The sequence below is a fragment of the Magnolia sinica genome, chromosome 6 (assembly GCF_029962835.1).
Source record: "Magnolia sinica isolate HGM2019 chromosome 6, MsV1, whole genome shotgun sequence".
Taxonomy (NCBI): Eukaryota; Viridiplantae; Streptophyta; class Magnoliopsida; order Magnoliales; family Magnoliaceae; genus Magnolia; species Magnolia sinica.
In genome coordinates this window covers 9,382,242-9,526,420 of record NC_080578.1, presented here as the reverse complement: position 1 = coordinate 9,526,420, position 144,179 = coordinate 9,382,242, and the positions used below count along the sequence as shown (strand labels likewise).

The following is a 144,179-nucleotide window of genomic DNA, read 5'->3' as shown; positions in this document are numbered from 1 at the left end:
AGATTATTTTAAGGGCACTAGTCCAAAATTAAAGTAGATCGAAATCTTGGGTGGGCCATACCATAGGAAATAATAGTGATTGAAGATCCCACCGTTAAAAACTTCTTAGGGCCTACAGTAATGTCTCGGTGATGTTTATTTGACATCCAATTTTTTGATAAGATTACATAAAGTTGGATGAAGGGATTAAAAAAAATACTAGCTTGATCCAAAACTTATGTGGCCCATTATAAGTTGTTAAAGCTCAATTAATGGTATTTCATATGGTATGGTCCACCTAAGATTTGGATCTGCTACATTTTTGGCCTCATGCATTAAAATGATGTGGCTAAATGGATGGTCAGTGTGGATATAGAATACATGTATCAAGGTGGGCCCCATGGTAAGGGCTGCACTGTCTTTCGTGAGGCCAGGCTGCACCCATCGGCTCCCCTTGGAATTAAAGGCCAGGAATGTTCAACCAATATTGGGATTGTGACTCAGGCGAATACTGTTTTATTTGAGTTAGTATATGCCACCGACACAATTTCTAGGTGCCTGTGTATCAAGCAACACATGCAACCTCACTATGTAACTCCTTATGTTAGAGATAAGACAGCCTGATGGACTCTAGATTGCCTAGTGTGGTGGCATGTTTGACAATAGCAAGGTTCTATGGGCCACCATGATGTATGTGTTACACCATATGCCTAAAAGCGAGGGATCCAAAGCTCAAGTAGATGACACCTATGTAGAGCGGGTCGCCGGTATAATTTCATGGACAAGATGGACCAGAAAGGGACTGATCGAAAATAGAGATGATCCATACCGTCAGAACTTAAAACGGATGTATTTGCATAGTGTCGATTAGTCAAGCAGAGTCCTCGACTGGTCGAGACTGTTTACTCGACTGGTCGAGCAGTCTACTCGACTGGTTGAATAGCGCGGTGAAATATTCCGATTTTTGACCGGTTGCACTATCTTTCCTCTGGACTGAGGAAAAACCCCTTCACTTTCCTACATCAACACCATACTAAGCAGTGGTGACAGTGACACCCCCCTCATTGAGACCTTTCTAGCTCCACCATGTTGTTTGTTTGACATCTAACTTATTGATAAGGAAAACAGACGTGAATGAAGGGAAAACACAAATATCATACCCATTATTGAGCCCTTTCTAGCACCACCATGATGTTTATTTGACATCTAACTTGTTGATAAGGACATACAGTCCCGAATGAAGGAAAAACACAAATATCAGCTTGATCCAAAACTTATGTGGCCCCTTTGAAGTTCCCAGCGGTAGGTGTTCAATACCCACTGTTTTCTCTAGCGCGGTCCAATTGAGCTTTGGATCCACCTCATTTCCTATTAAAATAATCGAACAAAATGAATGGACTGTGTGGATAAAGCACATACATTTTAACAGGAATGCAGAACTTTCCATCTTCAATACATTACTCAGGCATGTGGTCTGTGCTCCTCTATGCAATCAAAGTCATCCTTTGACCAACATTTTCCAGTACCAAGCCCTGTTAGGGTGAAGGAGAATACTAATCCCATTTATTGCACGTGGAGAAAAGGCATAGGTTTTCCCTTTTGAGCCATGTAGGAATAGTCGCCTGTTTTTAAACTATTTTATGTTAGTTTAAAACCACTAGTCTTCCATCCTGGGTTCTTTTAGTCCAAGATTTGCCCTCCACTAGTCCTGTGTACGGTTTAACCTTCTCTTTTTGTGTTGATAAAAATGACATCTAGGTACCTATGGCTGAGACGTGATGTAGGTGGAGCCTGTCATTATATTTTTTAAAAACCCACCCTATTCATTCATTTTGGAAGCTTACGTTTGAACTTAGACTAAAATTAAGGTAGGTCCAAACCTCACATGGGCAACATGGCTTGAAATGATGGGAATGAAAATGCCTATCATTAAAACCTTTAGAGGGCGATTGGCGTAGGTTATCATACCAGAATAGGTGAGATGGGATTGCATTTAGTCCCGTGCAAATTCCATTCAGCATTTAAGGATGACAGGATGAGTAAGAATTAGGTGGGATGAAATTGCATTTGGTCCCATGCTGGATTTATGTGGATTTTGAAATCCACTATACATGTGGGCCCCACATTAATGCACATGTTCTATCCATGTCATTCATCCATATATGCGCTTTTCATTCATCCATATGTGCCCTTTACATGTAACATTCTAGTTATATACATGTACAAGCGGTCGATATCAGTTGTGAACTTGGTTTGCTGATTACAATTTCATTTGCTAGCAAACAGAATTTTGCTTAATCCAGCATTTTTCCCGTGACAAAAATTTCTTCCCAAACATGAGGATTGGATGGCCCAAATACTATGGTATTCCCGTACATGTAACCATTGTACAATAATAGTGTTAATCCCATCTAATACAGTTCCATACCATTTAATCCCACGGACCAAAATAGCCTGATCCAAAACTTTTGTGGCACATGATTGTTCTGTGAATGTTTTAACAGTGAGCATTTAGTATTAATTATTATTATTTTTTTCATGTAGCCTACTTCCGTTTTAAATCTGTCTAATGTTTTATCCATTCCTTGAATTGATCAAGGTGAATTTATTAGAAACATTACAGTGGCCGGAGTGTTTGAATAATAAGAATTGATTTGACTTTGGGCCCAACCCTCAAAAATGATATGGCTAAACTAATAAACTGGGAGTAATTCTCACAAACATTAAGGTAGGCCCCATGAGTCTTTGGTCTGAAATGGAAACAAGAGAGATAGTAAATGGTGAGTGTTCAATACCAACTGTTTCCTTCCTATTTCTTAAAATGACACGGTGAAATTGGTGGATAGAGAGGAATTCTCACAAACATAACCATGGCCTAATGAGTTCTCTTAAATGAAGAGAGAGAGAGAGAGAGAGCCAATGATGGGCGTTCAATACTAACATTTTCCTTATGTGGTCCACTTGAGTTTTGCATCTCCCTGATCTTTGGGCTCATTCCCTAAAATGATCTAACAAAACACACGAATGGAGTAGATTTCCCAAAAACATCACGGTTGGCCCCAAGTGTTTCAACTGTGGGCATTCAATCTGCCCACCATTCCAGTATTGGATTTGACTTATTTTTTTGATCGGCAAAATTGGACGACTGAGATTTGTCACAACAACATCATGGTAGCCCATGAACTTTTCAACAACCTTCGTGAAACCAGATAAAGAGGGTCAATGGTGAGTGTTCAATACTACTTCTTTCCTTCCACGTGGCTCACCTGAGCTTTGGATCTTCTATTTTTGAGGCCATTTATAAAATAATGTCCCAAAAATTGATGAATGAGGTGGATTTCTCTAAAACATCAAGGTTCGCCCACGTGTTTCAACAGTGGGAGTTCAATCTCCATTACTTTTTATCGTGTGGCTTACCGGAGTTTTTCATTTGACTTATTTTGAGTGCACCTCTATAAAATGATCTGATAAAATTAATGGACGAGATGGATTTCTCAAAAAACAGCACGGTGGGCCTGCAGTGATTCAACGGTGGGCGTTTAATCCCCATTGTTTGCTGCTGTGTGCAGAATCTAGGTATGCACTGAGGCCGCGTGCAAAATTAAATAGAAAATAAAAATATCAATGGCTGGATCATTGCGTATTTTAATCCGTATGGTGCCAAATGCACGATTAGCTAAGTAACTATTAAACCTATGCATTTAAATCCGTACAGTGCCACGTGTAAAGTGGGCCTAAGATTCAGGAATAGATGTTAAAGATAAATGGAAACGGATTGGCTACTCCCCTGCCATCAGCCAACGGCTGGTGGAAGGTGCTCCGTGGGCACCACCATGATGTATGTGTTTCATCCATGCCGTCCATCTATTTTTCTAGATTATTTAACGGTGTGAGACAAAAAATTTGAGGTATATGCTAATTTATGCCAATTTTAAGTGGACCACATTACAGGAAACAGTGTTGAATGAACACTGACCATTAAAAACTTTTTGGGGGCCATAAAAGTTTTGGATCAAGCTGATCTTTGTTTTTTCCCCTTCATCTGGGTCTGTATGACCTAATCTGGATAAACAGTACAGTGGGCCTTAGGAGGATTTTAATGGTGGATATCCAAAGACTATTGTTTTCCTGTGGTGTGGTCCACCTGAGATTTATATACCTCTCCTTTTTAGGATCACGGCCTAAAATGATCTCTAAAAATGGATGAACGGAATGGATGAAACACATACATCATGGTGGGGCCCACAGAGCACCGACCATCAGCCACCTGGCTGGTGACAGGGGGAGTAGCCAATCCGTTTCCAAGGTGAATGGTCTGGACCATTGCGTGCTTAAATCAGTACTTGACACGTGCAGAGTGAATCCCGCATGTTGCCTAGTCAGGTTGTGAAGATCAATGGTTTGGATCGGTGGATTTAAACCCACACATTGCCACGTGCCCTCCATGCACGATCAGATGGTAAAGATCATCAATGGTCCAATTATATGCATTTAAATCCGTACAGTGCCATGGGTAAAGTGGCCCCAACATGTACGAATTGATGTTAATGGTAATTCCCGGGGAACTTCGTGTGACGGGAAGATAGGTGGGGCCCACCGTGATGTTTGTTAGAAATCTTCTCCGACTAAACGTTTTTTTCAGATAATTTTAGGACATAGCCTTAAAATGATAAGAATGATAAGAATTGAATGTCCACCATTGAAATATTTATGGACCATATAAGTTTTGGATCAGTCAAAGTATTTTTGTACTTTCAATTCATCTAAGAATGACCTTATCGACAGTATAGATATCATATAAATATCACGGTAGACCTTAGGGAGGCTTTAGGCATCTTTACTATGTCATGCGGCCCACCTAAGTTTTGGATCTGCCTCATTTTTTAAATCATGTCCTTAACTTGATCTGAAAAAACATATGAACAGGGTAGATTTGGAGTGGATTAAGTGAGACACCAATCCACCAAGGTGGGTAGGATCCCTTATAGTGATGTATATACCTTAAATCCACACCGTCCAACTGTTTTGAACCCTCATTTTAGGGCATGATCCCAACAATGAAGAAGATCCAAATCTCTTGGGATCATACAATAGGAAATAGTAGTGATTAATTGAATCCCCACCATTAAAAATTTCATGGGGCCACCATCATGTTTATTTGCCACCCAAAGGATTGATAAGGTCACAAGGATTTAGATGAAGAGACCACACAAATATCAGCTTGATCCAAAACTTTTGTAGCCAAGAGAAATTTTTAATGTTCAATTACCACTGTTTCTTATATTATGATTCACCTGAGGGTTCAGCTGCTTGATTTTTTATCATTTCTAAACGAACTTTCAAAAAGGATGGATAGACAGTATGAATATAGTCACATACACCAATGGGCCTCACAATCAGAGGACCCACTCACCTTGATCAGTAGGGATAAATTATCTATTTAAGACTATGCCTACTTCAACTTGCACTTCATAAATCAAAGTCAATATATATGTTTGTTCTTCCATTAATAACCCAAATGGGTAAAAATTCCTCTTATCTATGGTTTGCAAAGTGAGCCCACTCAACAAAATAGTTCATCGTCAATATTAAGGGTTCGTTTGGTTACCACTAAAGAAATTACTTTTTTTTTTTTTTTTTACTTACAATAGTAAATAAGTGACTTAGTAATTCAAATAAGTTTAGTTTATGATTAGTTATGAGTAACTTTTTTACTTAAAAGTATTTTGATATATATATATTTTTTTTTTTTTCACTTTTTAAATTTTCATTAGTATAGGGAGAAAGACATATGGAGAGGAGAAAAAGAAGAGAAACTGACAAGTAGGCTGTTGACCAAACATACTTATCTTCTTAGTAAGTAGAAACTGAGATATATTACTTATGACAAGTTAGTGTGCAAAAGTGTAGAAGTTATGAATAGAAATATCTAATGAAAAGGCTAGTATCATGTATATTGGTACAATGGTGTTGGGCTGTTGTGGACCCATATGATATCGTGCGTGTGCATGACATTCTATCACCACTAAAATGTGGTCAACCCGATAGCAAATGCAAAGGAAAGTATATGTGTACAAGGAAGTGAAATAAACCAAACCGAATCTACTTCTAAATATGCAAAAATAATGTGTAGGAAAGTGTTTGAAACCATTTACTAATGTCTATGAAAGTAAACAAACCATTTACGGTGAATGGAAGACAATCAACACTTACTCTTTCTCATCTTTTTTTTAAAAAAATAAAAAAATTTAACCATTTACCATAGGATTTTTACTCTGTGCTAAAAAAGCTTTATTGAGTCTTTCTTCTTAATGCATTTGTATTGTTCTATTTATGGTATCTCAAGTTAAAGCCTGTTGGTAGAAAGGCAATCCTTGGTCGATATATCATTCGGTCATTGTTGCACATGTGGCAATTTGCATACACGAGTGGATTGGACCAGTTACGCTAGAGGAGTTTTGAGGTTTGATTTTTCTAGAGCTTGATGCTAGTATGTTAGTTAAAGATAGTAACTACTAAAAGCACAAAAAAATGAAAAAATGAAAAAAAGAAAAAAGAAAAAGAAAAGAAGTATTTTACAAAATATATGTACTATGTAGTGAAGCTTAAATACAATACAATACAAAACATAAAAAGTTGCTTGATACTATGTTAGAGTAGGATGCTTGATACATAGGCACTCTGAAAATGCATTTATTAAATAAAAATTATCATGTAAGCCCTATCACAACTAATTTGTATAAAATTGTTAGTATTTATAGTAAAAATTATTGCAAAGGTTTTATGCTAGCCGCCAATTAGATAAAACCCTTCTCTATTATACATGCATGGGACTTAGCAATAAGAGCACAAAACTTCAATTGATATAATTACATATTAACTAAAATTAAATAAACCTAGTTGTCGAATCCACTATAACTAATTCAAAGTCTTATAATCGAATTGGTTGAGCAATCCTAATCACATTCTCTACTTTTTTTTCTTTATATATGGTTGTTGTACATTTTCATTTTTGGCGTTCCGATAAATGTCTATTGATCCACAATTGTCGGATAATCAAATGTATTTTTTTCATGATCATTGTTCACAACATCAAGTATAGGCTCGCGATGTAGTAATAACTCGGTGACACCGAGGTCGAATCCACATGGACTAATCTTGTATGTTTTTTAATTTAACTGGAAATAGAACTAAAAGAAGATATAAATCTAAAAATCTGAATAAATGAAGTAATTGTGAATAAGGTTTAAATTATTAATTAAAGGTGGGAACTAGGCTACCAAAGATCCACTTGTAGCAATTGAGATGCTACCTTACTTGATTTAGGAAATACAACTGGAATCAGAGTTTATCTTATCCAGTTAGAAGAAGAGATGATCAAATCTCTTAACTTTCATTGAATCCAACCTCAATAGAGGAGAGTTGTGAGGATTGGAAGGGATTCCGTAAAACAACAGGATTTACCAATTCCACAATCTCAAATAGGAGAAGAAGATATTCATAGCTATTGCAGGCTATACTGTAATGAGTCACAACAAACCATTGAAAATTGAAAATATTCCTTAAAATCAACTAGAAATCAATGAAGTTCAATATAAAGATGAATCGAAGCAAAGTAAACATCTCAATCACGCTACAAGCTTCATCTCTTAGCCCTAGCTAAGAAGTTTAGTTAACCATAGACATGATTGAACTAAAATCTCCCAAACAAAGCATAAAAACAACTAAGGAAGAAGAAGAAAAACTGTCGAGCGGCAGCTCCACCTCTTTTGCTCCACTCCTTGAACCCTAGAAGATACTTACGAACGTCCTAGAGACTCCTATTTATAATTGTGAAGCCCAATCTTATACAACTCCTTTGAATTTTTGCAAACCGCCTCAAGTTACACACTCCGCGTTACGCATTGGTCGGACCGAAGTTGGGTTCGGTTGGACCGAATTAAGGTTGAAAATCTCATTTTTTTTGCTGGACAATTCTGTGCGATTTCGGTTGGACCGAAGTTGATGCTGAAAAATCTTATGAAGAAAATCTGTCAAATTTAGGTCAGACCGACTCCAACCGAAGCTTCGGTCAGACCGAAGTTGGCTCAGGTCGGACCGAAATGTCTTGTTTTCTGTTGCGAATTTTGCATTCTTTCAAGTCTTTTCATTATCCTTTGTATTTGGTTTCCTTGGATCTTTGGTATGTGATTTTTTCACTCTTGGTCTTCTAAGATTTATCTTTTGTCTTGGTAATTCTTGAGCATTAAATCCATGGTTTTAGCATTCTTTTCAATTCAATCTCTCAAATTCACTTTGCAACACAAACATGTATAGAATATACTATTAAGCTTTATCATATTCATAAAATCAAGATGTAAATAGAAAAAAATATATAATATTTGACACTCAACAATTATATAAATTCAGACCCACAATTTGAATAGTTTAACTTGACTCACTTTATACCATGCGTGGGTTCCTAAGTAATTTTAAAGCATTGCCCCATATCATATCCATTACACTCTCCTAGAGTAGCTAATTTTTTTTTTTCATATAAAACATGTATTATCTTTAGTCAATGATAGCGAAATGCTTATATGAGAGTGAGCCACCATTATTAAACTTCCAACCATCAACTTAAAACTAACTATTAAACTTCTCTCTCTCTGATGGATTTAGATTGACACACTATGTCAAAGCACTAAGTCTTCGAAGAGAAAGATTAGTCATCTAACAACGTGTAATTAATATCAAACCATGTCATTTTAGAAAAAGCATTGGAACCCGCTAACTGAACCGACCAGAGGTGGTTGACTTAAAATTGAAATTTTATACCCTTCATGGAACCGGTTCATTTGATAGTTAATCAACGAAATATTTAGTCAATGGAAATCAATGGTTAATTAGCCTCTTGCATGTGTAGTTTATAATTTCCAACGTTAGAAATTTAAGGCTTGTATGTTTTACAATGATCCCAATAACATAAAGGAAATATACAATAATCATAGATTACTTTATTATAAACTCTATTGATGTGTATATATTGAGTACTGACTGTAAACTCAGTATATAATTTTCTTCCCCTACACCCACACACTCACACCATAGAAGTTTTTCACCATAATGGGTAGGGTTGTACACGAACCAAGTTAGCTCAGTTAGCTTGCTTGACTTGGCTCGAAAAAGCTCGATTCGACTCAGTTCAAAATTGAGTTCGAGTCGAGTCGAGCTGATTTTTTAAGCTCAAAAAAATTTTGAACTGAGTTCGAGCTTGGTAGAGCTCAACTCTACTAAGATCGAATCCCAACTCGAATCGAACTGGGATTGAACCACTTCGGTGACTCGGTTACTTTGATATTGATGTTGCTCACCAAGTGTTTGATGAAATGACTCAACGAAGTGTCGGCTGATGCAAGGAATGTATATTTATGAAAGAAATACCTCTTTTTTTTTTCTTGATTTTGATGTTGCATAAAAGGTGTTTGATGAAATATCTGTAAAACCGTTGATGCTGTATAAAACAGTGAGAATTTGAATGTGCAGCTCATGTATTAGTGAAAATGTTGCACAGGTGAACTCAACTCAATCTTGGTTCGAACTTGGCTCAAACTGGCCTAAACGGTGACCGAACCGAGCCGAGCTAACCAGTCAGGCTCGAGGACTGAGCTGAGCCGAGTTCGGGCTGGGGTTAGCTAGTGACTTAGCTAAGTTCGAGCTAGGGTTAGCTAGTGGTCGAGCCGGATCGAGCTTGGCACAGGCTCGACTCAACTCGACTCATGTACACCTCTGATAATCAGTACTTGAACTCATGACAATGTGTTTTTGACCATTAAGGCGTAAGGACCCGTCTCCATTTAGCTGACCCACAGTGATTTTCATCATCTACATTTTACAATGACAACATTTTTACAATAGTAATTAAGTCATTATTAAACTGTAAAAATGTGAAATGATTAATATCTTTTGAATACATGAAATTTAAGTGTAGATTTTCATATTTGACTAACAATAATAAATTAACATAGATGGCACATTTCCTTTAGGTCAATGGATTAAACAGGCTTAAAAGTAACCATCAAATCTGCAGTGTCCCACACCGATGGGGCGGCTTAGTGGACCATGTCTCCCACGCATGCATAATCCTACTTAAGAATGGTGGATTTTTTTGACAGCGACAACACGTTTGCCGGGCGGTTGTTACTTGGCTGACGTGGACGGATGAGTTTGCGTGGATCTGATGCAACTCATCTAACGGGTGCGCCACCTGGCATTTGGAATGGGATCCAAAAATAAAGACAATTCAACACTTGGGGATACGCCATGGGAACGGTTGAGATGGAAAGCTCCATTTTAAAAATAAACCAAATTGCATGTGGGGTCCACCATCGTGTGTATTTTCCATCCAATCCATTAATATGCGTGCGATTCTACAGTGAATGGATTCCATGAAATCAAGATATTCGAAGATCGCGTGTGCCACACCACGTGAAGTTAGATTTTTAGTCATGATTTTACAATTTTCATTATGATGTGGACTACATAAATCTTGGAATTAACTTAATTTTAGGATCTATGGTGAAAGTGCGACGTCTCACCTGATGGACGGGTTGGATCGGATCTGATGTATGTTTTTTCTATGTAGCAATCAATTGACGAAAATCAGGCGTCCGCGTGCCACGCGTCACTAGGGTAGTCCCGTGGGACGCGGATTGCGTACTATCCCCGCCCGTCCCTAGCTCCGAACGGGCAGTTCTGTGGGCGGGCCCACCGTGATGTATCTGTAAATCCAAACCGTCTATCTCTTTTCTCATATTATTTTAAGGCGTTAAAACAAAAATGAGGCAGATCCAACGATCAAGTGGACCACACCAAATATTAATCTTGGTTGCATTAAAATACACAAGGCATTAAATGTAAGTTGCATTAAATGCAAGAGTCATCTGTGGTGTGGTCCATTTGATCGTTGGATCTGCTTCAATTTTACATTGATGCTTAAAATAATATGAGGAAAGGGATAGACGGTTTGGATGTACAGATACATCACGGTGGTCCAGCCCACAGAAGTGCCCGTTCGGAGCTAGGGACGGGCTGGGTAGTACGCAATCCGCGTCCAGTCCCGGGGCTTTGTAGCGGAAACGGATTGGCTACTCCCCCTGCCACCAGCCCCGTGGCTGGTGGTCGGTGCTCTCTGGACCCCACCATGATGTATGTGTTTCATCCACTCCGTTCATTCATTTTTACAGATAATTTTAGAGCTTTATGCAAAAAATGAGGGGTGTAAATCTCAGGTGGACCACACCCCATGAAAACAAGTGATTGGACATCCACCATTAAAATCCTCCTAAGGCCCACTGTACTATTTATTTGACATCCAATCTGTTGATTAGGTCATAAAGGTCCAGATGAACGGAAAAAACAAAAATCAGCTTGATCCAAAACTTTTATGGCCCCCAAAATGTTTTTAATGGTGGATGCTCATTCGACGTTGTTTCCTGTACTGTGGTCCACTTGAGATTGAGATATACCTCATTTTCTCCCTCGTACGTAAAATGATCTGTAAAAATAGATGGACGGCATGGATGAAACACACATGTCATGGTGGGGCCCACAGAGCACCGACCACCAGCCATTGGCTAGTGTCAGGGGGAGTAGCCGATCCGTTTCCCTTTGTAGCATAGCACGTGGCGCGCTCGAGGACTCCACTTGCTTGTGACCCAACGAGCGAGATCTTGTCCCGGGGTCATTTTTCGTTTCTTCTTTTGCACAAGCCTGCCTCAACCATCGCAAGATCTCGTCAAATCAATTACTCGGATAGATCTGTACCGTTCAAATGGTTGGCCACGTAACAGATGGTCTAGCACTCAAAATTTTCCTTATTAGCATATGTCTAACCCTTTCATCTAGGCCGTTGGAGTGAAACCCCCCTGAGCATTCAGAGACGGCGATAAATCAGAGAGTTCTGAAGTTCTGATCGGTGCAGTTCTAACCTATAGTGTAATTAAGGAGCTGAACTACTGAATGGACGGTCTGGATCTATGGCCTTAAACACCTTTCTGCCTTTTACTTGAAGCGGACAGGAACCTCAACCCATAGGTTTAGGCCAACGTAGTCTCAGCGCTGGCAAGCATGCTCAATTGCTGACGTGGATAACAGATGGGACGTGTTTCGACTAAGCGGCGTGAAATGCGAAGATGTGTGGGTGCCACATAATCTACTGTCCGCGGGGAATGTATCTGGGGATTACCGGCCTAAGTCGCGATTCCTCGCCCACTTCATAAACGTGTCTGGAATGCGCTACGCCACCTATTTAACGCAGTGAATGAAGCACCAAAGTCTGTGGGGGCCACCATTTTTTGTAGTAAAATTCATTACGTCTATCCATTCCGTCTATCAGGTTTTATTATCGATGTTAGCTACTCCCAACAAAAATCAGTTAGATCCTCAACTCAGATAGGCCACACCCATGGAGAAATTGAGATGGGATACCACCATAGGTTTGTGGGTAGGCCTGCCATGGTGTGTGTTTTTCATCAAAACCGTTAATCTGGTGTAAATCTGGTGTGTGTTTTTCATCAAAACGTGATTTTCGAAACGCATCACGGTGGCGCCCACACAGTTCGACCTCATGGTACGGTAAAGTTTTAAATTCACGAAGGGATGAATATTCCTTGCTACGAGCTAAATTGTTGTCATTGTCTCCCATCCAAGGTGAGGCCCATCATATAGATGGCTTGGATCATTGAAAAATGACCCCAGATCGAGTGGCTAAAGTGTGATGTATCCCGTAACAATTCGTCAGATGTATTCTAGCAAACCTCTATTTATTTATCTTTCTTTTTGAAAATTGCAAACGCAATCTGCAACTTGACGCCGTGCACCGTTGTAGTATGGGCCACTTCCGCCTTCTGTCACGACTCGCGAGCACATTGATTCGCTCGGTTTTGCCTCCGTCGCGATTGAGAGTAATCGTCTTATGTCGCCTAAGTGGGACCACATGTGGAGATGCTCTTGTGATCAGAACTGTTCATATTATAGGTGTTATTGTGGATCTTCCAAGGCAAGAAAATTTAATCGATGAGGATATGTAGATGAGTCTGGACCATAAGAAAGCATTGTACTCTATTAATCAATGGTTCGAATCATCCTTCTACATTTATTGTTACAGTCTAATTAGATGGCTGCGATTATGCGAACATCTATGCATGTGGGCCCCACTGGGCAACAATATCCCAACATCGCCTGATGTTGTGATGAGCGTTGAATCTGGACCATTGATAAGCACTTCTCAATCATCTATTTTCGAACCCAGCTGCCATATGACTCACGATTTTTTCTGTGCTTGTTGCTGCTGCTGTTTGTTAGTATACCGACTGCCAGTTCACACTTCGTTATTAGCCACCCCTACTTGGAGTCGATGCCAAGGCCTCAGTTTTGAAACGAGTTATCTTGTATACTACCACTTTGAGCATGGATCAGGGTGTTCTTCCAGCCATCAGTCTCGTCTTAGTTCGATGGCACATCCATGATGGGCCCACCTGAGATCTGACCCGACATCTTACCAGCCTGCCACGTCAGCACATACTTCAGGTCTTGCGACTACGCGGAACCGAATTGGCTGGTGTACCACACACCAGCTATATAGCTGGTGTATTGGCGTCAGTTTTGTGAGTCCAATTATGTGTTATATCCAAACCATCAACTCATTTGGCGAGCTCTTCGTAACGCTTGAGACTAAAAACAAGACAGATATTGCCATCAATTGGACCACCCTATAAAAACGAGAGATTGAAACCCTTTCGTGGGTTAGAAGTTTTGGATAAATATGATTTATTTAATTTTACTCTTCATCCAACTCTTCGTGACTTTATAAACAGATTGGATGGAAAATAAACGTTATCGTGGGCCTTACTAATTTTTTAACGGTGAAAATCATTATCCAGCTGCTATTTGTGGTGTGGCCCATTTGATCTTTGGATGTGATTCGTTATTTTGTATAATGTTCTAAAATGATCTCAAAAAATGAATGAACGGTGTGGATATAATAAATACATAACTGTGGGTCCCATGTAACTTTGATCTCCTTTGAACCGTTCGTACAGCTCGGAGCTCGAGGAGCGTCAGCGCTCGTCTTCGCACGACACGTACCTATATCTATATAGCTGATGTGTGGTACAACAGCCAATCCGCTTCCGCTCTAGCATAACGGAAGCATTCCATCAAATCCAGCCTGCCATCACGATTAAATGGCCCGCCAATGACGTGTCGATTCCTGATGTCACTCATCCGTGAGCTAAAAGAGAGCACATGCGCTTTTTAACGCCTGCCTTGCCACTTGCGAGAACGAAATTTCAGAGAAACCCCCTAAAAATGATATAAAACGTCGCATTCATGAACCTTCCCTCCTATAAAAGCGCCTCCGTCTCTATTTCTCCAAATTCGACTCTTTCCATTCTGATTTTCAAATCCATTCATCCTACGGTCCGCAACAAAAACCCAAATCGCCCACAGCATCTCCAAACTGTCCATCGAGATGTACGGATACAGCACCGGTTCCGACCTTGATTACCTCGACTCCATCCGCGGATACCTGCTGGGAGATTCCGAGCCCCCAGCGGAATTCCCGGCGATGAATGATGCCGTCGGGAATCATCCGGCGACGTTTCTCCCGAGCTCCAGCTCCGACAGCGGCTGGCACTTACCGTGCCTGACGGAGAACTGGGGCGAGCTGCCGCTGAAGGTCGATGACCCCGATGACATGATGGTATACGGGTTCCTCTGTGATGCCGTCGGCAGCGGCTGGAGCCCGTCCGTCGCGACGGACAATGCCGCGTTTCCGTCAGCAGCTGTGAAATCGGAGCAGGTGGATGCGCCGGCAGCAGCCACGCCACCGGTGAAGGCAGCACCGGTGGCCGATAGGGGGAGGCATTACCGCGGCGTCCGGCGCCGTCCGTGGGGCAAGTTCGCTGCGGAGATTCGGGACCCGGCGAAGAACGGCGCACGTGTCTGGCTTGGAACGTTCGAGACGGCGGAGGATGCCGCGCTGGCATACGACCAAGCTGCGTACCGGATGCGTGGGTCCCGCGCATTGCTGAATTTCCCGCTCCTGGTGGCTTCGGCGGGCCCACCACCTACCCCAGTCGGGAAGCGTGCTTCGCCGGAGCCGTCGTCATCTTCGTCGGAGAATGGATCGCCGAAGGGGAGGAAAAGAGTGCAATCAGGAACTCCAGCTCCGGCTCCGGCTCCAGTACAAGCCGGATTGAATTTAAGCAGTGGACCAGTCGCCGGGACTCGGGTGGCAGCTTTGCCATGTGGCGAGCAGCTATTGGTCACTTAGTTCCACGTGGAAATGTATAGTATTGGTTGTGAAACAAGTGCTTTTGAATCTCTCTCTTAGTTTTGGTGAAATCTGTAATGTAGAAGAGTTGAAGAGAGAGAGATAGAAGGCCTGTTTTCATTTGAAGGGTTGAGAGAGAGCGAGAGTGAGAGGATGATGTTGTGAATAACAGTTTCTTTCATTATTTTATTGGATAAGAACCAAAATCCCCGTGTTTTGTGATTTCAAGAACACCCACTCCTTAAATTTATCCTTGTTACATCTAAACCACCTCCATCACCGACATCGGTGTTGGAAAAGCTCTGTGCACCCCACCATGATGTATGTGTTTTATCTACGCCGTCCATCCGTTTTTTAAGCTCATTTTAGGATATCATAACAAAAATGAGACAGACAAAAATCTCAGGTGCACAGCAGCAAACAGTGCTGATTGAACGGTTAAAAACTTCCTGGGGCCCACTGTAATGTTACCTGGTGATTAGGTCCAAAGACCTGGTTGAAAGGAAAACACAAAAAAATGGTGATCGCTGGTTACACCATTCATAAAGATACTATTGTATGTCAATCCACACCGTCTAAACCACTGGCCCAATCTTAGATGGAGGATAAGCCAAAATTCACGACGACAATGTGAAGGTTAGGTGATGAGGAGCTCACCACCCACCTCAATGATGAGATGATGTAGCCAGATTTGATTGGGGAAGCACCACCGACCTTGTGGTGGTGCATTGACGTCACCAAATTCTGTAGGCCGGCTATGATGCGTTTGTTATATCCATACTGTCCTCCCATTTTAGGAGATTGTTTTAGAGAAATTTACGACTGTGGACCCCACCTTTTATCCAGTGGTTTTTACGGATCAATACAAACTTAACATACGCACCAAGACCTCCTCGTACGGACACCGAATTTGAGGACGAAAATACCCCTGCCTTCCTCGTGCAGGCATGCAGAGACGAGCGCTGACGGACGGTCGGGCGATGGGAACTCGGGTGGGGCTCACTGTGATGTTTGTGAGAAATCCTCTCCGTCTAAGTTCATTCATAGGGTCACAAAGACCTGCACGGAGAGTAAAAACAAATTTCATAATGTTCCAAAACTTCTGTAACCCCTAAAAGGATTTCAATGGTAGAGGTTCAATTCCCCACTGCCTTTTACAGTGTGGTCCCCTTGCTAGCTAGATCTGTCTTATTTTTCATCTCAAGCCTTAATATGAGTTCGTCAAATAGATGAACGGTTTGGATATAACATATAGCTCATAATGAGACCCACAAAAACCAGCGGAGATTACAAAGGGAAAAAAAAAAAAAAGAAGAAGAAAAGAAGCCAGCGAGTTGGGGTCGACCGGGTCAGAGCTCGGCCTATGGCTATGGATTATAACCGTAGTCATAACTATAATGCTATACACTTGTTTCTCTCTATTTTTAAAATTTTTTTTTATTATTTTTTACATGGAGATCTTTTTCTCCCTTACATTTTTCTCTAATAGATAATTATGTAAATATGAATATATAAGTATATAAAAATATTTTTCTATCTTTTAATTCATTTCTTTGTCTATTTATTTAACAAGCATATATCCTAAACTAGGATGATTTACTTAACTTACCACATATAATTTTGGGGTAGGAGAAGCTAATTTAGTCAACTAACCTAGTTATTTTCTAATATTCCATCAGATTGGAAAACCTCTTTTGACTCTTCTTTTCAATTATAAACGATGTAATTCTCTATTGCGATATATAAAAAACGATCGCTTTGAGAAAACATTGAGTGGGGCAAATTAGAAAATTGATCGAGGGAAACATGAAATTTAGCAGGGGAAACATGAACACACACCCCCACACACTCACACTAGTGGAATTTCACCACCTACGGATACTCGAACGCTTGACTGGGTGTTGAAACTCCTAAGAGTCTACCACCCGAGCGGGGCAAACTGAAATATGAGTAGAGCAAACTAGAAAAACAGCGGGACAAGCTGAAGTATGAGCGAGACAAATTAGAAAAATAGCAGGGCAAACTGCATTATGAGCAGAGCAAACTAGAAAAACAACGGGGCAAACTGAAATATGAGCGGGGCAAACTAGAAAAACAGCGGGGCAAACTGAATTATGAGCGGGGCAAACTAAAAAAACAGCGGGTCAAACTGAAATATGAGCAAGACAAACTAGAAAAACAGCGGGGCAAACTTAAATATAAACGAGGCAAACTAGAAAAACAGCGGGACAAACTGAAATATGAGTGGAGCAAACTAGAAAAACAGCAGGGCAAACTGAATTATGAGCGGGGCAAACTGAAATATGAGTGGGGCAAACTAGAAAAACAGCCGGGCAAACTGAATTATAAGCGAGGCAAACTAGAAAAACAGCGAGACAAACTGAAATATGAGCGAGGCAAACTAGAAAAACAGCGGGACAAACTTAAGTATGAGCAGGGTAAACTAAAAAAACAGCGGAGCAAACTAGAAAAACAACGGGGCAAACGAATTATGAGCGGGGCAAACTAGAAAAACAGCGGGGCAAACTGCATTATGAGCGGGGTAAACTAGAAAAACAGCGGGGCAAACTGAATTATGAGCGGGGCAAATTAGAAAAACAACGGGACAAACTGCATTATGAGGGGGGCAAACTAGAAAAACATCAATCAAACGAAAGAAAAAACTCACCATCAGTTAGTAGGAGCAACTGCAAGATTGTGTCTCTTGAAAGGACTATGTGATATTGAATAAAGATCAAATCCAACGTATGAGTGTATATTTGGATTACAACTAAATATTATAACTAAGTATTATCGCTGTTGGATTATTGTTATTTCTAGGATAAGCTGGAATAAAAGTAAATGGATAGATTGGTTGATTTTTTTATTGTATTGTGTTTGGATATTGCATTTTTTTCTCTGTTGGATTCCTTTGCTATTTATAGAGTTTTCTTGTAGCTTGTTCTTTCCAAATCCTTCTCTCATTACTACAGTGGTTTGAATAACTCAGCCATATCACTTTGTTGACCATTTACTAATGTGTAAAATTGAACTTACGTCAGCTATGATTCTACAAAAAGCGCTCTACATATCTTGAAGATCTTTTCATCAATATCCTATTTCTCATACAATGCCACATGTTGCTCTCCTATTGGATTTTTCCAAAATGGCCAGAAATAAGCTACATCATTTCCCCCACGTCAGTTCACCTTTGGTAAAAAGGTGAAAGCGACGTTTTTCCGTTGTCCGATACAATAAATGTAATCGATCGTTGTTCCACATATTGTCTGCCCATTCATTCTACCTGACTGAAACTATACCGAAAGATATCCTTTGCCTCATCCTTTTGAGTTGTACATGTGACACATCATATAAAATCGTATCGTACGAGGAGTCATGATCATTCTTTCATTAATGCACACGTATTGTCGCCGATACATAAACAAGACTAAATCTGTGCGCCTCTTCTTTTACCTTTGCTTCTTCTCTCTTGCATCAAAAATTTTCAATTTTCTTATCTCAATGGCCACATCTTCTTCTTCATCTGCTCTAGCTTTCCATCTAGAGTCATTCATCAAAGATCTAGATGTGCTGTTGTCGGGACTGGTCAATGACCTCATGTTCAACACTCCGATCTAATTAGACAAGGCATTGTTGACACTTGGTCCAACTTTTCATCTTACGGTCACTCATGAACAATTGCATGAAATCGAACCAAAGTTTCCAAAGTGTCCTGATGAAGTCCTTTTGGTTCAATCCAACACATTTCTAGATCTCTCTAACGCATTTAAATCTCCAATTGCATGTATGTTTGGCTATGGTTTTTTTTACTGATTTTTTATTCCTTTTCTTTTATAAACTTCCAAAGATATTGAAAAGTATAAGTTAGGAGACTTTAAATCTTTTCTCTATCTTAACTAATCGAATTACTACGAGCTTGTTGGTGTAACAACTATAAAACAGGAAAAATATCAGTTGAACAGGCCATATCATGAGTTAATCTATATCTACTTAAAGAGTTACCACAACATCATGAATACTCAAAATTCCAAAACCACTAACATTGGCATAAAGACGCCTATGTTGAGTGTGGGGTGTCTTTTGTTTTGGGCCAGAAACTATTGCCTGAAGGGGTCAAGATGGTCATTTTTTTACTTAAATATTGTTGATTTTGTTTTCTATTGGAAAAGAAGTCTGATGGTTGGATGGCTAGGATTCTTTTATGGGGGAGATTTTTGATCCATCACCAATTCATGAAGAGGTACATGAGATAAACTATCTAGAACACTTAAAGATTCTTTTTTGGGAATTCATGCTTGTTGTTGGAAGCAAGAGAATTTCATTCCTTGTATCAAAACAAGCCTAATGTTAATTTGTGATATTCGACTTTGTTAGATTTTATGTGTGAGTGTTTAGAGCTTTTGTTTTTCTACAGTATTTTGAGATATTACTTCTGAAAAAATGCTATTTTGTGATAGTTCAGTTTACCCCGCTCATAATTCAGTTTGCCCCGCTGTTTTTCTAGTTTGCCCAGCTGTTTTTCTAGTTTGCCCCGCTCATAATGTAGTTTGCCCTGCTGTTTTTCTAGTTTGCCCCGCTCATAATGTAGTTTGCCCTGCTGTTTTTCTAATTTGCCCCGCTCATAATTCAGTTTGCCCCGCTGTTTCTCTAGTTTGCCCCGCTGTTTTTCTAGTTTGCCCCGCTCATATTTCAGTTTGCCCCGCTGTTTTTCTAGTTTGCCCCACTTATAATTCAGTTTGCCCCGCTGTTTCTCTAGTTTGCCCTGCTATTTTTCTAGTTTGCTGCGCTCATAATGTAGTTTGCCCCGCTCATAATTCAGTTTGCCCCGCTGTTTTTCTAGTTTGCCCCGCTCATAATGCAGTTTACCCCTTTGTTTTTCTAGTTTGCCTCGCTCATAATTCAGTTTGCTCCGCTGTTTCTCTAGTTTGCCTTGCTATTTTTCTAGTTTGCCCCGCTCATAATTCAGTTTGCCCCGCTGTTTTTCTAGTTTGCTCCGCTCATACTTAAGTTTGCCCCGCTATTTTTCTAGTTTGCCCCGCTCATACTTAAGTTTGCCCGCTGTTTTTCTAGTTTGCCCCGCTCATATTTCAATTTGCCCCGCAATTTGGATGCTCTACATAGTAAAAAGGGCCCTTAATGACACGTGAAGGGCTACCTACATGTGCGAAGGGCTACCTACGTGAAGGGCTATACAAACACCAACCCGATAAAACTTACGTTGGGCTTGGGTTGAGGTCTCAGGTTGCCCGACCCAACCCGAACCCGATCAATATATTAGTTACTTATAAATTATAATTGAGTGTGGATTGTTTGTGTAGAAGGTACGTTAGTGATGTCGGGTCTCATTTGTCCAAGTCATTTCCAAGGACTCACATTAACAATATATGCCGGATTTCTCTCTCCCAAATAGATTGCGTGCTATGCTACATGACTTTTTAAAGGAGTAGTCCTATATTTTAGCTTGGTTTTTAAAAGAAAAAAATGAAGTTCTTTATGATGAATAATCACGTATATAATTAATAAAATCATAGATACAAAAAATAATTCCTATATTGAAATATAATAAACTAATGTAATAACAAAAATATTAGCACATATACACCCGACCAACCCAATCAACTTGTCGAGCCCTCTTGGGTTGGGCTTGGGTTGAGAATTTCCAACCCAAGATTGGGTTGGGTTGGGTTAGGGTTGAGCACTAACCCGAACCAACCCACTGGACTTTCAACTCGATCCAACCCGACCGCGAAGTGATTGAAATTGACCACGAAATGAATGAAATAGATTTTCGACCATCGACCCAATGGAATCTTGGAAAATAACTAGGTTGGTTGGCTAAATTAGCTTCTCCTACCCCAAAATCATATGTGGTAAGTTAAGTAAATCACTCTAGTTTAGGAGATATGCTTGTTAAATAAATAGACAAAGAAATGAATTAAAAAATAGAAAAATATTTTTATATACTTATATATACATAATTATGTATTATAGAAAAATGTTCGGGGGAAAATGTTCTCCACGTAAAAAATAAAAATAAAAAATAAAAAAATAAATAAAAGAGAAAAAAGTGCATAGCACTATAGTTATGGCTATGGTTATAATCCGTAGTGATAAGCCAAGCTCTGACTCGGCCGATCGGGTCCTAACCTGGTCGACCGGGTCAATGGCCATTACAGCCAGATGGGGTCGGCCAAAGTCTACCGTCGGCCGACGAGTCAAACAGTGAGTTGGGGTCGGCCAGGTCAGTTTACAACAGTGAGTTTATAATGTGTTTTTAGTTTTTTTCCTTCACAATAATCCTGATGGCATTTTTCTTTTTTGTCAACCTCACTTAGCAAAACCAAGTTTGAACTCATTTTGTCAACCATACTTAGCAAGTAATATTATTATCAGGCCCACACAGGCATTTCGTCGAACACAATACACATCAGTGGGTTTGCATATTTATATAATCCTCAAATATAACATATGTATAGCATTTTTACGGATATTTGGAAAGAGAAAATCCGATTAAATGCTTCAACCTAGGGTTTGGGTCAAGGGTCGTCAGAACCTATCCAACACATGAAGTTTATAAGGATAGTTGGAAAGAGAAAATCCAAACATGAAATTGAGCAGGGCAAGCATGAAATTCAATGGGGTAAACTAGACAATCAGCATGGCGAACTTAACAGATTTTTTCATTGCTTAAGCCGATAAATCTAAACTTATTCAATGTTTAAATGGACCACACGAAATGAAATTTTTAATTGAACTTCTATTGTTGATCATTTCTTGGGGGCTATAGAAGTTTTGGATCAAGCTTATAATTGTTTTTTCTATTAATCCATGTCTATATGATCTTATGAATAGGTTTGATAACAAACAAACATCACTATTGGGCCCATTATGGTTTCAACGGTGGAAATCATTATGCCCATTGTTTCCCGTGGTGTGATCCCTTGGAAATGACGTGGACAAATGAGACCCGACATCACTAGTGTACCTTCTACACAAACAATCCACACTCAATTATAATTTATAAGTAACTAATATATTGATCGAGTTCGGGTTAGGTCGGATAACTTGAGACCTCAACCCAAGTCTAACCTAAGTTTTATCGGGTTTCTCATAAACATCACAGTTGGCCCCACCTGAGTTTCTAATGGTTGACGCTCATTCAACATTGTTTCCTGTAATGTGGTATAGTTGAGATTTGGATATACCTCATTTTTGGTATCATACCATAAAATGATTTGGAAAAATATATGTATGGCATGGATGAAAATCATACATCATGATGGGGCCCACGACCTGACAATCCACCATTGGCGGGTGGCGGGAGGAGTACCCAATCCGTTTCGTGAAAAGGAGGGGTATTTACGTCCTGAAGCAGCAGAGCAAACTAGAAAAATGGCGGGGCAAATAAGAAAGAAAGAGATAGAAAAGCAATGGCAAATGAAGTATGAGTGGGGTAAACTAGAAAAATAGTGGGGCAAACTGGTTGTTGGGAAACATGAAAAACATGGGAAACTAGAAAAGCAGTGGCAAACTAGAAAAGCAGTGGAAACATGAAAAGCAGTGAAGCAAACTGAAATAGAAACATGAAAAACAGCTGGAGAAACATGAAAAGCAGTAGGGCAAATAGATTGAACATGAAAAACAGCTGGGGAAACTAGAAAAGCAGTGGGGAAAACATGAAAAATATGCCCCGCTGTTTTTTGTTTTCTCATTAGTTTAAGATTAGTGTTTTTCTAGTTTCTATTTTTTCATGTTTCCCCTGTTGACATGTTTTCCTCGTTATTTTTCATGTTTCCCATTGTTTTTCTAGTTTACCCCTCTGATTTTCATGTTTCCCCGCTATTTTTCTAGTTTCCCCGTTGTTTTTCATGTTTTCCCGCTATTTTTCTAGTTTGCCCTATTTTTCATGTTTCTCTCTTGCTTTCTAGTTTGCCATTAATTTCTGGTTTGCCCCGCTCGATTCTCTGTTTCTAGTTTGCCCGCTCATATTTCATGCTTACCTTGCTCATTTTTATGTTTGCCGCTCTTTTTCGTGCTTGCCCGCTCTTAGGATCGATACCAAGACCTCAAGTGTTGAAGCGAGGTATTTTCAATCAATCTGCCGGTTGAGCTATGGATCTAGGTGATAGATAGATCTGTCTTATTTTTCGTCTCAAGCCTTAATACGAGCTCGTCAAATAGATGGACGGTTTGGATATAACACGTACCTTATAATGGGACCCACAAAATGCCGTAGGAATTATAACGAAAAAAGAAAAAGAAAAAGAAGCTAGTGAATTAGGGTCAGTGGGACCCTATAGCTAATGGTGAAAGTAAGTGTTTTGACCTGATAGATGGAGGTGGTTTCACACATACTGCATAGTGGGCTATATAATTAAGTAAATATGTATATATAAGTATATAAAAATATTTTTCTATCTTTCAATTCATTTCTTTGTCTATTTATTTAACAAGCATATCTCCTAAACTAGAATGATTTACTTAACGTACCACATATGATTTTGGAGTAGGAGAAGCTAATTTAGCTAACCAACCTAGTTATTTTCCAAGATTCCATCAGGTCGATTGTCGAAAATCCATTTCATTCACTTCGTGGTCAATTTCAATCACTTCGTGGTCAAACTGAAAATTCAACGGGGCAAACATGAAATTAAGTGAGGCAAACATGAAATTGAGTGGGGAAAACTAGAAATTTAGCGGGTAAAACATGAAATTGAGTAAGGCAAACATGAAATTAGGGCTGAAAGTCGGGCCGGTTGGTTCGCGTTGGTGCTCAACCCTAACCCAACCCAAGGATCCTATACCTAAACCTTGACCTAACCCAACCCAATCTTGGGTTGGGAATTCTCAACCCAAGCCCAACACAAGAGGGCTCGATGGGTTGATTGGGTTGGTCGGGTGTATGCATGCTAATATTTTCATTATTATATTAGTTTATTATATTTCAATATAGGATTTATTTTTTGTATCTATGATTTTATTAATTATATACGTGATTATTCATCATAAAGAACTTCATTTTTTTCTTTAAAAAACCAAGCTAAAATATAGGACTACCCCTTTAAAAAGTCATGTAGCATAGAACGTAATCTATTTGGGAGAGAGAAATCCGACATATCTTGTTAGCTTGAGTCCTTGGAAATGACATGGACAAATGAGACCCAACGTCACTAGTGTACGTTCTACACAAACAATCCACACTCAATCTATTTGCCCCACTGCTTTTCATGTTTCCTCCGCTGATTTTCTAGTTTGTCCCGCTCATATTTCAGTTTGTCCAGCTGCGTTTCATGTTTGCCCCGCTGATTTTTTAGTTTGCCCCACTCATATTTCAGTTTGCCCCGCTGTTTTTCTAGTTTGCCCCGCTGCTTTTCATGTTTCCCCTGCTGATTTTCTAGTTTGCCCGCTACTTTTTATGTTTCCCCCGCTGATTTTCTAGTTTGCCCCGCTGTTTTTCTAGTTTGCCCCGCTGCTTTTCATGTTTCCCCTGCTGATTTTCTAGTTTGCCCCGCTTCTTTTCATGTTTCCCCCGCTGATTTTCTAATTTGCCCCGCTGCATTTCATGTTTCCCCCGCTGATTTTCATGTTTCCCCCGCTGATTTTCTAGTTTGCCCCGCTCATATTTTAGTTTGCCCCGCTGTTTTTCTAGTTTGCCCTGCTGCTTTTCATGTTTCCCCCGCTGATTTTTTAGTTTACCCCGCTCTTTTTCATGTTTGCCATGCTCTTTTTCATGCTTGCCTTGCTCATTTTCATGTTTGGCCCTCTCATTATCATGTTTGTCTCGCTAATTTTCATGCTTGCCCTCTCATTTTCATGTTTGCCTCGTTGAATTTCATGTTTGCCTCACTGAATTTCATGCTTGCCCCGCCAAATTAACTTCTCCGACCCCAAAATCATATATAGTACGTTAAGTATATCATTCTAGTTTGGATCCTTACTCTCCCTCGGGTGGTAGACTCTTAGGAGTTTCAACACCCGGTCAAGCGTTTGAGTATCCATAGGTGGTAAAATTCCACTAGTGTGAGTGTGTGGGGGTGTGTAAAAAAAAAAAAAAACAAATCATTTTAATTTAGGAGATATGCTTGTTGAATACATGGACAAAGAAATGAATTAAAAGATAAAAAAATATTTTTATATACTTATATATACATATTTATATAATTATGTATTAGAGAAAAATGTAAGGGAGAAAAAGTTCTCACAAAAAAAAAAAGAAAAAACATCTGCTTTTTTTTTTTTAACTGTGTTGCATGTGTGGGTCCAATCATGAGGTTTGTGTTATATCCAAACCGTTCATCTATTTGGCGAGCTCATATTAAGGCTTGAGACGAAAAATAAGATAGATCTAGCTATCAAGTGGACCACACTGTAAAAGGCAGTGGGGAATTGAACGTCTACCATTGAAACCCTTTCAGGGGTTACAAAAGTTTTTGATCATTCTGAAATTTGTTTTTCCTCTTCATCCAGGTCTTTGTGACCCTATGAATGAACTTAGATGGGGAGGATTTCTCACAAACATCATAGTGGGCTCCACCTGAGTTTCCAATGGTTGACGCTCATTCAACACTGTTTCCTGTAATGTTGTACACTTGAGACTTGGATATACCTCATTTTTGGTCTCATAACATAAAATGATCTCAAAAAATATATGGACGGCATGGATGAAAAGCAAACATCATGGTGAGGCCCACGTACCAATGACTATCCGTCACGGGCGGGTGGCAGGAGGCGTACCCAATCCGTTTCCGTGAAAAGGATGGGTATTTTCGTCCTGAAATTTGTCGTCCGTACGAGGAGGTCCAACTGCCTATTCTAAGTTTGTATTGTTTCAAGAATATCCAATGGATAAAAGGTGGGGTCCACAGTCGTAAATTTCTCATTATTTTACGGAATGAACCCAAAAATGTGGGAGATCCAAAGCTCAAGTGGACCACACAACGTAAAGCAGTGGGGATTGTTTGTCTACCATTGAAAACTTCTCAGGGCAACTGAAGTTTTGGATCAACCTGAAATTGTGAATATGATATTTGCTTTTTCCCTTCATCCAGGTCTTTGGACCCTGTAAACACGGGAACGGATTGGCTACTTCCCCTGCCACCAGCCAATGGCTGGTGGTCTCAATCTATTTTTCTAGATCATTTTATGGTTTTGCACAAAAAAATATATTCCAATCTCAAGTAGACCACATTACAGGAAACAGTGTTGAATCAACGTCAACCATTAAAAAATTTTTGGGGCCCATAAAAGTATTGGATTAATCTGATCTTTGTTTTTTTCCTTCATCTGGGTCTTTATGATCTAATCCACAGATTGGATGTCAAATAAACAGTACAGTGGGCCTTAGTAAGATTTAAATGATGGATATCCAATCACTATTGTTATCATGTGGTGTGGTCCACCTGAGATTTATATCCCTCTCGTTTGTGACATAAGGCCCTAAAATGATCTTTAAAAATGGATGAACGGAATGGATGAAATACATATGCCATGGTGGGGCCCACAGAGCACCGACCATCAGCCACGGGGCTGTTGTCCGGGGCAGAGTAGCCAATCCGTTTCCTATAAACACATATAACAAATAAACATCCTATAAACACATATAACAAATAAACATGATCGTGGGTCCTAGTAAAATTTCAACTGTGGGAATCACTGTCCGTATTGCTTTCTACAGTGTGATCTACTTAAGCTTTAGATTTAATTTATTTTTGAATTCATGTCTTAAAATAATTTTGTAAAATAGAAAGGCAGTTTGGATATGTCAAATACGTCATCATAGTGCAGTTGACATCATATGGCCGTACATTGTAACAGCTTGGTGAGCCGTCCATCGTCACAGATGGGCTGAATAAAAAGGTGGGCATATCTTAGACAACATATAACCCTACTAATCAAGTATCACCACGTCATCTCTAAACTGAGGTGGGTGGTAAGATCACTGACCAATTCATACAGGCCAATAATAGCCATCAAATGACTAATTATTTCATTCGCAACCTTATCCTGTGATTTTGGATACACAGGTTATAACTAGGGGTGTACATCGAGTCGAACCGAGTCGGGCTGGTCTCACCACAACTCGGCTCAACCACTAGTTGACCTCATCTCGAATTCGACTCGGATCAGTCCTCGAGCTTGACTGGCCAGCTCGGCTCAGTTTGGTGATGTAGAGCGGGCCGTGGATGCTTTCATGTCCAAGATGGACTAGAGAAGGCCCGATTAGATGCAGAAGCCATCAAGACTATCAGAATCATAAAATAGACATCTCGCAAACCGGAATGAGTTACTCAACGTACCATATATGATTTTGGGTAGGACGAGCTACTTTAGCCAACCAACCCGGCTATACTGGGTTGTCCCCACTGAATTTGGGAGATTCCATCATATCGATGGCTAAATTCCATGTTTAGTTCCGTTTTTACTATAAATAGTAAGTTTTAGTTTGATTATAACTCTTCATCCGTTGGGCTTTAGGAGTTGTGTCTAACATGAAAAGTGCTTAAAATAATTAGGAGAATAACATGGTTAAGCAATAGGACACTTATTATAAAAGTAAATTTACTATTTATAGTAAGTTACGAATTTTAGGAGTTTTAGTTTTAGTTTGCTTCTGATTTCTCTCCTATTGATTGGTATCCCTATTTAAAGGGTTGTGAACTCATTTATTTGAATTAATCAATTAAATTTCAAATTTATTAGAATTTATTTTTATTTTTTTGCTTCCTCGTGGATTCAAGAAGTCTCTGTGAGGAGTCCAGAGAAGCTCCGTGGATTCGGAGTAGTTATCCTTGAGGAAGATGGTGATCAACCTCATCACGTTCATCCCTGCATCATTCGGTCAGCAGCTTGGGCCACTTCGAGCTAAGATTGAGTCGAGTTCACCATTGCAGCATTTTCACAAACACTTGGATTGGATTGCACCTTCAAAACCTCACTGTATTTGAGACAATAGCAATGGTTTTACAAGTATTTTATCAAACACCTTCTAAGCAACATAAAAATCAAGAAAAAAAGGTGTTAGTTTCATATACATACCTTCCTTGCCACTAGCCACACTTCTTTGAGTCATTTCATCAAACACTTGGTGAGCAACATCAATATCAAAGTAATCGAGTCGCCGAACTGATTCAATCTGAGTTCGATTCGAGTTGGGTTCGATACGAGTCGAGTCGAGCTGGGGCCAGCTCGAACTCATTTTTTAGCTCAAAAAATCAGCTTGACTTGGCTTGAACTCAGCTTCAAACCGAGTTGAATCGAGCTTTTTCGAGTCGAGTCGAGCGAGCTAACCGAACTAGCTTGGTTCGTGTACACCTCTAGTTATGGCTGTTCACGAGTCAAGCTAACTCGAAAAGCTCGCTCGACTCGGCTCGAGTCAGCTCGGATTGACTCGGCTTGAATGGCCAATTCAAGTCGAGCCAAGCTAATTATTTGAAGCTCGAGTTGAGTTCAAGCCAAGTTCGACCAGGGGGCATTTCAAATCGACTCGACTCGAACTCGACTCGACTCGAAGCTCGAACTTGAGCTCGACTCGGCTCGATTAATAAATATATTAAATATTATATATATATATATATATATTATATTAATATAAGTTTTAAGTTTAAACTTAAAAATAAAAAAATAAAAAACAAACCCTAGAGTCTTTACCCAACCGCACGCACCCCCTTCCGTTTCCCTTTCTTCTCTTTCTCTGCCCACTGCCAGTCGCACGCCTACCCCAACCGCCACCATCAGTTTTCATTTCAGCTCCAACAATAGTATGATTTCAATCTCTTGAGATCTACTTCTTAGGCGAGAAACCCAAGAAATTCGAGATGAGTTCTTCTCAGATTTGTTAGAGCTTCAAGGAAATCCAATGATCTGATTGGCTAGAGCTCTTTACTTAGATTTCTGATCTGTGTTCTGCTTTGTTTCTTTTCTAGTACTTGGATTTCTGCTGGTAGAAGAAGATCAAGAACAGATCGATTCTTACAGGTTTCCTCATCCGATTCGAAGCTTTGTTTGGTTTTTTCATCGGGTTTTGCTTTGATTCTCTTAAGATCTTTGAATTTTTCATCAAAGGAGGAGGATCAAGAACACAATCCATTACTCTCTCACCCAACAAGCTCGAGCTCGACTCGAACTCGACTCGACAGCTTTGGCAAACAAGCCAAGCTTCAATGTTGAGCTCGAGGCCAAGCTCGAGCTCGAGCTCGAACTCGAGTACATCATGGACAAGCCAAGCCAAGCTTGGCCCACCTCGACTCGACTCGGCTCGATGCCCACCTCTACCTCTAGTGATAACTGGTAAATATAATGAGGATGGGAAATCATCATTTTCAAAATAACGATGAACTATCATAATAATCTGCTTGGAAATTGGAAATGGCTAAGGTTTAGGGCCTACGGGTTGGCTGGAATGGATTACATCCCTCCTATTGCAATAGGATAAGGTGGGACTTTAGGCCTTGAATCTGGATCATTTTTCAATGGTCTGGACCATTTATACTATGGGTCTCAGTTTGTACATGCATGTATACACAACAAATGTAAGCTCTCATTTACTTTAAATTGGACAGTCATCATATTATCTTTGTAAGGTGGTGCATGGTGTTTACATCTCACCCAATTCATCCATTTGACATGCCTTATTACAAGATAATAACATTATCCAAAAATTAGTGTATTCCAAAACTTAAATAGGTCATACCATGTGAATTTAGAGGTTTTAATCATAAGTTAAGTTTTATAAGGTGGCCCACTTGTGTTTTGGAATAAAAGTAAAATGTGTTTTTTGATGGCATGGATTTCATGAAAGTTAAATCATTTTCCGTGTGGGAGAAAATAACCTTAGTGGGTAACTAAAATGGGGTGGGCAAGCACTTTCCTTCTTAGGCATGTGTGACTTTCCTAAGTGATCAAAGGAGTTCTTGAAAAATTAGGTTAGTTCAACACTCACAATAGCAACGCCATGTGAATTTAGAGGTTTTAGACAATGATTTGCACCATTACATATAGTGTGGGCCACCTATGTCTTGGCTTAGACTGGTTTTTATGATTAAGGGTGCAAAGTTGTGGCACACCTAATGGACCAAGTGGATTTGATGCATGTTCATCTCATATGGCTCTCATTTAGCACAAGTCATGCCCTCTGTATGACTAGGTGAAGAAGGTTAGATTGGAAAGAACAAAAACTTACTCGAGCTAAACTGTTATCTTTAATTCTAAGGGTGTGTAGGATTGATTTCACTAAAAAGAGGTGTTTATTAGAATAAAAATTTAAATAGGGTGTTGTTGAACTCTATTTAGGACTTGGGATTAGGGAGTAAGGAATTGCATCTAGTCCAATGTAAATTCCATCCTCCATCTGAAAATGATGGAAGGATTGGATTACTCCAAGTATCATAACATCAAGTCCCAACAGGATGTAAATTCCATTATTTGTTTGACAATGATGGTAAGGATTGGATTACTCTAAGTATCATGACATACGGTCCTAATAGGAGATATGGTGGGATTTTTGATAGATTTCAAAATTTATTACATTTGTGAACCCCACTTGGATGCATATATTATATCCAGGCCATCCTTATGTGCATGTTACACATGACAATTAAGTTGTATAAGAATATAGATGACTGACATCAGTTGTAAAATTTGATCCATTGACTACAATTCTTATTGCGTAGCACGCCAACAACGCTAGTGAACCGAGATCCAATCTCTTGTCTCACCCATAAATGATAAACAGAAATAAATATAATATATAAGAAGAATCAAAGTATTTCAAACAAACTACAAGACAAGATATACGTGGAAAAATCCTAAAGATTAAAAAATCATGGATACAAACTTACACTATGAAGAAAACGAAGATTACAAGCAATATACTAACCTCTTGATGCTCTCATGCACAAAGATAACCATTAGCTTAGCTTAGAAAACCCTTTCTCATACCCTAGAATAATCTTAAGAACCCCTATTTATAGTTTAGGCAACTTCCCTTTCGCACTCTTGCGAAACCGCCTTAAATTTCTGCAATCCTTATCAAATCTGCAAAACAAATCTGCGTAACCTTGACTGGTCGAGTAGGCTCCTCGACTGGTCAAGCATGGGTCTCGACCGGTTGAGCACCTCAGACCCGAAAAACTGTAGCTCGTTGGACTTTAGTTGAGCCAGCCCTCGACTGGTCGAGCGTCTCATTCTAGATGTGGCTCCACATCTCAACAATCTCCCACTTGGAGACATCGCCATAATCCTTCGTCTTCTATATCCGGAGTGCACCACCTCCCCGTCTTCAAGCTTAAAGACCAATCAAAGCTGAACAGAGATTCAGTTTCTCCTGTGTGACCGCCTTGGTCAGCATATCCGCAGGATTCTCACTTGTATGAATCTTCTCCAGAGTAATTGATCCATCTTCCAGTAATGAACGTATGAAGTAATATCTGATGTCAATATGCTTGGTCCTTGAATGAAAGTCTGAATTCTTAGCCAAGTGTATTGCACTCTGACTATCACCGTACATCTTGCAATTTGCTGGCTTCTTACTCAACTCTTCCATAAAACCTTGCATCCATACCATCTCCTTGCACGGTCCTGTAGCCATAACATATTCTGCTTCTGTTGTACTGATAGATACTATCTTCTATAACTGAGAGACCCAACTGACTGTAGCACTATTCAGAGAAAAAACATAATACTCCTCAAACCTCTTATGACAGTACTCTCCCACATTATCTGATCTGAGACATTTTACTGTTTTATCTGTCTCACTTTCTACCATAATTTTTCACTTCTTAAATATATCGAATACATCAGATTTGTGCTTTAAGAAATAAACCCACAATTTTCTACTAGCATCATCAATAAAGCAAACAAAATAACGTGAACCACCAAAAGATGATACCTGTGCCGGTCCCCACACATCAGTGTGCATAAGATCCAACTAATGCGTCTTTGGAGTGCGTCCTATTTTCTTGAGACTTACCCTCTTTTGCTTGTGATACATGCAGTCCTCATAGAATTTCAAGTCAATAGACTTCAGCCCTGGTAGCTTCCCTTTCGCAATAGCACTTTCATCACTTTCTCACTCATATGTCCCAACCTCTGATGCCATAACTGCTCATTCACTCCAGTTGATGCGACTGCGAGTGAACTATACGAACCTGAAGTCACGTATAAAGTACCTTCCTTCTTGCTTCGAGATATCACCAAGGAATTTTTTGTGATCTTTTAGGAATCATTAGTGAATGTCGTCACATATCCGATATCGGCCAACTGCCCCATTGAGATTAAATTTCGTTTTAAAATCAGTACATGTCTGACATCCTTCAATTTCAAAACCGTTCCGTCTTTCTGACTTATATGAACGTCTCCCTTTCCAACAATACTGCACGGCTCATCATCACCCAGGTAGACTCTCCCGAAGTCACTTGACACATAATTACGCAAAACTTCCTTAAACGAAGTGGCATGAAACGAAGCACCCGAGTCTATGACCCAAGACTCATTCCTAGCATCAAGAGACATGATCAACGCCTCTGTGTCACTCTCCTAAGATAGATTCACTGAATCCTTTCCACTTTGAGAGCTTCCTTCTTGTTTTTTAAGCGCTCTACAATCACGTTTCATATGCCCCTTCTTTCCGCAATGCCAACACCCGTCTTTGTCTTTCGGTCCCTTGAACTTCTTCCTCGACTTAGAACGTCCGTGTTTACTGCCTCCTTTGTTCAACGATCTTCTTCTTCCTTCAACATTTAGAGCATTCCCTGAATCACCTGAAACTCCTGATGTCTTTTTTCTGGATTCTTCACTAAGAAATAGACCGGTCACATCATCGAATTTTAGTTTTGTTGACCCTGAAGAATTGCTCACGGCAATCACCAAATCATCTCAACTGTCTAACAAACTGAACAAGATCAATAAAGCCCTGACCTCGTCCTCAAAAACAATGCTAACGAATTCCAACTGGCTCGTGACTGTATTGAACTCATGTAGATGTTCAGTCATGCTCCCACCATCTGACATCTTCATGTTGAATAGCTGTTTCATAAGATGAACCTTGTTAGACGCTGAGGGTTTCTCATACATCGTAGCTAGGGCTTCCATTAATTCTTTTGTATTCTTCACCTTAGATATATTGAAGGCGACACTCTCAGACAAAGAGAGTCAGATCGTTCATAAAGCCTTTCGATTCAATAAAAACTATTCATCATCTATCATTGTCACGCCCCAGACTCGGTAACCGGAATCACAAAGAACCTGATGGCCGGTTCTGGCCGTAACAGCCTCCATAGTACCCCATTCTCGGCTCCTGAGGCAGGTTCCGATCCTGAGATCTTACAAGGAGGATTTTCATAACAGTATAATCATTTCTAAAATGAGCATACCCAAGATCACAACAAGTACATCTGAGAATAAGAAAGACACACATCACAAAATCCACTATAAATTTAAACTTTTACAATCATCCATAAGGTCCAAAAGGACATATATGAGAATAAAATGAAAATAGAGAGAAATCAGCAACACTGGAGTCCTCACTGCTCAACTCTACTCCACGCTCTGCTGCTACGGCGCCTACCTAGAGTCTCCTGCACGCATCAATCGTGCATAAGCTTATAGAAGCTTAGAGGGTGGTGAAAGTGTGTGTCAATAGTGCACAGAAGAATGGTATGAGGTATAAGGAGAGAAGCATGATCAATGAGCATATCACTAGCCTTACCAAGGCTTACCATGAATGCGATGCAATGAGTAATGGGTGTCATACCAAGGCAATGCATGAAGGGGCTTGTACAGCCAATGCTAATGCGGTGCAAGTAATGTCAGTGCTCATATCCAAACCATAAGTCAAGTACATTTTCAATCATAAGGAAATCACCGGGGTCCATTACACTGCTGAATGACTGCCGCTCTGCAGACCCCGCACAGTCAAATGAGCGTAAGAGACCTCACTACCCGCCTGTGGACAACTAATCACCAACAAAGTCTGAAGGTAGCAGACCCATTTACGAGCTGGTCAGACTCAGCCTAGCAATGCCTCCTTACACCAGGAAGGTAAGGCCACATCCCTATCCAACCGACTACACGACAGTGGGAGTTGCGGCCTAATGGTATAAAGCCCTCGTGCGCTCATGTATTCCACCTGGTCACGGTGTTGGAGCAGATCCTTGGTACCATAGAAGTTTTGAAAATTTCACCGATGGGCATCCTATGCACCCGGTATACTCAACTAATATTTTCGGTATCCACACATACGACCATCCACGAATACCCCTGTGGAGGCAAGGCCCTGATGAAGTAAGGGCGAATATCTACAAGCTATGCAATGTCAGATGCATGAATCACACAATCACCCATGCATCAATCCCAAGCATCCATCTCTCGGGGAGATACCAATATGTCCTACACAATGGCACAACCATGGCCAATCATACCTCAACTAAGCATGCATATGATGCGTATGGGAGTAAGCCATGAAGATGAATAGGGGTGCCAATGAGGTGAAGATGAACTCTCTACCTAACCATAAAGGGTCTAGGTAATTAACCAATTCCTCATAAGGAATATAACCTCTAGTGGGGGCCCATATACCTGGGGTAGCCCACGAGACTAAGGAGAACAAAGGTATGGGCCTAAATAGATGAAACAGACCTAGCAAGGGTCTATGGTGGGCCTTTAACCACCCATAAAAGCCCATGGGCTTACCTTAGAGCCACCAATGTGGACATCCAACCACAATTGTTCCCCAAGAGGTAGCTCATCTCTAATTGATCATGGATCAAGGCCCAAGGCCCACGTAACATCAGAAATAAGAAACGGGCAGCCATAAGCATACCACAAACACTCATGTTGGGCTTCAGAAAGACGGCCCAAGTCCTATCCAAAACATGGGTCTAAGGAAAACACACATAGCCCAACCCATATATACCACTATGGGCCCATAGGGGAAAGGTTAGGGCCCAACATAAAGGCCACTAATCCCATATATTGTGGTGGCCTAGTGGGCAGCCCATTACTCAAACCACATGGGCAAATGTCATGTTCTTAGTCAAGTAAGTTGGGCCTACAACCCGGCCTAAGTATTAAAGTTGATTTGGTGGGTAACCAAGGGCCCATCTACTTGTGTAATTCGGCCCACTAACCCAACACAATAGTATGGTAAAAATGACCCAAGAGTTCAATGGGCCTATCTGGAAAGTTCCAGCCCAATTGGGCCTAAAGAGTTCAACAACTAGCTACATTCATGGACCCAATTAAATTCAACTGTAGTGGGCCTCAAAAGTACATTTATTAAGCCCAATATTTAAGGAACCAAAGGTATAAATTATTCCCTCTAAGATCTTCACAATGTGGTGGGCCCTACTCCTCAAAATTTCAGCCCAAAGGCCAAGCATAATTATAACAAGTTGCTGGATTTTTAACCTAACAGGTTTATGGGCCTATTGGAGTCCAGTAATTGTTTCATTTGATTAGGACATCAGCCCAAGTGGTCCAGCTATCAAGTCAGAAGGCCCCACTACATAGGGTTACATCATACGACACAAGGGAGTAGGTGAGCCACACTGCTAGACCAATGTCCAATAGGTAGCCCACATGGGACGTCTCATATGGGCCTGGGCGGTCCAAGGCCTGGACGGCCTGGCTATACATACATCAAGGCAGGCTCCACGTACACTAAAGTGGGTCCCACAGGGGATGTACACGTAAGGTAGACCCTCCCTACGTGGGCCACCCATGGATGGGACGGCTGGGATATACAACACATCAAGGTGGGCCCATGAAGCAAGCTGGACGCCCCAGCCTGGGCGTCCCTGCCTGGCTGGCCACTCCCGGCAACACCACAGCCAGGTCAAATGTCCGTTGGGTCTGAAATTTTATAAAGTGACACTTCCATAGGTGGGTCACATCCCTAAAAAATTTTAAAATTTTTGAACACTTAAATATTTTAATTTATTTAAATGAAACAGACTGTCCAGAAAATCGAACTGATCTGGACACCATATTGTAATGGGTTGGTCCAGCCACCACCATGGTGTGCACAGGTGTCCATTGGCTCCAAAATTTTGTAGATGGGTCCTACCATGAGTGGACCACTTCTCTGCAAAATTTTATGATTTTTGAATATTCATAAATATTTTAATTAAATTAGGAATTTCAATCTGTCCAGGAAGAGATGTTGCTGTCCATGCATTATTTACCCAATAAGGTGGGCCCAACCTTCATCCAGGAGGGGGAAAATGGAGGTTTAGTATTTTCTTCATAAAATACAGTAAGGTGGAGTCCACAAAAGTGGCCCATCCCTCAGAGAAACCAAGTTGAAGTGTATGTTTTCCCTCCATATATGTGGGCTAGACAGCCCAACAAGGTGGACCGCCCACCCCCATGGGCCTCCTTTTTGGGTACCATTTCATGGGCCATCTGAGGTATGTGTTCACTCCCCAAGTATAGGGTTGTGATGTAGTAATAAACTCAATGAGACCGAGGTCGAATCCCAAGGGACTGAAACCTGTACGTAATCTGAAATTAAATAGAACTAGAACTAGAATGAGATGAAATCTAAATTGAGTGTAAATTGAGGAATAATGATGAAATAATTATCTAAAACTTAAAGAATTCAGGGAAAGAAAACTAGGGATTCAGAGGATCCACTTGTAGAGATCAGGGAGATCTTATGCCTACGTCAAGAACTCAACTGGACTTAAAGTCCCATCTTCATCCAGTTGAAGAATATAACCATGGAAATCAAGACTGAAGTTCCTTTGATATAGTTTTCAAGAGATGAAAGGTATATGAATTAGAATGGATTCCATCACCAAACCATGTCTAGGAGACAAAGTAAACAATAGAATTAAACTAATTAACAACCAATCAACATAATATGAAGGTTAAGAAGGGAACCGTCATCCGACCATGCCCAGGAGAGACGATGGTGAACAACAGGGCTTCCTGACGTCATAAACATAAAAAAGGAGAAAGAAAATACTCAAAGCCATCGCAGACCTATTGTAATTTTAGTCACAACAGACCATTAAAAACTAAAAATATTCCCGTAATAAAATTAAATCAAAATTCATTCAATCTAAATAAAAGACACACGCATAAATTCTCCCATCACGCTACAAGCTTCACCTCTTAGCCCTAGCTAAGAGGTTTAGCCAACCATGATTAGGCTAGATCTCATAAGAATAAAAGAAAACTCTAACAGATATACTCTCCCTACTCCACGCTCACGTCCAAATCTAATATCCAACTTGAATCCCCCTCCTTTCTTCCTCCCTCTCTATTATATACGATGGAGGTCGGCTGGTGTAGAACTCGAGTCGGTGGAGAGCTTACGCTGTCCCTGCGTAAGTCAGTTTACGCAGATGAGAAGTCATTACGCAGTCCCTGCGTAAGTCAGTTTACACAGATGAGAAGTCATTACGCAGTCCCTGCGTAAGTCAGTTTACGCAGATGAGAAGTCATTACGCAGTCCCTGCTTTGGTGTGGAAGATCTTGGAAACCGACTTGCGTCGGCTCAGATTTATGGTGGCTGATGGTCCCAGCCTTCTGATTTGCCTTCATGAACAGGATCAGGACCCCCTTTGGCATCTTCTGAACGGATCGGATCTTGCATTCGATCAACAGGGGTGGACCACATCATCCTGGATCGTCTGGACCACGTGAACAGAGGCAGCGCAAGTCCGGATGCTGTACTAATGGTGGGGCCCACTTCACTGCTGGTTCGAGGAATCCCATTGTCCATTAGAATCACAAGAAAAAATCATTCAGAGATGGATGATTTTGGATCGATTTAGGTGTGGCCCATTGAATTGTAACCCAGCCGTCCATCCTGTATTTAAACAGAGATCTACGCATATATACGTGTATGGGTTTGGAGAAACTCCTTTTGTACGGTCGGTTCGATCTTCTAGAACGAATGGACGGTCTGGATTGACCGTGTGATTAAAGGTGGTGGCCCACTAGATATCAGCCGCAACTCTCTGTTCAGCGTTCGCAGCGGCGGAAAAATAGGAATTTGAATTCCTGTGAGAAAGGGTCGGTCAAGAGTCGATTTGACCGACTCTCTGTTGCCATGCACGACTAGTGAAATTGTGCACACGCACATGCAAGGTGGGTCCCAACTTGATGTATATGCAAGATCCAATCCGTCCATTCACTTTATCACCTCATTTCAACAGTTGAGATCAAAATCGAAGTATATCCAGAGATCAGGTGGACCCCACTTAAGGATTTAAGGGGTTGATCTGCCTGTTGGGCCACTTCTAGAGGGATCCAATGGCTGAAATTCGACGTGTACGGTTAATTTATGGTCCTGAGGCCATGTATGGAGTTTTGAGCTAAACGGATGGTTGGAACCCTGTGATCTTGCATTCTGAATGATTTTTGGGCCACTTGAGCTTCAGTTTCCCGATTTATTGGATCTCTAGCGTGTAATTCCGTCGATCTTGGTCCTTTGGGGTCCATGCTTTGCCTTGGTGAATTCTGAGTGTTAAATCTATGCTTTTAGTACCCTGTTTCAATCCAAGCTCGTAAATATAACCTGCATCACAAACACGATTAAATCGGCCGTTAAACAGTACCAAGTTCGTAAATCTAGGCAATAATTGGGGTTTGATATGCAATATTTGACCTTCAACACAACCCCCAACCAGCATTTTGCTAGTCCCGAGCAAAGTGTGCGAAAAATAAATTGAGATTTCTAGGACAATTTCTAAGAACTCGAGTGATTTTCGAAAACAATCCAGATACCAGAAGTCTAAGATTCATGAATGTTGGGTATTACATTCACTGATACTCAAGCGCACAGTAGACTTCATAATCATGATCAAAGTATTAATCCAACAATTAGCAAAAATTTTAAACATTAAGATCCATGAGTGTATAATGTAATCTTCGCTTTATCATTAAGGTTCACTTCTCTATTTTGTGATATCATTGGTAACTAATAAGAGAATTCATGTCAACTGAAACCTAAACCCAAAACCTGCCCCATAGATCAACCTACCAACTTGTGATTTTTCCATCGATGAGCAGGGGAATCGAATCTGCACCCATAGGGAGCAAACCCATGGTGAAGACCATTCACCCAATCCTTTTCCGAATGTCAACTATGGGGAATCGAACCTTCACCTATAAGGAGCAAACCTATGGTGAAGACCATTCGCCCAACCCTGGATAGTTTCTTTTTCTTCAATTCTTCTTTTTCTTTTTCTATTGATCATGATAGGCAAATTTTCCAAGCTAGTTCCTTTCATGCTTAATGATTACCAAGTCAATCCTTCCATATTGAACTGAAACCTTGATGTGAGAGCAAGATGTGACATGTGAAATCATGACTCAATTAATGTTTACAACTTCTAATTCTGGATTAACTATTCAAACTTAACTGTGAAATCTAACAGATACTGAATCCAAGAGTCATAAATTACCAACATCACGTATCTCGCATTTCTAAATCACAGACGGATGTCAAAAGCACTTTGAATTCACAAGACTTTCTAGAAAAATTTAAAAATCTTCACAATTTTTGCTTAAGACTAAGAAAATACTAATTAGGTAACCTAATCTCCCACCCCCAACTTAAAATTTACATTATCCTTAATGTAAAAGATATGAGCATGCAATGCACATGGGACAACAAAAGTAAATGAGAAGTGATGGGAAGATAGTACCTGAATGAAGGGATCAAGAGAGATTTTTCAGGAGATCACTGGGAGAGAGCAGGTCAGTATGAGAGAGAAAATGCGAAAGTAAAATATCCTAAAACAATGCAGGAAGCAAACTATCATAATGGCATAAAGCCGTCTATCCTAGAACAGTATAAAGCAAACTACCCTAGTCCTATGAAAGCAGAAAAAAACTATTCAATCATGCCGCAAGGTTCCTTTTCTGGCCAATATCTTGATAAGTTTTTTAGTAAGTTCCTCAACAGGATCATCTAAAAGCCCTTTTTGCAATAGGCTTGGACGCCCTGGAGCATGACTTTCCGGAGAAACTTATGTATCTCATAAACAAATTTTCATTAAATTGTTTGAGGTATCCAAAGTATATATGATTCACCTGTGACAGAAGAAGTTTCAACGTTAGTATCCTATGGTGAATAAGAGACTACAAGTAAATAAAGTTTAAAAAACTTCTCAAGTAGTGTAGCCTCAACATATTCCGAAGTTCCACTCTTCGGTTCAATTTTCAGCTCCTTTTTCTTTAATGGTAAACATTCAGAGTCTGGAGAAAGAGGGGCTTCAGAGTAAGGATTCTCTCAGTCAGTGATGACTACCGAGATGTTGTCTTGCAAGGCATCCACTTTGCCTTTTGTTATGGGATCATTTAAATTTACAAAGTGTGCTAAACAATCATTCAAAGAGTGGGGAACTTCAACTGAGCGTGACTTATGTTTCACATTGGAGCTCGTGATGATTTGCCCAAGGAATCCATCGTCCTTGAAAGTGGGTGGAGGTATGCTCTCTTGCTCCAGTCCTGCACAAATAGATTGAAGATTAATAGGGGAAGCATCGATGTGATCACTCTGTTCATTGAAACTACTCAATCGAGGCGTTGAATTGTCAAACGTGTACAACTCAGATGGTGGCCTCAACTGAGTGGTTTCAAATTCCAGGGTCGTAGCAAGCAACTCGTCCTTCTCCTGAATCATATCATCATTTAATTCAAGGGAGTGGTCTAAACATGTATCACAAGGGTTAGAAGGGTTAGTTGAAATTGGTTCATTCTTCACATTCAAATCAGTCATGTCAGACAGGTGGAGTAGATCATTATGGTTGACAACTTCCTGAACCTCTTAATCATTGGCAGGGGCCACACTTGAGATTGAATCCCAATACTCATCATCGTCAAGTTCCGTGTAGTGTGCACTTGGGATGGGATCACATTCCTCACATTCTATTCCTAGATTGGGTTGAGGTTCGAATAAACTAACCTCTACCTCATCAGTGTAATCATGTGTGTCATGTGAGTGAAGTGTGTTACTATCATTATATTTGAAAGACACCCACGTCTCTTGATCATTCCTTTGGACAGTCATCGAGATCGACTCATCGGGAAATTGAACCATATGATCATTAATGAACTCCAACTCTTCATTCGTAATTTTAGCTTCTTCCACAAGCAAGTTAGGATCACTTTCCTCGCATTGTGTTTCTAGATTGAGTTGTAACTGAGACAAACGAGCCTCCAATGCCTGATCAATGCGCAATGCGAGTGCTTCTATTATTTTTCTAAGGCCCGAAAAATCATATATGTTGCCCTGAAGTGTCTCCTCTTGAGTCGTTTCTGATTGAGTTTCAAAGGTAGAAGATCTAAGAAAATGTTCACTAGGGTGTATTGCTGGTTCATCTTTCCAATTTTGATGTTTCCACTAATCATAATTATACGGATCATATGTGGAAGAATCTGGTGGTTGGTAATACATATTATCACTCATAATATAATCACGCATTGTTTTCTTTTTATCGGATGGGTGATAATAATTCTCACTCGCATAGTTATGATAACCCCAACACTCATGTATTGTTTTGTTAATCTGTGGGGTGTAATTGTTCTTCTGCACATGATCATGTAAGGACTTCTTAACTGGTAGATCTTTATATTCCGATCGATTCTCGATGATAGTTTCAGAAAAGTTTTGAGACATAGGTTGATTTCTATCATAATCATCATCCCAATATATGTTATTCTTCTTAGCATACTGACGTTCTCACTCATGCATATACATGGTGAAACTCGAACTCTGAATCTAATTTTAAGAAAAACAAAAGAAAAGATCCTACAACAATATGGAAAGTAAGAGGAGGAGAAGTTAGAAGGAAGGTACCAAGTTAGAAATTCCTATGTTAAGATTCTGCAAAAGAAAACAAAAGAAATTAGTTCCTTAAAATAAAAATTCTAAAGTTAGAAAATTCTAAAACGGAAATAGAAAGTTAGTTTCCAAAAAGGAAAGTTCCCTAAACCTAGAAGCTAAGTTAGTTTCTAAAAAGAAGACCTAGAATTAGAAAGTTTCTAAAAATAAAATAAAGGAAAGATGAGTTAGTTTCTAAAATTAGAAAGAATTTCTAAAAAGGGAAATAACTAACCTAGTTTCTAAAAACAAAAGAGGAAAGTTTCTAAAAATAAACTAGTTCCTAAAAATAGAAAAATATTAGAAAATAGAAAATTTCTAAAATTAAAAGAAAGCCCAGAATAAGAAAATTTCTAAAACTCAAAACCTAATTCTAAAAATAGAAAAAGTAGAGGAATTAGAAAGGGATTACCAATTTAGAAGTTATTTCAGGATCCTACAAAACAGGAAAACAGGTTAGTTTCTAAAAATTAAAAAAAACCTTTAACCTAAAGTTAGTAAAATCCTAATCTTAACCTAATTCTAAAACTAATTAATCTCAAAAAACGTAACCGTCAATCCCCGGCAACGGCGCCAAAAACTTGTTCACTCCCCAAGTATAGGGTTGTAATGTAGTAATAAACTCGATGAGACCGAGGTCAAATCCCAAGGGACTGAAACCTGTACGTAATCTGAAATTAAATAGAACTAGAACTAGAATGAGATGAAATCTAAATCGAGTATAAATTGAGGAATAATGATGAAATAATTATCTAAAACTTAAAGAATTCAGAGAAAGGAAACTAGGGATTCAGAGGATCCACTTGTAGAGATCAGGGAGATCTTATGCCTGCATCAAGAACTCAATTGGACTTAAAGTCCTATCTTCATCCAGTTGAAGAATATAACCATGGAAATCAAGACTGAAGTTCCTTTGATATAGTTTTCAAGAGATGAAAGGTATATGAATTAGAATGGATTCCATCACCAAACCATGCCTAGGAGACAAAGTAAACAATAGAATTAAACTAATTAACAACCAATCAACATGATACGAAGGTTAAGAAGGGTACCGTCATCCGACCATGCCCAGGAGACGATGGTGAACAACGGGGCTTCCTGACGTCATAAACATAAAAAATGAAAAAGAAAATACTCAAAGTCATCGCAGACCCATTGTAATTTTAGTCACAACAGACCATTAAAAACTAAAAATATTCCTATAATAAAATTAAATCAAAATCCATTCAATCTAAACAAAAGGCACATGCATAAATTCTCCTATCACGCTACAAGCTTCACCTCTTAGGCCCAGCTAAGAGGTTTAGCCAACCATGATTAAGCTAGATCTCATAAGAATAAAAGAAAACTCTAACAGATATACTCTCCCTGCTCCACGCTCATGTCCAGATCTGATATCCAACTTGAATCCCCCTCCTTTCTTCCTCCCTCTCTATTTTATACGATAGAGGTTGGCTGGTGTAGAACTCGAGTCGGTGGAGAGCTTACACTATCCCTACGTAAGTCAGTTTACGCAGATGAGAAGTCATTACGCAGTCCCTGCTTTGGTGCGGAAGATCTTGGAAACTGACTTGCGTCGGCTCAGATTTATGGTGGCTGACGGTCCCAGCCTTCTGATTTGCCTTCATGAACAGAATCAGGACCCCCTTTGGCATCTTCTGGACGGATCGGATCGTGCATCCAATCAACAGGGGTGGACCACATCATCCCGGATCATCTGGACCGCACGAATAGAGGCAGCACAAGTTCGGACGCTGTACTGATGGTGGGGCCCACTTCACTGCTGGTTCGAGGAATCCCATTGTCCATTAGAATCACAAGAAAAAATCATTCAAAGATGGATGATTTTGGATCGAGTTAGGTGTGGCCTATTGAATGTAACCCAGCCATCCATCCTTCATTTAAACAGAGATCTACGCATATATACGTGTATGGGTTTGGAGAAACTCCTTTTGTACGGTCGGTTCGATCTTCTGGAACGAATGAACGGTATGGATTGACCGTGTGATTGAAGGTGGTGGCCCACTAGATATCAGCCGCAACTCTCTGTTCGGCGTTCGCAGAGGCGGAAAAATAGGAATTTGAATTTCTGTGAGAAAGGGTCGGTCAAGAGTTGGTTTGACCGACTCTCTGTTGCCATGCACGACTAGTGAAATTGTGCACACGCACATGCAAGGTGGGTCCCAACTTGATGTATATGCAAGGTCCAATCCATCCATCCACTTTATCACCTCATTTCAACAGTTGAGATCAAAATTGAAGTATATCCAGAGATCAGGTGGACCCCACTTAAGGATTTAAGGGGTTGATCTGCCTGTTGGGCCACTTCTAGAGGGATCCAATGGCTGAAATTCGACGTGTATGGTTAATTTATGGTCCTGAGGCCATGTATGGAGTTTTGAGCTAAACGGATGGTTGGAACCCTGTGATCTTGCATTCTGGATGATTTTCGGGCCACTTGAGCTTCAGTTTCCCGATTTCTTGGATCTCTGGCGTGTAATTTCGTCGGTCTTGGTCTCTTGGAGTTCATGCTTTGCCTTGGTGAATTCTGAGTGTTAAATCCATGCTTTTAGTATCCTGTTTCAATCCAAGCTCGTAAATACAACCTGCATCATAAACACGATTAAATCGGCCGTTAAACAGTATCAAGTTCGTAAATTTGGGCAATAATTGGGGTCTGATATGCAATATTTGACCCTCAACAGTATGACCCACTACACCTCAAGGTGGGGTCCACACCTTCTCATTACACTCCATAATTATAAAGAAAATAATAAAAATTATGATCCAAATATCCATGCCAAAGATTGAACATGACAGTCCATGCAACATTCCAGGTTTTTGGACAGCAATACATGGCTGGACACATCAACCTATATCTCAATAATCTCAGCCATAAAAAGGGTGTGTGGCCTTCCTCAGTGGGCCCCACATAAGTCCAGATCACATACTAAGACTAGGACACTTGCATGCATTGATTAAGGTGTCCAATGATCATGGATTTGGGTGGTAAGGGCATCCCACCTTGCGGGATTTTTATTTTTATTTATTTTGGGACCTCTTAGGCCCACTAAATGGGCCACACACACATTATCATCCACACATCAGAGAAAAGAGAAGAAGAAAAGAGAGTAATCCGGCCATGGGGGTAGGGCCCCTCCACTAATGGGCCCTCCCAAGAGTTAATCTCAACCATACAACAATGTTACTTAAACATGCAACATTATACTAATGCATGCATGATCTATGACTAGAATGGGTGGTTGGGATGCCATCCCAACATGACTTCTAGGGTCTAGATGCCCTTAAAATAAAGTGGATGATACAATATATCATGATGGGGTCCATGGAGAATAGTCCTATCATGTTTCATGATATACATGTAGGATGGGCCAAAAGGCCACATCCATGAGGTCAAATGGGGTCCCCACCATGGATTGGTGGGTCCCATATGATCCATCTAGGAAGAAAAATAAGATCAAAGGGTAGAAAAGAAGATCAGAAATTAGAATCACCCACCTTAATGGATCCCACTCCAAAGTTACATCAATCTACTCTTCATGCTCCAAGGGACATGTTTCAATGGGTGAGATGGATTGTTAAAGGTTAGATGGGAGGGGATTTGAGGGAGAAGGGCTGGAGAAGAGGGAAAATGGGGCTGAATTTTTTTTGTAAGAGAGAAAGAAAGAGAGAAGAGAGTAGAGAGAAATGAGAGGGAGAGTATGAAAATTTGCTAGAAAAGAGAGAGAGGGAGAGTAATCATCACTCTCTCTCCTAGATAAGAGAAAAATCATCATAGCCTATGGTGATATAAACTATGTTGCTAGGCTAGAGTAGGGATGGGTAGTGTGTGGGTGGTGGGTGGTGTAGGATATGGGGGGTTTAGGTAGTGTATGGGTGGTGTGTGTTGGAATTTGCACAAAAGAGGGTGGCCACCTTGAAAAATGTGCCCTCCACACTAGGTGGGCCACATGATCATGCTCAAAGGCTACAAATGAGATGCACACACTTATGATCTACACATTGGATGGACGCACAAGACACGTTATTGGAACTGCGGCGACGATGCGGTCACAATGGCATAGTTCTCAACTTGATCCGAGTCGGGTCTTCACGACTAGGCTCACGGATGACCGCAAACAATATCCAAGAGTTACGGGTCACCGAAATTTGACCGGTAGGACCGCGGGATCAAGATGGATGGAATGCATACTTACACCCACATGCACACAAGCGAACTCGGGTCGAGTCTCACAACCATCCTTTTTGGTTTCTTCTTTTTTCCTCCTAGAGGAATATAGATATCCTTCTGTTACAGATAATCCTCCATCTGCATCTTTCAGAAGGTAAAATTTGAACTATCAAACTTCTCAATTCTAGTATTCTCTTATTCTGTCATCACTCCCACTTGAACTAAACTAATAGCTTTAATACCAGTTGTTGTGCAGCATGCTAACAACGCCAGTGAACTGAGATCCAATCTCCGGTCTCACCCACAAATGATAAACAGAAAGAAATATAATGTAGAAGAAGAATCAAAGTAATCCAAACAAACCACAAGACAAGATATATGTGAAAAAACCCCAACAAGGGTAAAAAACCATGGATATAAACTTCCACTATGAAGAAAATGAAGATTAAAAGCAATATACTAACCTCTTGATGCTTCCATGCACAAATATTACCCTTACCCTAGCTTAGAAAACCCTTTCTCATACCCTAGAATAACCCTTTAAATCCCTATTTATAGTTTAAGCAACTTCCCTTTTGCACCCTTGCGAAACTGCCTCAAATTTCCATAGCCCGTATTAAATTCGCAAAACGAATCTGCGTAACCTCGATTGGTCGAGCGAACCCTCGACTGGTCGAGCATGGGCCTCGACCGGTCGAGCACCTTAAACCCAAAAAATTGCAACTCGCTAGACTTTGAGTCGAGGCAGCCTTCGATTGGTCGAGTGGGCCACTCGACCGGTTGAGCAACCCACTCAACTTGTCGAACGTCCCAGTCCAGATGTGGCTCCACATCTCAACAATTCTATGGCCCACCAAACATGGGTTAAGTTTAAATGTAATATTTTTTTCAAAAGAATAATTAGATCCCAAACATAGAATCAGACCGAAAGAATACCTTAGAGTTTCCAAACATATAATCATTATACAATAATAGTGTTAATTCCACCTAATGCAATTCAATACTACTTAATCATGTGTTCCAAACATGCCCTAAAGCATTAAGGGAGGCAATGGTCATTTTCCTTGTGGTTTTAGTTTTTCAACACTAAATGTAATTCAATACCAATTAATCTCGTGTTCTAAACAAGCCCTAAAGCTTTAAGGGAAGCAACGGTCATTTTTCTTCACTTTTGCAAGCCGTTTTAGTTTTTCAACACTAAATGTCATGTAATAGAGATTTTTATCCAAATTCCTCAAAATTTTAATTCACATCAAGAAAGCATCTTTGTTGACTTAAAACAAGAAACACTTAAACCGCAAAATATCTTAATATAATAAGAAAATATGAATATGACAACTTATGTCTAAAAGTACTTTTTTAGAAGCTATCATATGCTAACTTAAAGTCCAAAATTTTATTATTTAAAAGGTAGAATGATTAAAAGCTATCTTATATTTTTTAAGTCAAGTGGTCCATGAATATCATGAAAGTTACTTTCTTTATTATCTCATACAGTAAAACTGTATTCAACGTGACCGAAAATCAAAGGTGAGCCCTTGGTTAAGAAAATTTCAAAAAACAAATCTAGTAAAAAAAATACAAAAGAAGCAATTTATGCAATATAAGCCATGTATGGCAGACACCCATAATTAATAGTAATTATGTATTAGAGATCTTGATCTCTAATACATAATGAGCTAATGGTAATAGTAATTATATATTAGAGATTTATATTAATTAAAATGAGATGAACTCATTTTTATGTGCCTGCCAAATAGGTAAAAATTCAATTCCCAAAAAAGTGCAAGAGCTTGTTTGTGCACCAATGCATCCCTTTGTTGGAAACTTTAGAGAGATTGACCAAATATTGAGCTGTTTGCAATATGACTGCATGTCTGGAAATACCATATGGTATTTTCACCGTCCAATCCCACACTTGGGATCAAATTCTTCATTTGTAAAAAAAACAATACATTAAGCAAAACTCACATTTGGTGGACCATGGAATTGTAATCAACGGACCATATTCACAATTGATGTCAGTCACCTATACACATATGCAACTTGAATGTTATGTGTAACGGGCGCATATGGATGGATAACGTGGATAAAGAGCATCAATGTGAAGCTCATATATGTAGTGGATTTTGAAATCCACCATAAATGTTGTAGCATTTTCTCCTAGGACTGGATGCTAGATGGAATTTGCATGGCACCACAACGCAATTCCAACCCACCTAATCCCACATTCCAAATAGAAAGTATTCATATCTTCTAGTACATGACACTTTCGGACACCTCCATCCACAGTGGGGCCCATCATATGAGTGGTTTGAGTCATAAAAACATGATTCCACTGGTAATAATCCAAAAAAGGTGTGAAATTAGAGTTGGATATGAACTGAATTAGTTTCATTTGGTGAATCATCTAACTTTTTATTCTTTTGGATTTTAAGAAACTAATAATCCTTTTTTAAATGTCATTTTCTCTGACAATTCTAACACTTCAACTTTCTTTTGTCTCTTGATTTGTATTTAAATTGCAGTTTTTCTTTCTCTCATTCAAACAATCTTCTCTGAGCAAACAGTGCATCTGTAGAGTTGCCTTCATCGTCGCTCTACTGTCGCAACTACTCCAATTGAATGCCTGAGATAACGGTCTCGATGTCCAAAGTATTCCTTCTATGACAAAGAGTATTAACTAGATACTCGAACGATTTAGGGAGAAATATCAACAAAATGAAGGCTTTGTCTTCCTCCTCGATCTTCATCTCAACACGTTAACTTGGAAAACAGTTTGTTGAAGTTTTAATATGTTTATATAGAACCAATTCTTCTGCTATTTTCGGAGTATAAAACTGTCTATTTAGAAATATATGATTGTGAGAGATTTCGTCATATGAATACTCTCCAACTTCGTCTATAAACTTGTAGTAGTCGTCTCATATATGATATTGTAAAAGACTTTATTGATGAAACGTAATTGAATTGTACTAATTTTTCTTTAATCTAGTTCATCCAATCTTCTTCATTAACAAATTTTGGACAATGCACTTTACCAAAGAGTACATACTACATCTCTTACTGAACTAGGAGGGTATTCATCTTCAATCTTCACATGCACTTCAAATTATTTTTACTCGTGAATTTCTCTTTCTCGAACTTCACATTCGATCTCCTTTATGACATATCTCAAATCCGAATTTACAAACTAACCTTACTCTTATATAACTTGTAAGAGAATCAGCCATACAGAAGTACCTTAATATGGATTGAAACAAATAATAGAAAACCAAAAATCCAAGCAACTGCACACAAAACATATGATTTTTATGTAGAAAATTATTGCGGGAAAAAACTTCGGCACAAAATGACGATTAATCTACCATTCAGAGAAGATTACCAGGATGAAAAGAACTTATAACACAAAAAAAAATAACTCTCCTTTTCTTTTAAGACTTTTAAAATACCAAAAAATAATTAAAAATCATATGCGCTCAAAAGTAGGTCATCCGTGAGCTGAAAGAAGGCACGTGCGCTTTTTAACGCCTGCCTTTGCAATACCGAAATTTCACAGAAACCCCCGAAAAATGAAATAAAATGTCGCATTCATGAACCTTCTCTCCCTATAAAAGCGTCTCAATCTCCATGTCTCCAAATTCAGACTCTTTCCCTTCAGATTTTCAAATCCAATCATTCTACGGTCAGCAACAAAAACCAAAACGCCCACAACATCTCCGTACCGTCCGTCGAGATGTACGGATACAGTAGCGGTCCCGACCTCGATCTCCTCGAGTCCATCCGCAGTTATCTGCTGGGAGATTCCGAACCCCTAGCGGAATTCCCGGTGTGGAATGACGCCGCCGGGAATCATCCGGCGACGTTTCTCCCGAGCTCCAGCTCCGGCAGCGGCAGGCACTTCCCGTGCCTGACGGAGAACTGGGGCGAACTGCCACTGAAGGTCGATGACTCCGACGACATGATGGTGTACGGGTTCCTCTGCGACGCCGTCGGCAGCGGATCGAGCCCGTCCGTCGCGACGGACGATGCGGCATTTCCGTCAGCAGCTGTGAAATCAGAGCCGGCAGCGGCGCCGGTGACGGATAGGGGGAGGCATTACCGCGGCGTCCGACGCCGTCCGTGGGGCAAGTTCGCGGCGGAGATCCGGGACCCGGCGAGGAATGGCGCGCGCGTCTGGCTTGGAACGTTCGAGACAGCGGAGGATGCCGCGCTGGCATACGACCAGGCCGCGTACCGGATGCGTGGGTCCCGCGCATTGCTGAATTTCCCGCTCTTGGTGGCTTCGGCGGGCCCACCACCTACCCCGGTCGGGAAGCGTGCTTCGCCGGAGCCGCCGTCGTCGTCGTCGGAGAATGGATCGCCGAAGAGGAGGAAAAGAGTGCAATCGCGAGCCCCCAGTTCCGGCTCAGACTCTGGTTCAAGCCGGATTAGATTTAAGTAGTGGGCCAGTCGTCGGGACTCGGGTGGCAGGTTTGCCATGTGGCGAGCAGGCATTGGTTACTAGGTGCCACGTGGAATTGTATAGTATTGGTTATGAAACAAGTGCTTTTAAATCTCTCCTAGTTTTGGTGAAATGTGTAATGTAGGAGCGATGGATAGGGAGAAACACAAGTCCTGTTTTCATTTAATGGGTTGAGAAAGAGAGAGTATGACGTTGCGAATAACAGTTTCTTTCATTATTTGATTGGATAAGGACCAAAACCCCAACTTTTGTGTGAATTCAAGAACACCCATTACTTCTCGGTTATCGTTTTTTCCAGCGGCAATCGTGCTTTCAAATATACGTCATCTAAGCCACCTCCATCCATCCGTTTGGTGCTGGAAAAGCTCTGTGGGCCTTACCATGATGTATGTGTTTTATCCACGCCATCCATCCGTTTTTTCAGCTCATTTTGAGATATGATATAAAAAATGAGGCTGATAAAAATCTCAGGTGGACCACACCACAGGAAACAGTGGTGATTGAATGCCCACCATTAAAATTTTCCTAGGTCTCACTAATGTTTATTTTCCATCGAACCTATGATTAGGTCATACAGACCTCGACGAAGGGAAAACACAAATATAAGGATGAGGATTGGACACCATTATTTTCAAAATGATGGTGAACTATTATAATAATCTACTGAGAAATTGGAAACGACTCAGGTTTAGGGCCAACGGGTTAGCTGGACTGGAATTCATCCCTACAATTTAATTTAATTTAATTATTATTATTATTTTTTTAAAGACACATGGTGCTCTCACCTCTTTTTGAAGAGAGACTAATCCCTGCAGATACAGGTAATCACATACAACCACGTATATCAGGTAAAGCCAAGGAGAGGAATCAAATCCTCACCTATGAGGAGCAAACCTACGGTGAAGACCATTCACCCAAACCTTGTTAGGTAAAGCACTTGGGAATTGTACACATGGAATGTTTTAACAGAAATTAAACCCACTTAAATGCGGAAGCTTCTAATGATAAGTCCCAAGCTTAAAGTCTGATTGATTGAATACTTCGAACATCTGACTCTTAGATTCTTGTTTGTTGAAAATGCACCGTTGGTTATTTTCACTTTTAACCGTACAATAAATGTGGACCAATCGTATTGTTAGATAATATAAAAGCGTGTTAAATTTAAGCCTTGAATCTGGATCATTTTTCAATTATCTGGACCGTTTATATGATGGGTCTTATTTTGTATGTGTGATCAACAACAAGCATAAGCTCTTACATTCAATTATTTAAATTGGACAGTTACTATATCCTTTTTTTTTTTTAATGATAAAAGGATTGGAACATTAAATCTAAGACTTTCTCTGTGATTCCCAAATCCAGGGAAAGAGCTATATATCCTATAAACAGTTTGAATCTTTGATGTGAACCCAAAGGAGACGGTTACAGTTCCAACGTATCCGGCCCACGAAAACCCTTTAAAGAATGTCGCTAGCGTCTCTCCTCCAAAGCTAAGTTATGCCAAAAACATAGGAATTAGCTGAGATAGAATGCCAACCATTAGCTTTGCAGGGCAGTGTGTGATACTTGCATCTTGTCCAATTGATTCAGCTGATATGCTTTGTTAGGTTGATAACATTATTCAAAATCATACCATTCCAAAACTTAGGTAGTCTATACGACATGAGTTTAAAGGTTTTAGTAATAAAGTTAAGTTTCATGGTGTGGCCCACTTAAATTTTGAAATCAAAGTAAAACGTGCATTTTTATGGATGGCATGGATTTTATGAAAGTCAAGTCATTTTCCGTGTGGGAGAAAATAACTCTGGTAGGTAATTAAAGTGGGTACATAAGCACTTTCCTTCTTAGAAAAAAAATGAAAAGGTTTGCGTGACTCATAGGTGTGCATGACTTTTGCTAATGTGGATAAAATGACATCAAATTGATGAGATCCACTCCGTTTATCTGGTGCACCATCTTGTTCCACAAGAGCATCAGAATCTATCTAATTCAAAACTTAGGTGAGTTACACTATGGTGAATGGTGAATAATTGAAATAGGGACATCACCCATTAAAATCATCCAAATTGTGTATAAGGTACACAATGGTATATAATGTTGTATTTGATGTCTTAAATCTAATTAAATTCTACGTAGATTTTTTTACAAAATTGGGAAAGTGCTGGATTTGCTTCTAATTTCGTTTATGATTCTTTATATACATATATGTGTGTGTGTGTGTGTATAAACGTGATTGGGAAGACTTCTAAGGGCCTATTTGATTTTTCAAATTTATTGTAAATGTCCGGGAAATAGCTAATCATTACAATTTTACCTGTTTGAAATTACATACTATTCTTGCTTCGAAATCGGTCCAAAATGATTGACGTAAATTTGTGGGCCCCATCGTCCTGTATACGACATATCCACGTCGTCCATCCATTTTGTCAAAACATTTTGACACATGAGCCGAAGAATGAGGCACATCTAACATTCAAGTGGCCCACACTAAAGTAAACAATGGGCTCAAGAAGTTTTTAACGATAAGTGTTCAAATCCATTTTTACTACGGTGTGGTCCACTTGAACTTTGAATCTACCGCATTTTTTGGCTTATGCCCTAAATTCATTAGGCATGATGGATGAATGGTGTCGATAATCTACATACATCGCGGTGGGCTCCACATATATTTGGCAGTATCCTCGGTTTTAGCGTTAGAAAAAATAAGAGTCAAATCAACCATAGGGAATAGTGCATTAATTATATAGGGAAATAATTATTCCCTATTTCCCATGCATTTACCTTTACTCTAAAAAATCAAACATGCCCTACGGGATTCTATGGCTTTCTGAAAATGAGGGCGTGTTTGGACAGGCCCATCCCACGGGATTAGATTGTAATAAGGTGGATTGCATTCAATGATGGCTGTGTCAGTGGATTGCAGGCAATCCCATGGGATTGCTAAATTCAGGGAATCTATCACCAAGTATGTTTGGCCCGCCTGATCAATCCCGGGATTACGCCCAGCCAATCCCTTTCAATTTGTTCATCCAAACATGTCACAGGCAAAAATCATGGGATTAGGTGGGATTAGGAGGGATTGGGTGGATTTCAAGGTAACGATGGTGATGTCAGTGGATTGCTGGGAATCCCATGGGATTGCTCCAATCCAGGCAGAATTTCATCGTGCTTGTTTGGCACGCCCTATTTCCCATGCATTTACCTTTACTCTAAAAAATCAAACATGCCCTACGGGATTCTATGGCTTTCTGAAAAGGTTATAGGATTTCTAAAATGGTGGAGCAAGAGAGAGATTAGAGGATTACTCAAGTTTAATAAGTCTTTTCTCTTTGCAATTTTTGCTGTCATAGTAAAGATATGTCACTTTGTGCTATAGTTTTTTTCTAAAAAAGTTTTCCACATTAAATCTTTGTGTTTGCTTAGTGCTCTTAAATTTCTATCTTAGATTCATCTCTGCAACACAATCCCCAACGTATAAAAGCTATAGAATCTATTCATTTAACGTACTCCACCAAGATGAAGGGGTTCTTGGGAAATTAGGATAGTTTAACGCTCACACTAGACAAACCATGAGAATAGTGTGGTTTTACTAGAAAGATGTGTGTAGGATTTATTTAACTGAAAAGAGGTGTTTACTAGAATAAAAAATTTAACAGTATAGTTGGACTCTAAAGCATTAATGAAGGGTAGCAATGGTCATTTTCCCTCACTTTGGGGTGGGGTTTTAGTTTTTTAACTCTAAAGGACATGTAATAGAGATTTTTATTCAAATTCCTCAAATTTCCAATCATATCAAGAAAACGTCCGGGCGGACTTAAAACAAGAAAATATGAATATAACAGCGACAAATGATGTCTAAAAGTTACTTCTAGAATTTCTCAGGTGCTAACTTGAATTCCAAAAACGCATTCTTTAGAAGGTTGATGACGGAAAGATATCTTATATTTTTCCAAGTTGTGTAGTCAAGCATTTTATGCCGCGAGCCAAGAATTCAACCTATGTAACTGGTGCAACCCATCATATTGACGGATGTGGATTTTTTGTGGAAGTTCTTGCTCAAGGAAGCTTTGTGGGACCCACTATAAAGCTTGTGAGAAATACACCCCATTTATCCTTTTTTTCCATGTCTTTTTAGGATATTAGACCAAAAATCAAGTGGATTAACCTTAGCGTTTATATGCTATCCTATCCCTTTATAAGGTCATTCTCATTAGGATGAACTGAAAACGCAAAAAAACTTAGCCTAATACAAAACTTTTGTAGCCATATGAATGTTTAAATGGTGATCATTCAATCCTCACTGTTTCCTTTGGTGTGGCTCACTTAATCGTTGGATCCGCCTCATTAATTTTTTTGTCCCATGTCTTAAAATGAGCTCGCAAAATGAATAGATTAAGTAGATTTCTCACAAACATCAAGGCCTGCCCCACTTGGTTTCTGAGCACAAGAAAGTCTTTCCTTGGCAATCCATACCCCAAACTGATACACTGATCAGATGACCCAAAATCAAAAGCCCTAGGTTAAGAAAAGTTGAAATAAATCTAGTTAAAAATATTAAAGAAGCAATTTATGCAATATAAGCCCTGTTTAGTAGATGCATTTAATTAATAATAATTATTCAATAGAGATTTTGATATCTAAAGTATAATGAGGGAATGTTAACAATAACTACCTCATTTTTAAGCGTCAGCCATTTTTTTTACAATTCCTAAGAAAGATTTGTATCTTCCAGTACAGGAAACTTCCGGGCACCTTCATCAACAGTGGGGCCCATCAGATGAGCGGTTTCCATCAGGAAAACATGGTTCCACTGGTAATAATATATCCAAAACATGTGAAAATGCAAGGGAGAAGGTGTACGCCCAGAGCATACCAAGAGTGGGTGCGCACCCTTTTACAACCATCCATTAAGAATCCCTTCAGGGACGTGGTTTGCCTACTGACTGCGATGATCTGTGGGGGCCACTATGATTTATGTGTTTTATCCACACCACATGAAACAGTGCCGATTGAACACCCACCGTTAAAAACTTTTTTGAAGCCACAAAAGCTTTGATGAAGCTGATATTTGTGTTTCCCTTTCATCCAGGTCTTTGTGACCTAATCAACAGGTTGGATGGAAAATAAACTTACAGTGGGCCCATAAGAAGTTTTTTATGGTGGTTGTTCAATCACCACTGTTTCCTGTGTGGTCCACCTGAGATTTTGATTAAAATCAAATTTTGGATCATGCCCTAAAATGATATGACAAAATAGATGGACGGTGTGGATAAAACATATAAATCATGATAGGGCCCACAGATCACCGTTCAGCAGCTAGCCGCTGCGGACAGAATCAGTAGGCAAACCATGTCCAAACTCACATGCTGATGAGGAGTGATGGGTCCCACATTGCAGTATTGCTCCCCTGAATAAATAATATACGAGTAATGAATGTGTGACCTTCTAGAAGAATAGCGACAGACCTCCAAATTAAAATTCACAAGTGGATGTATACGACCATCCGTAAGCATGCCTTTGCATTTAATGAATTTGATTTTCATTATTAAAAGATGGCCCAAATACAGTAAAAAATAAAAATTCTACGAATTAAGTCTTCAAATAAATGCAACTTGGCTGAATGTTGAGTCTAGTTTTCAAGTTCTTAAACTATGGTTTCAGCTAAAATATGGAGTTGAAAAAACAACCATGCATATTTGTATATATGTAAGAGTGTTGTATGTAAATAAGTTTAAATACAAAATTTCGATTAAAATGGATAAATTTTTATACGAGTAATAATATATTTAGGTGACCAAATGGTAGGTTAATATCACTCTTTACCTCTCAAATCTTTCATTTTCCAAGTAATCTTTATATTAACAATCCATCTTATTAAATTTAAATGCAACTAATATCTATTTTTAAAATTACCTTCAAATTTCTTTTTTAAAAAATGTTTAAATAAGTTTTCCTAGAAAAATAAGATTGGTTTTTTTTTTTTTCATTATCTTCTCAAGTACCGATATAAACAATAGAACTATTTTTGCAAAATTTTCCCCAAAACTATTGGCTTTGTTAACTATGGATGCAACATCCATTTACCCAAATTCAAGCCATCTAAATTATCAACTACCTAGATATGGAATACATACATAAAACCATGTAAGTTGCACAACCATAAACATTGATTGTTGGTTCTAAAATGGGATTTTGACCATACTAGGGGTACACTCAAAATCCCTCAAAGGAAGGGAATCAAAAGCTTTTTGAAACAAATTGCTCTTGCTTTGAATCTGCTGCCCTTATAGGACTTTCTTTTTCTTCTTTCTTTACTATTTTCATGAAGCTTCTTCTTCCTCTTTAAAGATGTCTTTCAGGGACTACCATTACTCATTTCAAATGCATTTTTCGATATACATTCACCACTATTAACTTTTCCGTAGCCTTTGCTCTATTTTTAATAGTGAATGCATGACAACCTTGACCCTTAACATATGAAAAGTGCCAATATCACTTCTTTGAGATTAGATACTACATAATTTTTTCTTTACGTAAAATCTATATAGCTACTAATTCAATAATATGAGTAATTTGGTTTTAAAAAATTTTAAAAACCTAACAACGGGCTATTCTCATAATACTTAAACTTTCATTTCTTTTAAAAATTTTGTCCGTACCTCAAGATTAATACGGTCAAAATTCTTTCTAAAATATAAAGATAGAGCAGAAAGTCTAAATAAAAATGATAAAGAGTAATTTAGAAAACTAAGGCACATTACATTAATTGTCTATTCATCTAAGTCATGCTCTTGATTCTTAATACAAATAATAGTGGAAGGATTTTAATATAAAGGCTAAATATTCATGTCTACTTTTCAACGTAGGACTGGATTAAACTCAAAATAGTAATTGAGATAAACATGGGCCAAAAAATCATTTTTTAAAGAAAATTTATACCTTATTTTTTCTAACACATATTTTATTCCTGCTTGACTGAATTGAACCATTAACTATTTTCACTTTCCCATTTAATAAAGGACCAGTAGCGGACTATCAGGACGCTATAGTTGCACGTGATAGATATACTTTTTCTCTTTTGACCACAGGATCTGAAGTCTTCAAACATCTCATTCACCAGGGCGTCGGTCCGAAGTGCACTGTGGTCTGGAGGCATGTCGAAAAAGAAAAAAGAAGACAATCTTTGAATTTCTGTATGCATGCTTAGGAATGGACGCGGATTCGGTACTAGCCAGGACTTAGTTAGAGACGGACGGTGCTGTCGGGATCTGTAGGCCCACCGTTATGTATATGTTTTATCTACGCCATCCCTCCATTATGAAAGATCAGTCCAAAACCTTTGTGCTCCCCCCAAGTTTTCAACGGTAAGCTGTAATCCCCACAGCTTCATTTGGTGGTGTGAACTTGAACATTCAGCCTGCCTCGTTTTGGGCTCATGCCCTGAAGTGATCTTCCAACATGGATGAATGGAGTGCATAAAACATATATATCAAGGTGGGTCCCATAGAGCCCCTGACAAGACCGTCCATGTCTAGAAATGATTTTCCAACATGCATTAACGGTGTGCATAAAAAACACACACACACGTGTGTGTGTGGGGGGGGGGGGGGTGTGGAAGGTTCTATATGGTTGAGCTCATGGGAACTCCATCAGTCAGATGCACCATTCCCTGGTGGGCCCGGGGCTTAAAAATCAAGTCAATCCGTGACTTGTGTGGGCCGCACCACATACAAAAGTTGAGAGGGGTTACCCTCCATTAAAACATTCACAATCATTTTTTGGACCTACCGAGATGTGGTTCACAAATCCAGCCCATCCATTATGTCTATCCCACTTGGATGAGGGGTCAGACGAATCAAAATTTCAGGTGGGCCTCACCAAGTGCTTTTATATGTTTTAGGCATGTCTTTACATGATTTTAGATGGTATGGCCCACCAGAATTCAATATACGGCTGATTTTTGGGATATCCCATAATTTAAAGGGGACCAATCAAATGCACGGTGTTGATGTTCGACACGCATCATGGTGGGGTCCACACAGCTCGACCTTATTGGGAGTTCCCATGAGCTCGTATAGAACCTTTATATATATATATATATATATATATATATATATATATATATATATATATATATATATATATATATATATATATATATATATATAGGTGGGTCCCATAGAGCCCCTGACAAGATTGTCCGTGTCTAGCTAGGTCCTAGTGGGCCAACCAGGACCTAGCTAGAGATGCAGGGTCTTGTTAGGTGCTCTTTGTGGGCCCATCGTTGATGTATGTGTTTATCCGCACTGTCCATCGATTTTGAAAATCATTTTAGGCAATGAGCCCAATATTGAGGTAGATTGAATGCTTTAATAGACCAAACATAAGCATTAATGGGGATAAATGTCTACAGCTGAAAGCCTCTTGAGGCCACGAAAGTTTTGGATCAAACTGATATTTATATTTTCCTTTCATGCAAGACTATGTGATCCACACCACTATTCTGATGGGGCAACACTGGATTAGGTCACACCCCAACAATGCATATCGCCCGGTGACCAAATCATCACATGCGTTCAATAGAAAGCTGGTGGTAGACTGACAAGAATTTCAACACAAGGTGAAGGGTTCGAGTACCCATAGGTGGTGAAATCCCACTGCAGCCTGAGTGTGTGGTGTGTGTGTGGGGTGTGCATGTAAAAATAAAAAGATAGAGATGGGCCTGACCTGAGTACGTGCTTTACTGAGCAACTTTTCAAACATGCTTTGCATGGGCCATTTCTTGCTTAAGCGAACAAGTTTCAAACATATCTTGCATGGCCCGTTTGTGACAGCCCATAAGACCCAATTAAATCCTACCACGTTGGGTTCACTGACCTGTGGGGCCCACCATGCTGTATGTACCTTACATCCATGGTGCCCATCCGTTTTGACAGCTCATTCTAAGGCGCGATTCCAAAAATGAAGTAGATCTAAATCTTAGCTGGACCAAATGACAGGAATCAGGGGTGATTGAGTATACACCACTAAAAATTCCTTAGACCACCGGAATATTTATTCTCCATCCAACCTGTTGATAAAGTCACAAAGACCTGGATGAAAGGACCACACAAATATCAGCTTCATCCCAAACTTTTGTGTATGCTAAAAAAATTTTTAATGGTCAATGATCACTATTTTCTGTGGTGTGGTTCACTTGGGATCTGCTTCATTCTGGGGCTAATACCCTAAAATGAGCTGTCCAAACCGACACTGATTTAAGGCTCATATATCACGGTGGGCTCACAGTCAGGGATCCACCCACCTTGGGATCCATCGAAGCCACACACAATGGTGGGGCGTACACTGTCAGAGATGGGGTTTTCGACTCAGTACGTACTCCGCTCATCTCCTATAGAATACAGCCCCTACCAATCACATCTCACCACATCACGGCACCGCTTCTGACGTTGGTACAGGCCTGACTGTCCCCAAGACAAAGTCCACTAGATCAACCGCCCTTACAACAAAACCAAGGCCCAACTGCGGGTAGTAACTGAGGGCTGAATGTCTTAGCTGCTGCAAGGTCAAGTTCAAAGGTCTCCCAAGGTCTCCCATTACGGCAAGTCACGACCCTTACTGCAATTACTCTCCCGTACGAAACCTAAACAACCTTATCGTAGAATACCGGGACTTCCATGGTCACAGCTCATAGAAGTAAAAGAGTGGGTCACACATCACCATCACCATCACCATCACCATCCAAACCTAAACAAAGAAAATTCAGAATGGCATGGTTTTTAGAAAGTTATTATCATTATCATCTTCGCTGTCAATATCTTTATTATTATTATTATTATTATTATTTGTTGAAGTACTAAGTCCCTTGATATACATTGAAACACCATCCTCTGACAGCTCAAGCTTTCAGAGAAAGGGGTTGTTTGTCTTTATTATTATTATTATTTGAAATTTTTAATACAAAATTCCTCAGAAATTAAGATTTTAATAAATAATGCCTTTGTAAACCAGGATGCCACGAACTGCTTTTTGGGATGATGAAATTACTCCACTGTATACATTTTTCCCTAGAAATGGTAAATTAGAGAGTTGTGCGCCCCACTTGATATTTGTATGATATCCAATCCATCCAATAGACGTAATCAACCATGACATTTAGAGGAAGCAAATTTGGTTGATCTAAAATAAGGTGAGCATGTTTAAAAATAATATATACCATCTAAACACTTGCCATTTAAAAACATTAAAAAACTCATTTGGTGATTTGATCAAAATGTTTTTTTTTTTTTTTGGCTTGAATGATTATTATAGTTGGGTGTGTATATTGGATATGTTGGGTGTCATGCACATACCATGTGGACCTCAAATTTTCTTACTTAATAACTTTTTAAAGAAAAATATTATGTGAGGGTACTTTGATAGCTTCCCTCAAAAAGCACTAGCTGATATTTTGATGTGGGGGAATTCTTTGGTAAAATCGGGATTTATGAGTTTTTATGTGAAAATCTCTTATTATTAATGACTGGAATTGAACACTCTAATCGAACCATAATCGCTCTCAGAACCTCTAATGGGACTGTAATTTCTCCCAATTTTGATCAGTATGATTGTTATTCTTATTGTTTAAAAAGAAAATAAAATGACTGGATCAAGAAAAGAGAACATCAACATTCTTGTTTCTCAACAAGACACTAATTCCACCAGCCTGGGGATTTCTTCCAGGAAGGGACAATTGGGATAGGGCCTGTCATGGGAAATTACACTCATCCGCATTTTCAATTATCTAGCCTAAGATACAAGACGATCATTTTCTAATAAATCTAAGACTTCAACATTGTTGTCCAAACAGTACTCCTTTCCGGAATCTATTGGACTCTAGTACTTAAAAACATGTAATCATTACATTTATCCATGTCCACACTGTTGATTCCTTGGTTTCCAAACAGGCCTAGCTTCCACCAGCCCTTCAGCAGGTGTTCCTACTGAGGAAATTGAAATTCCATCGCTTCTTCTTGGTCAAGATTAATTACTCCAATCTAATTTGATAGTTCATCAGAAGACATTTTTAACCCTAGATGCATTATTAAAAGAAATGAGAATATGCAATGTCGTTGAGCATCCAAAACAGTGGTAGATAGTCAAGATCAAGTAATCATGAGGCCAGCTAGAACCAGGTTGAGTACTACTTGTTTTGATTTTGTCTAATCACGGCAGCACTTTCAACCTGTTCCGTTGAGTTTCAACTACAAAGATAAGTTGCAAGATGAGTAAAGACAGAAGAAAAAGAAAAAGAAAACAAGAACCCATTAACCATTGTCAGAGCTCACAGCACAATGCAACATTGGAGCTTGATTGCTGACAGAGGACAGGAAGAAAATCAATGCAATCTGATGGCATGAATTGCATGATGGTGGAATACCTCGAACAAAAATCCAGCATATCAACCGGCAACCCTCCAAATTGTTCCATCCCCCTCGCCTCATCATTAAGATTACAAAGAACGCCTCCTGCATTACTCTCAGTCAGGAAATCAAAGGGCAAGAAATGCATAATATAGGCATTTAACATCAACCAGAAAATGCAACATTTCTTCCCCAGGGAGAGGCTTGCTTTGGCTACTAGCTTGTACTACTCTCCGCACTCGTCAATGTGGGACATGTGTGCAAGAACCAGGTGGGAAGCACGTCATCTCTATGCCACGTGTGGCCCCCTCAATGACTGGACAGGCTAGATTTTTATTTTTATTTTTGGCCCAAGGTGCACATTGTATGGCCCATCTGACAATGATCCAGATCCCACAAACATGCAAGGCAAGTGTGCAGTTGTTACATTTCTCTTCACTAGCATATGCTGAGCATGCATGGACATGCATACTTCATGTTCACAGAAGCCGCACTGGGTATGGAGCATCACATCACCAAGGATATGCCAAGAAATATGTGCAGTATATATGAATGCCTGCATTTCTAGCTCATATCCAACAGAGATATACAAACGCATCTGCATCTGTTCAGTGGTACCACGTATGCAACAACCATCTACCAACCTATGTAAGATTTAAAAACAAATAAATAAAACCCATGTATATATATGCATCGTGATTTTAAGAGTAGGGGGGATTACCGCTTGGGTTGGTCTTGATCTTCTTCATAGTCCGTAACTCCATCAAGCTCAGGGAGTCAGGGTGGATCTCCTCATGCCCCAGTAATCCCATGTCTGCCTGTTTACAGTGTATTTCTGCCACCAAGTATGACAAATTTAGGCCAACATATCCCTTTTTTGATAAGCCAGTCATCTCAATTTCCACATTGCTTATAGCAATATGCCAAAATCACATATACGACTTACGCATCACTGATGAATGGAAGACCAAGGTGCCTAAGTGGAAGGAAAGTGCCAATATCCCAAAAAGAACAAGGCTCCCAATATGCCAATATCACATAAATATCGAAAACAGAGCGAGAAAAAAGGCACAATGAGTTCAACTCATGAGATGTCCAGACCAAAATGCTACATGTATATGGATGTGCATCCTACAGAAATGATGTTCAACTAGTATAATACATGCCAAGCAGGCAAACTTGTGCAAGATCCCAGCCATACGTCAGATGGTCCCTACCGTGTAGATTCCCTGGCCTCAAAATCAGGTCAGGTCACTCATCAGGGAGGCAACAGTGAAGAGAACAAAGAGAAGGCTTAAAAAGGCTTTAGTCATCCATTTGCATCGCACAGTGGCCCACATGATCAGTGGACCAGCCGGATTTATGGGCCAGGGGATCTATCCAGTGGGACCCACCACACGGGCTATCTAGGCACAAGTGCAAGCATGTAGATGGACTGGGACAAACAGACGTGCGGAATTAGATGGACATGCATTACAGACACGCAAAAAAAGATACAGCACGTTAATCTGACCTTGAGGGACTTCTTTTCTTCCACCTTGTCCTCAATTTCTTTTTTATGTTTCTTGTATGCCTCACCCATTGTATCAGCCCATTTGATCTTATCTTGAATTGATACAAGTAGATTGTCTGAAGTAGTCAACCTGCAAAACATCCACACATAGGAAAAAAAGATAATCCAACATGCCACCATGGAACTGCAGCCACCTATCAGCTCCCAGAAATTTCTGACCTATCAGTAAGTTGTGGATCTCAACAAGCAGAATATAATGTAGCATAAAGAACAAATGTTAGAGTTGCCTGCAAACTTTTTACAAAATGTGCAGCCCATTGGCTCAAACTAAGAGCTGAGAAGAAAGGGACTGGTGATCATCTTTGAAATTCAAGGGCATTGGTGTCTTATGGTATTCAAGAGCATAGGCAAAAGCACAAAACTAAGGATACAATAGCAGTTGAGTATTGACCACCTACTAGACCAGAACAAAATTGCAGCAGTTTGTGCTCTATCAAATCAGCCTAATTTTTCACCTTGAAGTTTGGGTAGCTGCAAGGGTAATTGGACTGTTTGTGAAACTCAGGAACAGCGTGTTTTGGACCTTTGGTACAGCCCAAACCAGGCTTTTACAGGTAGAAATATTGCCAATGCAATGTACATCCAGATTGTTTGGATGAGAACAGGACCACAGTTTCACATGTAGAGAGAGGATTTAACTAAACAGGCTTTCTATAGATTCTCAAATTCACTGTATAACCTACTAGAGTTATGACGAAGAAAACCTCCACCCACACATGCAAAACAGAAACAACAAGCTGCATTTATAATCGGAAAACTGAAAATTTTGCTTTACTGGTGTTGCAAATATCTCCCTCCACTGTTTTTATAGTAATTCTCCATAAAAAGGACAAAAATGCTTATGTTGCAGCGGTGGGGCCACATTCAGTCATTTCTGTCTTTTGCCCCCAAGGGGTTCCAAAAGGGCCCATAGCAGGTAGTATTCTCCCTTTTCATGGGTAAGCCATGTCAAAGGATACTGAAAACATGATGCTTGCTCTCAGAGAATACCGAGTCACAGATCCCAAAAAGTACTGTACTACCCCAATTAGTGTAAATGCAATTTGGCACCTCCCACAAAAGCAAATATGACCTAAAGCACCTAAATAACTTGAGAAGGTAACATGTCCATTTATAGCATATTTTTCAGCCAAGTAATTACCAAGCTGATAATATTTCTATCATGCTTCCAAGCTGTCCTGGTCTCAAATCCCGTCCTGCTGCACATTGTACCTGCTCCTCAAGCAAAAATATATAAGAATGATTGGTTGACATGGTTATTTTTTTCAGAACAGAAAAATCACTATAAGAGAGGTTCGATGACTCAATTCTGACCTCAAAGCATCTGCGCAGCTGATTCAGTTTCCCTCTCACTATACCCTATAAGAAACCCAATTGAGAAAATTCAGCTGATGTCTGTCTTACTCCCAACATTTGTTGCAACCAGTAGACACTTACGTTCTGCAATTCTTAAATAAACCAAACATATTGAAAGATTAAACAAAATCAAGATTCACCATTAGCAAGAATCTGCATCTAAGACACCTGATTTAAAATGAGAAAAACAGATACATGGCATCCCTTCTATGCTGGCAATATACCTTCAGTTTCTTGTTGTAGATGCATAACCAAGACTAGCTAATGACAGTTTCTCTAACGTAGGGGAAACAACTTAACGTGAAGGAGACCAATTCCATCATCAGGTACACGACCACATGTTTGGCCTTGATCCCAAAGATCAGGCTGATTGGTATGGCCCACCTGAGTTTGCAAAAGTGTGATTATTCAGTAATTCATTCATCCTGATGAGGCACATCAGATGAAAAGAATGGATGGTTATAAACACAACGGGGGGCCCACACAAAACTAATGGTGAGCATGCCCATCCCAAGTGCTTCCTACGATGTAGCCTATAGTTACCTGAATCACAATTCAACCAATTCAACCTCGAATTCCTAGTTAGCAGTTCGATGCTTCTTAAAATTACTCAGTTTGTTTGGGTAGGTTCATTTAGTTCATTTTTTCAGTACGTCTATTTCATATTTCAAGATCATCTAATTCAATAGACCAGTTCACATCATATGGTAGCACTACCAGGGTCATGTCTTCACAGTACACTTTGCATGTTCGTGTTTCATTAGGGTTGTCTGGATATTATCGTGCATGGCCCATTGTTATAAAATTTACACCTAGTGAACAAATCTTAGCCATCCATTTCTTCACTTTGCAATTACAATACATCCCCAGTGCATTGCTATTTTTCATGTCCAGACTATAGCCATTAGATCTGATACCATGCTGCAATGATCCAAATCATTTTTGTGATGAGCCTCACCGTGGGCATATGATACTCAAAGAGATCTTCAAGATCGGAAGATTGTCTCAATAACCCAAAAAACAAAAAAACAAAAAAAAAACAAGACGGTCCATGTTGGAAGAAATGTGTCATATAATCAAAGGGTTGAAATAATTCCAATTTTTTTTTTTTTTTTTGCTATCCCATCGACAGATACAATCTCAACACAAAGTATCACCATGCATGTACAAGGGATGTAATCTCCACGCCACCACATAGGGGTACATTCTTCACACCACCACATGTGCCAGCATAGCAAACATGTACAATATCTAGGTCGGTCACCATATGGGTATAACCTCAAAGATGTTCTAGCTCAAAAATGAAGTTGGTCCACGCATCATGAGAGCCAAGATGTGAGAAACAAGTTGACAATCTAAAAAGCTTCAGTCAAATTTCTACAGCCATACATATGATCGGTAAACCATAGCTCACCTAATTAATGGATCAAACTCATTCTTGGGCCTAGTCATGTATACAATGGGACCTCTTGATGGATAGATTGGATATAATAGCTATGTGCCAACTGGCACATATAGTGGAACCATTTCGAGATTAGTCACACGGCTTATATTTGGAGATACAGAGCTCCTTCAAAGGTGGCAACATTAGCTTGGTTAGTGGGTTCGAACAAAGTGCTTACAGTTGACAATTTACGAAAAAGAGGTATGATCATTCCAAATATATGCAAGGCTGAAGAGTCGGTGAGCCATCTTTTCATCCACTGTGGGTTTGAAAAACAGGTGTGAGGGCTTTGTTGTTAAGTTTGGTATTGAGTGGGTTATGCCAGGTTCAATAGAATTTTTCTTTGTCTTGGCATGGAGAGGGAAAAGGGAAGAGAGATGAGGAAATATGGTGTCTTTGTCTTCTAGCTGGAATTGGGTTCTATGGATGGAATGTAATAACCATTGTTTTAGGAATCGAAAAAGATCTTCAATGGAGAACTTTCTCATGGGTAAGGGAATGGTTATGGAATGGGCAATCGAAGCAAAGGCAATAGTGGCAGTTCAATTTACTGACAGCTGGTCAGATTTGTAATGATAGTTTTTCTTTCTTTTCCTGTTTTTTGTAATTCTTTGGGCCTTTGGCCATTGGCAATAAAATTATCACAGTTTCAATAATAATAATAATAAAAGAACTGCATTGTATACATGCTTGCACCTGGGCAAACATAGCTCAGAGTCAGAGGTTCTAAAATTATATAGATCAAGGTTTGACATACCATCTCCATGGCAACACATGCCAATATGGGAGGCCGGTGCAATATTAAGCGTCCATCATGTTCGACCACATTTTTCTCGCCCAAAAATTAGTTGGTCCACCAATCAGATGAGCCACTACATAACTGGCTCAGAAAATTTCAACAACGGTTTTTCAGCTGTACTTTTATTTCATTAACTGTAGCCCACCTAATCAGTGCACCAAACTGACTCTTGGGCTAGGACTTCAACATAGTGAATATGTCATGAATTCATGATGGATGGTTTGCATCTTGTATCTATGTGCCATGCTGCCGCATGTGGTAGCATGTACATGAGATGCCTTATACATACGTTTGTGTCTTAATATAAATTGCCATTAACAGCACGCCAAATGAATTGCAGATCATACTGCATCCATACAGTTAAAAACTAAAAATATTCCTTCATAATCAAACTAGAATCCAAGAGAGTTCAACAATGAGGGGAACTGAACTACGATGAATTGAATTATGATTTAGGACGACCCACCTAAATTGCAATTCGAGGGGACTTGCAGCGATTTAGCTATCTATGGTGGCCTACTTGAGTTATGGATCATCATGATTTTTGGGTTCCCGAACAAATATGGGGCAGCTTACCTGATTTGCAGGGTGGGTCTCATGAAAGTTCCACCGACATGGCTCTGGGTCAGCGAAAGTGACCTATGTGAGGTATGCTAGTGCAATCCATATAAAAACCAACATCCAAGTGTCAATTTATAAAAGGGAATTTACCTACTTAATATAGAATTTACATTTACCTTTTTCAAAAAGGTTTTCAGTAAGCTACCTCATTAATCTAAATATTCATCATTACAGTACCTCCCATTAGATTTATTAATGGTAGTTTGGGTCGGCAAGTCGGGTCAGCCCCACCGTGATGTTTATGTGAAACCCACCCCAACCACCAAGTGAATCACCCCATGTTAGGCTCAGCGCCCAAAATCAGCCCCATCCATGATTCAGGTGGACCACACGATTGGAAACAGTGTACAGGGTAACACTCACTCTCAAAACTATTTCCCTAGGTGTGGCCTAGACGAATCACAGATGGGCTTGATTTTTGGGGCCCCAAGCCTAAATTTTGGTGTGACATCTAATGGTTGGAGTGGATATCATATAATCAGCACAGTGGACTCTGTAAAAATCAAGCGTGGACATCTCTCTCCCAACTGTTTCCTTTGGTGTGGCCCACCTAAATCATAGGTCAACCTGATTTTTTGGCCCTGGGCCTAATGTGGTATTACACATCTAATGGTCAGAGTGGATCTCAAATACACATCTAAGTGGGTCCCATAAAAAATCAAGGGTGGGCATCCCATAAAATTCCCTCTTTTAATATATATGCAGAGATCTCTATCTTTTGGAACAGTTAGGAGAAGCCCACCAATGATTTTTTACAGGGCCCACCATGATGTGTTTGTGAAATCCGCTCTGACCATTAGATGTGTAATCCCATGTTAGGTCTAGGGCTAAAAAATCAGGTTGACCTATGATCCAGATGGGTGGTGGACCACACCAAATGAGACAGTTGGGAGAGAGATGTCCAACCTTGATTTTAGAGGGCCCACTATGATGATTATATGAAATCCACTCCAACCATTAGATGTCGCACCAAAATTTAGGACTAGTCGTGATTCAAGTGAGTCACAGCAAGGGCAATAGTTTGGAGGGTGAGCATTGCCTTAGACTCCCGTTCGAATGATCATGTGGTCCACATAAATCATAGATGGAGTTGAGTTTTCGGCGTTGTGCTAACATGGGTCTGGACGGGGTAGATTTCAGATAAACATCATAATGGGACCCACTTGAGCCACCAACCCCTTCACTCGCCCGGCTGACCCGAGCCACTGTTAAGATATCTAACGGAAGGTACTCTAATGATAATTACCTAGATTAATGAGGTAGCTTATGGAAAACATTTTGAAGAAGGTACTAAAATGTGAATTCTATATCAAGTAGGTAGTTTTTTGTAAAATTTTCTTTATTAAAACATGTCGTTGAGCCTAACTTCATATTAGCATATATGGATAGTATAAAGTATATACCAATTCTTTAAAGGCATGAGATATGATATGAGGGAAAAATAATGTATATGAGCATTTTTTTTTTGGGACAAAATGTTGGGCAATAAAGGAACAACATATTCATAGGATGAGTGTGGCTAAACCGAGGATGTTGAGATGGATGAGTGGCATGACAAGGATAGAATTAGGAATGGATGTATTTGAGGGAACTTAGGAGTAGCACCAATAGGTAATAAGGTGAGGGGAAGTAAGATGATTTTGGCCATGTACACCGGATCAAGAACTACACCAATTAGAAGTGAGATGGTTCGAGTTAAAGGCTTTTAAAGGACAAAGGGAGGCCCAAAAGGACATGGGTGGAGGTAGTGAGAAAAGACTTGATGACCTATGGTTTAACTGAAGATATGATCCTTAAGGGAGTGGAATGGCATAATAGGATTCATGTTGTTGCCCCCAATTAGTTGGAATAAGCTTTAGATGGCAATGATATAGCATGTAGATATGTATATTTGAATTTATAAATGCTTAAAGTTTTGTCAAGTGTGAACTTTCAATTGACGAGATAATTAAAAGGAGTCATGGAAAAGAAAAGGACACGTAGGGAGCCTTATAGCAAATATGGGTGGGTCATGTACGGCTTATCTCACTAATACTCCCAAAAAAAGCAGCTGTGGAACTGAATCTCCAAACAAGGTGCACAATAATCCAAGATATATGGTGCCTATACCCAAACAATGAAGGCAACAGAGGGATAAATAGACATTATTTGGTACACGTCATAGACACATTGTCTGGCATGCAATACCTGCAATAATAGACACCTCGACTCTGAACTAATTCAATCAAGTTAGTGTTGTCATACGTGGTCACATAAGTGCTTATGCGATCACATATGCCATTTTGGGAGTATATATGGCATATGTCATAGTGGCACATGCGGTTTTATAACCATGATGGCATTTGCAATTTTATGCCATGGCATATGTGATGATTTATGCGATTATGTGATTGCATATGCCATCATGGATATGAATATCGATATATGCACTTTTATGCCATGGCATATGCAATTATGTGATTGCACATGCCATCATGGATATAAATATCGATATCGTATCGGCCAATACAACCGTATCTATCCGTATCAGCACGAGCCGGGCCTAACGGCGTACGACGCTACGGGCAAAAAAAAAAAAAAAAAAAAAAAAAAAAACCTTACCTTTTTTTCCTTTCTTTTCTTCTTCTTCTTCTCTTTCTTCTTCTTCTTCTTCTTGTTCTTCTTCTCGAGCAGCAGCGGCTGCGCCTTCTTCTTCTTCTTCCTCTCTCTCTCTCACTCTCTCTCTGTCTCTCTCTCAATCTCTTCTTTCCCGTTTCCCTCTTTTTTTCTTTTCGTTTCCTTCTCTCTCCGTTTTTTTTTTATTTGCCGCAGTTGACTGCGGTACGTGTCACGCAAAGACGAGCGCTGACACTCCTCGAGCTCCGAGTTGTACAAACGGTTCAAATGAGATCAAAGTTATATGGGCTCCACGGTGATGTTTTTATTACATCTACACCGTTCACCTATTTTCAGAGATCATTTTAGAGCACCGGCCAAAAAATGAATTATATCCAGAGATCATCTGGACCACACCAAAAACAGCAGCAGGGATAATGATTTTCACGGTTAAAAAATTTAGGGCGCACGTAACGTTTATTTTCCATTCAATTATATCAGAACCGAGTGGGCCTCACCATAATGTATATATTTTATCCATATCATCCATCCATTTTGCATCGTCATTTTAAGGCAGGATTCAAAAAATTAGTAATATCCAAATATCAGGTGGACCACACCATAGGAAATAGTGGTTATAGAATGCTCACCATTAAAAATTTCCTAAAGTCCACTATAATGTTTATTTTCAATCTAACCTGTTAATTGGGTCACATTGATGTGGATGAAAGGAAAACACCCATGTCAGCTTGATCTAAAACTTTTCTAGCCCTCAATAAATTTTTAATGGTGAACGTTTAATTATTATTGTTTCTTATGGTGCAATCCACTCGAGCGGTAGAGATAGTGACGCCCACCATTAAAAATTTCTGAGGGCCACAAAAGTTTTCGATTAAGCTGATATATATTTTTTCCCTTTTATAATATATTTTTTAACTTATTAACGGGTTAGATCTCAAATAAACATCACGGTGGACCTTAGGAAGGTTTCAACGGTGGATGTCACTTTCTCCACTGTTTTCTGTAGTGGGGTCCATTACAGAATTTTTTCCGCCTCGTTATTTGACTCATGTCCTAAAATGATATCTCCAAATGAATGGACCGTGTGGATATAACACATTCATCATAGTGGGACCCACGTAACTTGGTAACGTTACTTCAGTAGCTATCTCGCGACTCAACCTGTCAGGAGCTAATCCGCGTCAAAAAAAAAGGCTCGAACGACCTTTACGTTTTAAGCAGAGAGGGTTCCGGCTTCCGGAACCCTAAAATTTCTCCCAAATCGGCGAAACCCTAAAATTTCTCCCAAATCGGCGAAGATGTCTCGGGATTTCTCTCCAAAATTGGAGATTTTATTTGTGGAAACCTAGGAATGATGCTTCAATTCGAATGGCCCGCCAAATGGAAGCTTCTGATCATGGCGATCTCTTCTACAGGTACCGAAATCCACCCTCTAATTTTTTTTCCCAATTTTTTTGGATGATGAGGTCCGATATCGTCAAAATATCGTGCGATATCGACGATATATCAGCCGATATCTAGATTTTGGGTCTTTTGGTATCTTCCGGGGGTTATCGCGAGTGTATCGTCTCGCAGGGGTGCGATAACGATAATATCGGCCGATATATCGGCCGATAGTATCGATATTTCGAACACTGGTGAGTCACACCAAGGGAAACAGTTAGGACGGTGAGCATTGCCTTATACATTACTTCCAATTATTTGGTCTACCTAAAGCATGGATGGAGCTGAATTTTGAGCCATGGGCCTAATAGCCTGGTGGTCGGAGTAGATTTCACATAAGCATCATAATGGGACCCACTTGAGCCACCAACCCCTTCACTCGCCCGGCTGACCCGAGCCACTGTTAAGATATCTAACGGAAGGTACTCTAATGATAATTACCTAGATTAATGAGGTAGCTTATGGAAAACATTTTGAAGAAGGTACTAAAATGTGAATTCTATATCAAGTAGGTAGTTTTTTGTAAAATTTTCTTTATTAAAACATGTCGTTGAGCCTAACTTCATATTAGCATATATGGATAGTATAAAGTATATACCAATTCTTTAAAGGCATGAGATATGATATGAGGGAAAAATAATGTATATGAGCATTTTTTTTTTGGGACAAAATGTTGGGCAATAAAGGAACAACATATTCATAGGATGAGTGTGGCTAAACCGAGGATGTTGAGATGGATGAGTGGCATGACAAGGATAGAATTAGGAATGGATGTATTTGAGGGAACTTAGGAGTAGCACCAATAGGTAATAAGGTGAGGGGAAGTAAGATGATTTTGGCCATGTACACCGGATCAAGAACTACACCAATTAGAAGTGAGATGGTTCGAGTTAAAGGCTTTTAAAGGACAAAGGGAGGCCCAAAAGGACATGGGTGGAGGTAGTGAGAAAAGACTTGATGACCTATGGTTTAACTGAAGATATGATCCTTAAGGGAGTGGAATGGCATAATAGGATTCATGTTGTTGCCCCCAATTAGTTGGAATAAGCTTTAGATGGCAATGATATAGCATGTAGATATGTATATTTGAATTTATAAATGCTTAAAGTTTTGTCAAGTGTGAACTTTCAATTGACGAGATAATTAAAAGGAGTCATGGAAAAGAAAAGGACACGTAGGGAGCCTTATAGCAAATATGGGTGGGTCATGTACGGCTTATCTCACTAATACTCCCAAAAAAAGCACCATGTGGAACTGAATCTCCAAACAAGGTGCACAATAATCCAAGATATATGGTGCCTATACCCAAACAATGAAGGCAACAGAGGGATAAATAGACATTATTTGGTACACGTCATAGACACATTGTCTGGCATGCAATACCTGCAATAATAGACACCTCGACTCTGAACTAATTCAATCAAGTTAGTGTTGTCATACGTGGTCACATAAGTGCTTATGCGATCACATATGCCATTTTGGGAGTATATATGGCATATGTCATAGTGGCACATGCGGTTTTATAACCATGATGGCATTTGCAATTTTATGCCATGGCATATGTGATGATTTATGCGATTATGTGATTGCATATGCCATCATGGATATGAATATCGATATATGCACTTTTATGCCATGGCATATGCAATTATGTGATTGCACATGCCATCATGGATATAAATATCGATATCGTATCGGCCAATACAACCGTATCTATCCGTATCAGCACAAACCAAGTATCGCGTATCAGCCTGATACGAAAAAATTGACCGTATCGGTCTATGTTGGTCTGTATCAGCTGATATGGGGCATATCAGCACCGATACAGGGCCGATACATCTGATCTAGGCCGACATGCCCATAAAACTCCAATTTTGATTATATTTTTTTTTACAAAAATTCACTTGTCTCCTCTTCTTCTTTTTATTTAAACCAATAAAGAATCTTAAAAACTTATTTTAGGCTAATTCTAAACCTATTTTCGCATCAAAACAAATGATTTAAATGGGATTCGACAAATCGAAGCGAGGTGGACCATTATGGAAAAATCGGAAAGAAGGGCCTTCGCTCTCTTTTTTTATATTTAGATCTTCTTTTTGCTGTATTTCCAATATAATGGGCCATTGTTTACCAAATCATGTTTGATTTTTGTTCAATTAGGGCCCATTTAATTGACCTTCAACAAGTCAAATCGACAGACAATATTTCATCAAAGAATGGTCCGATACACCATTGAATACATGGTTTAAAATAAATAAAAATAAAAATAAATAAATAAATAAATAAATAAGATTCTTGGATATCTCATTTTTCCTACTTTTCTAATATTTTTCCATATTTTTTTGCTTTAAAAAAAAAATCTAACCAATACGGCCCTAATACCGATACGCGACACCGTATCATATCATTTTTCCGCTGGGCCAATATGCCGACCGATACCGACATTCAAAACCATGCATGCCATTATGCCATCAAAAATGTAAATTTTTTGGGGGGGCCATGCAATGGCATATGCGATTATGCGATTACATATGCACATAGACCCCCTAAGTTGCATACAATCACTTATGCTATTTGACAACAATGAACTCAATTGATTACAAAAATCAGCTATTCTCTCTTCATTTCACTGAGTACTACATTGAGAACCATGAAGAGCAAATTGATTTGCATAGTAATTAATTGCAATGTAATGAATGAAAAAAAAAAAAAAAAAAAGAAAGAAAGAAAAGTGTCAAGACCTCAATCAGAAGAATACTTACAACATGCATGCAGTCATTGATGACAAAGTCTTCAAACTCACGTACATTTGAAACATCAAGTTCTTGCATCAGTTGATCGTAAGAAAGCACCTGAGGAATGAAGGGGTTAGAGCATACTAGAAAAGCATCAGCATGATAGGTAAAACTTAAATGGAGTAAAAATGACACAAACTTAACTTGGGAATGGTATAAATGCCTCTAAAGTAATGGAATTACGAAGGAAAAAAAAAAAGTTCTAAAGTTGAACAAGAAGGGTTGCTCTTTCATTACATTATTTTCACTTTTTGCTTATCCAATTAGGTATTTAGTAGATCGGTGTTTTAAATAGCAGTAGCGTGTTGCATAGCATTCAACCCCCTGTAGCATGTAACATAAGTTACACAATACTTTTGTTTTTAAATTTAAAAATAGAAAAAATATGATAAATAGCATGGAAAAAATAAAAAATAAAAATGCCTAAATGATGGTTAATTTTTCAAGTATAAGCATGTTCAAACAAGTTATTAATTATCAATTATCAAAAACCAATCCACATATATAAACCAAATCAAATTATTATCACAAATAAAACTTTCTAAGAAAACCATTTTAATTAATAAGTCCAATTGAAACCACAAGTATGAAAAAGAAATTAAAATCCCACAGGTTGAAAGTATTAAGTACAAAATACAATTATCATTTATTAAAAAAAAATTTTAAAAATGTAACATACACTAAATACGCTACGACCCCTGTAGCGTACACTACAAGGGATTTACACTATTTGATAACACTACATAGCGTCGTAGCTATGCGCTATTTAAAACACTATATGTCTGCAACAGATGCATGTCATGTTAAGAAGTTGACTACAAAAGAATGGATTTGTCTTATAAATAATGAATACTTTATAAAGAAGAGGGGACAATGAATCTAGACTCCCCTTAGCTGACGCATTTGCTAAGAAATTGGCTTCCCTAGGAGCATGCCTAGAAGAAACATGATTACATCAAATGTTAGCTTGAACGTGAGATATGTAGAGGCCTCCCATGGCACCTGGATTATGCTGCTTGCTCAAGATAAGACTGACTTTAGACTCACCTTCAAGTAACAGAGGACTGACAAAAGAATAGAAATGCAGCTATGAGTCCCTCCTTTATAGCCGTTAGCTCTGCGTAATTGGAGATTCCTGTCCCAGACAGCCCCAAAGAGACTAATCTCAGAGTGCGTGTACCATCTCTAACTACCCCCTGGATACCAGTATCTCTAGGGTTGCCCCATGCCATAGAGAAACCATCAACATTCAGCTTCATGATAGAGAAAAAAAACATCCTTCAAATGAAAAAGGTCAAATTTTGTGGAGGCTGTTGAGATTTATCATTTCTAATGCTAATTTCCAAATTCCATTATTAGACTGCAGATTGCATATTGCAACAATTGTGGTACATGATTAATCTTGGTAAGGAGTATCGTACTACTATTTGAATCTTCATTTGCAGCATGTAATTCTCTGAAGAAAATTTCATTTGTTTAAAATGCAGAATAATTCATTGCAACATTAGACTTTTCCACATGCCAATCATCATGAGCCGACTAACAACTCTTCCGTAGTTTACTAACTATGGAAGAGGTGTGCTTTAGTAGAATAATCAACTAACAACTCTTCCATAGTCCAATCATTCATACAACTATCATTCAGATGAAATTAAGCATATAATCACTCTCGGAATTTATTGGCATTCTCAGATGCATCATAAAGTTCAACTGATCCACCAGTATTTTATAAAGTAGGTATTTCCATAGTTGACACAATCGGAGAATGCTGACGAAATGAACACGATACCTTATTTGTCTCGGCCAGTGTAAGCACACTAAGTTGCTTTAGCTTGCGGACTTGATCAGGTAACAGTGCAGGAATATGGCCAATGTTACCCATAAAACATGCAGGTTCACAGGTAACCAATTTCAGCACTTCCTATTTCCTTAAAGTAATATCTGAAAAGGTACAAATTTAAAGGAAATTTCAACCTCACAAGAAGAATTATAGCACAATCTTGGAGATCTCAAAGAACGCTCAAGAGAGTATTGCTATCGTAAAGGTTTATGTAGAGATAAAGAGGTCCCAACATTGTTCAAACAGAACAGCAGCCAGAAAAGTGAATGAAGAACTTTACAAATATAGTTATTTCCATTCTAATTATTTATAGTTTCAGTTCTCAAGCTACTTTTCATAAGTTATTTGGTTATCTTAAATTAGTTTATTCTCGCTGTTGGGAAATCTAACCTCTCAAAAAAAGTGTTGGGAAATTCTAGTTGTAGGAAAATGATTGTTAGATTTCAATTATTCTAGTGGTTTCTTCTCTATCAATCTTTTAATCCTCAACCCTCGAGTGTTTCAATTCTGTTCATGCTATTTTATACTTCACGGATTAAATTTTGTTTAATTCGAGCACTACAATACATAAACAACAAATCATAGCCTATGACAACTTTTTGGATTATTTGAACAATGACTCGCATAAACAGATTAACGAGGTGAGCTACATCACTTCATTCAGGCTACTTGGGGTTGGCTTTAGGGATCCTATTTGTCAACTCAAAACATGATCATTCTTATGGTAGCTTGGTGATCGGGTTATTTTCACCTTTCCCTCACAATATTACTTCGCCATCAATCCCCTAGGAGTATTTAGCCTTGCAAAGTAGCTCTTGCTGATTCAAACAGGATTCCTCATGCACCATGCCACTTGGATTAGAGTTTAAGCTGGAGATGCTTTTGTCTATTGAAAAAGTTTAATGATTCGCTGCCCACTGAACATCAACCCTCCATCCAGGCCGGGAACAGGCAAGGGCGACTGCTACCAGGTGAGATCTCACATATATCTATGACTGTGTGTAGAGGAATGCTAACTTCCCTACCTTCACAGGGACATTAGCAACGTCCCCAACACTTTTAGATGACATGTGGAACAGCCAATCATCAATCTAGATTATCCATTCACATCCCCAACACTCTGGATCTGGTGTGACTGAATTGACAATCAAGATTATCAGGATTCTCATACATATGTTTCATCATCATAGCTTTCACCCATCTATTTGGAAATCACACATCAAATCACTATAATTCCATTAAAAGAATCCAAAACCTAGAAATTGCAAAGAATAAAAGAATACATGGTAGCATGCCTTCATACATATGCAGACATACGATCTACATTGGCAAACCACCTCTGATTTGAACATAACAATCATTGAAAGGAACGTCTACCAAGAAACATACATTTGCATCTGGCCAAGGACTTCATCGACAGTTTCACCACTTCAAAGAAATTTGACAGAAATGATTGGATCCAACGTACATTTTACATTGATTTAGCCCAAGCTACAAGGAAAATATAGGAAGGTAAATGTCGAGGGACAATAGGTAGGACGGAAGGAGATTTCCTCTTCCTCTTTAGAAGGGTTAATTTATTTGTCAAAACTAGTTTTTCAAAGCAAGAAGAAGTTTCTCAAAGCACTTATGTCACTTCTGTAATATTCAATTATTTTCTGGTGCAAAGTATACATTTTAACATAATCTTTTACAAATTCTAGTCCGTTTTTAATGTGAAATATTCAGATTTGGCACAGAGTGCATGCCCATACCCAAGGAATGGCATGTTCAATACAGGTACCTTACAAGTTTTGAAGGATTGGGACATCATCAGTCACCAATATATTGGAGAAGATCTAGAGAAGCTATGAATCATGCCATAGTTTACAAGTTGAAGGCTGAAGGAGGCCCGGGAATTGGGATTGGGACTTGGTGATTAAGGGAGACTAATAAGCACATGAAGAGGAATTTTTCAGTAAAACCTTACGAGATGTTAAAAGACGCATGATCACACACTTAGGAATTAAAATATTGCAAGAAACAAATATACATAATAGGTTTCCATTGTATAGGGATAGGACCCCAAACTATGTGTCGTCGGACAAAAATATTCAATTAATAAATATGATTTTGATGAACTAGTTTTTAAGAAATAATGGATAATTCAATGCATTAATGCACTAACTTAAAACACCCCTAAGAAGAGATCCCCTCAAAATTTTGAAAAATGCTTTTTCCTGCACATTATTTTATTTTAAAAATTTTCTAGGTACATTGGTGTCATCGATATTATTGATAATATTCAAGGTATTCCAAAATGGTTACATAACAGCAGTTATATAATAGTAATGGTGGCAACTATTATGCGTTATAGGCTGTAATGGCCATTACGAAAAAATTGGCCTGTAGTAGCCCATAACGGTCCTTTAACGGCTGTAGTGGCCCCGTTACAGCCCATTATGGAGTAGAAATAGGTCTTTAAAAAAAAGGCATGACAACTGTTATGGGGGCCGTTAGAGCCTGTATTGTAACGGTGACAGCGGTGGCCGTTACAACCACCATTGCCATTATGGAATACATTGACAATATTGGCAATATTAACACAGATATCAATGATACAATGTATTTATTTCAAAGGGTTGTTGTCAATATCCCATGATATCAAAAATACCGTGTGATATCAGCGACATTACAGTATTGCTCTGTTGATCTTTCCCACCAAAATTTTGATTGTCATAATAAAAATTTGTGCCTAATGTTTTCGTGGTATGGCCAAACCTAAGAAACGCCTTTGCAACTAAGAGATAATTGTAATCAGATTCAATGTATTCACACTTTTGCTCCCCTAACTATGAATCACCATTCTGAGTGTCATGGGTTAGAAGAATTCACTATAACCATCATGGTTTTTTAAAAATAGCATGTTCGGTGTGTCCAGAGACTGAAAGTCATACCACTCGCCCTTGCTCCGACTCAGTCATACTTGCTCTAACTAGGTCTAGCTTCAAAGATTGACTCACAAAACGATTATTTTCCTCCTCCAATGACACCAAGTCAACTAGCCCAAGTCAGCATAGTTTTGGACATTATTTAAAACTCTAATAACCATGGGATCCTCTTGCCTAAGGAAGTGTTGAAATCTTAAAAACATAGCGAATTGCTTGTCAATGAAAAAAAATGAAAGGAGTACTGTACAACAAATTCAGAACAAGATACAAAAGAATCTTGGTCAATGCTAACAAACCAACAATGCAAGAAGCTCGTGAAAAATAGATTATATTAGTCCATTGAAAAACAGACAAATATGTTTGTATGTATATGTATATATGTATGTATGTATGTATATGTATATATGGACAATTAACGAATGGAATATACACAAATAAATGGCTATGCCAAAAAAAAAAAAAAAAAAAGGAAGAAAGAAAAGAAAAGAAGAAGAAGAAAGAAAGAAAGAAGCAATGAGACGTCTAAACCTGTATAAAATAAATGTGTAACACTTACTCTTGTAATCGCTGCATGTGCCACGAGAAAACAATTGAAGCATGTCAAGAAATACAGAATATTCAGTACCCTGAAGCTGCATTTGAGTGAGAAACAAAACATGTCAAAAAGAAAGTGGTCAAATATTGCTATAAATTATAGCGTTCAATATGATCAATTTCCAGACCAACCAAGAAAGCACATAAAGCATGAGTACAACTAAAATGAACAGGGTAAAAGGAGAATGTGCGATGAACTGCCCAAAGAGAACAGGCAGTAAATTGGCGTGCATTGATGGAAGAGGAGAGGTTTCCTCATATAGCTTTCACGATACCCAAAAAAAAAAAACACACAAAAACACAACACCCAACATCAGTTACATCTGACAAGGAAACTTTTAATAAAGAAATTAATGAAGAACTAGGAAAATCCAAGGAAAAAAAAGCCCATGCAACAGTGGATCCCTACGTAGACAGCATCCCTCATTGGACCCACCACGCTCCCACAGAAACGTCTTGCCTGGGAATCATTTTCAAAAGGAAATAAAAATACAACAAAATCATTATTATCTAAAGCCTTATCCCAACTAATTGGGGTGGGTTACACAAATTTTGTTCCACCAGTCCACTATTAAAGACCATATCCACAATCAAACCATAGATCATCAAATCTTTTCGTACCAACTTTGCCCATGTCCTTTTGGGCCTTCCCCTCATCCTTTTAGAGCCTTCAACTGAACCAACTCACTCCTAACAGGCCAATTCTTGGTCTCTGTTGCACATGGCCAAACCATCTACGTATACTTTCCCTCATCTTATTACCTATTGGTGCCAATGTTGTCAAAATCGTTATCGCATTGCAAATCTTAATAGGGTTGAATCAATCACATCATGAATCGTATCACATCGCACTGAACCAACTCACTCCTAACCGGGCAATTCTTGGTCTCCGTTAGCACATGGCCAAACCATCTACGTATACTTTCCTTCATCTTATTACCTATCGGTGCCAATGTTGTCAAAATCGTTATTGTATCGCAAATCTTAATAGGGTTGAATCGTATCGCATTGCATATCATATCGTAAATCATAAGATTTTTTATGATTTTCTTAAAATATATATAAATAAATCAGAAAAAATTTAAGAACTCATCAATCATCCTTTTGTCATCAATATGCACCAAGTAATACTATGTCATGATAGTGTTAAAGGATTCTTATCTTTCCTTTATTTTTGTCTTTTAAGAAATTTTCCTTAAAAAACATACAAGGATCCTTAAATAATTTTTATGATCTTGCTACCTTTGTTGAATGTAGAATCACCTTGGGAAAGCGGTAATTGATTCTTTAGACCGACGAAAAAAGATATTTTGATTTTTAACCATCATTCGACAATACATATAAATCAACATGAACGTAACCATCCATAAAAACATTTTAGATAAGTCATACATCAATTTGATTGTAACCATCCATAAAAACATTCCAAATAAGTCGTACATCAATTTGGTATTTCGACCAGTTAGGAAGTAAGAAATGATAATTAAAAAAATTCATGATTTGATGTTGAAGAGAATATATATCATTTAATCTCTTATAAGGAATAAAATAAAATAATTTACCTTTTCTAAATTATTCTTAAAGTCCCCACCAATTAAAAACATAAACTGAAAGCCAAGTGAAGCTTAAAATAGAAGAGAACAAGTCTAATTTGAATCATAAATCAGGATGTGAATCATAAAACGTAGGATTCAAATCATATAATCGTAGAATTCATGTAAAAAGGGATTCAATGTGGGATTCAAATTGTTTTTGCTTAAGATTTGACTCAAATCGTAAATTGTAAATCATAGGATTTTCACAACACTGATCAGTGCTACTCTTAAGTTCCCTTAAACGCCTTCATTTCTAATTCTATCCCTCCTCATCTTGCCCCTCATCCATTTCAACATGTTTATTTCAGCTACACGCATCCTACAAACATGTTGTTCCTATATGGTGGGGATGGTCTTATAACTTATCCTATAAAATCTCCCTTTCAGTTTGATTGGTATGTGGCAATCACATAAAAACTCCAGAGGCACGTCTCCACTCCATATACTCAACTCTAATCCTATGAGTAACATCCTTTCTAATGTCTCCACTCTCACGAGCTATTGAGACAAGATATCGAAAATGATCATTTTGGGTACTTCTTGGTCAACAATAATAATAATAAATATATATACAAGGAAAAAAGGAGTATTACTTTTCTTCCCGATGATAGATGTTGATCCACATTTGTCAAAGTTGCATAGATATCCTGTTCTAACACCACCATCGGGTGCAACATGAATCATAGAGCAGAAAGGTCTTGATTTGCATGTGCCCATAATGACTACTTGAGAACCATACCATGCTAAAAAGGTAAAATGTTGGAGCAATTCAATGATCCACAATCCAACCACTACTGAAAAGAAAGACCACTTCCACCCCCTCAAATGGAATGGTTTAAATTGCAATGGAGGGAAAATGGCCTTGATCAACGAATGAGACAAATAGAAAGTAGGCCACTTCTTTTCCTCTTACTACCTCATTTTTTTTCTTCCTTTTTTATGTTTCACTTCCGATCTCAGAGAGATGGTTCTTAGAGTTTCTAATGGTCCCAGAAGCCCACTTGTAGTGAGACAGAGAAAAAGTAGGAGACTTACAAAAAGAAGAGTTGCTTCCAAAAAGGTGTGTCCACGTCATGAATGGCTCCTTATGGGAACCTTGCCACGCAAGTCGTGGATTCCACATCCAACAGGGCTGTGCATCATTCAGTTCCCTAGCAATTGAATTAATTCTCTTTGGTTCATCATTCATGGATGGTTTCAAGTTTCTGTTGTTGTGATGCCTTAGGAGACCCTATGGTACACTATTGTTGTGTTTGCGTAGAGTGATTCAACATAATTATCTTTTATTTTCTGTTTCTTTATCATTGCCAGTGATTCATGGAGATGTAGGGTCTCAATTGTGGCATCTAGAGTGAGGATCAATTGCCGATATGGGTATGTATTTGAATCTTTGCTTCTAATTTGATGTCCTTCTCAAGTTACAGTATCAAACATTCAACTGAAAAAAGAATTACCATGATAAGTTGCTGGGATCCTCCAATCTAGGAAACTTATGAAAAAAAGGTCCATCAATGGTGATATGGAACAGACCAACGGCCTCCTAATCCTAGGCCCCACTTGTCAGAATTAAAAATCCACAGATAATGTGAAAGAGGCAGGACGAGTACTATATTATATACCATCCCTTCTCTACAACACACCCAAAAAATAAAATAATAGTGATGCAATGCCCAAGACACAAGGAAAAAGAAGGGGCATATATAGATTACCATGCCGGTACCTCTACAAGTCCTTCTAGAATAAGCTTATTCAGTAAGGGCTACGTGTGGGCTCACCATGGTGTGTGACCCATCTAATGTGTCCGTTAGGGTCACATCAACATGAAAGTTGGACATCACAAAAAATCAGGCCAATCCAACCATCATGTGCGGCACCACATGAGTTTGGAAATTATTGGGTGGTGGTCGATTGTTTTCTATGGTGCGGCTCATCTAACGATTGTATACACTTGATTTTTGGAGAATCCCATAATCATGGTGGGGTTCAGTTAACGTAGCGTTAGATGGCACACAAATAACACGGTGGGCCTTGTTGGGACTCGCAGAAGCACACAGAGAAGAATCAAACAAGATAATCACAATTACACAAACAAATCCAACAAGAAGGCAATCCGAATTTATGTGGAAAAATCCTTTCGAGAAAAAACCACGGCACAAAACGATAATGCACTATGAAAAATGAAGATACAAGAGATGAAATCTTACAAATCAAAGCCTCAAGAAGAAAAGCCCAAGCCTTTTCCCTTCAAAATTCCTCTCAAATCCTTAAGCACGATTATAGAATCCTAATTCATACCCTAATTTCGATTACGCTCAGTATATATACTACCACAACTGAAATAGGAAACAAATTATGCACTTAAACAATTCTGTGCGTGCCTACGATGGGACCTTCGATGGCATCGGCAGTCATCGAGGATCAGTCGATGACATCGAAGAACCCCTAATGCCATCGAGTAGCAATCTCCAAACTGTCCAGCAATCAACAAGAATTTTTCAAATTTTCTCGATGGGATCGAGCATCTGTTGATGGAATCGAGTGGTATGTCGATGGCATCGACAAACTCTATTACAGATATATTTAAGACATTAGACAACAGGCCCCACAAAGGGGTCGTTTGGACAATGAGGCAAGTTGTAACGCACAATGTATTGCACCCTTGGGATACAGATACGTATCGGTTATCGCACGGGATATATCGTTTGTATCGCATAGTTTATCGCACTTTTTGGGAAACATGGGGAAACATTGGGAAAATGGTTGAATTTTTTAATGGAACTTTGGGGATTGTTAAAAAGGCCCTTAATACACACTTTTAAATCATAACATCTCAAAAAAAAGATGCACATAATAAATTTCCTTTGTATAGGGTCCTAAGTTATGCGGTGTTTAACTGAACTAATGCAACTATATTTAAATTGAATGAATGATATTTATAAATATATCATAGTCATGTATAAAAACACAACCAATTCATTGAAAAGCAAAATAAGAACTGAAGAAGTAAAATTTGATAAATATACATATCAATGATGGGGACTAGTTGTGGTCTAGACCCACATAGAGTTGCGTGGTGGCTCGTAATCATCATCTCCATCTCGACGAGGCTGGGCATAGTACTGCTGCTCCACAATTCGACAATATTGTGCCCAAGTCATAGTAGAGTGGTACCAGTTAAGATACTCCCTTACATAACGCTGGTACTCATCCTCTCCAAACTGAATCAATACGCCCATTTGTGGGTACTGTGTAATCGTCACAGTCTGTAACTGATATGGATCTGGGAAGGGCACATATGAAGCTCCTTGGTATCCATATTGTTGGCCATATCCATACTGCTGCTCATATCCTTGCCCATATGTAGAAGTGAACTCCTGACCAGGGTTGAAAAATGATGTGCCGTAACTGCTGGAGTCACTCGTCGCATATCCACTAGGTCCATATCCATGCCCATACTGTGGCACAGAACTCGAGCTACTCTCCAGTGTTTGTGATCCAGATTCATGTTGTGGCCTGTAACTCGAGCTCCCCTCCCTCGTCCGTGATCCAAATCTAGAGCCACCTCGCTTGCCACGAACGCTTGTGTCCCTCATACATTTTGCTAGCAGCTCCTCCTCAAAATCTGAAAGTTTATGAGTCTTCTTTTTCTGCAGTAGCTTTTGACGCGTGTATGTTTTATTGTAAACAAGACGAGGTCGTGGTTCTCCTGGACGAGAACCGTGGTCAGGGTCCTGCGTGGAATGATCGAAATTCTCCTCCCCGGTAAAAGGGCTAAGAGGCCTCTTATCCTGACTCCCACCCGTGTCGCCACCATCCCCGTTGCCACCACCACCATCATCATCATCATCCTTACTGTCATCAGAGTCATCGTCACCCTTATCGCCGCCATCATCATCACCGGACTCATTTCCTGCATCACTCTCTGACTCAGTCTCGGTGTCAGATAATGTTTCCCCGCCACGTGTCCCGCGTGATAGTGACTGCCGCGGGCTGCCCTCCGGACTCCTCGTTAATGGGTCGAATGCTTCATCAGGAGACCTCTGCTGCTCCACATGTTTGTCAACATTAATCCCTTGTGTCTCTGCTTCTGCCGCAATATGTGGCTCTGGTCGCCCATCCGAGGTATCTAAGTCATCCGACCTAACCCACTGGTAAACTAGGTCATCCTCCGCATCCTCAGCATATGCATGCTGTCCGACCGTCATCAGGTCTAGTGGGTCTTCCTGTGCTTTTCTTCTTCTTTCCGAGCGGAGCAACCTCTCTCGTAACTTCATATTGTAGTGACAATACACTAGCTTCTGAAGCCTCTCATACCCTATTCTATTACGTTTATTTGTATGTATGAGGGAGAATGTACTCCAATTCCTTTCACAGGGTGACGAGGACACCGTCTGTGCAAGCACACGGACAGCCAGTCGTTGTAAAACCTCACAGTCAGTCCCATACATGGACCACCATTCGCCTGCATATCATAAGATTCTTTCATTATCCTAGATTTTCCAAAATAATATAAAAGTTAAGTTTACTACAGTGACTCACATGGCATCATGGCGTTCCTTGACTTCACTGCAGGGTGACACCCAAACATCCCAACTGCATCGCGGAATTTAACAATCTGTTGATGGTGTATAGCAATTAGAATAAGTGTTTAATGATTGAGATGAAGATAAGGAGAATGTAAGTGCGGAACATATTTACATCACTACCAAATGTGCCTTTCCCTGGACAGTCGGGGAATAAGTGATCGTACACCTCATGCACAGCCCTTTTTAATGAAGAGGTTCCGGCTATGGTGGTATTTGGGATTTAGGAAATATGCTGAAAACCAACATATACACATCAATACAACCCTCATTTATTATTGCATATGGAAAAAAAAAATCCATATAGGTACTTACCGGCCTGATGTAGTGGGTGAGAAAGCGTCATTTCCCAACGATCGTCTATTATTGCATGCACCCACTTATATGCATTGGGAGCTTTAACCATAATAGCCTCTTTCATCAGCTGTATAGACGGATACAACGACCCCATCGACGGATTTGTCTCATTATCCACCATCCTCAACACCACATAAATAGGCTCTATAATACCCACAACACCACGCACTTTATCCCAAAATGAATTTCCCAGCACCAACTCTTCAATTCTATAGGTTACTTTTGTCAACCTCTTTTTCCATTCTACATAATCATGAGAGGCGAAAAGCTCTTGTAACCCTTGTTTGTGTTTGAGAAGGCTACTTAAGGCAATATAATTTGTGGCGAACCGCGTCGCTCCGGGGCGCACTATATCCCCACCACACCTCTCGCGCATTGCGGCTAATAACCAGCTGTGGTTGTATACAAAGTTTGTGATAAGCCGTGCATCAGTAATTACAGTCTTCACCGATGGCCTATCCCCGATCGCCTCCAGCATGAGATCGATGCAATGGGCTGCGCAGGGGGTCCAATACATATGATACTTGCTCTGAATATCCTTCCCCGCCTTAACAAATGCACTCCCATTATCCGTAACAAACTGCACAATATTTCTCCTCCCAACATCTTGCATGACGTTGTGCATTAGTTTGTAAATGTAGTTAAAATCCTTGATCTTACTACTCGCATCTATACTCTTTAGGAACACCGCCCGTCCCCTGGAATAGACCATAAAATTTATAATCGACATCTTCGTCGATCCGGTCCAACCGTCACACATGGTGCAGTTGTACATCTCCCATGATTGCCGATACGAATCAACGTATGTCTTCATTTCTGCATGTTCATCATCCAAGTATTTCCCCATGATCTGGGCGGGTGTGGGAGGCTGCACACCCTCACCCCCACGCTGCACTTCACTTATCATATTTTTAAAGTGCGGGCTTGCTGCGGCATTTGCGGGGATTTGATCGTATATAAAAAATTTTGCTATAAATTTTTCAACTTTTTTCCTCACATCCCCTCCACTAAACATCTCCTTTATTTTCTTTTGTGTCCCTCCTGCCTCTTTGTACATCCTCGGATCTGAAGGTAGATCCGGTACCCGCATGCTACTACTCCTGCCCATGCCCCATATTCCTCCCCGCCTACTACCCTCCCCTGATCCACCCCTAACACTCTCCCCTGCTCCACTCCCCCCACCACGCTCATGGATAGACCCCTCAAATCTAGGCCTACTTGTGTCCCACCTCCTATCCTGATCCCTCTCCCACTGATCCCGTATGGACTCTTGAATTGCACGTCTGTATTCGGGATCATCATCATTATCGAGATCCACTACATCATCCTCACCTGCATATGGTAGCCTCCCCAACTCCTCCCTAATCTCCCTCTCCCGTGCATGTCGCTCATCTTTTGTCTTCACATTTTTTTTTTCAATATGGTCATCATCTGTTCTCGCACATCCTGTGGGCACTTCGGGTAATCCACAACATTGCGATACCCTCCCGCTAAATGCTCCTTTAAGCGGGTTACCCCACCACTCCTCGATACATGACCACACAAATTACATATACTCCCGAATCGATTATCGGGAATGGGCCGACCGTACGTCCACCCTATATCAGGTTGCCTACCTCCTCTTCCTCCCGACATATTTTATCTGTAAAATAATATTATATTAGTACTTGTTAGGGCCCACCTTGGGGCATGTGCTGTATATCCATGACACTCATCCATTTTGTTAGATTATTTTAAGGAATAGTCCATAGAGCACCATCCACATGTACATGGCATTGGACGCTTAGATTTGCCCGATTGGTGTGATTTTTACATGGTTCTCCATGACATGTATTGTGCATCTAATGGACGGTACAGATCAATAGATTGGACTATTCAAGTATCATGGTGCAACTAGAAGTACTATAACTTACAGTACTCTGAAGGCGCTGGAGCATTTTTTTCAAAATAGATGGGAAAAACTTGTTTTCTTTTTTATCTTGGCCATGCGTTCACGTTATCTTTTTATTACTGTGTTTAGAAATGTTGCGCTGGGCTCATGGCAAAATAACCTAGCGTGCCTCTAGTTGAAGTGGGGCATTTTGACAGTTTCATCAATCAATCTGAACCGTCCATCAAGTCTAGAACATATTTGCTAGACTACCCAGTGAAAATCATACCAAACCGATGATCTAATTCATTTTTTATTTGGTCTTATATCTTGTGGACGTAGATTGGGTACTACCCCACGTATCTCAAAAGCTCAGCACAAGCAGGGCCTCTGTGGGGCCACCTTGATGTATGGATTTTATCCACACTGTCCATCCATTTTTCCATATCATTTTCAGTGTATAAGCCCAAAACAAGGCAGATCCCACGATGAAGTGGACCACACCGTGGTGTTTGAACGCACACCGTTAAAAGCTTATTGGGAGCCTTAGAGCTTTTTTTTTTTTGCTTTTTTCTTTTTTTTAACACACGCACAGACACAACCCCACACACTCACGCTATTGGAATTTCACCACCTATGGATGCTCGAAATCTAATATGGTTTTCCCTAATCTGGTTTCCACCGCTTGCTTCATCATCACCGTTTCTTCCATTAGTGTGGTCCACTTGAGCCTTGGATCTGCCTATTTTGATACGACAAAATGGATGAACGGTGTGGATAAAACCCATACATCATGGTGGGGCCCTCAGAGCCCCTGCCTATCCTGAGCGTCAATCAGGCAAGATGGTACCCATCCCCATCACTTTTTGGTAGCCATCCTTTGACTAAGCCATACATGCAATGGTTAGGATTGCCTAACCAAAGCAATCCACAGTGGGCCCTGATAAATAAATGAATGTAACTTTGATCTCCTTTGAACCGCTCGCACACCGGAGCTCGAGGAGCATCGGTGCTCCTCTTCACCCCACACGTACCTGCACCAGCTATACAGAGTTAGTACTGAGTAAACTCTTGGAGCCCACTGTGATTTAGGTATTTTATACACTCCGTCCATCCATTTTACCCGATAATTTTAGTTCTTTAGCCAAAAATTAAGTATATCCAAACCTCAATTGGACCACACCACCGTAAAAGTGTTGAATGAATTTTGACCATTAAAAACCTTTTGGGGCATTAAAAGTATTGGATCGTGATCTTTGTTTTTCTCTTCATCCGGGTCTTTATGACCTAATCAATGATTGGATTTCGGATAAACAGACATTGGGCCTTAGGAGGATTTAAATGTTGGATATCCAATCACTATTGTTTTCATGTGGTGTGGTCCACTAAGATTTATATCACTCTTATTTTTAGCATGAAGGGCTAAAATGATCTTTTAAAATGTATGAACGGAATGGATGAAACACATACATCATGGTGGGGCCCACATACCACCGAACACCAGCCACGGGGCTGGTGTCAAGGGGAGTAGCCAATCCGTTCCCGTCCTGCGCGGAACCGGATGGACGCGGATTTCCTGCGAAAGCCTCTGGAAACCTGGGTGGGGCCCAACGTGATGTTTTTGAGAAATCCACCCCGGCCATCCATTTTCCGAGATATTTTTAGGATGATAGGCCAAAAATGAACCGTATCCAATACTCAAGTGGACCTAAAATGTGATTATTGAAGGTACACAGTTGAAATATTTGTGGGCCACAGAAGTTTTGAATCAGGCTAATATTTGTGTTTTAAGTTCATCCAAGTAGTATTGACGTTTTTAACGGTCTACATAATCATTTAAACATCACAAACTACTCCAGAAAGTTTTCAATGGTAGGAATTTTCCTACCCACCTTTTACTCTAGTGCGGCCCACTTGAGTTTTGGATCCTTCTCATTTTTGGTCTTTAGTACTAAAATGAGCTCAGAAAACTGATGTACGGGGTGGATTTGTTAAAAACATCACGTTGGGCCCCACCCAGTTTTCCAGCGCCCTTTCGCAGGAAATCCGCGTCCGAAGGATTAGGTACTGAGTAACTCAATACCCTTAGCGTACTGAGTAAACTGTGTGGGGTCCACTGTTATTTATTTAATTTATCCACTCCGTTAATTCATATTAGCAGATAATTTTAGAGCTAGAGCACAAAAATGAAGCAAATTAAAATCTCAAGTGGACCACATTACAGGAAACAGTTTGATTGAACCTCTACCATTGGAAATTTTTTGGAGGCCAAAGAAGTTTTGGATGAAGCTGATGTTTGTGTTTTCTCTTCATCCATGTCTTTGAGATCTAATGAACAGGTTGTATGACAAATGAAAATTAATTTGGACCCTAGGAAGATTTCAACGGTGGAAATCATTATTCCACACTGTTTCCCTTGTAATGGTCCCCTTGAGCTTTGGATTCACTTCAATTTTGGTATTAACCCCTAAAATTATCAGTAAAAATGGATGGACGGTGTGGATTAACCATATACATTAACAGTGGGTCCCACCAACTGAGTTTACTCAGTACGATAAAAGCGTACTGAGTAACTCAGTACGCAATCCGATTTCAAGTGACGCCACCAAGTTACGTGGGTCCCACCATGATGTATTTTTGCTATCCACACCGTCCATCCATTTCAACAGATCATTTTAGGGCGTGAGCCAAAAAATAAGTCAGATCCAGCGCTCGAGTGGACCCCACCACAGAAAACAGTGGAGAGAGTGACGTTCACCATTAAAAATTTCTTGAGGTCCACCACGATTTATGTATATTATCGGCTCCGTCCATCCATTTTACTAGATAATTTCAGGGCTTTATCCCAAAAATAAACCATATATAATGTTTAAATGGGCCACAAATTACAAAACAGTTGAATTGAACATCCACCGTTAAAACACCTCCACTGTTTCATGTGGTATGATCCACTGCCCCTCTCTAAGTTTTGGGATAAACCCCTAAATTTAAATGGGAAAACAGATGGACGGCGTGGATAGACCACATACTTTACAGGTGGGCCCAACTGAGTTTACTGAGTACGATAAGAACGTGCTCAGTAAACCACGGGATGCACCGATCCCTGTTTCACCCGTCCCGCACGTCTCCTTCATTTTCCCCGTCCGTCGCGAGAGCCTTCCCTCTCCTTCACGCGGCGAGGGTTCCGGAGAGGATTTCTCTTCCGTTTCCTCAAATCCGGCCTGATTTCTCGCCGAATCGCCGAGAAATCCGCACAGGCATGCTCCAATCAGCGAAGGAACCGAGAAATTGAAGAAAATATCAAGAAAAATTCAAGAAAGAGGAAGAAGGCTACTTACCTGCCGAATGGCCCACCTCCGATCATCGCTACAGCCTACGGCTACCGCTCTCTCTCTCTCTCTCTCTTTCTCTCTCTCTTTTTCTAATTCTAAATTTTTTTATTCTCCACAACCTACAGCATCGGCTTTTTTATCGTTGTGGCCTGTGGGTTGTTGGCTACTGTGGGACCGGTGAGTCCCCTGCAAACACACCCGTGAGTGTCCGTGACTCTGTTTGTCAATTTCCGACAATAATGGAGGCGAAAATACCGCGATATCTAAATCGGGGTGGGTTGTATCGGCGATGTCGACAATGTATCGTACGATATCGACGATATATCGCACGATATCGACGATAATATCGTACGATATCTTAAGTTTTGGATTTTTTGTATCTTCCGGGTGTTATCGGGGGTGTTTCATCTCGCCCTATTACAGATATATTTAAGACATTAGACAACAGGCCCCACAAAGGGGTCGTTTGGACAATGAGGCAAGTTGTAAATGATATGCTCTAAAATGCTTGTAAATCATTTACTAGCAAGAAGCCTGAGGATCAACCCTAAGCTTTAGTGAGAGGGGCTTAACCCAATGATCCACTTTAAAATCCAACATGTTTTTAATCTTCTTATTTCGGTACTTTTATGGTTATATTTAGTTGTTTAACCTTATAAAGGAGCATTTGAATTCGTGGGCCCACTTCTATGGCTCACCTACTACTTGGTTTTATGTGAGGATCAACCCTAAGCTTTAGTGAGAGGGGCTTAACCCAATGATCCACTTTAAAATCCACTCTTAATGTCATTTGAATGTCTTTTTAATGAATCACTTCTCTAAACTATCTCAGGTGTGAATACACAATTAGGGCCTGTTTGGATTCGCGTATTAGAGTGTATTGTATTGTATTCGGGTACTGTTCATGTATACTTTGAAAGATTTTCAGAATACATCCTAATCAGCATGTCATTATTCAATGTTTGGATAGGACGTATTGTCTGGGCAAGTAAACAATTTCTTGTACTATTCAATGTTTGGATACAACGTATTAGGCCTGCGTATTGTACTGTTGTGAAGGTGATTGTTCCGTCAATGAAGTTAAGGCTTCCGGTAATGATAGTGGAATCCATGCCATCCCCTACTAGCATTATGTTCTTCTTCTTCTTCCCCACATCGACCTTCTCTTTATATGTTCCCTGTGGAGAAATCTGTGAAAAGGAAGAGAAAGAACCTGTTCAGAGGAATCCGACAGCGTCCATGGGGAAAATGGGCTGCCGAGATCAGAGACCCAAGAAAAGGAGTTCGGGTATGGCTTGGGACCTTCAATACTGCCAAGAAGCTGCAAGAGCTTATGATGCCGAGGCTCGGAGGATCCGAGGCAAGAAAGCCAAGGTGAATTTCCCTGAAGAACCATCCACAGTCACTCCGAAACGCCCTGTGAAACCGAGTTCTCAGAAAGCTCTAAAGTCTGAGAAAGCCACGCCCAATCAATCCTTCAATTTCATCAACAACTCAGATCATGAGTTCTACAATAATCTTGGGTTTATGAGCGAGGAGTCGTCTGTTAAGCCATCTGGGTGTTTGGGTTCCTTCCCCGCAAATGGAAATCCAGTGGAATTCAATTCTGTCATGCCTTCTGATGGTGGGCGCCTTTGTTTCAACTCAGATCAAGGGAGTAATTCTTTGATTGCTCTGATTTTGGGTGGGAACGTGAGGCCAAAACCCCTGAGATCTCATCCATTCTCGCTCCCACACCAGAATCTGATGAGTTGGAATTCATAGAAGATGCGAATCCGAAGAAAAGACTGAAGAACATTTCTGAGAATGCAGTGCCGGTCGAGGAAAACATGACAATGCCATTTCCCTGGCCATTATCAATGGCCCGGCATGAAGATGGCTAGTGGGCCTGATCACATATTTGAAAGTGGTTTGTGATGGTCAGTTGGTGGGCCACAAAAGATGCTAGGGCTGTGATGGTGAGGATGAGGGCTTTGAAAGCAGGTGAGGACCTCTTGGGAGATCTAAGAAGGGGTGTGTTGACAGTTGTCATGATGCAAGGTTGTGTACGGAACCTCTTTTCTCGGAATCCTCTCTTACACGAATGCAGTACATTGAAGAGAGAGTATTGACGGCAACAGCGCCGTCTGACAGCGCTCCACCGCCGATTCAAAGTTTTGGATTTTGAATGTATTCGCGCGCCTGGAATTCCAGGCATTTCAATTCCAATCCAAACATAGTAAATGTCAAATCAGGACCCCTAATACCATACAATACGTCTTAATATGCGAATCGATTTGGAACCCCCCGGATTCGCAACCCCCAGGATTGGAAACCCCTGGATTGGCAATCCTCTCGGTGTGTTTGGTACCCTTGAGTGTGAATCAACTTTAATTCAAAAATACCTATACATGGTATATTCACGGGGGTTTGAATTTAATTACTAAATCAACTTTAATATCCTCAATTAGTGAGATATATAATTTTTGACACTATGGTTGTGATAAGCCCGCTAAAATATATGTTTTGCCTAAAAGTGATGAAATTCCAAGTCTCAGATGGACCGCAAGCACAAGATCATGTCTGAGTGACTAACCAATGATTTTTAATCGTTGATTGATATGGACAATGTTTGGACGGTGCTGGACAATATTTGGACGGTGCTGATCTACATGAACAATGTTTGGACGGTGCTGATCATCGTTAGTGGGCCATGTGCCCAGTAGAATGATAGTGTACAGTGACATACATTTATACCTGCAACTATTCAAATGATTTTAGGTGTAATCCAAGCTCTCACCTTGGATTACAAACCCCCTCAAAGAGGGGATTGGAAACCCCCTGGATTGGCAATCCCCAGTTGCTTTATGCTGCCAAACAACCATGGGGATTTGAAACCCCCTCTAATTCCAATCCAAACATAGTAAATGTCAAATCAGGACCCCTAATACCATACAATACGTCTTAATATGCGAATCCAAACAGGCTATCCAAACACTGTAATAAATGATTTACAACTTAAAGCGAAACAGACAGGCTGTAAATCATTTACAACTTAAAATCATTTACCACCGTCCAAACGACCCCAAAGTAAATAGTGCAGAAGCAGGGAGCAGATGAAAAACTTGTAGAAAAAGCTATTTCTACATAGACTTGTAAAGGGACCGGCCTTATAGATTACACAGAAAATGGATATAGAAAGAGAGAGGAGGAGAAACCAACCTCAGCAACGTTAGTAAGGGAAAGAATCTCAGAGAATGTGAAAAGCAAAGGATGCGATGTGGCGTCGACGATAGCTTTAGAAACAGGAGCGCCACTGGGACTCTTCACCTGTTTGACGAAATGCTCGATCAGGTCCGCCTGTTTCTGCTCGATATCCATTCGGCTCTTGAAGAAGCAACAAGACAACTCCCTTCCTCTCAATACATGAGGACGTGCTTTTTCGTGTCCGTGGGACCGATTTGCCTGCTTTGGGTTTGTTTATAAAGATCTTGCAGGGGTCGGTCGAACGAAACTGGGTTTTGCTAGCTTGAGCCGGTGAGGAATTGCGTTGAGGTTAACGTAGGTTCGGGCGACGGCTCCCCTCTCCAGAAAGACTTTTGCCCCGACAGGAGGAGCTCGTTTGGCCTCCGTCGCGGCTGAGGAGTCAGGATCACTAGCATGATGGCCACGTGTTCCGACGGTTTAACCGTCCACGTGTTACCAATAGTATAAGAAAGATATGGTCCCATAATCACGCTTGATTAATGATTTTGGACCGTCCATATTGTGGAACCCATCGTTAGTTTATGAGTCGAGACCATCACAAAAGCTCCATGGAGTGGCATCCCAGCTTATGTGGCAGAGGAGAAGACCGTTATCATGGAGCGCGACTTGGCTTCGCCCCGGAACCAGCGCTGTGGGTGGAACCCTGAGTGTAGGGCCCACCTCTATGTATGCGTTGTGTATCCACGCTGTACATTTGCTTTGCCATTTTATTTTACAGCGTTGCCCCAGAAATGAAGCAGATACAAATTTCAGGTGGACCACACCACAGAAACAGTGTTTCTTGACCATTAAAAACCTTCCATGAATACAAAAGTTTTTCATCAAGCTGATACCATTAAAAACCTTCCATGAATACAAAAGTTTTGTGTGACCTTATCCACTGGTTGGCTGGTCAACAAACATTATAATGGATCCTATGAAAATTTTAACGGTGGCATTCTAAGAAAATTTTAATGGTAAGCATTCTATGAACACCGTTCCCTTCTTGGTCAAGGCATAAGGGACCATCCACTCCATTAATCTCAAGAGTTAGGTTTTGGTTGGCCTGGAAATTACAATTGAGGTTTCTCATAAATAATGTTTGGGATATGTTCTTTGTACTAGGACCAATTCAGTAAAAACCTATATGCAAGCTCAGGGAAAAAAAAAAAAAAAAGCTGCTCCTGATCACCATCTTTGTCGCCTGAGATGAAAATTCTCTCTCATTTTCTCCTCTTTTTTTAAATCTTTTCATTTAGTATGGAATATTGATCCTTGGTTTTAAGGATATGGGTTTATTTTGTCTCACGATTTTAAATCTGGCTTCTAAGCTATCCATTATATGGAGCTCAACTTTGATTGACTATCCCTCTAAAAACTCTTTGGAATGAGTAATCCTAACAACCTAATTAATGAATGAGAAATGGGTGGCCGATATTTATTTGACCAAAGAAGATCCCATTAGTTATTTGATTGTCCATCACAGGTTGAAGATTACACTTAATTGGATACTTCAATCATCCCATCAATGACTAGGAAAATGAACAATCTACATTGATTATAAAATAGTACAATTGTTTATTTGAAATATCTTTGAAATGCAGTCCACCCTTCCTTGCTAGTTTTCGTGACTGAGAGTTGAGGGAAAAACATGAGATGTTATAAGGATATTTCATGTAAATAACTCATGTTGCATTATTTTATACGGTAATTTTCAAAATTTAACAACCAAAAACATATGAAGTAGAAAATGTCATCCAAACAACAATTGCCCATAAACTTAGATTTCTATAACTAGGTTTTTGAATTTTAATATCTAGAAACATTTGCTTAGAATTTTTTATTTTTTTTCAGAAGTGGCTGCCAAACAGGGCCCTAGTATTTAAATCAAATGATATCCAAGGACCAACCTAAGTTTTGGAATGGTTCAACGAATTGTGTCCCTTCATCTTAGTGGGTCACACATGACGGCCAGGTTGATGGCATTTGCAAAACATAATAAACCATGCATCCCGTCCAAAAGTTTTTATGGTGGGTGTCACCTTTGGCATTGTCCCCTGTTGCTCCCTTTAATGTGGCCCACTTGAGTTACGTATCAGGCCAAAAATGTCAAGAGCTTGTGAACATTTTTGGCCTCTTATTGACCGGGAAAGGACATTAACAAGAAAACATTTTTTGTAGCTGCCATTTTAGCTACCCCATCCACTCTCTGGCCACGAACGGGCAGTTTTGTGGGTGGGTCCACCGTAATGTATCTGTTTATCCACACTGTTCATCTTGGATCATTTTAAGGTATGTGCACAAAGGTGAGCAAATCCAATGCTCAAGTGGACCGCACCACAAATACGACTTGCATTTAAAGCAACTCAAGATTACTATTTAGTGTGGTTTACTTGAGTGTTTGATCTGCCTCTTTGTTGGATTTGCCTCACATTTGTGTACATACCTTAAAACGATTTCAGAGAAGATGGACAGTGTGAATAAACAGATACATCACAGATTCACAGTAGGCCAGCCCACAAAAGCGTCTGTCATGTGGGGAGGGGGTAGGACGCAATCCACGTCCCTTCAGCTGTGGGCTATATTTATCTTTTTAATTCATGGATGAGAGTAGACTACTGCTTCTCTTACATCAGCATACCCAAGGGACCATGCAACAAAGGGGCGATTGTGAGAACTTTATAACATCCACCCCCTACGTATGTTTGGCCACTTTAGACCATTCACATCATGTATATATAAAATTCAAGTGGACCACAGCATTTTCAAAAAGCGGTCATAGGTCACCCATGAAATTAAACCTACTTTAATATAACCCAAATCGAGTAGGTTTCGGACTACATCTAAACCCAAAACATTTGCAGTCCAAGTAAAACTTTTACAACCAGGCCCAGATCCATTATTTAATCAGATCGGGTCCAATGGTCCATCTGGTCATCCTAATACATTCGCACCCTAGCTATGCATAGGTTAACCTTAGCCCCAACCTGACCACAAGAGGACCCAACCCAAATCCCAACCGTGCTCAACTTTTACCTAAATGGATGTGATTATTCTCAACCCACCCGAATTTGCCTGGCCCAAGCCCAAACAAAACTCAAATAAGTTGGCATTTTCAAAACCTGAACCAACCAACGACCATGGCAGGGCAGCTCGACCCGAACTTGGGTTGGGCCCTACTTGGTGTTACTATGTTGTATACGTACAATCAGGTAAGAACCCTTTACATACAAAAGGACCACCTATGATGTGACCTGCCTGAGCTCTGAAGGTTGGAAGCGGATTGGCTGGTGTACCACACACCAGCTATATAGCTGCTGTATTGACATCAACAAGTTCTGTGGGTCCCATCATGAGGTATGTGTTATATCCAAACCGTCCATACATTTTGAGATATCGTCTTAAGGCTTTGGTCGAAAAATAAGACAAATCTAAAGATCAAGTCGACCACACCGAAAAAAGCAGTGGGAGATTGAACGTCTACCATTGAAACCCTTTTGGGGTCACAGAAGTTTAGGATCAATATGAAATTTCCTTATCCTCTTCATCCATGTATTTGTGACCTTATTAACATATTAGATGGAAAATAAACGTTATAGTGGGCCCTATAAATTTTTTAACGGTGAAAATCATTATCTTCGCTGCTATTTTTGGTGTGGTCTATTTGAGCTTTGGATATGATTCATTTTTCCTTAAAATATTCTAAATGATCTCGAAAAATGGATGAACGGTGTGGATATAATAAATACATTATTGTGGGGCCTATGTAACTTTGATCTCCTTTGAACCGTTCGTACAGCAGGGAGATCAGGAGCATCGGCGCGCCCTCGTCTTCCCGCGACGCGTGTGTACACCAGCTATATAGCTGGTGTGTGGTACACAGCCAATCACTGTGAACGGTTTGATGAAAGTTACACGCCGTGATGGCCCACTGAAAAATCTATGGCTGGCGTCCCATCCCCACTGTTTTTTGTCGTGTGGCCTACCCGGGCTGTGGATCTAGCTGATTTGTGGCTCAGAGAGTAGCATCGAGAATCACACCTGATGGACGGAGGGGATGTCACAGGGACACAACGGGAGCCCACAGAGTCACCAAAAGCAGCCAAAGACACGCGTCCCTCTTCTATCATCTTCCTTCATGCAAATCCCCTGCATCAGATCCCAGAAGGCACGTGCCAGCCCACGTGTCCGCGTTCTTTCCCTTATATATAAGTCCTGCCTTCCCAAACATATCAAACAAACAAAAGCTCCGTTCCGTCACCGTCTCGCCTCTCCTTTCTTTTACAATGGCGGACCGCCAGCCCCCACAAACCGCCCCCCGTTCTCACCAGGTCTTCAAGGCAGCGACGGCCGCCGGTGCCGGCGCCTCCCTCCTCGTCCTCTCTGGCCTCACGCTGGCCGGAACGGTGATCACGCTGACGATCGCCACGCCGGTGCTGGTGATCTGCAGCCCAGTGCTAGTCCCGGCGGCCATCACCGTTTTCCTCATCCTGGCCGGATTCCTCGCCTCCGGCGGGCTCGGCATCGCCGCCTTGTCAGTGCTGACGTGGATATACAGGTACGTGGCAGGAAAGCACCCGCCCGGGTCCGAGCAGCTGGATCGGGCGAGGATGACGCTCGCGAGCAAGGTCAGGGATGTGAAGGAGCAGTACGGACCGCAGCAGCAGCGCGGCAGAGGGGAGGGTGCGCAGGCTTCTTAAGCTGCGCACCCTCGATGCGTCAATGGAGGACAGGTAGAGTTACTACACGAAGTTGAGGCCGAGAGAGTCAGTTTGTAAAAGTGGGGCCCGTTGATCGATGATCTGAGGCGTTGATATGGTGGGACTCACCATGGAAGGATCCATGCGCCAAAATCACTCAGATTGGTGGGTGATTTTTGGTGCACGGTCTGGATCACTGAGTAGTGGGTCCCACGTGTGCAAACTGACCCGGACACTAGTGTATAATCTCTCGTGCTAGCATGTAAAATGCCTCCGTTTCGTTTGTTTCTTGGGTGTTTTTATGTTATATTTTCTATATGTCGTACGAATGAGTTCGAGTTAATGTTAGTATATAAGTAAATTCCGTTTGCATACAACACGTTGAATGTACAGTCAGCAGTTTTGTTCATGTGTGGCCCACCTGATTAAAGGGGAGAGATGGATGGGGAGCATTTTCCTGTTGGAAATGGGAATTTGATCAAGGGAGCAGCAGAGGTTACGTTTGGGGGCCTCTAAATCTTGAAGCGCATCTGGAGAATGCGGTCAGGCGTTGGGCTATCTTAAGCGTCTGATAAATAGGGCCTGGTTTGGCTATCCTAAGCGTTTAAGAAATAGGCCTTTCCTCGCTTCATGGGAGCCGTTGATCATTTTTATGACACCGTTCTCATTTGTGCCTTACTATTTAAAGGGCTAAAATGGTTCATCTCGGAATATGAAATATATCGAATTGATTTCTTGGGGACACGGATTGCCTGCGGCCTTAAGTTCTGTGGGGGCCATGGTAATGTATATATTACAGGAGAGCGGATTAGGTGAGACCCCGGCCTCACCCAAAATGGTGTGGCCCTTATCGTGGTGCCCACCTTGATGTATCTAATCTGTATCCATACCATCCATCCGTTTTTAAATATCATTTTATGGCATGACCCAAAAAATGAAGAAGGTCCATATCTCAGTGGACCATATTCTAAAAAACTTTCTCGGAGGTGATTGAACGCCCTACCATTAAAAATTTATTTGGGCGCACTTTAATCTTAATTTCCATGGTGTTTATTTGCCATCCAACATCCAATCACTTGATAAAGTCATATAAGAATGAATGTCATAATAAAGAAACAAACAAATATGGTTGATTCAAAACTTGTGGCACATCAATGGTCAATCACCACTGTTTTCGATTTTATAGTTTCCACCTGATAAAGGATAGATACATTAATGTGGGCCCATGGTAAGGGCATCACCCAAAAGGGTGACCGGGGTCTCACCTAATCCCCTCTCATGTTAAACAGACGGTTTGGCTAGTGACCCCAACACCGGGCAGCTAGTTGTTGTCAAAGCTCTGTGAGCCTCACCATGATGTATGTGCGGTGTACATTCATTTTACCAGATCATTTCAAGGCATGAGCCTAAAAATAGGAAGATCCAAATCATATGTGGGCCCCACCACATGAAAACAGTGTTGATTTAACGTCCACCATTAAAAACTTCCTAGCCCACATGAAAACAGTGTTGATTTGAGATTTGAATTTGCTTCTTGTTTGGTTCATACCTAAAACGATTTAAGAGGAAAAGGCTCACCAACCTCGCGTCACTTCCTCTGACATGGAGGAAACAACTCAGAATGCATGAAATCCAATCCCTCCGTCTCAGCTGAATCACGTCTTCTTTGGCTTTATCCCAGAGATCAGACTGATTCAACCCTCCCCACAAAATTAACCTAAAACAGGTAAGTTCACGTGGTATAGCCAACCTGAGTTTTGAGATATAATATGATTTCCGGGTAATTTTTTCTTCCTCATGAGGCACATCATATCAGTGGATTGGATGGCCTATATACATCATGTTAGACCCTACTCACATCTAACGGTGGGTGTCCAATGCCAATCTTTTCGTAAGGTGTGGCTTACCTGAGCTCCGGACGGTCACGATTTTTGGGCATAAAACAAAGATGAGGCAGCGCACCTGATGGACGGTGTGGATCTATGAAAGTTCTAACCCACGTGGCTCTGGGTGGGCAAGATACGCTGGCGGCGATGAGCTCGCCACTTCTCAGTAGTGGTGCAATGACGTGGTGAGATCTGATTGGTAAGGCTGTGTGCTGTTCGAGCCGATGGGCTCGGCTTTTTTTGTTACTTTAGGACGTGTTTGGTCTGTGTACTAGATGGGATTAACGGCATTATTGCTAAAATGATTGCATGCCTGGAAATTTCAAGGTATTGTATTTATCCAGTCCCATGTGATAAAAATTTTGCTATCTAGAAACACGGACGAAGCAAAATCATGTTTGGTGGACCATGAAATTATAATCAACCAACTAAATTCAAAATGGATTTCGTTCAGTTGTACACATATATAACTAGAATGACATACATATAACTAGAATGTCATGTATAAACAGTATATTTGGATGGACAACATGCATAAACACATGCATTAATGTAGGGCCCACATGTGTAGTGGATTTCAAAATTTATAGAAATCCTGCATGGGATCAAATGCAATTCCATAGGACTATGAAATTCCATCCCACCTAACTCCAGCCTCTCCAAATGCTAGATGGAATTGCATGGTACCAAATGCAATTCTATCCCACCCAATCCCATTTAATATCTTTTCGATGGGGGTGTGCGCTAAGGCACGACTATGGTGGATCCTTGAATGTGAGGACTACTCTGATGTATGTACCTTAAATCTACTCCATCCATACATTTTGACATCTTATTTTATTGAATGATGGCAAAAATGAAGTAGATCCAAATCTTAGGTGGAGCACATCACATGAAATAATGGTGATTGACCATTTAAAACTTATTGTGGGCTACAAAAGTTTTGGATGAAGATGATATTTGTGCGGTCCCTTCATCCAAGTATGTGACCTCATCAACGGATTTCTCAAAGAAATTTTTAATGGTGAATATTTTAATCACTACTGGTTTTGTTTGAAGTGTAGTTTAACCTAAGATTTAGATTAGCTTCATTTTTTAAAAAAAAAATCATGCCCTAAAATGAAGTTTTAAAACGTAGGTAATATAGATCAAGGTGGGCCCACAGTCGAGAATCCACTCAAGCCGTACCCATCTCTAATAATGTAGTGCACTCAAATCAAATCTTACCACACGGCTACTAAGCCTGTTTCGCCCATGGAATTAAATGGTGTGGAATTGTATTATATGGGATTAACATTATTATTGCATAATGATTGCGTGTCATGAAATATCATGGTATTTTGGCCCTTCGATCCTCATGTTTGGGGGTAAAATTCTTGCTATGTGAAAAAAATACTGGATTAAGCAAAAACTGGCTTGATGCACCATGGAAACCAAATTCACAGTAAATGTAAATGGTGTATATAAATGGATGGCATGCATAAAACTTATGCATTAATGTGGGGCCCACATGTGTAGTGAATTTTAAAATTTATGAAAATCCCGCATGGGATCAAATGCAACTATATGGTGTAAAGGGTGTATATGAATGGATGTCATGCATAAAACACATGCATTAATGTGGGGCCCACATGCATAGTAGATTTTATAATCCATGAAAATCTCACATAAGATCAAATGCAATGCCATATGCGATCCCACTTAATTCCAACCCTTCCAGTTCAAACAGAATTTTTTGCATTGATCAAATGCAATTTCATCCCACACCGTCTTTGTCCCATTGGCTTCTAGGCCATAGAAACTGGAAGCGGATTGGCTGTACCACACACCACTGATCTGGCTGGTGTAGGTACATGTTGCCCAAAGACGAGGGCTGCCGCTTTTGAGCATAGCCTCCGAAATAATGTATTTATTTTATCCACACCATTAATCCATTTTACAATATCATTTTAGAACATGACCCCAAAAATATATTATATTCAAAGCTTGAGTGAACCACACCACAAATAGCAGCAGGACAATGATTCTCACTGTTAAAATATTTGTAGGGCCCACCGTAACATTTATTTTTCATCCAATATATCATATTGATCCAAAAAATTTGTGCGTTTCAATGGTAGACGTCTAATCCCCCACTGTATGGTCCACTTGATCTTTGGATTGGTTCCACTTGAGCTTTGGATCTGTCTTATCTTTTGGCTCAAGCCTTACAGTGAGCTTGCCAAATGCAAGGACAGTTGGGATATAACACATACCTCGTTATGGGACCCATAGACTTTGGTGAAGTGAACACACCAGTCAGGTGGGTAGCGTGTGTTGCGCCAGCCAATCCGCTTCGTGTCAAATGGTTTTTAAAAAAAAAAAACAGAAGACAAAATGCCAAAATTAGTTTGATGTGAGGACGGTGCAGGGTGAATTTGACCAAGTAATTATTATGCTTTTTTATAATGTGAAGGGACTTTTACCTAAATATTCGTGGTAATAGCTAATTTTGGAAAAATACCTCTCACTTTTGCAGCACTAGTGAAAGTAAAATTACCTATTTATCCTTATTTTAAGGAATGGAGAGGAAAATACAGTACCATGATTATTTTATTTTTTTTAAAAGGGTTTGCTAAACATGCATGCGTGTGAAATGAAGCTCGCATACATCCACACATGTGCCAATATGAAATCTAATCTATCTACCAGGTCAAGCTAGTTAAGTTAGAATCTTACTGAGTGGTAGATAAATTGCATTTCAATCTTGAGATCTTAAATAAGTTAGATTAGATTAGGCCGAAACCTAGCCTAGTGGTAGATAAACCGCGTTTCAATCTTGAAATCTTAGATTTGAGGTATTAATTAAAAGAAGAGAGAGAGAGAGAGAGTCACAATGTATTAATACTGCCTACACCATTACTTGGTTTGGTCCATTGTAGTCATATTATGGATGGAAACAATGGTCTCTACTGTGAATTTTGGGCATGAAAATATGTATTTATCAACCGTCGTGAGTGTGTCCCAAGTGGTGCATTAGATGGGCCACACAGTGAAGATGAATAGGTGTGCAAACGGTAGTGTAGCTCTTAGAAATCCATCACTTGCACAAGATTGATAATTACAAAACTTGCCAACAGTTTGCATTTGGTGTTTTATTGCTGACCCTTTGATGACTGGAAGGGCCTGATCTTTTGGTATGAGTCATGTAAAAAGTGATTTCTAGCCTATGTACGGCCAGGATCATCCCACGCATAGCATATTAAAACGTGTGGTTGCATGTAGCAGTGCTATTAACTTAGCAGGCTTTTCTTTTTAAGGGCCCATGATGCCATCCAATAAGTTAAAAAAATTTAATTGATATAAGTTAATAAGTTATTTCTTTAACTTGAGCTTGGCTAGCACCTTGAAAAGTGACTCATGGGATGAAACTTAGTACTGATCAGTTTGAATGGCACCCGCTTAGAGTTTTCCCTCTTTGATTTTCCTAGATCATTTGGATCCTTGAGTCGTAAATCATTTGAAATCCTAAAAACCCAATTCTTAAAACTTCATTCATGAATACATATTTTGCTTGCATCCTTGTCTATTTGCGTGTTTGTTGTACTACTCACGCTGAATTGAAAATCCTTACTTCCAAATAGGTCACTCTTGAATTATTTTATATTTTTATGGACTGCATATGTGATAACTTGGAATCTTTGTGTTATAAATCTAAAATTTCAGATCTATTGATTTTACATGTTAATTGTTGCAATCACATGATTGTTGTATTACCCACATTAGATTGAAAGTCCTTACATCCAAATAGATCACTCATGACTTATTTTATATTTTTATGCACCGTATATATGATAACTTAGGATCTTTGTGTTATAAATCTGAATTTTCAAATATATTATGTGATTATATTTGATTTTACATGTTAATTGCTGAAACTAATGTGTACATTTATTTCTCATCTTGCATTCTAGGATAGTTTTCACCATCCTATATCACTTTTGCTCATATATTATTTTAAACATGAGTAATCATTCTTGGAGGAACCGAAGGTTGGGGTTCTCACCATACATGGAAGAGCTCAGCCTCACCAAGAACCCCAAAGGGAGACTGATAATTTACAAAGAGTGTGCAGGAGGTCGCTAGCCTAACAGCATCCAGTTCATGAACATCGTTGACAGGTAAACCCACCTTTGCCCTCCAAATTCCATCTACATAGGGTCTGATCGCATGTGTTGCATCGGCGAATGAATGGACGGGACAGCCCCATCCATTTCATTATGGTCGAGGGAGTACCAAACAGGCGCCCGTCTGATGTGATTCACTTTCTGCTCATATTTTGGATGAACCAAATGCACAACATCTTCGGCATTACACATTTCGGATTCAAATTCAAATCCAAAAAAATGGAGATTCAACTGATCACTTCCCATCCAAACAGGCAAACAGAAGCACTTTTTTTTTTTCTACATCCCAATCTGTTATGACAGGTGTAAGCATTGGGAAAGACTTGATCATGGAATTAATCAGTCTAATACAATAATTCAGCATCCACTAATCCAAGACTAGAAGAATTCAAAGTCTAGATATTTACCCCCAGACTTCATGTCTGCACCTACCATCCTCTTACTGCTGCTCCCTACCCCAACTGCTCCAACACTGTCCACAGCTGCTGCCCCGAATTTTCCGGGCAGCTCAGGCTCCATTGGCCTCGGCACCTCAGGTGGGGTGCTGCACCGTATCAGTGCCCAGTTAACGCCCTCAAAGAACGGGTGCTGCTTGATCTCAGTCGCCCCCCTCTTCACCCCAAGCCGATGCTGGGGCTCCTTCACCAGCAGGCCTCTGATCAAATCCCTGCTCGAGTAGCTGGTGGCAGGGGCATCAGGAAACCTGAGCTGCTGGCCAACCACGTTGAACAGTGTGGCTCGATTGCCTGAGCCCTTGAATGGTGTCCTGCCATATAGAAGTTCATGCAAAAAGATGCCAAAAGTCCACCAATCGACCGCGCTGCCATGGCCTTCTCCCTTGATTATTTCAGGAGCCAGGTACTCATGGGTACCGACAAAGGACATGGATCGGGCAGCGGTTGGCTCTGCCACGAGCTCGGGGAGGGTGGTGATTGTCGGCCCAGGCTCTGCCCGAGGTTTTCTAGTCTTCTTCTTGCTTTTCTGAGGGAAGATTTTCGGCATGAAGCATGACGGCTGGATACATACAGATGAAGGCTCAATGCAGGCAGGTTGGACACAGAATGCGCCAGGTTTGGAGGGGTGGGAATCGAATGATGAAGTTTTTATAAGGGTCGGTGAAACTGCACACCTCAGAGACAGGTCAAAATCTGAGAGCATTATGTGGCCATCATCGCGGACGAGAACATTTTCTGGTTTCAAGTCCCTGTAAACAACTCCAAGCATGTGGAGATACTCAAGGGCCAACAGAACTTCAGCTGCATAAAACCTAGTAAAAACAAAACAAGAATGGTTATCTTGTGTGCATGATATTGATATATTAACAAATATAACATTATTCTAAAATGCGATTTTCAGTGAAGTGGTTGTAAGTCTAATTAGAGGATACAAATTTCAAAGCATACACAATCAAATGACATAAAATAATCAATGTTTAGGAGAATCTTCAGAATGCTAGCTACCTGGGCCAAAGCTAACAGGAAGTGCATAGGCGTTACCAATTCAATGTTTGAAGATTCTGCCAATTGTTTACGTATAAAGTTTCCTTCAATGGACGGTCCTTTGAGAACCTAGGCCCGGCTGGGATTGGCAGAATTGTGCAAGATGACAGTGGCACAGAGTTGATTGCTTTCTCAGGTCTGTTGGGCATTAACAACTCAAATCTAGCTGACGCACTCTTGCAAGTGGATGAAATCGTTTTAAGATTCAATTTTCTACCAGCCATAGTAGAAGGTGACTTGAGGAATGCTGTTTTTTGGGCAATTTCTAAGTCAGTGGAGATTGGCAGATGTGTTGGTTGAGATTGGCAGATGCAATTTTCAGTTAAGCAGTTGTGATCAGTTGAGCTTGGCAGATTAGCGGTAGCATGTTGCGTAGCAGTCAGTCCTCCATAGCATGTAACATAAGCTACACGATACTTCTATTTTTAAATTTAAAAATATAAAAAAATATATGATAAATAGTGAGGAGAAAATATAAAATTGCTTAAAAGATTGTTCATTTTTTCTAGTATAAGCATGTCCAAACAAGTTATTAATTATCATTTATCAAAAGGCAATCCACATGCATAAACCAAATCAAATCATTATCACATCAACGGCTTTCCAAGCAAACCACTTTAATTGATAATGTCTAATTGAAACCACAAGTCACAAGTATGAAAAGAAATTAATAATCCACTGGCTGAGAGTATTAAGTACAAAATACAAAATACAATTATCATTTATAAATAAATAAAAAAAACATAGCATACACGACATATGCTACGACCCTGTAGCGTATAGGGGTAGTGTACACTACAAGGGATTTATGCTATTTGCTAATTCTACGTAGCGTCGTAGCTACGCTACAGACACTATTCAAAACACTAGTTGTGATTTATTATACTAATTTCAAAGCATACACAATCAAATGACGTAAAATACAGTGAAAATGCAAAACAGCTATGATCATATTCACTGATAATCCTGTAGAGTGAGGTTGGTCATTGGAAATGCATACCAATGTCAAGCTGATGGGACCAGAAAAACTCTTGAATGGGCGAATTAGAGAATAAACTTTGTAGTTAGTTCTAAACCTTGGTTTGAGATAGTTTTAAAGCCTTGAAATTTAGTATACATGATTGAATTGGCAGTTGCAAAACCAAGCATCTGAACCTTGAAATTTAGTATACAGTTGAAATTTAATAAACCTACAATCCAAAAATGTCCCAAGGATGCACTGCACAATGTGTCTACTCAAGCTTTGTTTGGATATAAATCCCCACGAAGATATTCTCGACGGTTACCTGGGGCCCTGCATTGTCAGCTAGGGAAAAGCACTATCATTGTGCTCTATGCCTCCTGAAATGGAAGTCCTACTTCCAGGGTATGCAAAAACGGTTACATAATGGCCGTTACGGCCATTACATAAGGGTAACGGTGGCCACCATTAGGTGTCATGGGATCGTAACGGCCGTTATGGAAGAAACAGTCTGTAACGGCCCTGTAACAGTGTTACGGGGTTGGTACAGGATTTTTTCAAAAAAAAAAAAAAAGGAAAAAAGAAAGAAGAAGCTATAACGGCTTTTACGACCCGTATCGTAACAGTAATGGTGGTGGCCGTTGCGGAATACTATGCCTACTTCATGCCCATGGGTTCGACATATACCCCAAGAATAGTTATTCTCAAATCTAATCCAACCAAAGCCTTCGCTAGGAAATGGAGAATCTCTCCATGTTCTATTGCTTGTTTTTTGGTATTCCACAAAATCACAAACCTGACTCAAGAGTAGAGAACATGAATAAGTATCCCTATATGGATCTAAATTCACAGCACAAATGGGTGAACCAGCTCTCCCTGTGAATTTGGTCTGTGCCTATGGTGTGTGTTAAAAAAGAAGACCTCAACCAGCAACATTCACAGTCATATTAGGTAAAACAGATGAAATTTCCCTTCATAGTCTGTTCTTTCAAGTAGGTATTGTTGGCTACAGAAACAGCTTGTGACTTGTGTGAAACAAACCATGCAAGGGATGGACCATGACCAACAAATTACATTTGAAACTTAATGTCCAAGACCCACTAAGAGTGATTTTTTTTTAGAGCTAACACTAGGCTTCTGGTGTTACAATGTCTTTGATATCTGCTAGGTCGTGTAGCGTGCAGTTGAATCGAATAGAGGGACATTATGTGCCTCTATCCACAGAAAAAAGCTAAGCACCACTGATTGAGAATCAAAATGTATAAAATGAGATCTGGGACATGTTTATATATATATATATATATATATATATATATATAGGGAAAAGTTTCTATACGGTCGAGCTGTGTGGGCCCCACCATGATGTATGTCGAATATCAACACCGTGCATTTGATGGGTCCCCTTTAAATTATGGGATATCCCAAAAATCAGCCGTACCATACCATCTAAAATCATGTGAAGACATGCCTAAAACATATAAAAGCACTTGGTGGGGCCCACCTGAAATTTGGATGCATCTGAAACTTGGTCTGACCCCTCATCCAAGTGGGACACACATAATGGATGGGCTGGATTTGTGAACCACATCTTGGTGGGCCCAAAAAATGATTATGAATGTTTTAATGGAGGGTAACCCCTCTCAACTTTTGTATGTAGTGTGGCCCACACAAGTCACGGATTGACGACCACTATGGAATGGTGCATCTGACTGATGGGGTAGATGTTTGACATACATCATGGTGGGGCCCACACAGCTCGACCTCATGGGGAGTTCCCATGAGCTCGACCGTATAGAACCTTTTCCCTATATATATATATATATCAATGAAAATTATATCAATGGGAACTCCCCATTATAGGCATGTATTATATCAATGGAGGATTCTCGAAATTGCCAAGTAAATACGTCCATTTCCCAGAGAATCCAAACACGAACAAGGAAATGTGAAGAGAAAAGGATGATAGGCTTATATGTCAAGGAAACTGGAGAGCAGAATCAGCATAAAAGAGTCCACAAATATCGATACACCACCATGGAGAATCTGTAGCCATCTACTTCTTAAGATAACAAAATAACTGAAATGTCTTGACCAAAAAAAAAAAATCCCTGCAAGAGAGCATTGCACTCTAATCTATTGATAAGACGAACTATAGAATGAAAACACAGCTTGATGAAGAAAAACATAAATTCAAGAGTCAATATGGCAAAGAAAATATTATTCGGCTTAGCTCATACCGTGCTGCATATTCAGAGAAGTGCTTCCCTGGCTGCCGCTGCCTCAAGGTGTGCAAATCACCTCCCGGACAAAACTCCATGACCAAACATGAGAATCTGTCTGTCTCAAAATGTGTGTATAAAGTTGGCAGGAACGGATGATCTAACAGCTGTAAAATCTCCCTTTCTGTCTGAGCCCTTGTTAACTTCTTCCTGCTTGCAAGGGATGCCTTGTCCATCACTTTCATTGCAAAGTAGCACCGGGTCCCACTCAGCTCCGAGAGATACACGCTACCAATATCGCCGCACCCAAGCCTTTTGAGCAATCTAAAATGGCTCATCCCTAAGATACCATCCCGTGCCCGAACAGCCAGAATAGCCTTCCATCTAGGATCATTTCCTTTGTGAGGCTTATTAGCACTTCCTGTAATATTACTCCAATTGCTATCATCACTAAGCCCACTGCTATCGCTTGCTCTGCTAATGCTAGTTTTTGCACTTTCAAGTGAGTCCCCTATTGCACTCCCTTTGGTACTCTCGCAGTTTCTTTCCACACTAAGCATACCGTCACTCGTAATCCCATCACTTCTGTATGTTCCTGTGCAGCTATTGACAACACTCATAGCTGTGACGACGCCAGTACTGTCAATGCTACTATGAGGACTGACATTGCCGCTAGGAGGCAAGGAAGCATCCCATATGCACTCCTTCTCCTCAGAATCATGTGTTGGAAGTGTGTTCTCAGTAGCCTGTGATGCCCGAGGGACCAAAAATGGAGATGATGATGGCTCTGACTCATTAGGCTCTTCAACCAGGCTTTCTGCAGGCGAAAGAACAGGCGCACCTGGTTTTAAACCTGGAACCCGAATTGAAAGGTCATCTAGAAAAGGAGCCTTCATAGAAAGACTTTTCACTAAGCGGCCCGACTCAGATTTGTTTTGGTCGATGGTCACATATACTGTTCTCATCAGATCAGTATCGACAGGTTCCAAGGGATGACTAGCCCCAGAAAACAAACTCAGCCCAGATTCATCATATGCATCACTGACCTTAAAGGGAGCAACCTCTGGCATAAGTTCATCCGGTTCCTGGAAAGACCCTTCTCCTTTCACCCGTACAGGTTCTTCCGAATTCTGAGATATCCGTACACTGGAGGGGCCCTCTACTTCTCTCATCACAATGTCATTTACCGGTTCCTCCAAATTCTGAGGTTTCCGTAAGCGAGATGGACCATCTACCTCTCTCATCACACTGTCATTTAAATCTGTTACCCGGTCCACAACAGATAGACGCCCTGGTAGAGCATTTTTCAGTTCGGGAATTCTCTCCATTTCTGTCGAATGTCTAACATTACACGGGATCAATGGAGACGGGAGAAGGATTACACTTTCAGCACTGATATAGGTTACTACCTCAATTTAACAGTTCTAGAGTTTTAGATTAACTGGCACTTCACCTGTTCTTCGTTCTTCTTTCCTTTTCCGATTTCACACAACCCGTATTGAAATGGATTTTCCCAAAAGCTCATGAAATGTGAGACTTTAAAGGATTTCTCTTTTACTACAGTGTAAAATGCAAAATCCAATCACTCAGCAATGATACTCTTCTTTCCAGAAACCTACATAAAACCACAAATCATTCATAAGAATACAAAACCCAGATCTTCATTTCCGGCTCCGGATCGATAGGATATCAGACCGGGCACCGCAACAGAAAAGATCCAACAGGAAACAGATGAAGAACAAACACATAATGCACGAGAAATTCAAATTAGGTAAAAACGCGGAACAAATCAGTCACAAATCTCGCATTAGCGGCAGATTAACTAACAAAAAAGCATTTTACTAAAAATCATAGAAAATTTCTGAAAATTTCCAAAACCTCCTCACATCAAAGATCTGAAAAAAAAAAAAAAAACCAAATCACCCAAAAATCTTCACCTTAACTTACAATCAAGCAAAGAAGAAGAAAATCATTAAAAATATAATATAAAAAAAAGACATCGAAGGGCATAAAAATGGGGGGGAAAGGGAGAGAATTTCAGTTAAGGAATCAGATGCAAACGTACCGTCGAAGAATCAGTATCGATCTGCCCTTGCAGCAAGAAAACGTAGGATCCACGGCTAGAGCTAGGGTTTCGAAAGATCCAGCTAGGGTTTGAAGAACGCTCGAGCCTCTCTCTCTCTCTCTCTCTCTCTCTCTCTCTCACATAAATGGAGTAGTAGAGTGCGAGACTGGCAGGACGGGAGTGGCGGAGAACTGCAGATGAATTCCTGCTTTTGCTTTTGAGGAGTGTTATTTGATACGCTGCCAGAGCATGGAGATTCATACGCACGCACTCTTCACAAGAACGTACATGTAGCATAAATGTCTCTCAATAGAAGCCATCAAAATGGTGGGACCCACTGTATATATAGTCAATTTAAAATCATAGCCTTTGATTGGTGGAAACTTCTATTAAATTACACATATTTATAACTAACCAATTTGAAATTTACAATCTCCCATCAGAATTTATTTTTATATCTGATCAATATAAGTATTATTATATGAATTCAACGATCTAGATTGATCTAAAGTTGTCACATACATAGAGTTCCTTTAAGCGTGTGTATGAATTTCCACAGACTACAAGATTATCAAACGATGCTTCCTTTCCTTTATTTTGGTACTTAAAATAAGTCGAGTAGACGCCGAGAAAGCAAGAAGCTTTCACTGCTTTTTGGGCAGTAGTGGGGCCCACCATCGGAACCTTTGGACCCAAGGTGGGCCCACCTTTGCCTCTCTTTTGTGGTACACCTCTTTTCCAACGCTGCTATGATCGCCCACCCTTCGCAATCGCTTTAGGATTTTGTAATCCAAATACAAGACTTTCTTGGAGGGTATGCATGATTACTCCTAATTTCTTCCATTAAAATAACGCCATGATTATTTTCAGAGAGATTTCAACCGCGTGTCCAGGGCAATTCTCTACTTGCTTCACATGTTCAGACACGGCACACGAGTTTAATATCCAAGCCGTCTATCAGATGCGCCCCGTCGTCTAAATTCCCTGGAAGAAATCTCTATGTGAGTGAGCTGTTCTCTCAAACATTCATATCACCTGATGAGTGGACCATCACGGACTTTTTCTTTATATATAGAGAGAGAAGCTAAACAGTGGATCCAAGACGATAGACGGTTTGGATGTCCGATACAAACTAGCATATCACTTGCAGTGGCACGTGGGAGCCTGTGCTTTACACGCGGGTAGATCATGCAATATTTCCTGGGAGTTCAGTGGTTCAGTGCCTCGGGCGCAACTTGGCTTGTAGCCCCGAACCGGCAATGAGTCTGGTACCACGAACATGGGCCCACCTCAACATATTCGTTGTATATCGAGCCGTCCATTCATTTTGAAAACTCATTTTATGGATATAAATCTCAGGTGGACCACACCACAGGAACAGTGTTCATTGAACGACCATCGTTAAAAACCTCCTCGAGCCCACTATAAATGTTTATTTGCCATCCAACCAGTTGGATGAAGGGAAAATACAAATATCTATGGTCCACAAAAAATTAACAGTCATTCACCACTGTTTCCTATGGTGTGGTCCACCCGAGATTTTTATCTGCTTTATTTTTGGGCTCATGCTATAAAATGAGTTGGCAAAACGGATGTACGGCATAGATATACAACGCATAAATTGAGGCGGGCCCCACAGTGAGAATACCAAATCACGCCTAAGTGTCTCGCTGTCCCCTCATCGTTTGTTGTACAAGTGGCTTATATGATGAGATCTGGACCGTATATTCAACAAGGTCAACAGTGAAAGATAAGAATTAAAAAACGCTGCTGGATCATCTGACCATTCAATCGGTGGCCTGCAAATGTATCCCAATAAGCATGGCTCACGTTCAATTAGAAGAGAGTTCATTGATTGGATGGCTAGGACTTACACGATTATTGTAGGTAGATGGTTAGTCAGTGGTGGAGCCAAAAGGGATGAGCGGTCCAGATCTCCTCTTTGCGTGCTAGTGGTTTGGACAGAAAGTTAAGACAGACACGGGAACTCCGATACCTCCAGATGCATTGGATCAGATCTAGCGGTTACTGCTGAAATTACCATTATCTCCTCACTCGATTAACACCAATCATATGCAAGGATAACGACTGCTCTAATGCGGAATTTTAAGAGCGCGGTTTCGGTGGATTCCCGGTGAATCCCGGGACCACCGAGGTTGATATATCCCTTATTATGGGGCCCACATTGATATATGTACCTTGAATCCACGCCGTCCATACGTTTCTACAGAATATTTTACGGCATGATCCAAAAAAAGAGCAGATCCGAATATCAGGTGGACCCCACCACAGGAAACGGTGGTGATTGACCGTTAAAAACTTCTTGTGGGACACAAAAGTTTTCGGTCAAGTTGATATTTGTGAGGAGCCTTAAGTCAGGTTTTTTTTAAACCTTATCAACAGGTTGACGGAAAATAAAAGTTCCGTTAGCCTCCCAAGAAGTTTTTAATGGTGGGTATTCAATCACCACCGTTTCTTATTGTGTGGTCTACATGAGATTTGGATCGACATAATGTTTGGTATCATGCCATAAAACTAGATTTCAAAACGGATGGACGGCTTGGATATAAGGAAAATACATCAAAGTGGGAAGGATCCACCCACGTTGGTTGACCATGAATCCATGGAAGCCGCGCCCGAATTTTAGTTGTACTCCTCGAAAAGCACACACGTGTGAAGCTTGCCAGGTGATCCGAGGTTTTAAGACTCGGACGAGTCTGATGCAACTCGTCCTCTAACTCACCACTGACTCAGGTGAGTCTGACTGTGCCTGACCGAGTCTTTCCGAGTGTCCCGAGTTAAATACCGTGGGCCATGCCCTGCCATGTATATAGAAAACAGGGGCAATAGGATTATCAGATGAGTTACAACTGTAAGAAATCAATAAGGACCCGTTTGGATCATAAGTTGCTTAAGATAAACTACTTGTTTAGTAAGTGATTTATTTTAGTTTTTACTTATCAAGAAGATAAATATGTTTAGCAAACAATATACTTATTAGCTTATCTTCTCTTCCATCTCTCTTGATGCCTCTATTTAGCAACTTATAAAAAGTAAAAAAAAAAGTAAATATAATTTTTAAAAAATAACTAAAATAATTATGTATTTTTAAATAAAAAAAGTTATAACTAATTATAAATCATACTTATTTGAAATATGCCAGTTATCTACTGATGTAAGTAGAAAAAGTAACTTATTTGGTGGTATCCAAATGGGTCCTAAATAGTTAAGCAACATGGACAAATAATTCATATTTTTCGCACACATGTGGCCCATTTGATTATCACATTTGCTTATTTTCATTATTTGAATTCTACTCAGTGTGCATAGTGGTATGATCCTAAGGGTTCAAAGATCTTAATTAACAGAGACTTCTCGAATCCACAAGGAAAATAAATAAAAATAATTTTAAAATAATTGAAATAAAATTGTTGATGATTGATAAACGAGTATATTATAACCCTTTAAATATGGATACCAAGACTTTGAAGAAATTTAAGAATTAAACTATAACTAAAACTCTCTAAAATTCATAACTTACTATAATTAGTAAATTTTCTATTTATAGTAAGTATCATATGTGGCTTAACCACGTTATTTTTCTAATTTTTCTAAACATTTTTCATGTTGGACACAACTCGTAAAGTCCAACGGACGAAGAGTTATAATTAAACTAAAACTTACAAAAAAATAATAGTAAAAACAAAAATAATATGGAATTCAACTGTCAATATAATGTAGTCTCACAAATTCGGTGAGGTTAACTTGACATGGTCAGGTTGGTTGACTAAAGTAGTTCGTCCTACCCCAAAATCGTATATGGTACGTTGAGTGACTCATTCCAATTTGCGAGGTATGCATGTTTTAAAGTTCTGACGGCCTTGATGACTTCCATCTTTGATTGAGCCTTTTTTAATCCATCTTAGACATGAAAGTGTCAGTGACCCGTCAAAAGAACTAGTCCTAATTCAGCTCTTGATACTCGATCAGGTGCGCTTTAACAATACTCGGACCAAAAGTTATGATCAATTTACTGTTCAACCATATTAGGAACGTATCCGTAACACGTTCTATGTCATATAGGTTTTTCTAGTCTTCTAATTTTTGGCATATTGGTTAGGATCTTAACGATTAATATCAAAGCCAATGCCATGTTCTTAGCTCAAATCAAAGAAGGGGTGACTTGTTACATTTTACCACGCTCCATGCCAACATCCAACCCACTTTGTGAGAACATTGGCTCTAATCTCTATCTCAAGTAGCTATTTTCAGAACATGGTGGCAAAATCTCGGTGCATCAACTCAAAACTCAATCGAGCCAACTCAACTTGGCAAGATTTCGGGCCAAGTGTATTGAAAACTCAATAGAAAGCCAGACTCGGTAAGGGTCTTTACAAGACTTGTCCAGTTGACTCGAAAACTTGGGTAATTCAAGACGACTCAATGTGACTCGACGATTTTCTTAGAGAGAAGAAAAGATGCATGCACCAGGAATCCACCAAAAACCCTACCCTGCTAGAGGTTTTTAGTTCATGAACTATAGTTAGGATTTAGTTCATGAACTATAGTTAGGATTGTTTTAACCAAGCTGATTTTGGGACTGACCTAGCTAGTGGTTTCCACAATCCGATTTAATTATGCCACGTGTATAATTTCAAAGTGCTGAATATCAAGCGTCATACCCAAATAGAGTAACAAATAATTTCCATTATAACAAACCTTTATTACAGATCACTTAACGTGCTGACACGTGCAAAGTATTTAAGACGAGCGGTGGTGTTTGGAAGGCCTTGCCATGGATGGCCCGTAGCCTGAAAAGTGGCTGATTGAACCATCTTGGTTTATTGACCAGAAGGCGGATCACGTGCTGTTGCCGACACCGGCCCCCAGCCCAGCGGTGGTGTGTGGTCCGTGTTGGGCGCTGTGGGGCCCAACGTGATGTCTGGGTTTTATATACATACCGTCCATCCGTTTTTTCCCCTCATTAATTTTAGGGTATGAATTCCAAAATGAAGCAGATCTCAAACTCAAGTGGACCATACCATAAGAAACAGTGGTGATAAAATTCCCACCATTAAAAAAATTCTTGGGGGTACAAAAGTTTTAGATCAGGTTGATATTTGTGTTTTCACTTTTGTCCTTGCCTGAGTGGCCTCATAAACAGATGACAAATAAACATTATGGTGGGTCTTAGAAAGGTTTCAACAGCGGGTGTCATTAATCATTATCCCCACTATCTCCTATAATGTGGCCACTTGGTCTTTACATTTCTTCATTTTTAGGTTCATCTTAAAAATAAAATAAAATAAAATAAAAAACCCGGAAAAATAGATGGATGATACAGATAAAACAAATACATCACGTTGGCCCCACAGTGCCCAACACATCAACCTCACTGGCGTTCGCTTGATGACTGGTACAGGGAGAGTGGATTGGGTGAGACCCCGCCCTCACCCAAGGTAGTGCAGCCCTTACCGTGGGGTTATCAATGGGCCCACCTTGATGTATGTATTATGTATCATCGCTGTCCATCTATTTTTCTGATCATTTTAGGACATTATCCCAAAAAATGAAGCATATCTATTTAGCAGGTGAACCATGCATGCCATAGGAAACAATGGTGATTGACTGCCCTACCATCGAAAGCTTATCAGGGCACACCTTAATGTTACTATAGTGTTTATTTACCATCCACTCTGTTGATAAGGCCATGTAATCCTGGATTGTTTTGGGAAAAAAATATCAGCTTTATCCAAAACTTTTGTGGCCCATTATGATATTGTCTGCTTAATAATTGGATCCATGCCTTAAAATAATCTCAAAAATGGATGGACAACCTGAATGTATAATACATATATCAAGGTGGGCCCCATGGTAACCCCATGGACTGGGCCCATACCGTATTGGGTGAGGTTGGGTCTCGCTTAATCCACTCCCTGGAAGGTCCCAAAAATGGAATGCGGGTTGTCCACTTAAGTTGTCAATCAGGTAGAAGCTACTGGACATTGCTTTGTGGGTCCCTCCATGATGTATGTGTTTTATCCACTCTCTTCATCCTTTTTTAAAATTATTTGATGATCTGAGTCCAAAAATGAGATAGACCCAAATCTAATGCGAACCACACCACAAGAATCAATGGTGATTGAGCTCTCACCCCTAAAAACTTTTAGGGGGCCACAAAAGTTTTGGATGAAGCTGATATTTTTATTTTCACTTTATTAAGGTGTAAATGGCTAACAACCAACACAGCAGGCCCTCGAAAGTTTGTAACAGTTGGCGTTGAATCGCCACTTTTTGGTTTTTCATGACACGGTCCATTTAACATTTGGATCTGCCTAAGTTTCGAAATCATGCCCTAAAATGATCTGAAAATTTACACAGACGGTGACAACAAAACACATACATCATGGTGGATAAATCACATGCAACATAGTGAGTCCGTACTCTTGCTCCTCTTAGGAGTTTAACACCTTGTCAAGGGTTCAAATATTCATAGGTGGTGAAATTCCACTACGGTGTGAGTGTGTGGGGGTATGTGTGCGTGTGTAAAAATTAAAAAATTTTTAAAAAAATCCCATAAAACATGGCCGGTGGCCCCCTCCCTTTTACCTGTAAAGGTGCGGTTACGATCATCAGATTGGCCTAGTTTCTTCCTATCCATTTTGGACGGCTGGAAGAGCAGTCAGGATCATGTGGAAGTGTGCCACGTATCCTCATAGGAGCTCTAGGGCAATAAGCGTAATGGTGCATGACTTGCTGATAGTAACTAGCTCCCATGAAATTGTCATCCAAAGCATCCATCCGTCAAGAGAGTCCAACAGACCCATCCAAACCATAAGCCATTAGATACCACAATGGTAATTTGGATGAGAAAAGGGGGCAACTTTGTCCACACGCATCATTTTCAATCGAAGATCATGTCGTTGGGGACAAAATGATAATCACGAGTTAGGTGTGTAATCTCTACAATGATTTGCGTTCTGGTGAGATTTTACAAACAGGAATTTTTAAGTTCGTTTTCTAGGGAACGGGTCCTAGTCATTTGCCTCTTAATTGACCATGATTGTACGGTCGGTGAATCCTGACCATTCATCTGGTAGCCCTTGTGTTAAGAATTTTGACCATGCGTTTAAGTGGTCGGTTGGCTGTTAACAAAGGTTCCTTTGGCAGCCTTATTTGAAAAGGGCGATGCTAGTTCTAATAAAAGATTAGCCGTTAGTTTGGATTCGGTGATCAGGACCTAAAGTCAATTTTAGCTTATTTTCCACAAAATACAAAAGGAAGTAGAGATATTTCATATATATATATATATATATATATATATATATATATATATATATATATATATATATATATATATATATAGCATGGCACATGTGTTAAATGAGTCACGCGTGAATGTGTCATAGCCAAGACTATTCAGCTTCAACCACTCCACGTGTCATATTTGAGCTTCAAGTGAACTGAGCTAGCTCGGTTAACTCGCTTTACTTGGGTAGATAAGCTTGACTTGACTTGAATCAAAAGCTGGTTTCAGGCTGAGTCAAGCTATTTAATTGAGTTTATAAAAATTTTAAGCCGAGCTCAAGCTGGCCTGAGCTTGACTTGACTCGGCTCGAAAGCCCCAACTCATCTCGGTTCAGCTTAACTTATATACCTTATTTTTATATCAAAAAAACAACCCCTTTTAGTTTCACCCTATATGAGCCCCATTTTTCCCTCATCTAACCCATGCACTCGTACTTGGTTCGAGCTACTGCACAAACCGAGCTGAGCTGGCCAATACAGCCTGAGGACCGAGCCTAACCGAGTTGAGCTTGGCACAACTCGGATTGGATTGGCTTGGTCTCCAACTCTACCTTTGAGTGCCTTGCATGTGCTACATCCGCTAATATTTATGTGTACATACATTACATGTGCCGCCATGCATGTTCGAGGGATTAACATATTCTGAAATGCATCTTCGAGTAGTACATGTATCATACACCAGTGTTGGTTACAAATGTACTGCATCTTCACATGTGCTACTGCACCGAATGCCTACAAAAAGTCACATGCTTGTTCAGATAGGGTGTTTGGTAAATGTTGAAATGTTTATATAAAATAGCCTATTCATATAGGCTAAACTATGCTTTAAAAAATTATATCCATATAGAACTATGATGGCAACCAAACAAGTCTTAATAATTCATTCCCCTTTGAATTAATATTTTAAATTTTATTTTCATTTGAAGGCCATATGCTAGAAAACTAGGCTTTTGTGTGTAGTGTACTTTGTTCTTTTTTCTTTTTTTAATCCGTGGGCCATCCTTTATAAGTCCATGGGGTGTGCTATCAAGGTTCACCAGTCACCACTCATCTACCCATGAATACAACAGATAGCCATTGAACCAAGACCAGTTCATTGCCCAAAGGGTGCCAACCCTTATTTCACATTATGAATTCTATGGCAAGTGCTAATGACTGTTTTCTCCCAATTTCATACATGTGAAACCCATTTTCTTTATGGTCATATATAACCATTTAGGTGTTCGACCTGACCTAGGACGAGGAATGTACCAAAAATCTGCGGGCTTGGAAGATCCATGCCTCTTAATCGTAAGCCTGCTTTTTTAGGGTAAGGAAATAAACAGTCCACATTCAGCTAGTAAAGATCAAAGATAGAACCATTGGGACCTTTTAGATTTTTGAGAAATCTTTAATCCATGGTAGGTCCTATCAGATCACTGTTTTGAATCATCCAAGTTTGGTTGCCACATTTACAAAATAAAGTGTCCAAGCAAACCGTTCCTCCATGACCTTTCTTTAGCCATTCAAAATCGAAAGTCTTTCTCACCGCGCGACAGTGGCGTTTAGGCTCATGACCCTATGGTAAGTCGTTGGGGCATGATCATAGACGCTCGAATGTATGGTAATTACCAATAGTTCAAACTGCGTGGACGCCTCCACATATGATTTGTATGCACTCCACGCCAATGTATCTTGTGATCATCCCCTTTTCACTATACATCCGAAGAATCATCTCGTTCGAAATATCCATAGGGACATATCACAGAGCAACACAATCATGTGGTGTGGCCTACCAGTGTTTGGAACGACCAGCATTTTCGTGCATCTCTTCTCATGGTGGGATTCACTTGATTATTAGGTTGATGAAAGGAATGAAGACAGCAAACCCCACATTCCCAATGAGAGTTTCTATGGTGGGCATCCCCCTCTTTGATGCCTCCTCATTGTTCCCTCTAGTGTGGCATGTAGGGGCTCATCTGATAGATGGGTTAGATGGAACTTCACATTTATGTTGGCCCCATCTGGATTGGATGTGTGAAAACTACCTTATGCATAGATGCATGTGATCATCGGTTCTAAGAGGGCTCATCAAATAATTCTAGTATTGAATCATCCGGTCCCAACGGTACATACGGTAGGATTTCTATTTTTGGTGAATTTTGAAAAATGTTACATCCATGAGCCCATGTTGATGTTTGTTTTATACATGTTGTCCATCCATATACACCATTTATATGTGACATTCAAGTTGTATATCTGTATTGGTATTGATTAATGTTGTACATGAAACATGTTAGCTTGGTTAACTCGTTCCACGCGACTTGAAGAAGCTCGATTCGATTTTGTTCAAAATTGAGTTCAAGCAGAGTTGAGCTGATTTTTGGAACTTAAGGAAAAAATTTGAATTGCGTTCAAGCTTATCCAAGCTTGAATTGACTTTGATCAAATCTCAACTCAATTCAAACTTGAATCAAACTAGTTCAGTAACTCGGTTATCTTGATATTGATGTTGTTCACCAAGTGTTTAATGAAATGATTCAACGAAGTATTGTTTCGGGTGCATACATTCTTCGCGGGAACAGTTGGTGGCAAGGAAGGTATGAATATAAAATATATCACAAAAAAAAAAAAAAAAATTACATGAAAAAATACCATTTATCTTGATTTTGATGCTGTCAGGTGAGTGTTTGATAAAATTCTTGTAAATTGTTACCATCGTTTTGCATATTGTGAGAAATTGAAGGTGCACTTCATATATTTGAAGAAATGCCATACAAGCTCAAACTCAGCTCAATTTGGCCCAATCTTCTGATCAAACTAAGCCAAGTTATCTAGTCAAGCTCAAAGATCGAGCCAAGCTAAGTTCGAGCTGGAGTCATTTAGGGGCTGAGCTAAGTCGAGCTGTGCTAAGCTCGACTTAACTCGTGTACAACTCTACTATTGATTATGAAATTTGGTCCATTAATTACAATTTTTGGTGATCCACCAAAAGCAGGTTTTTTAGATAAAGATGTTGACCCCACGTCTAGGATTGGATAATTAAAACACCATGTTATTTTCCGACTTGCAATCATTGTGTAATAACAATGCTAATTCCATGCCATTTAATCCCTCCTTCCAAACAGACCTTCACAACACATGTAAAGACCGGATATCATGCGTTTATTACAGTGGCCCACAGCTAAGGAATAACTTGCAAGGGTACAGTAGCTGCCGGAATAATTGATAGGACAAAACTATCCTCGGAGAGAAGACCCTACTTTCCATCGTCAAACTATATTAATGAATAGAAAGGTATCGATAAATCCGGGTGCTGTAGATCTCAATTTTCACATTACTCTTCAAACACTCACGATTCAGACGGTGGAGATTGAAGAGGTAAACCACATCACACCTGCCCACGTCACACGCATTTACATTATCCCATCCATGTCCTACGTGGAGCGCCACGTCAGAATTCCCTATGCAAAAATTGACCCTTGTCCACAGATCATGTGATCCACATGTATTGAATTGAATACAGGCCGTTGATGATTTTCCTTTAAACAACCCATTGTCACTGTACGTAGATTTGCATGATTTATGTGAAAAGGAATGGTCACTGCCATCCAGAACTAAAGGTTGACCCGAACTGGCACACGTGTGTGACCAATGTATCACGTGTATCGCGACTGTTCTATCCAACTTCTCTTTGGGCGAATCGCCTCACCATTTCTGTGAGGGAAAATGACAAACCATCATTTCTGATTTGTCCTTTCTGGCAAATGGGCCGTTTATTCCAGCAATTCCTACATCTCTCGCTTTCATACGAAAGAAGGTGCAGTCAAAGTGATGACTCCAAGCGAGCCGGTGGCAATTTGCCTTTTTTTCCGTTGAACGTGGACCATTGCTTTATGTGTTTTATAGATAGGAAATGATTCACATGCCTCGGAACGTATGCTAATTATCACACGTTTGAGATGTGTGGGGTCCACAGTGAGTCGGGATTACCATCTGGGATTTCCATTATGTGGGGCCCACTATGCAATGTGTGGGATTGAAGAGTTTCCACCGTTTCTTATATTGTGAGAAATTAACACAGGAACATCGGTCCAATCTGTTTATTTCTTCTATTTGGAACGCGCCACTACACGCGGTCAATCGCTCGTTATACCCAACAGGTGTGGCCCTGACCGTGGAGCCCAACTTGATACATGTATTGTATATCTGAGCTGTCCATCCGTTTTTTCAGCTCATTTTAGTCTGTAATTTAGAAAATGAATTAGATCTAAATCTCAGGTAAACCACACTGTGGGAAACAGTTGTGATTGATCGCTCACCGTTAAAAACTTCTTAGGGCATATCTTAGTGTCCACCATAATGTGTATTTTCCATCCAACCTGTTGATAAGGTCACGAAGATAAAAGAAAAGCAAATATCATCTTGATCCAAAGCTTTTATGGCCCATGAGAAGTTTTTAATTGTCAATTGTCACTTTTTCCTGTAGTGTGGTCCATCTAAGATTTGGATCTGTTTTTGTCTTTTGGGATCACATAAAATGATCTGAAAAAACAGATGGACGGCATTGATATACAATACATAAATCAAGGTGGGCCCCATACTCAGGGCCGCACCCAATAGGCTCCCTCCCTTTTGAGGCTCTCTACCTGTTATCGATGAGCAACATCAATGTCACTGGTCGGACCGGTTTGAACCGGAACGATTCGCGCATTGGTTCGGTTTACACGACTTCTCACTGTACAAACGCCTAGGACCGGAATCGTCGTCAAGCCCTGATTTTCGCAGCTGCTTAACGCACCAAAGATCTGTGGAGCCCACCATCTTTTATATAAAAATCTACTCTACTCATCAGTAGAAAAGCATTATTTGAACCATTCCTACAAAAAATCAGCCTGATGAAAAGCTTTGATGGACCACACCACGGGCAGAAATGTAAAAGTGCTCCTAAAACCTCCGAGTTCAAGTGAAGCCGCCCCCCGATTTTTGTAATTTTACTTCATCCTAGTGAGTTTAAAACCGATTGACTGTTTTGGTGAAAGATACACACTATAGTGGCCCCCACACACAAAACTATTGTTGCCATCTCATCCCATTGTTCTCTTTGGTGTGTCCCACCTGAGATGTGGATGTCCTTCACTTTTTTCCCCTTAAATCCTAGAATCAAGGACAGAACCTACTTGACGGAGTGGATTTTACACAGCCAACAAGCTTGGTTGTTTTAGAGGATTTGAGAGGACTAAGCGTCCACCCTTATTTAATTAATTAAGAAAATGAACAGTGCTCTGAGAGAGCACCATAAGTTATAGTGCTCCTAGCTAAATATTGGCGCTTAGAAAGTACGATCGGTTGATCTAAACTGTTCATTAAATATCAATGCCTACCATGCTAACATGGCACTAATACTAGAAATTTTAACCATTTGATCAGTGGACTTTAATATGGACGGCCAAGATCATTTACACAAAAAATGAGTCCAATCAATAATTTGATCGGCCAATTTGTTAGGGAACACCATAGATTGCTTATAATTCCAAAGAATCAAATTTGTAATGAATTCAAAACCATAACATCCATGGACTGGAAAAGGACGGCTAAGGAAAATAAGGCTAAATCAAAGATGGTTTAGATCTTACAATCAGTCCAATGTTTGCATGGTAACCCATGAAGTGGGGTTCTGAAGTTAATGAACAGTTCAGATCGATCGATCAGGCTGTCCAAGTCACTGATGCAATTAGGAGTACCGTAACTTATAGTATTTCACCTTTGAGACCAATGAACCACTTCTCATTAATTAATTTAATAAATTAATTATAACATCACGTCAATGTCATCGTGATGTCACACCATCAACTCCTTCCAATATTCATTAGTTTAAATATTTTAAATTTAATTAATAAATATTGAATTGAGTCGGATATAAACTCGTTTGAGTCATCGAGTCAACTCAACCCGGTCGGAATCGAGTTGAGTCGAGTTTTATCGAGCGGGACGACCTGGTTTTTTATCATCCTCATCTTGGGTCCACCTCATTAACTGCTCAGATGTCCCACACGTGCCCTTGTTTTAGAACATGGTTACATGTCCCTACCCACATGAGGACTGTCCAGGGCAAAAGGAGGGTCGGCAGATAGTTTTCTTTGTCGACATTCACTAAGCATTAAAGTCCAACAAAACAGGATAAGACCATTACATTCTCTAACATCATGGGGCCCACATCGCACGAGTGACTATTCAGATAGCCAAATGCAATGTTAGGGCCGTCACCGACTCAGTCCTTGATAGAGACCGCATCATGACCGTCCAAATGGTTAGGCCCAGTTGAGCTGACTACACGCAACTGTCACATCGGCTCGCTTGACCCATTACCACTGTCCAGCTCTAGCCAGCACGTGTAGGGGTGGCAATTAGCTGGGACACGCCAGGTTGAGACTGACATCAGACGCAGGATAGTCCGATACATTGTTCTCAAGGTGTGGCCCACCTGATGGTGGGTCAAGCTTAATTTTCTTTTGTACTGAGAGAATGAGTTGGCACAGCTGATGGACGGAGTGGATGTCAGGCACACATCACGGTGGGCCCCGCATAGCTTGGATGTTGCATGCTCTTACCACAACATAGTCTAGACCCCACTTGAGCCTTGGATGCCTCATTTTTGGGCGATTTGGAAAAATGGATGGACGGCGTGTTAAAACCCATAAATCATGGTGGGCCCCACAGAGCCCGAGTACATCCAGGCAGTGGGAGGATGCAATCCGGTTCCCTCAAATGAACGGTGGCTGGTGAAGCAATTAACATTCAGCAGTAAAAACTAAGAGAGTGATGGGTTGCATTTTCCTACTCATGTGCCTTTTGAACCATGGGCCATCCAATGCATGGCCCAGCAGGCCAACGGTCCTGATCTACCATCTCCCGTGCCACATGTCCTGTGTCATCAGGAGGCATTGATGATGTTGATCATGAGTGGCTCCTTTTTATTTATGATAATGGTCCACATGACAGAATGGCAATGAAAGGTGTGGGTATTATGGGTTATGAATGGCTGGCTATATGTGATTAGCTCTATCGTGATTAAATGATTAGTTTCGCTATCATACGCATCCAACCTAACATACGCACCCAGTTTTTTTGTAATGCTGTCCATTTATGTCTACTTTCCTTTTAGAAATGGGCCTCCCACTACGCTTTTGAAGCATTTGAGTGTTTGTATTAAAATAAACGGTTGTGATTCGTTGGGGGATTTTCATGGGACCGGAATCCCCTGCAGCTTCCACTGTAGGAAGAGCAGGTAATAACCCAGCTCTGTGGACCCATCGTGATGTGCGTGTGACATCCAATCCACCTATGCATTGAACACATCGTGCTGGGTTCGGATCTAAACAAAGCAGGCCAGTACGAAAGTCATCTGAACCATCCAACATGGAACAGTGGGAATAGGAATGCCCACAATACAAGGACGCGGATTAGCTACTGAACTTGACAGTAGCGAGTCTGGCTACTGAAGTGACGTCATCACGTTCTGTGGGCCCCACCATAAAGTATGTGTTGTATCCACACCGTCCATACATTTGGAGATATCATTTTAGGGCATGATCCAAATAATGAGGTAGATCCAAAGCTCAAGTGGACACCACGACATAAAAGCGTGGGAATTGAGAGTCTACCATTAAAAACTTCTTTAGGCCATAGAAGTTTTCGATCAAGCTGGTATTTATGTTTTCCCTTATTGCATGTCTGTGTTAACTTATAAACAGGTTGGATCTCAAATAAACATCATGGTGGGCCCCGGGAAGGTTTCAATGGAAGGCATCACTGTCCCCCCTTTTTTCTGTGGTGGGTCCACTTGAGCTTTGGATCTGCCTCATTCTTTGGACGATGCCCTAAAATGATCTCTCCAAATGTATGGACGGTGTGGATACAACACATACATCATGGTGAGGCCCACAGAACGTGGTGACGTCACTAAGTAGCCAGACTCGCTACTGTCATGTTCAGTAGCTAATCCGCGTCCATCATACAAACCTTCTGGGGTCCACTTATTATTATTATTATATTTAAATATGCCATACAATCAATCTATCAGGTGAGCCAAACTAGGATGAACCCATATCCCAAAAACTTAGATGGATCACAGCCGCTGAATTTAGAGATTTTACCTGTGATTCGCATGCGTTGCACATCTGGGCCATTCATCAGGTAGGGAGGGACATTGTGAAAAATGCCATGGACCGAAAATAAAATTGGTCCATTCATCAGGCAAGCCAAACTTGTATTAGAAAATGGACGCTCAAAAAAGGCCCAACGTCCAAATTCAAAATACGTGTGTGGGTCACTGGATGATTGTATTTAAATTGTTGGTATACAGCTTCGTAGTGTTGCCTACCTGATTGATGGCCCGGATTTCTGACACGTGTACTGTACGCACATGTTCCGCCACTCATACAAGGGGCCCTTTGGTGAATGGCGACCTCAGAGAGAAAAAAAATAAAGGCAGTTAGTACGTTGGAATTAGTAAAAGCGCGCCTCTGAGCAGACCTCTTTCATCATTTCTTTAGGTTTTTGTACACTGCTAAAGGTGATGGTGTGGTTAGTGGTCATCCATCCTCATTGAGGGAAGCGAATTTCCAACAGCATATGTTGCAGGGCCCGTGCAATGAAAAAAACAAAAGCTTTTTTGGGCCCACGGTGAGGTGTGTGTGACGTTATACGCTTCAATCCTCTTTTGCAATAGGACGTGATCCCAAAAAATCTGATCCAATAATTAAGTGGACCACACTAGAGGGAATATTGGGGATGGAGATACCTGTCATTGAAATCTTCACTGGGTTCACCTAAGTTACACGCAATCCAACCTTTTCATGAGATGACTCGCATCGGAGGATATGAAAAAAGGAAAAAGAAAAAACTAAAAATTAAAAGAAGAAACAAATACCCCATCTATATAAAGTTTCAATAGGCTTTAAGAAGGTTTTTATTAAGCTGATGTTTGTGTTTCCTTTCATCCAGGTCTATGTGACCTTATGAACAGGTTCGGTGGAAATTAACCATCATGAGTGGTCCCTACGAAGGTTTCAACAGTGAGTGTCATTATCACCATTGCTTCTATGGTGTGGTCCACTTGAGCCTTAGATCTGCGCTATTTTTGGGCTTAAACACTAAATGATATGGAAAACGAATGGACGGTGTGGATAAAACCCATACATAACGGTCTCCCCTAGAGCCCCTGTCCGTTCCAAGCTAGGGATGGGTAGAGCCAATCCACGTTCATGTCATGGCATGTTGTCACGAGCCGGGCCTGACATTTATGGCCCAATCAATTTTGGGCCCGACTCGAGCTCAGGTCATGTTACCCCGACCCAACTTAGGCCCGCTCGACTTTTTATTATCATGTGTTCTATCATGCAAATATTCATTGGACAGGCAACACATGCCTCGTGCATGTAGACCATTGGTTTTCATTTTTGTAGATGTCTATTTCTTTGTGCCTGTGTGGTCCACCTAATCAATACATCAGATGTATTATGAACATTCACCTCTAGAAAGTAGAAATAGAGATTTGATTGATTTTAGGGCAGGAAGGGCCTGGGCCCAGCTAATCTTTTTGGGTTGGGCTTGTTCCTCTTAAGCCCACAATGGACTTGGATCTTGAGCCTTAGAATCTTATGCAGGCCAGCAAATGGATTGTCAAAAACAAAGACTTAAGTAGATATCAATGTTCAATGTGAAAAGGCCCTTCAATCGGATGGTATGGATTGATCGATGCCATTTTAGGGCCATAACTCATCAAGGACCATATCAAATTGCCCAGGTATCAAAAGGTGGTGGCCATGTAGATAGAGATTAGGGTGGGGTCCACTGGAATCAAGACACCCATTTCTCACCTAACAAAATTCACTACCCCAGTGATTAAAAAAAACAAAATTCCTTTTTTTTTTTTTCCTACCCATTCGTTTTTCTTATCCAAGTTTGGCCCACCTGATGTATGGATCCATCTGATTTATGTGTCAGGGTATGTTCACGCCTAGAAGGTCCCACTGAATGAATGGACTGGATCTCATAGAAGTTCCATATTGGTGGCCATTGATTAATCCACTGATAGGATGATGTCTATCTCTTCGGACTTCCATTTGGCACACGTGTAAGTGATCCTCGTCATTCATAAGGTGAATCCCACATTGTGTTGTGGCTTAGATGGGGTGGTTATTGGGTGGGCCACACATGAAAATTGGATGATTAAAAATAATTGTAGTGAGCTACACGTGGCCGGTCCTCATGATTGCCACCTGTTTTTTTTAAAAGCTTTGGCACATGAACAACGTCATGCATCTCACAAAGCCTGGACCTAGCACAAACTTGCGGGAGTTGGTCATAAAGTGACTGGAGAGAATGGACACGTGCCAGACTAAGATGCTACCTCCATGTATGTATTCTACATCCACACCGTCCATCGTTTTTGCTATATCATTTTAGCCATTAGCCTAGAATTGAAGCAGATTAAAACTCAGGTGGACCATACCGTAGAAAACAGTGGTGATTGAACGTCCTACCATAGAAAACTTCCTAAAACTGCCCTAATGTTTTAATAATGTTTATTTGCCATCCAACCGGTTGGTAAGATCGTGTAAACCGGAATGAAAGAAAAATAAATAAATATCATCTTGATCTAAAACTTTTGTGGTCCATTGATGGATAATCACATCACCACTATTTTCTATGGTATGGTCCACTATAAAACTGGATCTCCTTCATTTCTAGGGTCATGCCCTAATAATCTAAAACAAGGATGGATGACATGGATGTAGAATACATAGAAGGCCTTGTGGTAAAGCTGCACCTATCTTGGGTGAGGTCAGGTGGCACCTAATCCGCTGCGCAGGTGAACCTGCTCTTCCCAGTTGCCTTAGACTTGGGGCTTGATTAGGACCATCAAACTGAAATCCTAGATTTTTAATATGTTGAGTTTGAAATTCTGAATTTTTAAATCTGTTTGGTAGTATAGATTTTCAAAGTCTTGAATTTTAAAAATTATATTTGAAAGTCTAAATTTTAACTCTAGGATGCTTAAAATTATATTGTGGTATATTGATATGATAATGAATGTGATGATTTAAATATTCTTTAATATTTTCACATGATATATGTGCAATATTCAACAATCATTGTATTAAACGTATGGTAAAAGATCCTCGGCCAAAAAAATAAGGCAAAATTCATGCTTTTGGTAGCATATATGACGAGCCCACCAATTTTATAATTCAAATAAAATTTTAGTTTTGTTTTTGAAGAGTTTTTTTTTTTTCTATGATTTTGCTCATACATTAATGCAGGGATAGATGTGATAAGGTCGATCACTATCTACCTTAGGGGGATAACTACTCTAAATCTACGGAGCTTCTTTGAACTTCTCATAGATATACCTTAAATTCATGAGGGAAAATAAGAAAATAGAAATAAATTCTAGAAATTTAAAATTTAATTGATAAGTGATAAAAATGAATTACAATCTTTTAAATAGTGATACAAAACCTTGGAAAAAAAATTTCATAATCAAACTAAAACTCAAATTCCTTAAAATCCATGACTTACTATAAATATTAAATTTACTATATATAGATGTTAATGATTTCCACTAGACTTCATTGTTTTCGGCCAATAATAGTAAGTTTCCAATTTGGTTTAACCATATTATTCTCCTAATTTTTCTAAGCACTTTTTATGTCAGACACAACTCCTAAAGCTCAATAGATAACAAGTTATAATCAAACTAAAACTTACTATAAATAGAAAAAATGAAAATAAAATGGATTTTCCACCATCGATCTAGTGGAATCTCACAAATTCAACATGGGCAACCCGACATAGAGGGGTTGGGTGGCTAAAGTAGCTTCTCCTCCCCTAAATCATATATGGTATGTCGAATAACTTATTCCGGTTTGCAATATACACCTATTTTAAGATTTTAATAGTTTGGATCATTTATGCCTCTGGTCAGGCTTTCTCTGGTCCATCCCGAACATTAAAGTGTCCACAACCCACTCTACATCACATATTAGGCATGATTTTTTGTAGCATCCCATCGCAATAATATAAATGCAAGTAAAAACATTCAATGGTGTAAATAAATGTGGTAGTTATAATAGTTGGAAATAATTCCAAAATTCTAAAATTTGCAAGTTAGAGATTTCCATTAAAATTTAAAAGGGTGAAAATCGTTTTGAACTACCTTGCAAATGAAATCTAAAATTTTTATGGATGTCACTTTTATAAATCCTAGATTTCAATTTCCAACTGCCCAAAATTTAGAATTTTGGAGGGAGGGGCTGCCCCTTTAGATTTAAGAATTACGCATATACTATATGATTTATTATACTCTACTGCGCATCACTACAACATAGGACCACCTCAAATGCACCTTCATGTTACCGTCCATTAAATAGACTAGCTACATATTTATAATAGTAATAATTAACAAAAAAATAAAAAAAACTAGCAAGCAATGTTTGAGAGGCGGGCTGTTGATGGGCTGCATCGAGCCAAGCAAAATCAACATTTTGAATAGGCTAAGCTAAAGGTTCAAAATATAAGCCCAAGCCAACCCCAGGCCTAGCGGTTGACAATCCTAATGTTTCACATCCGAGCCATCTAACGGGGTTGCCCTATCATAAGAATATAGGAGGGCCCAAAAATCAAGCAATCCAATTATCACGTGGGCCACAGAAAACAATGGACCACTAATGTAGGGAAGGACGTGAGGTCGAGCACCGTCTTCCTCAGGGGCATAACTGTTCCAAATCCACGGAACTTCTCTGGACTCCTCATAAGGACTCCTCGAATCCACGAGGAAAAGAACAAGAAAATAGAAAATAAATTTTATAAAATTCGAAATTGATTGATCAATGAAATTAACGAGTTGACAACACTTTAAATAATTTGATTGATGAATGAAATAAACGAGTTCACAACCCTTTAAATAGGGATGGACGATGGTAATGTCCACTAGTGCGCAAGGTTTTTGGCCAAAAATAGTAAGTGTGTCCTATTTGGTTTCACCAAGCTCTTCTCGTGTTGGACACAACTCCTAAAGCCCAATGGATGAAGAGTTATAGTCAAACTAAAACTTACTATTTATAGTAAAAATGGAATTAAAATAGGAAAATGACCGTCGATCCATGGATATTTCAAAAATTCGCCATGGCTAAATTGGGTGGCTAAAGTAGTTTGTTCTGCCCTAAAATTATATATTTTATGCCCGATAATTCATTCTGTATTGCGAGATATGTTCGATTTAAAGTCTGAAGGTCCGAATCACTTTTATCATTGACCGGGCCTTTTTTGATCCATCTTGGCAATGAAATTGTCCGTGACCCACTCTACATCAACCACCACCCCAAAACCTTGAAATTCATGAGGTGGCCCACTCAATGGTCGATTCCACATGATTCTTACGTAACCCATTTTGATCATACGGCAACCATATTAGATCGGTGGAAGCTATACATACACCATGGTGGGCCTCACACCCCGTCTAATTGCGTGAAAGACTCCCCTCATTGGATTGAAGTAGGAAAAAAAGGAGTCCCAAAATCTGATCTTACACCATAGCACGTATATATAGACCATCACTTGAATACAGGAGTAGGAGTTGGCAGGCACATCATTTTCCACCATCTAAAGATAGCTCAATTGAGAATGTCTCTACTAACCCAATTGATGAATTCGAGATGGCTTGTTCCAACTACATAGAAGCTATGTGAAACACACGTTGGATGGTACTCTTCATTGATAAAAATGGAAAAGAAAAGAAAAATAATAATTATGTAAACATTATATATTTTCATAAGCACCATTAAAACATAAAATTTAAATTTAAGAATTTTATTTGAATAGCAAATGGGAATTTAATAGTATAGACAAAGGTTGCTTAGCTTCAAGTTCCAAAGAACATAGTTTGCCAACAAGGGTTCAGCTTGAGACTCATCTAGGTCGACCCAGGACTTGGCTAGGCAGGTCAATTTTTTATTTTTATTTTTAAATGATTTTTTTATAAAATAAAATAAGAAAAATATAGAAAAAGAAAATAAAAATGAAAGAGAAAACCTACCTACTTCTCGTTCTTCTTTTCTTCTTCTTCCTCCGAAAAAGAAATATATATATATATATATATATATATATATATATATATATATATATATATATATATATATATATATATATATGTAGAGTCATGCTCCCCTGCGCACCTACGCACGTGCGCACCTTTTCACACGTGCCATTAGTATCTAATCTGAACGGTCCATGTGATGCGGAATCCCATAAAACCTCATGTGAAAAATTTTCACCCCAATCTAACATTCTGGGAGGCCATAGCAAAGATAAATGCAAATCAAGGAAGGAAACTGTTTTCATTTTTAATGGCCCATCAAAGTTTTAGATCAAAGTAAAACTTGGGTCTGAGGGTTTCAGGAGGTGCTGCTTCACATGAACGGTTCAGATTTCGGATCCACATCACGTATGATGGGTTCTCAAAAAAGTTCGTACGTAGTACGTACGAATTGGTTCGAGCGCTGCGAGCGTTTCCCTATATATATATATATAGGAAAAAACCATAACTCAAAAATAACAAAAATAAATGAAAAAACTGAAAAATCAGAAAATAACTAAAAATAATTAAAACACCATTATTCACCACCACCACCACCACCACCTTCTTTCTAAATAAAAAAACGAAAGATAGATTTTTTTTACATGTTCTTTTGTTTCTCCATTCTCCTCTTTCTTCCTTTTTTTTTTTTTTTTTTTTTTTTTTGTTTTTTTTATTATTATTATTATTATTATTTCGATAGAAACCTAGATAAAAGAGTAGGGAATTTTGTAGCTTAAAACCTAGAGGAAATGAATGGGTTGTTTTTAATTTTTACCTGACTCCCCCCTCTTAAAGTTAGAATCCTGCACCTATAAGACTCACCCGACCCGTTTTCACTAGGCAAGGTTAACTGAGTTATGAGTTGGATTGGAGAACAAGGCCCGCGTACATGATAGTGAATCACTTCATTCCATGTACATAGATTTTGTAATTAGTAATTTATTTTCATATATAAGTTATATATCTCTCCCATTGTGGCTAAAGTAATATATAAGAAACTCCAAAAATTCACTAATTAATTCTTAAGTTAGCAATACACCCCTTGTTTTCTCAACCCATTGACTAGCCTAGTGACCAAGGTGGGTTGACTCGGCTAAGTCCCTTGTCGACTCACCGATAGTGATAACAACTTGAAACAGTGGAGCTAGAGGATTAAAGCTACATTATATATTAGCCTTTAATCTGGTGTAGTGTTGTTCGGTCAATTGAAGAATTTTTGGGTTGGCCATAGTATGTTGTGATGTTCCCAGTCGATCGAGATCTATTTTGATTGATCGAGAGACTGTTGATGTCACGGTCAACCAAATGTGCAACTGAGCGAAATGCGTAAGTGTGGATTTTGTTTTTAATTTCATAGTGTATAAATAGAATTCTAATTACACAATTAAAGTAAAACAAAAAAAGCTTAACATGTTTTAAAGGAGTTCTTAGGGAAAAGCTAGAATTTCCCATCTGTAAATTGTTTCTTCACTTATAACTTTATAATTATAGTGAATTGTTTGTCACTTGGTGCCATAGTTTTTTTCCCGCAAAGGTTTGCCCACATAAAATTTGTATCTTTTATGTGGTTGTTTGAATTTTTCTTTTCTTATTGCATCGTGTAATTCCATCTAAGGTTGCTTCTGCACCAAACAATTCGTGTCAGGGCTCGTTGCATCCTCAACATCCTTTTCTTCGCTTCTAAACATCTCAAAAATATCACATCAATGAAAAACCTTTTTAATTTCCACTATTTTCATGGAACTGCGGTGATATCCAAACATGAAACATGCCTGGACTGAGAATCAACCTATAAAAGAATATGCAAGCAGCCTGACAATTCTCCATTATCTTTCATTTATTCCATTGATGTGGTTTTATATATTGATTACGATAGATTTAACATTTTGCTAATGAGCTTGTTTTGTAAGCCGATTTGATACCACAGCTGGCTCGAGCTAATTCAGACCTGACTCGGGTGGGTCCCGACCCAACTCATGACCTAACGAATTGGTCCATGGAGATATGCACACCCAATCTTTCCCTTTGTGTTGACGGTTGATGAAGGAATTACCTAGGCAAAGGGTTTCAAAACATGCATTTCATGAGATTCCAGTACTCTTTAGGTATATATGAACTATTTTATTTTTGTTCTTTTACATGCTTACCCTTTAGAAGTGTATGAACTATTTTATTGTATTTTATTTTTATCTTTTTGCATGCATTCTATCGTTTAATGAGTAAAATAATCCATGGGTACTTATCCCATGCTATTCTTTTCACTCATGATGATTCTAATCTTGTTTTACATGTTTACACATTTACATGATCTGGGCCGTTCATCAGGCAGTCGCGGTAACTGATGAGTCAATTTCAAAATATCTACTAATCACTCCCCTAAATGACCAAAGAAAAATAAAAAACAGACTTTTCTAACCGTCGGTCAATTAGAGGGCTTTCAAGGACTACAAATGAATGGTTGGTAGTAAAAGTTCGTCCATTCACATTCAAGGTTCGACTGCAGATATATTCTTGGCACCGCTAGACCGAAAGAAGCTCGAACATAACCAAGCATAGTCCATCACATTTGAGCCCACTCCTACATAGGGCATGATGTTACTGGGTCCTGGAGTATTCGAATCGAAGAAATTCATTCCATATTGGGACTTCAGCTTTTGAATTTGGATCATCTTCCAATGATACAAACATTCTCACTTTGTATGGTGGAATTCAGCACTTTACAAACTTGGCACTTTTGATTTGAACATAAACTGCCACTGTAACCATTGTATAATTGAAGGGCTGGATTATTTTATTGAAGAGTTTCTGCCAGCTTCCTTCATCAAGGAGACCTAACAAATAAACAGTTTGGAACATAGAAGAAATTCAAATCCAATGGCTAGAGCACCAATGTCTCTTATTACAATATGCTGCAGGAATGTATTCCAAGCAAACTTAACAAAAAATCAAAAACTGTGGTGTTCAATTCTAATGCAGATCTCATAACTTGCAAACTAGTTCTAGTGGTAGTATGCACTACCATGGGTCTTTCTCAAATCCTTATTTGGGAGGATCAACTTAAAACTCTTGGATTTCAAATGTTGAATTTTTAGTCATGTATGGCATTTGAATTTTGAAATCATGAAAGTCAAATATTATGTTTCATGGCTTGGATTTTTAAGATTATTTAGAGTATATTCACATGATGATAGATACATGAGGTAAATTGTCCTCAATATTTTAACATAGCATATGCAAAGCTCTGAAAAAGAAGAAGAAGAAGAGATAATTCCAAGCATTAGGTGATCCATAAAAATGAGCTAAATAATTTCATGGGCAATTGCATAAGTGGCTAAAAAATTCTCTATTATTATTATTGGTTTTCAATTTCTCTGCAGTGTGTCTATATATAATAGCATAAGCTTTATTTTTGTAGCATGCCATCATTATTGTGAAAATATCCAACACTATGAATAGCATGAATACTTTAGATAGAAAAGAAATGTATAATTACGATAGTTAGAGAGGTTTGAAAATCTAGAATTTTACAAGCTAAGGGTCTCAAAATTAAAAGAAGATGAAAATTTTAGATTTTGAACCACCCTTACTAAAATATTAAAAAAAAAATTGTGGGTGCCAAACAGCCCCAATTTAAAAAACCCTGAATTTGAGTTCTCAACTGCCTAAAATTCAGAATTACAGCTTAACTGGTGCTCTTCATGACCCACAAACGGGTTCCCTCTTTGTTGGGGTAGATGAATTTGGCTGTTTTTGGATGGTTGTTGATATGGCCTACTTGATTAGGGAATGGGCCTGATTTTGAGGCATCTCACCATCACGAACTCGCTTGATGGGCAGTTTGGATCGCATAAAAACAACATGAGAATGTAATAGTGTTTGGATTTGTTAAAATATTGTCTTTTTTTTCTAATATGAAAATCACTTTTTAGGCTTTAAGCGTATTTGGTTAGCTACTAAATCAATTTTGAAAAAAAAAAAAAAAAAACAACTTTTCAAATTTGTGCTTTTTTCTGTAGCGTCTAGCCCTTTGTTTTCTATGATAGTCTTGGCTTTTACAAACTTGTGAAAAACAGTTGTGAAATGGAAAATCTCTCAAGGTTTGGTAGTTGCATATGAATGTAGAGCCGTACACCTCTACACACATGCCATCACAAGATGTAAATCTGAGATTAAATCTATCCGCTTAGTTTGATTTTTCCTTAAAATTAATCTAGTCTACTCAAAAGGTGGGCCTCAATATTGTAAACGGGTAGATGGGTTAGAAAACTTTGGCCAAGTAATTTAGAGCCGTACATTTGTTTTGTAAACTATGGCCCACTTAACCAGTGGATTAAACTAATTCTTTGGGTAGGGACATCGATATAGTGATGCCTTTCTAATGAATGGATTGGATCGGATCTTGGACTCGCATGCCATGATGGCAAATGTGTAACATCTGCATGAGTTGTACTGCACAGGTACCCCCGCCTGCAGCATTGTGGGGCCCACCATAATGACAATGCAGTATCCACATCATTAATCAGTTTCACCATATCACATCAGTGTATGACTCAAAAACTGTGTAGATCTGAGACTTAAGTGAGTTATGCTACAAGAAACATGGGGACTCAACACTCACCATTTAAACCTTCTTGAAAAATTATTTTTCTTATGCATGTTTATGCCCTTTGTTACATAAGAATTCTCAAGAAAGAATTCAATTCTGCGGTTGCTAGAAGCAATGCTAAATCGACCTAAGTGTTTTTGGAGAAATCTGAGGGAGAGTTTGGATGGTAAGTTACTCAAGATAAATTGCTAATACCTTAAGTAGCTTAGAGGTGTCCACGAGTTGAACCGAGTCGAGCTTGGCACAACTCGACTTGGCTCTGCCACTAGCTGACCCCAAATCGAACTCGGCTCGGCTCAATCCTCGAGCCAGAGTGGCTAACACGGCTTTCGGTCAATAGCTTAGGTCAGTTTGATCTAAGTACAAGCCAAGATCAAGCCAAGTTCACCTGTGGAGCATTTTTACAAACACATGGGCTGCACCTTCAAATTCTCAATGTATGTAAAACAGTAGCAACAGTTTTACAGGTATTTCATCAAACACCTTGTAGGCAATATCAAAATCAATATAAAAAAAAAAGTATTTGTTTCATATACATACCTTCCTTACCACCGACCAACACTTTCTTAAGTCATTTCATCAAACACTTGGCGAGCAACATCAATATCAAAGTAACCAAGTCATTGAACTAGTTCGATGCGAGTTGGGTTCGATCCGAGCCGAGTCGAGCTCGGTTCAAAATTTTTTCAAGCTCAAAAATTCAGCTCAACTCGGCTCGAACTCAATTTCAAACTGAGTCGAATGGAGCTTTTTCAAGTCGAGTCGAGCGAGCTAACTTGGTTCGTGTACAACTCTAAAGTAGCTTATCTTGATTTTTACTCATTAAATTGATATGATTAACTTTAAATAAAAAATAGTTGCATATAATTGATCATAAACCAAATTTACTTATCTCAAATAAGTTACTTATCTACTACTGTAAGTAAAAAAAGTAATATATTTGGTGATATCCAAACAGGCTTTAAAAAAAAAAAAAAAAGAGTCCTAACTTTGGTTTAATTTCATTTCCAGCAAAAGGTTGGGGATCCATTTTTTTAATAGAAGCTAAGGAATTAAAAAACGAACTAAAACGCATGAACCAAACTTCTTGTTTTTATAAAGACTGAAAATTTACAAAGCTGAGAAATATAAAAAGCAGCCACCCAACATCCTCTGGAGCTCTGAAGACTACAGGACAAAATGCTGAATGTCCCAACCAACATAATCAATGGAAAGAATGTTTATACGACCTGGTCTACCACTAAATAAAAGAAACCTAAAGCACTTCTGCTGTCGGTTGCTTACATGCCTATGCTATTTTATTTTATTTTATTTATTTATTTATTTATTATTATTATTATTATTATTATTATTATTATTTTGTAGTTTATCTTTTTCATTTTAATAATAAGTACTTCTATCTCTCTACACGTGAGACCCACCTTGGCGAGCATATGAAATATACTAGTACAGGCAACATCCTACACTCATTTTAGGCCAAGATATCTACAATGGAGGCCCACCTGGTGAACGACTTAGATCTTGCGCAAATTTCCTACTGGCATCGATCTGCGCTTACACATTTCCTTTGGTTTACTAAAAATATTCAGCATTGGACCATCTATTTCTGTGTAGCCTATTAATGAGTGGGATTGGATTGATTGGCATATATACCAACTACCAACCATCAAACAACAGCCCCACTGAAATTTATTTAGTGCCCATGAGAGGGGAGTGGATTAGTTGCAGGCCGAGCATCACCCAACGGTACTGTGAGGCCCTGACTACCTTGATTTATATTTTGTGTGTCCACGCTGTACATTCATTTTTCCAGCTTATTATAGGATATGGGCCCAAAACTAAGGCATACACAAAACTCAGGGGGACCACAACTAGGAAACAGTGATGATAGAATGCTTACCATTAAAAACTTCTTAAAGTCTAGTGTAATTCTCACTATAATGTTTATTTGCCATCCAACCTGTTGATAAGGTCATGCAAATTTGGATGAAGGAAAATTACAAATATAAGCTTGATCCAAAACTTTTATGGCCCACAAGAAATTTTTAATGGTCAATCACCACTATTTCCAATAGCGTGGTCCACTTGAGATTTGGATCTGCTTTGTTTTTGGGCTCATTTTCTAAAATAAGCTGGCAAAACAAATGGGTATCGTGGACATTCAAAATGTACATTAAGGTGGGCCCCACAATCAAGGCCGGCATGATGGACCTAATCTACTCCCCAATGGGGTTATTAATTAAAATGACCTCAATTATGAGGTAATAAAGGCGCTGACATTAGACTTTGAATCCATATTTTATTCATATTTTTTTAGTCATCCCGACATTTTTTAGCTTTTTGAATGACTAAAATGTCCCTATGCCAACTGTCCATCCTACGGTGATAGCTCGTCGCAGAAGTCGAAAGTGCTTTTTCAAAAGGGGTTATGGCTCCATTAAATTAATGATTGGGGCCACCCCTCTGTTGATATGATCCGTTTATTTTAATCAGACAATCATGAAGTCTTATTAGGGTTATTTTTTAAAAAAATAAAACTTTCTATGACCCAGAACTACATTAACGTTAGAAGTTAATTTTGAACTATTTCCTTTGGTGTGGTTTATATGTGATGAGTTTTGCCTTCTATCTTTGGTAAATGACATGAAATTAAAACTTTTTTCATTTGGACAGTTTGGATCTACTACAAGACTATTTAGTGAGCCCCACATAAGACGTAAGATTGGTTCAATAGGTGAGTTCATTGCACTTCTATTTGGCCTTTTCTTCTCTCTCTCTTTCTTCATCCTTAATGTAGTAGTTTGCCGTAGAAGTTGAATGGAAGAGGTGTTTGTGGGTCTTACTCCCTACTTGATTTGATCCATTAACTTGTTTTGGAGAATCGTGGGACATTGGTGGGTGCTGATTATACGGTCAAAGACGGCTCAGATGAAGATGAAATCAATACCCACTGATGTCCCACGATTTCCTGAAACAAGTTAATAAATCATATCAAAAAAGGATTGGGATCCACAATCACCTATTCCATTAAACTTCCAAGGTAAGCTACTGCACTAAGGATAAAGAAAGAGAAAGAAAGAAAAAAAATGCCAAATTGTCTTTCCCGTGCATACATATTAAACTCATCCCACGTCTTATGTAGTGCCCATTGGATGATCTTGTAGCAAATCCAAATCATCCAAATGAAAGAAATTTTAATTTTATGACATTTGTTAAAGCTTGAGGTTAAAACTCATCATGAATAGATCACATCGGAGGAAATAATTTGTAATTAATTCATAACGTTAATGTAGTTACGAGCCATAGGCATTTTTATTTTTTAAAATGACTCTATTATGCGTTCATAATTGTCTAATTAAAGTGAACGGCTCAAATCAGCCAAAGGTTAGGCATTTTCATCTTTCGAAAAGCCAAAAAGTATCGGCCTAAAAGGATATGGATTCAAAATATGACGTAACAACATTTATTATGTCATAATCGATGGCTATTTTAATCAATAACCACAAGGGTCTCCTAATGACACAAAAGTGTCACGGGCAGCCCATTTACTTCCCATCACGTGTGCTCGATCCAGCCCAGCTGTCAAGTGGGTCGGGGGTGGCACCTGCTGGTGGGACACACTAGATGAATGAGTTGCAAGACAAACGTCGGTATCTTAACTTTTAAATCAAACAAATAATAAAACAGCCACTGTTACAATATATGTCTGTGTATGCATGTAGAAATAATAAGTGGGTAAGATGACCCCTGCCTAGCTCTACCAAACTCACAAATAAAGTATGAAAGATCCTCTTGGAAAATGGACTGCTAAATCATGATTTTCATGGATTCTCCGCCCAAAATGACCCTTAAACAACAGAAATTTCTAGTCTTTCCAATGCCACCTACCTACCACCGTAAGTGTGGTAGGTGATGTGAAGATCTGCACCGTCCATCTAATGGGCTTTCACCCAAGTACAATGATATAGCCCTTGAAAAGAAGGGGTTGTTAAACTATCGGCTTCATATAATTTCAAAACTAAGCTCATTTCCCTTTTAAAGAAAAAATAAAAGAGCTTTGTGCGGATACACTTGCAATGTGATGAGCTAGCGGGCCGGGAGTAAATTCTAGACTTTATAGACTTTGAATCTGAATCGTCGTCCAATCATCCAAACCGTTTGTACCAAGAGTCTCAACTTGCACGGTGGATTGACAATAAATAAAATATCTTACATTGGGATTATTTCAACTATTTGGAAATTTGGCTATTTTTGAAAATTGACTACTTTGGTGTGAGAAAGGACTGTTACCCTGACATTCTTGTCATTAGATGGCTGAAATATTCCATCTAATAAACTTCTCTGACATCTTCCATCCAAGGATAGTCTTAGGGGTCGTTCGGCACCGTGGATGGAGGGGGTTTCAAATCCCTTTGGTTGTTTGGCACATAAAGTAACCGGGGGTTTTAGGTTTCTAATCCCCTCTTTAAGGGGGTTTGCAATCCATGGTGAGAGCTTGGATTACACCTAAAATCATTTCAATAGTTGCTAGTGTGACATGTGTGTCACTACATACTATCATTTTATTGGGCACATGGCCCACTAATGATGATTAGCACTGTCCAAACATTTTCCATGTAAATCAGCACTGTCCAAACATTGTCCATATTAATCAACGATTAAAAATCATTGGTTAGTCACTCGGACATGATCTTGTGCTTGCGGTCCATCCAATACTTGGAATTTCATCACTTTTAGGCAAAGCATATATTTCAACGAGCTTATCACAACCATAGTGTCAAAAATTATATATCTCACTAATTAGAGATATTAAAGTTAATTTAGTAATTAAATTCAAATCCCTGTAAATATACCATGCATAAGTATTTTTGGATTAAAGTTGATTCACACTCCAGGGTGCCAAACACACCGAGAGGATTGCAAATCCACGGGGTTTCCAATCCTAGGGGTTTCGAATCGTGGGTGTTCCAAAACCACGCTCCCAAACAAGCCCTTATCACATATTGAATTGTATTTGGTCCGTGGAATTGAATGGTATTAAATTGTATTATTTGGGATTAACATCATTATTACACAATGACTTTATGTCGGGAAATTCCACAATATTTGTAGCCATCCCATCCTATGTTTGGGATAAAAATTTTACTAGGGGAAGACACAAATTAAGCAAAATCATGTTTGGTAGACCATGAAATTGTAATCATTGAACCAAATTCAAAACAAATATTGTTCACTTGTACCCATATACAACTAGAATGTCATGTGTACACGGTGTATGTGGATGGACAACATACATAAACGCATGCATCAATGTGGGGCTCACATGCATAGTGGATTTCAAAATCCACGAAAATCCACCACCTAATCCCAACCTTTACCATCCTCACCAATTGCACGGGACCAAATGCAATTCAATCCCACCTAATGCCAAACACCTAGTTTGGGCCCCAGTTCCAATGGATGAAGTCCATGTGACCCTTCAAA

General features: G+C 39.7%; 4 protein-coding genes and 1 pseudogene across 10 annotated transcripts; 3 read left to right on the top strand and 2 right to left on the bottom strand.

Moving 5' to 3' along the window:
- The first annotated feature begins 14,383 nt into the window (after positions 1–14,383).
- On the top strand, positions 14,384–15,501 carry LOC131248202 (ethylene-responsive transcription factor 2-like). Its single transcript, XM_058248337.1, has one exon. It carries the CDS (start codon positions 14,492–14,494, stop codon positions 15,293–15,295), a length of 804 nt encoding a protein of 267 aa, XP_058104320.1. The 5' UTR covers positions 14,384–14,491; the 3' UTR covers positions 15,296–15,501.
- Positions 15,502–49,808: 34,307 nt separating this feature from the next.
- Positions 49,809–51,045, top strand: LOC131249855 (ethylene-responsive transcription factor 2-like; annotated as a pseudogene).
- A 10,391-nt stretch (positions 51,046–61,436) lies between these two features.
- On the bottom strand, positions 61,437–95,646 carry LOC131248200 (COP9 signalosome complex subunit 7-like). Of its 7 annotated transcripts, none has more exons than XM_058248333.1 (10): positions 95,140–95,640; positions 80,164–80,239; positions 76,627–76,715; positions 74,805–74,894; positions 65,078–65,122; positions 64,905–64,975; positions 63,704–63,833; positions 62,912–63,008; positions 62,208–62,295; positions 61,437–62,031 (listed from the first exon to the last, which is right to left on the bottom strand). In XM_058248333.1, exons 1-10 carry the CDS (start codon positions 95,296–95,298, stop codon positions 62,028–62,030), a joined length of 849 nt encoding a protein of 282 aa, XP_058104316.1. In that variant the 5' UTR covers positions 95,299–95,640; the 3' UTR covers positions 61,437–62,027. The 7 variants fall into 7 exon arrangements, with proteins under 7 accessions (XP_058104316.1, XP_058104315.1, XP_058104317.1 ...); XM_058248332.1 differs by having other exon boundaries at positions 61,437–61,824; XM_058248334.1 differs by lacking the exon at positions 62,912–63,008 and having other exon boundaries at positions 61,437–61,824; positions 95,140–95,646.
- Positions 95,647–99,398: 3,752 nt separating this feature from the next.
- Positions 99,399–100,150, top strand: LOC131248199 (oleosin Cor a 13-like). The gene has a single exon (XM_058248329.1). It carries the CDS (start codon positions 99,450–99,452, stop codon positions 99,861–99,863), a length of 414 nt encoding a protein of 137 aa, XP_058104312.1. The 5' UTR covers positions 99,399–99,449; the 3' UTR covers positions 99,864–100,150.
- A 5,963-nt stretch (positions 100,151–106,113) lies between these two features.
- LOC131248198 (serine/threonine-protein kinase D6PK) lies at positions 106,114–112,849 on the bottom strand. Its single transcript, XM_058248328.1, has 3 exons — positions 112,660–112,849; positions 110,613–112,209; positions 106,114–107,182 (listed from the first exon to the last, which is right to left on the bottom strand). The coding sequence occupies exons 2-3, from the start codon at positions 111,920–111,922 to the stop codon at positions 106,294–106,296; spliced, it is 2,199 nt and encodes a 732-aa protein (XP_058104311.1). The 5' UTR covers positions 111,923–112,209; positions 112,660–112,849; the 3' UTR covers positions 106,114–106,293.
- Positions 112,850–144,179: the final 31,330 nt, after the last annotated feature.

Bases quoted from the DNA above. Each gene is read 5' to 3' on its own strand.
- LOC131248202 (XM_058248337.1), top strand. From the start codon at position 14,492: ATGTACGGATACAGCACCGGTTCCGACCTTGATTACCTCGACTCCATC.
- LOC131248199 (XM_058248329.1), top strand. From the start codon at position 99,450: ATGGCGGACCGCCAGCCCCCACAAACCGCCCCCCGTTCTCACCAGGTC.
- LOC131248200 (XM_058248330.1), bottom strand. From the start codon at position 95,298: ATGGATATCGAGCAGAAACAGGCGGACCTGATCGAGCATTTCGTCAAA. The intron at 65,123-74,804 runs GTAAGTATTCTT...GGTTTCTTATAG, and splicing joins TCAATGACTGCATGCATGTT to GGTATAGTGAGAGGGAAACT. The intron at 64,976-65,077 runs GTCAGAATTGAG...CTTGAGGAGCAG, and splicing joins AGCTGCGCAGATGCTTTGAG to GTACAATGTGCAGCAGGACG.
- LOC131248198 (XM_058248328.1), bottom strand. From the start codon at position 111,922: ATGGAGAGAATTCCCGAACTGAAAAATGCTCTACCAGGGCGTCTATCT. The intron at 107,183-110,612 runs GTATGAGCTAAG...TGTTTTTACTAG, and splicing joins TTCTCTGAATATGCAGCACG to GTTTTATGCAGCTGAAGTTC.